Source organism: Pseudorca crassidens, chromosome 7 (genome assembly GCF_039906515.1).
Source record: "Pseudorca crassidens isolate mPseCra1 chromosome 7, mPseCra1.hap1, whole genome shotgun sequence".
Classification (NCBI taxonomy): Eukaryota; Metazoa; Chordata; class Mammalia; order Artiodactyla; family Delphinidae; genus Pseudorca; species Pseudorca crassidens.
In genome coordinates this window covers 8045248-8182328 of record NC_090302.1, presented here as the reverse complement: position 1 = coordinate 8182328, position 137081 = coordinate 8045248, and the positions used below count along the sequence as shown (strand labels likewise).

Genomic DNA, 137081 nt, shown 5'->3' with positions numbered 1-137081 from the left:
GCAGGCAGGAGGGGGCACTGCAGCTGATAGCATTTGCTGGAATCTGCTGGCTGGGCTACTCCTCCACTCTCCAGCTGTGCGACCCTGGGCAAGTACCTTCACCTCTCTGAGCCTGTTTCCTGTCTGTAAATCAGGGTAATGATAGCCTCTGCTTCCTCGGGTTTTCTCGAGGACTCTGGGAGCTGATGAATGTTATATGCTTAACACGGGGCCTGCTCCCTGAATTGCTATCTTCGACCAGCTTCAGGACGCTGCACTCCCCTGGTGTTCACTCCCCACCTCCTCCCTGACTCCACAGTTGGTGGCCCCAGGCTGGGCCTCAGCCTCCTTTCCTCCCGCCCTACCCTCATTCCCTAGTGCAGAGTGACCCACCCAGTGGCACATCATGGTGCCATTGCTGGTGACATTTGGCTGCGGAATTGATCCCCTCCCCAAGAGGTGGTCAGGATGGGGCCTGGAGAGGCCAGAGGCTGCGGGTGGCTGTTTTTCCCAGGTGCCAAATAGATATCACCCTTCCTCGTGAGGGCTTCCGTGAGCCACTTCCCCCAGTCCTCAGCCTTAAAGGCCCTCCCTTCTCCGATGCAGCCTGGACCTGCCCCTTCAACACCAGACTCAGAAACCCAACTGCCTCCTTAGCATCTCCTCTCAGATGTTTGAAGTCATTTTGACTTTCGTATCCAAAGCAGGACTGCCGATCTCCCCCACCCCACGCCCCTGCTCCCCACATCCGATTCCCATCTCAGTTGATGTCAGCTTCATCCTTCTTGTTGCTTTGTTTGGCCCAAAACCCTGCAGTCCTCTGCACCTCCTCTCTCACTCACACTCCATGCCCAATTCATCAGGAAATCCTGTGGCTCTAATTCCAAAATAGATCCTGAGCACTTCTCTCCATGTGTCAACCCTGCCCCATCTGGGACGCCCTCTGTGTCCTCTGTGGAGCACACAGCAGCCTTCTCGCTGTGTCTGCCCTCACAGCCCTCTGCCACCCAGGCGGCTCTCAAGTGAAAAGCTAAGCAGATCTCGGTGCACAAAACACCCCCAAGCCTCCCATCTCTCAAAGAACAAAATCTAAATCCCACTCCATGGTCTGCAAATGGCTGGCCATGTAATTTATCAACTAAACCAAGACTTTTCTTCCCTTGTGAGAGTAAAGAGGGTGCCATTTTCATGCCAGAAAAACAAATGTAAACAGGCTCACGTGTTCCCCAACCTACAATGCCCTGTGTGGCCCTGGTGGTATCTGACTGCCCGCCTCATCAATTCCCACCCCCAAAATATGTCTCCCTCCCTCATTCTGCCCCGGCCACATTGGCCTCCTTGCCAAGCTCGTTCTTGCCACAGGGCCTTTGCACTTGCTGTTCCCTTACCTGGAATGCTCTCCGCCCCACCCCACATCATCACACAGCTTGCCCCTCCCCCTACTTTATTTAGAGCTCTGCTTAATGTCCCCAACCCAGAGAAGCCTTCCCTGACCACCCTGCCAAGAATAGTCCCTTGTCCCTCACTCTCTGTCCTCAACCCTGCTTTCTTTTCCTCAGTCTCTGCCTGAAACAATCACTTTACATTTATTTGTTGACTCAGTTACCTGACGCCTCCCCTGGGGCACTAACTTTATATAGCTCACAGATGAGCCCCCACCATGGTGCCTGGCACGTGGTAGGAGCTCAAGAACTCTTTATTGCTTAAGGAATGTATGAACAGTAAACCCTCAACCAGTATTCATCACTATTGTTATTATTAATTCTGTCAGGCTGGGCCCTGGTTCTCTGGCTGGCACAGGCCTTAGTATTGCCATCTGCAAAATAGGGAGGAAAGTCAAACATCAGGGAACTGCTTCCTCAAATACAGAAGCACCAAATTTAAATTTAAATGTGATAAATCTAATAAAATAAATTTAAAACAAAAACAGCTGAGCTAAAAACAAGACAAAACAAAAACTGTGGGTGAAGTATATGTTTCCAGGGCAGAATTCCATGCAGGGTTTCCCCCAGCTCCTGAGGCCAGGGGCTCCTCATTGAGATGCTGTCTGACAGTCCTCCCTGTTCTGACATTCCAGAGTCCCTGGTGCTAGCCTTCCTTCCTGCAAAGTCCTTGCTGACCTCTAACCGTAGTCCCTCAAGCTGCAGCCTGGCCCCAGCAGGCTCCCAAAGGTGTTTGGGTTCTCTCTGTCCAGCCGAGTTGGGAGTGGGGTGGAGAACAGACCCCTCCCCCTCTCACCACCCTGCTCTTCCTGGGTGAGGTGTCCCATCCCAGTGTTTCCGGCCATTTAGGTCCGGAAATCCTCCCACTGCTGGGAACAGATTGGCCAGGACACTGGGATCGCCTAGCACTTCCTCCTGCTTCCTGTCCACTTCCCCTCATGCTCTGGGCAGGAGCAGAGCCTTGGGGAGGGGGCGCCTGCCCCAGGGAGCAGGTGGGCTGAGGTGGCCAGAGCCAGTGGGGGTGCTCAGGCAGAGGCCCAGGCCCGGGAAGCTGAGGGCCTGGAGCCACCACCAGCACCCATCACCTCTCCCTGCCCCACTATAACACTCCAGGATTCCTAAGACATAAGGTGACCATGTTGGCTCACCACCCACTGACATCATTTGCCCAGACTATGGCCACCACCTCCTCACTGCCTCCCAGCTTGCATCTGTGTCCCTCTGACTTGTTCTCCCCCCAGCAGCCAGAGCAATCCTGTTAAAATGAGTCAGCTTACGACTTTCCTGTGCTCCAGCCCACTGGAGTGAGCCCCAGTTTCACTCAGAGTAAGAGCTGAAGTCCTGGGGACTTCCCTGGTGGCACAGTGGTTAAGAATCCGCCTGCCAGTGCAGGGGACACAGGTTCGAGCCCTGGTCCGGGAAGATCCCACATGCCGCGGAGCAACTAAGCCTGTGCGCCACAGCTACTGAACCTGCGCTCTAGAGCCGTGAGCCACAACTACTGAGCCCGTGAGGCACAACTACTGAGCCCGTGCGCCACAACTACTGAAGCCCGTGCGCCTAGAGTCCGTGCTCCACAATAAGAGAAGCCACCGCAATAAGAAGCCCGCGCACCGCAACAAAGAGTAGCCTCCACTGGCTGCGACTAGAGAAAGCCCACGTGCAGCAACAAAGACCCAATGCAGCCAAAAATAAATAAATACATATATATATTTTTTTAAAAAGCTGAAGTCCTCATAACAGCCTTCACACACTGGCTCTGACCACACTCCTCTCACTCACGCTGCCCCAGCCAGGCTGGGCTTCTTGCTGCCTTTTGTTCCCACCTCAGGGCCTTTGCACTTTCTGTTCCCTCTGCAAGAATACTTTCCCTCCAGATATCCACTAAGCTCCCGCCTTTCCCTCCTTCAGGTTTTTACCAAAATGTCCCTTCTCAGTGAGGCCTTCCCTGGCCGCCCATCTGGAAGTGAAGTGCGGCCTCTCAATGCTCCCCACCCCCCCGCCCTGCTTCGTCCCTCTCCGTAGTGCTTCATCTGACTTGCCATGCACTATCTCCTCTCACCAGAACATCAGCTCCACAAGGGCAGGGGTTGGGTTCTGCCTAGAATGGTGCCAGGCACCCTATAAAGATGTTTTGCTCTGTTTTGTATTTTTTGGTCACACTGCGTGGCATGGGGATCTTAGTTCCCTGACCAGGGATCGAACCCGTGTCCCCTGCAGTGGAAGCACGATGTGTTAAACACTGGACCACCAGGGAAGCCCCTGTAAAGATGTTTATGAATGAATAAATGTCACAGCAGCCCCTGCAAACCTGAGGACAAACTCTAGTTCTCATGGGTCGGCCCGCTGTGACCCACCCCTGCCAGCCACCCCTCCTCTCTTCCTTAGGGTCCTCCTTGCACTCAGGCTTCACACTTCCTCCAAAGAGCTCTACCCGCTCCAGCCTCAGGACCTTTGCACGTGATATTCCTTCTGCCTAGAGGAATTCTCTCCCTTAGAGTCAGAGTAATCCCTACTCAGCCTGCAGATCTGTTTGCTTGGAGACTTCTAGAATGTTCTCTCTCCCTTTGTAATGATCAAATCCAGGAATCAAAGCTTCCATTTTAAAAAACTCAGCTCCGGGCTTCCCTGGTGGCCCAGTGGTTAAGAACCCGCCTCCCAGTGCAGGGGACACGGGTTCGAGCCTTGGTCTGGGAAGATCCCACATGCCGCAGAGCAACTACGCCCGTGCACCACAACTACTGAGCCTGCACTCTACAGCCTACGTGCCACAACTACTGAGCCCGCGAGCCACAACTACTAAAGCCCGTGTGCCTAGAGCCCACGCTCCGCAACAAGAGAAGCCACTGCAATGAGAAGCCTGCGCAACGAAGAGTACCCCCTGCTCACAGCAACTAGAGAAAGCCCGCACACAGCAACGAAGACCCAACACAGCCAAAAATAAATAAATAAATATTTAAAAATAAAAATAATAAAATAAAACTGAAATACTGTATTTTAAAAAAAACTCAGCTCCATTAATTAATTTCTTATTTTATGGATTTAAAAGGCACTTCCTCTCTAATATTAGTGGTGAAATCAATTAATAAATAATAGTGACAACTGAGCTAAATAAGTTCCACTAATCAGCTGCATTAATTATTTAAATAACCAACCCCTTTAATTGCCTGTATTAGCTGATTTGTTCTTATAACTGGTACCACTTATTGCATACATTAGCTTAATTAATTGAATTAATGATCAGTCATTAGAGTCCATTATCCTTTATTTCCCCAGTGCAGGTTTCAGTCTGAGCTTTACTTTCAGGGTCTCCATCCTGGCCAGAAGGGAAGGGCGAGGCTCCCCCAGGGACCCTGGAGGAGAGGCTGCCATCCTGTTCCACCTTGGCCCTCCCTCACCACAGGCAGCCTTGCCCTGCAGAGCCCTGCAGCCTCGCTGCCCTCTGTCTGTCCCCCACTTTGCTCCCTGGGGTGTGGTCATATGGTCTTGAGTGGAGATTTCCCCAACGTCTGCCTCATGCTTCCCAGCTTTCTCCCTGCCCTCCCCTCTCTGAGCTTCAACTTCCTCATCTGTGAAATGGGCATATTTTAACTGTCTTCCCAGAGGGGCTGCAAGGATCCTATGAGAAGGAAAGGTGGAAGGTTCCTTAGCCCCTGTGGTTCCTCTCATTGCCCCAGCACCACCACCCCCCAAATGAAATCTCCCATCCTGCTCCTCCTGGGGGGTTGAAGATACCCTCCCTCCTTCACTCCGACTTTCACTCACCCGGGGCAGAGAAGCAACCCTGCTCTATGCTCCTTAGTCCTTAAAGACCCTGAGAAGGGAGAGCTGGGGTGGAAAGCCCCATCTCTCTGGGGACACCCAGCCAAGAGGCCTTTGGGATTCCCTGCCAGGAAGGCCCTTGGCTTTAGCCTCTGCCCTGCCCCCTCTCCTGTACGATGGGCCACCACCGTCCTGGAGACGTCCTTCCTCCTCTCCGCCATTCTGCGCCCTCAGTCTTCTTGACAGGGGTGAGCTCCCCAGCAGAGCTCAGGAAGGGTCCCAGCTCTGTGAGAAGAGGACAGATCGGGGGTCGCTCATCCCAGGGCAGAGCTGAGGAGTCTGAGTCCCAAGAGCTGCTGAGACTTAACAGCTGCTGGAGACGAGCAAATGCGGAAGACGACTGGATGCCTGTGCAGAAGCCCCGCTTAGAGCAGGGCACAGAGCTGCTCAGACGAGACCTGGCTCGGCTCTGCTTTATTCCTTGCCCGAGGCAGGCTCTCCCAGATGATGGGGACTGCTCCTGGATGGAGATGCGGGACACTGGGGAGGGGAAAGTGAAGAAAAAGAATATTCCGACCAGACCAGGAACCCAGAATCAACATGAGGAAGAGGAAACGAAGTGGGCATGGACAGGGGAAAGACCCTCAGGGGCTCTGAAGAGGGCCCTCGGCTGGGAGGGAGGAGGCTGTGTGACCCTGGGCGAATCCCCCTTGTTGGGCCTCAGGTTCCTCTTCTACAAATGGGTGTGGTGATCGCCTGAGCATCCTGTGTGCCGGTACTTCCTCGGGCCAGGGCCAGGTTAAATGCTCTACTTTGTCTAGTCCTCACGATGACCCTGTGAAGCAGGTGCTGTTATTGTCCCCAATTTACAGATGGGGAAACTGAGGGTCAGAGAGGGGAAGGGGGTTTCTCAATGTTGTAAAGACAGTCAGCAGTGGGCCTCTGAGCCGCTGATGTAGCCGACCCCTTTCTTCCCCAGCTCTCATGCCACATACGTCCAGCATTCTGTAAACAGAGTCCGCTAAGGGTTTGAGGGGATGTGGCTCCAGCTGGGGTTGGTGGGGGGACCGTCCATCCTTCCTGAGCCAGCGCAGTTCCCACAGCCTCAGGCGTCTGGGGGTCTCAAGGGCTATGAGAAAGTCTCCACAGGAAATGAGAGCCAGGAGCAGCTGGGCCCCTTTGGAAGACAAGGACCAGCCGCCCAGAGTCTGAGGAGGCTGAATGGGCTGAGCCCACCACAGCCCCCTCCCCGCCCCCGTGGGTAATCACTACCAGATGCCCGGCAGCTGACGTCACTTTGCAGGGCCGAGAGGGTCGTGGGACTCTGGGGAGTGTTGGGAATTCTTGGACAGGAATCAACATTCCGAAAGGAAATGGTGGGGGGTGGGGACGGGGGTCTTGGCCTGTTCTCAACGCCTGGCACCAGGGCTGGGGCACGGGCAACACAGGGTGCCCCCGGCCGGGGTGCTTCCTTCTCCACGTCTCAGTTTCCTTCTGAACAGCCCTGGAAGTGGAGCGGAGGGGTCTGGGTCTCTGGGAGGCAGGAAAGGATGTTCAGGTGAGACACTTTAGAATGAGTAGGACTGCGGTCAAATCCTCCTTAAAGGAGAAGTCCTCGTAAAACATAAGTCAGAGTGGGGCCTTCCTCTGCTTGAGGCCAGCAACGGCTGCAACTCGCTCAGAGTCAAAGCCAGGTCCTTGCTGGGCCTTCCAGGCCTCACTTATCTGAACCCATTTCCTTTCTGGCCTCATTTCCACCACTCCTCTCCCCAGCCCCCATCTTGCTCTCTGCTGCTCCTCAAACGTGCCAAGGATGCTCCCACCTCAGGGCCTTCGTACTTGCTGGGCCTTCGTACTTGCTAGTCCTTCGGCCTAGTATACCCTTCCCCAGATATCAAGATGGTTTGTTCCCAGTACACCGGAAACTAATATAATATTCCATATCAACTATATTTCAACTAAAAAAAAAAAAGAGGGTCTGTTCCCTCATCTCCTTTGCTCAAACATCAGTTTCTCACTGAGACTTTTTTCCTGGCTAACCTTCCTAAATTGCCACCACCAGCCACTACCCTCCAAGACCAGTTCCCCTACTTGATTTGAATCCTTCTCCGTAGTGCTTTTCTCTTCTGGCTGACTGGGTAACTCACTATCTTGTTTATCATCTGTCTCCCCCACACTGGAATGGGGGTTCCTTGAGAGCAGGGTTTTGTCTGCTGTGCTCACTGCTGTCTCCCTAGAACCTAGAAGAATGTCTAGGAATAGTTGCATCTCAGTAACTATTAAAATGAATGAAATTCCAACTCAACTGTGTCATCTCAAGCAAGTTGTTAACCTCACAAAACCTCGATGTCTTCATCTGTAAAATGGGCTCCTATTACCGCCTTTTCAGGGGGGTATGGGAAGTCATTTGAAGTAATGGTAGAGACAGCTCTGAGATTTTTACCTGCAGGAGGTGAAATGTGGCCTAGTGGTTAAGTGCTTGGGCTTGGGAGTTGGTCAAGACGGAATCGAATCTAGGCTCTGACACTTAATCTCTCTGTGACCCCAGGAAAGTCCCTTTCTCTCTCTGAACCTCAGTCTCCTCGCTGGTAAAATGTGGTAGATGGCACCCACTGAGTGTTCCAGGCAGGGCCAGCCAGTTGTCCTCTGGTGGGACCCTGGCCTGACAATTCCTGTGTGTGTGTGTGGGTGTGGGGTGTTGGGGGACCTCCTTTCCCTCTCTGAGACTCTGCTTCCTCCTCTATAACATGGACTGAAGGTAGAGTGTCAGGGCTCTCTGGACCCACTATTTCCCTGCAGAAGGCTGAGGGTGCCAGGGGATGGGGGGAGACTGGGCTGGTGCTCTCCATTTTGGGAGCTAAATGCCCTTCATTCCCCTTCTATTGGCCCCTCCTCCCTCCTTCCTCTGCATCCCCCATGATCTCAGCAGGGAACAGGGCACCAGGAAACTCCTGCAGCCTCACCTCTTCCCCTTCCTTCCTTTTGCTCCAGGTGCAACCTGCTTCCCAGGGGGAAGGGGAGGGACACGTCTTCCCCAGCTTATGCTGCTCCCTGAACAGCCACTGGGATGACCCCCTTGGGACACTCAGGAATGAGGCTCCCAGTCTTACTCAGTGGCAGTTCTCAAATGCCCTTGTTCCCAAGCTGGATGGATCCTCAGAGACCATCCCAGGCCCATCTTGGCTGTTGGGGAGATTGAAGCCCAGAGTAGGGCAGGACAAGCCTGAGATCACACAGGCAAAGCAGGTCGCCTGACTCCAGCACAGATCTGGGCTTCACAGGCTCCTAGAAGAAATGTTCAACAATTCCTGGACTCCTACTTGGCCTGGAGAGCAGGTGGGACACTGGGTCCCAAGGCACCAGGAAAGGGCTCAATCTGATCTGCTAACCCCACCCCCCTCAGGACTCCTGGACACTCCAGATGATTAGGGGGGGAAGGGAGAGTCTCCCCATTTCCTCTTAGCTCTAAGCCAGGCCTGATGCCAGAGGCACTGCCAGGACCATCTCTGCCCACAGGGGAGGAAGGCTGGGTCCTAGACTTGGCATTCTCAAGATGTCTCAATACCTGCTGGAGGGGAATGGGTTGCCTAGTCGTTGAGGGCCTGGTCCAGGAAGGTGGAATTAAACCCTAGCTCTGACTTTCACTAGTTGTGTCAAACTGGGCAAGTAAACCTCTCTTTCCTCATCTGAAAACTGGAAATCGTAATAGTGCCTCTCTTCTGGTACTATTGTGACCAGAAGATGCCCAACCTGTGCCGGGAGAGGCTGGGGATAGAGTTACACCAAAAGAAAGTTTAAAAGTTCCTGATGCTAAACTCACACCCAGGTTTGTCAGCTGCCCCAGGGGCACGGATTTCCACCTCAGACAACTCCCGTTCCGGGCGGCGGCCCTCCTCGGTCCCAGCTCGGTCACTCACCCTCTGGGTCCCAGTGCGGGGCACCTTCGGCCCACCGCAGTCATAGTTCCCTGTCGTGGCGGCCTGCAACCCGTAGACCTCCTCTGCTCGACGGCTCCCGCCTTTCTCAGGATACGGAGCTGCGGAGCATAGAGCAGGACTCCTGGGGAGGAGCCTGGCCTGTAGGCCACGCCTCGGACACGCCCCTCTGCCCTCCTTGGGCGCGCTCCACCGCCTACTTCTCCCTCCGGGAAGGCCACGCCCCGCCTCGGACACGCTCTCCGCCTGCTGTCTCGCTCCGCCCTCTACCCCATCTGTCAGGTCGGAGCAGGAAGGCCACGCCCCCGAGCACACCCCCTCCACCTCGCCCCGCCCCACTCCGAGGCCAGCTTCCCCAACAGTCCCTGCGCCGCATGGGAAGGCCACGCCCCTGCCCACGCCCATTCACCACGCCCCGCCCCGCCCCGCCCCGCTTCAGCAAACCCTTAGCGCGCTTCTCAGACTTATGTTACCTCAGAACACCCCCGGAGCTACGAGGCCCGCTATCCTGCATACAATCCTTGCTCCACACCCGAATGAGGCCGAATTTAAGAGGGGATGGCAAGAGAAGGCAGCCTGGAGCAGCCAGAGATGGTGGAAAAGCATTTGTTTTATTCATCATAAACGTAAGCACTCCCATTTACCGAGTTGTTTGTGGTGTGTCAGGCGCTGTGCTAAGATTTTACAAGTATGTTACTCTTGAATTCTCACCACAGCCCTACAAGGTAGGTGCTATCGTTGTGCCCGTTTATCAGATGAGAAGAGTGAGGCTCGGGGAAGGGAACAGACTTGTCCAAGGTCATGCAGTCAGTAAGAGGCAGCGTCTGGACCGGATTCACTCTGCAGCTTTACAAGGTCCTGCTCCCCACTGAAGGACCAATTACCCCAGCACACAGAAGCTGTGCTTGGTGTCTCAGGGCAAAGTCATTCAAGAGAGGTTCCAGAACCAACCCTAGAGTTACTTTTGCTCAGATTTTTTTCCCCCTCTTTATTTCAATAGGTACATCTGACGAGTATGGTTTAGACAAAGGCTCTGAGGGTTGAAAAGCAAGGGACTGGGGGTGCAGGGGTGGTGGTGGGATGAATTGGGAGATTGGGATTAACATATATACACTAATATGTATAAAATAGATAACTAAGAACCTGCTGTATAAAAAAATAAATTAAAAAAAAAGAAATAAACTGGAAAAAAAGAAAAGAAAAGCCAGGGACTCCTTTGGTGGGGGCTGAGGGGGTCTCCCACGGGCATGAAGTACATGACTGTAGGGCTTAGAAGATGGTGGGTACCATGTGGTGGATGAGTGTGCAGCCACTGGAGACAGGCAGATTCCTGCTCAAATCCCAGCTCTGCAACCTTGGCTGAGTCTCAGTTTCCCCATCTGTAAGATTGGCGGGGGGCGGGGGAGGTGGGTAATAGTACAATCTTTTACAGAGTGTTCAGTGAGTAACATTTGTTTTGACACCCAGTAAAATGGGTACTGACTAAATGAGAACTATGGTCATATCATCACTATTTGTATTTTTGTATCAACTCAACACACCCTGTAACCAAGTTAGTTAACAAGTGGTCTTCTAGATCAAGGGGAGCAATGTTGTCCAGCAGAATTAAAGGTGGCGATTCGGGTGTGGGCCCCAGGGCAGGGATCCAGTGATTGGGCTTGGATCCACCCAGTAGCTGAGGGCCCATGCTGGAGGCTGCCTAGGGCTTTGGAGTCGGGGTGGGCGTGGGCGGCGGGGGCGGGTCTTAGTTCAAGTCCTAAGTTTGTCATTTGCTAGATGTGCACCTGACTGGGGCAGATGACATTCCCTCTCTGAATCTCAGTTTCCTCTTCTGTCATATGGAAATAACAGTATCTTCTCCCCGGGTTTGTTTGTTTTTTCCCTGTTTGTTTTTGGTTTTTTCCTGAGTATTAATTACAAGTGAAGGGCTAAGTACAGTGACTGGTCTATAGTAAGCACTTGGTTAATGTGTAGGTATGTTTGTGTGTGTGTGTTTTGTTTTGTTTCTACTCAGATGTGTGTGTTGGGGGGTCCTCTCCAGGATCTACTGGTAGGAGGCTGGAGACCCCATCCCCACAGGTCCTGCCCTCACCCTCCCCTGATGGGCACCTACCTTTCTGAGACCACGTTCCTGGGGTCTCGCTCCTCTTCTGTGTCTGCACTGGGGTCCTCAGGTTTTCTCATGGGGCCCACTTCCACTGCTGAAGGGTTGGGTCCCACTGCTGGGGTGTCCTCCACGGGGGCATCGGTCCCCACCACCACCTTCTTGGCTGCCTCCAAGCCTGAGGGGTCAGGCAGCCCTCGGGGCACCACATGGGGCTCAGGGCCAACTTCCTGGGCCTCCTGGGTGGCCTGTTGGTCCCGAACCTTCTTGATGCTGGGGCGAGGCATGGTGCCCATGTGGCTGTACATGTCGCTGGAGCGGGCGTAGGCCGGGGGGCTCTTGGGGACTGTCACCATGTCATCCTGTGTGGCGTCAAAGGTGTCAGCCTCCATATGGGGCCGGATGCTGGTGGAGGCCAAAGATCGTCTCAGAGTGAAGGACCGAGGAAGGTTGGAGAGACTCCCAAAGCCCTTGAACTTGAAGAACTCTGGCAGTGGGAAGGAGAGGGAAAGAAGTTAATGATATTGCCAGCACTAATAATAATAACAGTAAAATATCTGCGCAGTTCCACTCATTGACGGTCCAAGGAGGGTTAGGAGTTTCACTGACACCCCCTCTAACTGTTATGGTATAAAATGGCAGCTCTGGAATTGCAGAGCCCTGGGCTTGAATCCCTTGAATTCCACATCCTAGCTGTGTGACCTTAGGCAAGTCACTTGTCCTCTCTGAACCTCATTCTCCACATTAGTAAAATAGAGATTATAGTACCCATCTCCTATGGGCAATGGGAGAACTGAAGAAAAGCATGAACTCAGCATGTAAATAACATGCTTAACATGGTACCTGACACACAGAATAACCTCCATAAGAAGTAATGAAGATGATGATGATCACAATAAATGCCTCTGCATTTGTCAAACATGCTGCATGCATTAATTACTTCACTGAATTCTCAACACAACTCCATGACACAAGTTTAATTCCCCATTTTCCAGATGAGGAAATTGAGGTTCAGAGCTGTGACATGACCTGTCTGAGGTCACACAGCGGGAGGCGAAGCATGTGTGTGTGTGTGTGTGTGTGTGTGTGTGTGTGTGTGTGTGACGTGTGTGTTGGGGTGGGCAGGGGGCGTTTGAATGAGGCTCTGTGCCCCTGAGGTGAGGGTGAAATGAGAAGGGGGTTGTCGGGAGCCTGAGGGTCCCACTCCCTGCGGTTCCGTCCTTCCTGTCAGCTGAGCCTGGTGTTGGGACTCAGGCAGCAGTGCTCGGGTGATACCATCTCCTCGTTTCCGCGGGGGTGCATGTGAGTTCCCTCCTCCCCGTCCCCAGCTGTGAGACTGCCCTTCCTCGCAGCCACCACCATCTGACTGACTTCACTACAGCCTCCAGATAAGCAAAAAGGAAAAACCCTGGCATTTGCCACTTCCTCGGCATCCTGTGCCTCCTCAGGTCCTCACAACCATGATGGAATATATCGGTGGGATGCCCCCATCTGACCAGACAGAAAACTGAGGCCCAGAGAGGGGAAGGAATTTGCCCAGGGTCACAAAGCAAGGCTGAGCCTGGACAAGGGCCCAGGCTCTGGATTGCTGGGGTCAGTGTTCTGGGGCTTCCCTCGCAGTCCTGCCCACCCCCTCACTTGGTCTTATTCTCTGCCTCCTGACAAATGCTGTCAGAAGATGCTGAGGCTCTGCTCTTAGAAAGCTACGCCATGGGGCAGAAATTGTGCCAACGACTGCCTTCTTTCTCAGCACCGCTTGTTTCGTCCCCTGGGGACTGGGGGTCTGGAGAAAACAGTAGTGGGACAGGGAGGGAAACTGAGGACCAGAGTCCAGGAACTTGAGATTGAGCCCTGCTCAGTAGCCCCATATGACCTCAGACAAGTGTCTTCGTCTCAGTCTTTTCATCTGTGGAATACAGTCATAATCCTTGCCCTGTCCACCCACCTGTGCTGTCAGATCAGAAGAATCAGGGGAAACTGAAGTTTGCTGGCACCAGGAAGGGATCACCAACCTGGGGGAGAAGTGATGGGTGCGTGTGGCCCCTCACTGAGTTGCTCTGGGTCCCAGCGTCACTGCTGATGGGGACATGGGACAGGCTCTCATGGCACACACCCCTCCCCCCCGCCCCAGCCACAGCAACTCCCAGCCTGAGACCCCATGTGAACCAGGCCCAGAGGCAGGGGGTGGACTGCGTGGAGGTCTTCCCTGGCCCAGCCATGAGGTCAAAGGGAGCCAGAGGACACGCAGACGAATGGAGAGACTGAGAGTTGGGGTGGGGAGAGACAGAGAAGTAGAGACGGGAAGAGACAGACAAGAGAAGAACAGAGAGCCTAACCAGCTGGAGAGAGAGAGATACTGGGCCAGTGATGGAGAGATGGCAACTGGAAACTCAGAAGCAGAGGCCTCTGGAGAGAGGCAGAGATGGACAGAAAGAAAAACAGAAACGAGGTAGAGTGATGAAGAAGCAAATACAGAGAGGCTGAGATGGACGGACAGACAGAAGGATGAAGGACAGTGCAAACGGCACCCTGCACTCACTGAACTTTTTGCTGGCCTTCTTGGTCCCCTCCGTCATCTTGGCAAGTCGTGCAAAGCCCCCGGCTGGAAGGCAAGTGGCCACTTGAAGCTCTGGACATCAACGTTGAGATGCCTCCCTCACCTCCCCTTCCCCTTTCTCGCGCCCTCTCACTCGCTTCCTCTGTGTATTTTTAAACCAGTGAAACTCCCACAGCCCCACCCTCCCCATCCTCTCTGCAGGGGGCGGAGGCAGGGGCCTCCCCCAGTCCCGGCCCCTGTGGGCCTCCTCCTTGGCCTCGGCCTCGGGGAGGCAGGGGACAGACCGCAAGCGCGTGAGATCTGGAAGGTCTGGGAAATAAACCACAGACTCTGGGAACAGAGCCCACTGGGCTGGGGGCCTCTGGGGACCTGCCAACAGCTATCAGGGGGTCTGGCCAGCAGGCTGGGAGGGTGCAGGGAGTCAGACCTCAGGGCAGGGGGGTTTATTCTAAGCCTCAGTGCTGGGGGATGCACTGGCAGCGGTGGATAGGAGAGTGTCATGGTTTGGCCTGTGGGCTCTGGGACCACCCAGACCCAAATTCAAGTCTTGGCTGGCCGCTTTGTCACTGTGTGATCCTGGACTAGGGGACTCACCTCCCGGAGCCTCAGTTTCCTCTCTGTGAGTAGGGGGTATTTGCAATGCCCACCTCACAGAGCCCAGTGCTTGGTGCAAAGCCTGGCACAGAATCAGTGCCCACTACACTCCTTTTCAAGCTAGCAGGGACATGGCGATAATTTAGTCCACCACCCCATTGTACAAAGATAGGAAAACCGAGGCACAGACAGGCAGAAGGATTGCCCCAGGTCATACAGCGGGTTGGTGGCACAGACTGGGTTACAACTTGCCCTTTCAGGCCCCTTAGCCCACAGCCTGGTGTTTTTCCACCCTGCAACCCCCGTGCGTGTGTGTGTGTGTGTGTGTGTGCGCGCGCTTGCGCTTACATGGACAGGGCAGAGATGAGGAAACGAAACCTCTCCTACACAGGTTGTCCCTGACACCTGTGGAGGCTTTCAGCAGCTGCTGGGGGCGGTGCAGCTGAAAGACCAGGAGCTTCAAATCCTGGCTCTGAGTGCTGCTGACAAGTTACTTCTGCCTCTGAAGCCTCAGTCACCTAATCTCTAGAATAGGCACAAGTGTAAGGTATGCAGTCAACTCCCAGAGGCTCCAGCATGATTGAACATTATTATCCTGGCCCCAGGGCTGGCAACTGGGGCTGTGATAGGGGAAGTTCAAGGTCAGATGGGGCCCATCCTGCATCCTCCATAAAAATAATGACTACTAACGACTAACATTTTCTGGTCACTTAGTATGTGCGGCCACAGGGCTCAGTTCTTCTGCCCTAACAGGCAAATGTTGTTCTCTTGTCCTCATTCTACTGCCATGGAAACTGAGCCCCGCCCCCCGCCCAAAGTCAAGTTACCTGGAATTGGGATCTGCCTGTCCAGCTGTGGAGCCTGAGGTCCTAACTTCCACACTCATAGCTCCCACCATCTTTTGGCAGCTGGATGATAGACCTTGGCAGGGGAAGGGTCTGCTGAACCTTCTCGATGGGATGAGGGGGAACCTGAGGCCCTGGAGGGAAAAGGGACACAGCCTGTGAGACAGAGGCAGCAAACAGGCCTGGATGGGACAGGTGTTCAAAGTTCAAATGAAAGGATGGGATTTCTGGACCATGGCCTTAGGAGGATAAGGAGGGTACAACTCCAGCTCCCTCTACTGAGCACTGAGCATGAGCCAGGCATGGAGCTGGAAGCCCCTACAGGTCGTCACAGCCCTGTGAGATGATCCTGGTACTGTCCCATTTCACAGATGAGGGAACTGAGGCTAAAGAGGAGCAGAGACTAGACAGACAGACACCCAGGTGTTCTAACTCCCAGGCCAGTGTCCCTTCCCATCTCTGGGCTGTTGTCAGAAAAGGGAGAGGGGCCTGTGGCCTGGTGGTAGCTGGGGGTCTTCCCTGTGGGAGGTGGAAGGTGGGTTCCCCAGCTTCTCTTCCAAGAGGCAGTCACAGTGATTTGGGCTAACTGCTGAGGCTGTGGCATCAGCCAGTGCTGGCTTCCTGGCCAGGCCCACTCCCGACTTGCTCTGTGATCCTCCATAAGAGACTTTACCTCTCTGAGTCTCAGTTTCCTCATCTGTGAAATGGGGTCACAGTAGCCCCCACTTCCTGGAGTTGTTGGGAAGACGAAAGGAGCAAATGATGACCCGGGCCAGTACACTATGGCCTCAGCAAACCCTGGTGGTTGTTGCTGAGGGATGGGGGTGGTTCAGGCCAGGGGCAGACTGGCACAGGCCAGGAGAACCCCAGGGCAGGCACGTGGTGTGAAACCTGGGAGTCCCAGCCACGATGAGTCCCTGTTGCCGTGGTGGAGGGGCCTTGTCAGCGCCAGGCTAGCCCTGCCGTTGGCCCAGGTGCCAGGGCAGTTGCTGCATCCCTGAGAGGATGAATGGGGCTCAGTGTGGCAGCTCCGCTGAGCTCAGAGCCCTCTTTGTGCTGCCTCAAGTGGCCGTTGGGAGTGTGGCTGGGGACCTGCTGGCGGGTGGCTGTCCCCCAGGCCCTCCTCAGCCAGTGCTGGAGGCCAGCCCAGCCCCACTCTGCAGCACTGAACACACAAGTGCTTTCCCACCTCCAGGCCTTTGCTTGGGCTGGACCCGCACTCGGAATGCCACTTGTCCCTCCACTGGCTCTATCTTTTGCCTCCACTGAGTCCCTGAGGTCTGATTGAGCCATAGTGCCCCAGGAACGCTGCTCTGATTTCTGTCCCCTCCCTCCTTGCCCTCCGTCCTCCAAGTCTATGTCACAGTCGTCTGCAATCTGACCAGGTACTATCAGGGATTGGAGGCTTTCAATGTCATAGTCAAAGGTGTTGGACCCAGGCAAACCTGAGTTCAGACCCCACCTCAGGCAAAGTCACATCAACTCTCTGAGCTTCATTTTTCTCATCAGTAAAATTGGACAAATACAACATCCCTCACAGTATCCTGTGGCAATGAAATAACACGTTTATACTGAGAGTTATCATCTGTATTACATTCACTTTTGTCTTTATATGCATGTTCCAAACAGACCTCATGCTCCGTTGAGAGAACTGGCCTCATGCATCCATACTGGCCTCAGGCCTGCTATACTGTAGCACTCAGTAGATACCTTTCCCTAGCTTGACTCAGTTGTCTTATATTGGGGGACAAAGAGACCTGGCTTTGAATCCCAGCTCCATAGCTCCCTCGCTGCGTGGCCTTTGGCAGGCCACTTCACCACTCTGAACCTGTTTCTCCTTCTGTAACTTTGGCCCCATAATAACAACTTCCTAAGAGGGGTGCTATAAAGTTCTAGGGGTCTGACACATAACAACACGGGGCCGGGCACAGTCAGTACCCAGCCGATGTGGGCAGAATGTCCATGGGATTGCAGGGCTGTGGGCATCACACAGCCACTCTCTGTCCTGTATCCCCCTATCCAGTGACCCCTGTCTCCCCAGACAGACCGGCAGCCAAGAGCACCCCACCCCACAAGCCTTTCTTCTCTCAATATGCCCCGTACCCTGTTCCTACTCGGGGGAGGAAAACAGAGGGTCCAGGCCAGGGTCAAACAGCTGGCCAGTGGCTCCCTTTCCTACTCTGTGCCTCAGTTTCCCTAACTGCTAAATGGCAGCAGGACCAGAGGCTCTCTCAGAGCCTGGTCAGTCAATCGGCAAACATTCCTGAGTATTGGCCACATGCCCTGTTTTGCCAGCTTAGCTGATCATGGAAACAGGAAACATTTCCCTCAAACCAGCAAATCAGAAGTCAAAGTCAGTGAGAAATTGTCTCTGGCTAGGACCTAATTTCTTCTCACTTTCACCTGGGCAGCCTGCTGAAGGGCTTCTGACTGCTCCTGCCTGCATTCCTCCCCAAGGAAGGGCTGAGGGCCTGAGGCCCTGAGGGGAAGTGACTGGCGATGTCAGGGTTCAGGCCAGGGATGGTGGGGTGGAGGAGGTGACACCACCGGAACTTTTGCTGAGGCCTCTGCCCACAGGATGTGACTTAGCGAGGGCTCATGAGAAACAAGTAGGGGCCCCAGCCTGAGAGTCTGATGGTGGAAGCCACACAAGCCCATGGCAGACCTACCCCCTCCAATGCTACTATCCCCTCCCACACCTCCCACCGGCATCCAAGGCACCCAGCCAGTGGTGCTGTGACAAGACTGTGCCCTAACTCCACCCTCAGCCCAGATGGGTAGGGTCCTGACACGGGTAATTGCTTGGGGTTGGCACCAGACTGACCCGGTTCAAATATCAGTATGGCAACTGGCCGGCTATTTGACCCTGGCCAGTGACGGCACTTCTGAATTTCAGTCCTTCTGAGTACAATAGAGGTAATAATAGTGTAATATTGCTGAGTGAGAATTGAGATAATTCCCATAAAGTGGGAAGCGTACAGCTTGGACCATTGATTTTCCCTTGATAAATTGTACTTACTACAATTGTTATTTTCTCCCTCCTTGCCCTCCCCACCCCCAATTTAGCCAATGGCCACTCTGCTTCTAATAGTGTGCCCGTGAAGCTGACCCCAGATCACTCCCCGACATGCCTCAAACCCCTGCTGGTCTACACTGCCTTCAGGAGAGTGCTCTCTGCTCCTCATCTGACCCTCAAGACCTTACCTGGAAGGGTCCCCCATGGCAGAACAGGGTCTCTTGGGACACGAGGATCACCAGACCCATTCCTGACTGCTCCTACAAGGAAGCTTCAAGGCCAAGCCATGTGAGCTAAGAGGTGGAGAGCAACCGGGGAAAGGTACTGGGGTGCAATCAGAGAGCACAGCCCCGAAGGCAGGGAGGCCCGGGGGTAGGAAACAGTGTGGCCACAACCTACAAGGGAAGATGGAAAGAGCCCCAAATGTCACAATTTTGTTTTTCCTGAAGACAGTGGAGGGAAATACATACAGACTCCGCTTCAGAATGATCTGGTGGGTGCTCCGAGGGGGACAGATGGAGAGGGCAGACTGGGGAGGACAGGACTCAGGATCCATTGGCAGAGGACTGGAGAGGAGGGGCAGATTGAAGAGGTGCAGAGGAGTTGGAAAGACAGCCTTGTTGGGGGCTGGCTTTTGAGTAGGGCTGGAGGAAGAAAGAGGAGGCTCCTGGAGCCAGAAAGGTATCAGAAAGATGCTGGGGAAGGGCCAGGGTAGGGAAAGGGGGCACAGGACCAGAGAAGGAGATGGGTGAATGGTGGGCTTGGTGCCTGGCACATAAGGACAACAGGCCTCAAACAGCACGACTGCTGTCCTCCTGGACAGACTGTAAATAGCCTGAGTCAAGAGCACCCTCTTCAGACTCAGACAAGGTTCGAGTCCCAGCTTTGTCACTGTGTGACCTTGAGCAAATGACCTCACCTCTCTGAGCCTCAATGTGCTCTTCTGTAAAATTGGTTAGTGATCCTGATTATGGGGCTGTTGATTCAGGATTCAGCAGGAACTCCCAGCACTTCCTGAGCACACAAGGGTGCAGAGTAAATGCTAGCTACTTTTGTGACTACTGACCCGGGGCGCGACCAGCTCGAGCTCAGCTCAGGGGGGACGGGGGTCCTGTGGGTTTCATCCCTGCCTCCCGGAGAACAGGGGGTCCAGGGATGGAAGGCCTGGGCTTTGCTCGCTCGCCACCTCCAATGTCGCCGCGCCCCCTGGCGGCTGTCAGTTGCCATATCAACGGCGGGTAGCAGGGGCCCGGGGAGGCGGCGGTGGCGGCCGTTCTCTCCTCCCCAGGCCGGAGGCCGCTCCCTCGGCACCTCCCGCCTTCGCCTGTGAGGGGCTGCACCCCGAGCTGGGGAGGAAGGGGCTCCCCACGGCAGCTAGCATGTGTAGGTAAACTGAGGCACGCGGCGAGTCGCCTCGCAGCCAGGTGTAGAGCGCGGGGCCCCACCTCCGAAGGCGGAGGAGGGGCCGCGGGCGGTGACGCGCCGAGGGCGGCGGGCGGACAGGGAGCGGGCGGCGGCAGCGGGCAGCGGCGGGCGGCGGCGGCGGCGGCGGCGGCGGCGGCGGCGGCGGCAGGTGCGGCCGCGAAGGGTGGGAGGGAGGAGCGAGGGGGCGGGAGGAGGGGGAGGGGAGGGCGAGGCTGGGGCACCTCCCCCTTTATAACGCGCCCCCTCCCGGGCTCTCGGGCCGCCTCCTCATCGGCTCTTCCCGTCCGGCCCCCTCGCCCGGCCGCCCCGGGCCCGGGCCCGGCCAGGGAGCCCCCAGGCCGCGGCTCGGGGGCCGCCCCCCCGCCCCGCGCCCAGCGCAGCCTGGCGGAGGCGGTGCCGTCGGAGGAGGAGGAGCAGGGCACTGCGGCTGGCCCCGGATCGGGCGCCAGAGCGGCAGCGGCTTCGGCAGCGGCGGCGGCCCGAGCCGATGCAGCGGGACGGACCACCCCGAGCCCCAGCCCCGGCGCCCCGGCTCCCCGCGCCCCCGATCGGGGCCGCCGCCAGCAGTGGCGGCGGCGGAGGCGGGGGCAGCGGCGGTGGCGGAGGCGCCTCTGCAGCTCCAGCTCCTCCTGGCCTCTCGGGAACTACAAGTCCCAGGGGGCCTGGCGGCGGGCGGCGGGCGGAAGAGGTGGGGTCGGCGCCGCGAGGCCGGAAGTGGACGTGGAGGCGGAAGTGGCGCGGCCGCGGAGGGGCCTGGAGCACGGCGGCGGGACCCGGAGCGGGAGCAGCGACGGCGGCGGCGGCTGGAGGTGGCGGCGGCGCACTGGAGGCGGCCATGGCAAAGCAGTACGACTCGGTGGAATGCCCCTTTTGTGATGAGGTGTCCAAATATGAGAAGCTCGCTAAAATCGGCCAAGGCACCTTCGGGTAAGGCTTGGCCCCCAGGGACCGGGAGCCCTAAGCCTGCACCCCTCCGGGCAGACGTTGGGACGCCCAGGCCCGGGCCCAGTTGGTGGGGAAGCCATTTAGTCACAGACTTGTCCCGTGGTCTCGCTAGGCCGCGCCGCAGCCCGCCCGAGCCTGACAGAGCTGGCTCGCGGGGAGGAGCTTGAGGCCCTTGATGGGGGGCAGGGAGGGGTTGCAGAGAGGAGCATGTGAGTGGAACGGTATCTCTCCGTGAGACTCCCGGGTGAGGAGAAGGGGCAGAGGGAAGGAGGTAGAGGCTCGGAGAGGGACCGAAGACACCGCGTGGTGGGGTAGCCGAGTGCCCTGGGTACCCGGCCCAGCCCCGCCCGGATTCCCTTTCCTGTCCTCTGGTGGGGGAGGGGCGGGCCCTGCGGAAATGGCCTGAAGAGTCCTCTTGGGTCCCCCTCTCGGCCTGCAGGGAGGTGTTTAAGGCAAAGCATCGCAAGACCGGCCAAAAAGTGGCTCTGAAGAAGGTACTGATGGAGAATGAGAAGGAGGGGGTGAGTACGGGTGGGGTGGGCAGGTCGGCCAGCTCCCTTGGGCGTGAGGTTGGGTTTCCACCCTGCTGCTTCTGGGACTCTCACGTATAGGTTCAGTTTACGTGTTTGGAAATTTCCATATTCCAGGGAATTTGACTTCCAAGTTAAATCTTTTAATTCAAATGTTTTAAAGCTGCTTCATAGTTCATTCATAGGTGAATATGGTTGGTGGCAGGAGGGGGAGCCCATGCTTGCACGGAGTGCACCTTGGTTCCTGAAGTTAGGAAGGCTTTGAGCACTTTTTCTTTAGGGTTTAATTTTGTTGAATGTAAAATAATAATAAGTTATATGCAATGACTTTAAAAGGGTGACGTATTCACTTGAAAAACAACAGTGCCTTCCACCCCCCACGCCATCTTAGCTCTGGTCCAGCTTTCAAGAGACTTGCTTCTTTATTTTTGTATTTGTTAACCATCTCACAGTTAAACACAGGCATAGAGCTAAAACTTATAAGGTTGAAAAAACTTATAAGGTTGGAGCATTTAGTAACTAGTAATAGAGCATTTGTGTGAAGTATCGCTATTTCAATTCGTTGTCTGAAACCAGCCCCTTGAGGGATACATACTATTACACCCATTTTACAAATGTGGCATTTGAGACAGCTAATTTCAGAGCCTACGCTCTTACTCTGTCTCCCAACCTTTGACCCTTCCTGTGGACTCCCTGGCCAGTTCCTTGGTTTGTGGTGCGCTCACCCACTTCTGACCTTCTCCTGTCTTTTTCCCACCCAGTTCCCCATTACAGCCTTGCGGGAAATCAAGATCCTCCAGCTTCTAAAACACGAGAATGTGGTCAACTTGATTGAGATCTGTCGAACCAAAGGTAAGTTGTTCGGATCTCATCCCCATTTTCAGATGGAGGAAATGAGGCTTATTGCTTAAGGTTTTGTTTGCAAAAGTTGGAACTGGACATACTTACATTGCCTCTTCTTAACCCAGACGTACCAAGTGTGACTGCTTTCTGTGGCCCTTTCATCAGAGCAGGTGCCTCCTCGGGGCCTGCCGCAGTACCCAGCCCAGAGAAGGTGCTCAGAAAATATTTTACCTGTGAAGGAATTCGCACCTGGATATCCAGGGGTCCATAGGTTGGAGAGGGTAGGAGCTGCTTGTGGGAAAGTGAGTTGCATATGAGATTTTTGATTTTTTTCTTGTCCCTCTCTGTCCCCCTCATTCTTCCGGTCTCAGCTTCCCCCTATAACCGCTGCAAAGGCAGTATATACCTGGTGTTTGACTTCTGCGAGCATGACCTTGCCGGGCTGCTGAGCAACGTCTTAGTCAAGTTCACACTGTCTGAGATCAAGAGGGTCATGCAGATGTTGCTCAATGGTCTCTACTACATCCACAGGAACAAGGTGGGGGCCAGAGTAGGGGAGGAGAGACCAAGGCTTGGGCTGGCCTTTGCTCTCACTGTGGGGTGGGTGTGGCTAAAGGACCCTCGGGAACCCTCGCCTTTGTGCTTCCTGCAGATCCTGCACAGGGATATGAAGGCGGCTAATGTGCTCATCACCCGCGATGGAGTTCTGAAGCTGGCAGACTTTGGGCTGGCCCGGGCCTTCAGCCTGGCCAAGAACAGCCAGCCCAACCGCTACACCAACCGTGTGGTGACGCTCTGGTACCGGCCCCCGGAGCTGTTGCTCGGTGAGGACTCTCCCGAGCTGGCAGAGGGAAGCAGGGGCTGGGCACTTACCCGGCCTCAGCCCCCCGCTGCCAGGGCTTCTTGAGCCCCCGGCCCGGGGGCATTGCCTCTCAGGAGGCTGTCGGGCTCAAGGGGCCCTCCTGGTGTGCTCTTCTTCTCAGGGGAGCGGGACTACGGCCCCCCCATTGACCTGTGGGGCGCTGGGTGCATCATGGCAGAGATGTGGACCCGCAGCCCTATCATGCAGGGCAACACAGAGCAGCACCAGCTTGCCCTCATCAGCCAGCTCTGTGGCTCCATCACTCCTGAGGTACGGAGTCGGGCTGCAGACAAGTCTCCCTGGCAGGGGAGGGGTGGTTGCTGGATAGAGGAAAAGCTCCATTCTGGAGAGGTTGCTGGTGGTTGGTTGGGGTCTGCTGTTTAGAGCCACACAGACTGTTCAAGTCTCGGCTGCATCCCTTTAGTTCTGTGGCTTTGGGGAGAGCGTCTGAGCCCCTCACTTGAGAGCTGAGCTGCTCTGCTGTGAGACAACTGTGGTTCTATCAGGCTTGGTGCACATACGCCAGACAACTCGTGTCAAAGAGCCCGGTACTTGGCGTTTGCCAACTATGTTGTTCCTGCTGCTTTCACCTTGGAGGGGTCAAGTTTGCCCTCCAGGGGCGGTCTGGGAGCTTCTGAACGGAGAGCGTTTAGTCCCTTCAAGTGCTTGACCGGTGGACCAGCCTCGCACCCCCTGAACTGACTACATCCTCTTTTCCATGCCTCCCACCCCAGGTGTGGCCAAATGTGGACAAGTACGAGCTGTTTGAGAAACTGGACCTGGTCAAGGGCCAGAAGCGGAAGGTGAAGGACAGGCTGAAGGCCTATGTGCGTGACCCCTACGCACTGGACCTCATCGACAAGTTGCTGGTGCTGGATCCCGCCCAGCGCATCGACAGTGATGACGCCCTGAACCACGACTTCTTCTGGTCCGACCCCATGCCCTCGGACCTCAAGGGCATGCTCTCCACCCACCTGACGTCCATGTTTGAGTACCTAGCACCACCGCGCCGGAAGGGCAGCCAGATCACCCAGCAGTCCACCAACCAGAGCCGCAATCCCGCCGCCACCAACCAGACGGAGTTTGAACGCGTCTTCTGAGGGCCGGCCGCTGCTGCTTCTCATTAGGGCCGTTGTTTTATTTTTCCTTCTGCTCTGTGACTTGTGTTGTGGAGATTTGGGGGCATTTGAGTTTTTTCTCTAGTGCATATTTTATTTAATCCCCACCCTGGGCATCAGGAACCAGCTGAGCAGACTGGAGCAGAGCTTTGGCTGAGAGTCCGGGAAGGCACTTGGGCTGCCTCACTTCGTTCCCTGGCTTTTGGGGTGATGCCCAGAGGGTCTCCATTTACCTTAGGACAGGAGTGAGATGGGAGGAAAGGCGCACCCCACCGGTGACTTTCTAAGAGATCCCAGCATGCTGGGAGGAGGGGACAGGTCCCTCACCCATCCCCAGCCCTTCTCACGGGATGAGAAGCTGGCGTGGGGGACAGAACCAGCCTTGGGAATGGGCTGCTCTTGGCCTAACCCTCAGAAGCTCTGGGGCTGGCAGAAACTCTTGGTTTCTTCAATAGGACAATTTTATCGTGTTTGTTCAGTTGTTCAGAGACATTCCTGGTTGCAGATTGGTCAGTAACAATTAAAGTTGACTCTTTTTCAGTAAATGACTGTGTGCTCTGTGCTATGTTCAGACCCCCAGCTCTTAACCCTGTAGCTGACCTTTGAGATTTGATCTGTCAAGTCTTGGTTCTTTTCTTTGACCCAGTTCATGTCCCGTGACGTACCTTCAGAGGACTTTGTCTTCTCTGTTTTTCTCTTGAGTACCTTCCAGAACATTTGCCATCATGCTCCCCGCCGGGCAGGTACCATGATGCTCCCTTGCTCCTCCTCTCCACTCAGTGTCCGAGGAAGTGGGGAGACATGAGAAATGGGGCTTAGTCTGCTGATGAGGGAACTGGAGGTGGCCTGCTGTGAGCTACATCTGCAGCGGTGACTGGGGTGGGGGGGGCGTGGGGGTGGAGGCACAGTCCGCTGCGGCTGACACACGTTCAGACTTGACTCACGAGCACGGGAGGCTGCAGAGGCTCCTACTCAGTGGAATGACAGTAGTCAAATCTGTAACTTGCAAAACTTCTCAGGCTGCTGAACAGAGGGTGCAAGAGAGGAAATGACCAGAGAAGCTGAAGGATCCCCAGGGGCTTGGGGAGGTGGCAGTAGCCTGGATTAGGGTGGCAGGTGGGCAGGAGGACAGAATAGTTAGTGGAAGATTGGATCGTGAGGGTTCAGAGCTGGGACCCTTGGAGGAGCAGCACATTCTGGGGGATACATTTCCTGCGAGTCTGAAGTTGGGGACAGCCACGCATGAGGCAAATTCTACATTCTGTCGGGTGGGAGTCCTCTTAGAGGGACCTGGGAAGGAACGTTGGCAAAACCTTTTACCACAACTCTCCTTTGCTTGTAGGTATTAACTTAGACCACAGCTTCACAAAAGGCCAGTGAAAGTAAGAAAAAAAATCTTGACTAGTATTTGTTTCTTGGGGCTGCCAAACATGGTGGCTTAAAATAACAAACTTATTTTCTCAGATCTGGAGGTGAATTTCTGAAATCTGTAGGTGTCATCGGCAGGGTTGTTTCCTTCTGGAGGCTCTGAAGGAGAATCTATTCTAGCCCCGAGCCTAGGAAGCCTTCAGAGTACTCCACAGAGGGGGACACAATCATGATTTTTAAAAACTCACGGTGGGAAACAGTATGGAGATTCCTCAAAACTAAAAATAGAACTACCATATGATCCAGCAATCCCACTCCTGGGCATATATCCAGACAAAACTATAATTCAAAAAGATATATGCACCCCTATGTTCATAGCAGCACTATTCACAATAGCCAAGACACGGAAACAATCTAAATGTCCATCAACAGATGAATGGATAAAGGTGTACGTATCTACAGTGGAATACTACTCAGCCATAAAAAAACGAAATGCCATCTGCAGCAACATGGGTGCAACTAGAGGTTATCATACTACGTGAAGTAAGTCAGGAAGAGAAAGACAAGTGCATATGTTATCACTTACATGTAGAACCTAAAAGAAGACACAAATGAACCTATCTATGAAACAAAAAGAATCAGGGACGTAGAGAATAGACTGGTGGTTGCCAAGGGGGCAGGGGTGGGAGAGGGTTGCATTGGGAGTTTGGGATTAGCAGATGCAAACTAGTATATACAGAATGGGTAGACAACAAGGTCCTACTGTATAGCACAGGGAACTATATTCAATACCCTGTGATCAACCATAATGGAAAAGAATATGAAAAAGAATATATACATATATATATATACACACACATATATATATAACTGAGCCACTTTGCTGTACAACAGTAATTAATACAGCATTGTGATTCAACTATACTTCAATAAAAAATAAATTTAAAAAAATACCAATAAAAAATGAAAAAACTCACAGTGACTATGTTGAGAAAAACTAAGGAGGTAAAGATGGAAGCAGGGAGGTTGGTTAGGGCTATTGTAATAATCTGGGCAGAAGATGATGGTGGCCTGGACCAAGCTGGTCATGAAGCTGGTGGTGAGGAGTGCTTGGATGTATAGGTTACTGTGAGGGCAAATCATTCAGATTGGATGTGAGTTTGAATGAATGAGGAGTTGAGAGTCCTAGGCTTTGGCTGGAAGGAGGACGGAGCTACCATCCTTGAGACAGAGAAGGCTGCAGCTGGTCAGGCTGGATTGTGGTTTTTGGGCAGTTTTTGTTTTTCTTTTGGCCACGCCACGTGCATGTGGGATCTTAGTTCCCCGACCAGGGACCAGGGATCGAACCTGTGCCCCCTGCAGTGGAAGGCACAGTCAACCACTGGACCACCAGGGAAGTCCCTGGAGCACGGTTTTTCAATGGTAAATGGGAGGTTGACAGATGGACATCCAGGTTGAGTTGGCAGGTATATACCTGAACTATATATATAATTCAGAGCCCCCCAGAGTCTAAACACACCTTTGGGAGTTGCCAGCCTGGTGGTTTTTAAAGTCCCAACGCAGGATGAGATCACGTGGGAAGAGCGGAGTAGGGAGACGTGGTCCACTGGGACACTCCAGTGTTCAACAAGCTTACATGTAGGGTAATGTAGGGTAATGGCCGTCCCACAAGCTGCACGGCATGGCCAAAAAAAAAAAAGAGAGAGAGAGAGACCATAGGAAGAGTGAGTTCCAGAAGCTAAGGGACAGAGGGTGTTTTTGAGACATGGTAGTGATCACCTAGACAAGTGCTTTCGATGGGCCAGGAAGATGGGGGTGAAGACTGACCGTCAGGTTTAGCCACACTGACCTCAGTGATGACTTTGGCAAGAGCCGTTGGGTGGATTGCTTTGGATGAAGCCCTGCCGAGAGGAGTAGGCTCACTGGAGAACAGGAGGAAGGGGACCAAAGACAAGAAGTAGCAGTAATCTACAGTAAAGGAGGATTAGGGAAGGAGCTGGTCTTGTATATTCTAAGACGGGAGCCAGCACGTCATGGAATGACCCACTAGAGAGGGCACGTGTTGATTCTTGTCCTGTACACAGAAGAGCCACGTGGCCCAGTGTACAGTGGCCACACCAGGACTAGAACCTGAAAGGCCATGCTCCAACCCTGTTCTCTGCTACCTCCACCCAGTGTGTCCATGATGTTCAGGGCAGCCTTGCTTGGGGAAAAGGTGGAAAAGCATAAACCTCCACCAGCTTCAATAAGTTAGAGCGTGCAGAGTCACTGCACATCCGACCCCTGACTCACAGGTCTGGGTGGGGCACCTCTAACAAGCTGATGGGCGATGCTGCCTTGCTGGCCAGGATCTGGGTGGCACAGGTAGAGCACGGCCCTGTGATGGGATGCTGGGCCGCCACGTGAAAGGACGAAGTATATACACTATGACAGAAAGACGTTCCAAAGACAACAGGTGGATTGGGACTTCCCTGGTGGTCCAGTGTCTAAGACTCCACGCTCCCGATTCAGGGGATCCGGGTTCCATCCCTAGTCAGGGAACTAGATCCCACACGCAGCAACTAAAGATCCTGCGTACCACAACTAAGACTTGGCACAGCCAAATAAATAAAATAAATATTAAAACAATAACAACAACACAAAGACAACAGATGGAAAGAGCAGGTTATGAAATATCTCCTGCTTCTGCAGGAGTGTGATGGAAGCAATCACACTGAAACGTTACCCAAGGTTATTTGGGGTGGTTCTGTCCTTTATGCTTCTCTGTGTTTTCTTATATTTCCTGAATTAATATTTTTACTCATGCAATTAAACTGTATTTTAAAACGACCAAAACAGGCCCTAAACCCTGGAGCTTCTGGCTCTGAGCTCTCCCCACCCCCCCATCTCCCCATAGAACACCCCAGAGAGGAGGCTGGGACTAGCCGGGTAGGTGTGGGTATGACCCCTTCAGCCTTGCACCCTGGGGTGATGTGGTGTCATCCCCATCTGTGGAGGGAGGTGCGGAGCCAGGAATAAATGCTCCCAGAGGGCAGGGCCTTGTGGAGGCATCACCCGGAGGCAGCCTGGCACCTGGGAGTCTCCCAAGTGCAGGAGTGAGTCAGCTAGCGGTCAAGCAGGTGGCTGGAAAGGCTGTGGAAATGGGAACGGCCTTTGCCAGCTCGTCTGGACAGGCCCTCGATGTCACCCTGCAGGCCGAGGACTGGGTCTGTGTCCTGGCATCTTTTTGATCAAATGATTTGGTGACACAGCCCTCACCCTGGCAGGCTTGGACGCCTTAGGTCAAGGGCACCCCGTGTCCTATCCCCCCTCCCCAGGGATCCCAGCTCGGCAGGGCCAGGGAAATGGCCGTAACGGTAAGGAGAGGTAAGGAGAGGGGTGGGCTGTGATAAGAGAGGCCAGATAAAGCCAGCCCCACTGGGCAGAAAGCCCAGCCCCAAGGTCCGGAAGTCTCCCAAGTGCCCCCTCCCTACACACCCCGTTCTGCCTGCTCACCTTTAACCTCCGCCGGTTGTTATTTAACTCACAGGGAGGTCCTGACTAGTCCTGCGCTCAGAAAACAGCCAGGGAGGCCGAGAGATCCCTGGGCTGATCCCGGGATGAGAGCAGAGACCTATCAGGGAAGACCTGCCTCCCAGCACACTCCCCACCCCCCCTCACCCAACATCAGGGTGGGAGAAGGCTACGAGGTCTTAGAAATCCCCCCGACTTCCCCATCCCCTCTCTGGCCCAGCCCAGGGCAGGCTTGGCAGGGGTACCCACACCTATGTGTCACTTCGTGCCCCTGCCGGTCATGGAGCGGAAAGCCCAGGGATGAGAGGTACCAGGTCCCTGGCTACCTCCTGGCCAGTGGCTGAGAAGCTCTGGTGGGAAGCACCCATGGAGCGGCCGGGCCCATGCGGGGGTCCTCTCTCGGCTAGAGCTGCCTCCTTCCAGGTAGGAGAACACGGTGACCTTGGACAGGGGGCCTGCCTCTCTAAACTCTTCCTTTGTACAAAGGGTGTAAATAGCCCCCAGGGATCCAAGGCCATTAGTGATGATATTAACCCCACACTTTGCGGGGCCCCAAGGGAAAAATCTTGTCATCATAAGCCTTGTTCTGAAGGCCTGGGGTGGTCAAGGGCCGCCCCCCCCCCGCCACAGGCCTCATAGCCCCCCTTCCGTCCAGCTGGAGGCGTCACAGAAGCTCCCACCCAGTGTGGGCGTGGGAAGTTCTGGAGGGAGGTCTCTAGGGGAGACCCGGCGGCCGGCGTGGGAGGTGGCAGAGGCCGTCTCAAGGGTCCTCCTGCGTGCCAGGCCCCGTACACCCACTGGTTTTCTTCTGATTTAACTCTCCGGACTGATCTGTGAGGAAGGGCTGTTAGCTCCATTTTGATGATAATAATTAATAATGATAATAATAATAATGGCAACATTGATCGAAGTGCTTACTACCTGCTGGGCCCTGTGCGCATTGTCGTCTGCGTTTCATGGATCTGAGACCATTATTATCTGCATTTCATAGATGTGGAAGGTGCAGTTAAGAGCATTTAAGGACTCGGCCTGTTAAAGATTCCTAACCTCGCTCATGTGTGGAGACCTTGCTCTGTGCTCTGGGCCCAGCCCTCCCTCATTCACCTCCTCCGGCCCTCTGAGGCAGGAAGGACTGTGTCCACCCGCTTTATAGATGAGGAAACAGGGTTTCAGGGGGCGAGGAGACTGGCCGAGGCCGAGGCCCGCCAGCTGGGAAGCTGCAGAGCCAGTCCCTGGTGGAGACCAGCCAGAGCTGGAGATGGGAACCCTGGGCTGGGCTACAAGAGTCTAGGTTCTGTCAGACACTAGACAAGTTGCTTAGCCTCACCAAGCCTCGGTTTCCTCCTCTGTAGAATGGGCACCACGAGGCAGTGCCTCCCTCCCTCTTCGGGATGGCCGTCCGACGCCCTGCAGCAGCTCAGCCAGCGTTCCCAGGGGCTGCACGCCTGGCAGGCCACTTCTCCCCAGACCTCGTGTCAGACAGAGCCTTCTGCCCAGCAGCAGAGGAAGGGCAGCCCCAGAAGCCAGGGTTTGGGAGCTATGGCCTCTGCAAGTTCACCCAGGCCCCCTTACTCTAGAGGCCAGAACCCTAGAGAGGTGAGGTGACCTGTCACACGGTGTGACCCCCTCACCAGGGGGGAGAAAACTGAGGGTGGCCCCAGGGGCTGGGGAGGGTTGGCATTTCACAGGACTCCTCATCACCAGCAGGGCCACCCTTTGAACTGAGAGCTGGCTCGAAGCCAGAGCCCAGTTGACCAGATGACCAGGCACGTCCAAGGGCACAGGGCAGGTGGGGGCGGGGTCCAGGGGTGCCCTGGGTGCAGCGTGGGGTGTTACAGACTCCTGTGAATGACTAAGCCACTTCCCCTGTTAGACCTTTGTTGCCTCCCCTGAGAAATGGGTCCTGCCCGGAACAGAACCTTCCTCACGGGGTGAGTGTGATGATCAAACGAAATATATGCGTGTAAATGTCTCTGCACAGCGCTGCTGTCTAGAAAGAACTCACATTAACTGTTATTTAAGAAAATCCATATTATATAAAAAAATAAAAAGCCAGGGATTCCCAGCTTGATCAGAGGGGCTAAGTGTGGAATCAAAAGGAGCTGGAGGGCTTCCCTGGTGGCGCAGTGGTTGCGAGTCCGCCTGCCGATGCAGGGGACATGGGTTCGTGTCCCGGTCCGGGAAGATCCCACATGCCGCCGAGCGGCTGGGCCCGTGAGCCACGGCCGCTGAGCCTGCGCGTCCGGAGCCTGCGCTCCGCAACGGGAGAGGCCACGGCACTGAGAGGCCCGCGTACCGCAAAAAAAAAAAAAGGAGCTAGAACTGAGCTGAATCCTTGAACCAACTTGCTAGTTGGTGACCTTCACAGGTGATTCCTCTCCTCTTGTCCTCAGTTTCCTCACCTGTAAAATGGCAAGGAAGAGGCTCAGTTAATCTTATACCCCAGGGAGCAGGTGCTGAGGACAATTGTGGTTGCAGAGTGTGATAAAAAATTGAGAAAAAATATTCCACGCTTTTTTTTCCCTCTGAAAATTGGTAAGACACCTGCTCTCAGTTTGAGCAGAGAAGGGCTTGGCCAGCTTGGAGAGCATTCAGACCCCTCGGAGAGGTGGCAGAGCTGAAACCAACCTTTCTGTGATGTGGCCCACCTCAAGACCCCAGGCCACATGTCCGGTGCCCTCCAAAGGGCCTTCTTGGCCATGAGTGGGGACCCCAGGAGCACCCCAGGAGCATCCAGGAGCCACATCTGCTTCCAGATCAATTCAGGTCCCTTGCTGGCCTCAGTGTCCCCAACTGCTGACCGAGACGGTTGGTCAAGGAGAGCTCTGAAGTGCCAGCCACCCAGTGTGGAAGAAATCATTCATTCTTCTTCCCACTTACGCATGTTCCCGGGGGAAGAATTATAAGACACATACAAGTAAAAGGAAGGTAAAAGTCACCTCTTGGGAATTCCCTGGCTTCCCAGTGGTTAGGACCCGGAGCTCTCAGCACTGTGGCCCAGGTTCAATCCCTAGTTGGGGGACTAAGATCCTGTAAGCCATGCAGTGCGACCAAAAAAAAAAAGTCACCTCTAAATAAATTTTTTTTTTTTGCGGTACGCGGGCCTCTCACTGCTGTGGCCTCTCCCGCCGCGGACCACAGGCTCTGGACACGCAGGCCCAGCAGCCACGGCCCACGGGCCCAGCCGCTCCGCGGCACGTGGGATCCTCCCGGACCAGGGCACGAACCCGTGTCCCCCGCATCGGCAGGTGGACTCTCAACCACTGCGCCACCAGGGAAGCCCTAAATAAAATTTTTAAAAAAGAAAAAAAATATATGTATATATTAAAAAAGCACCTCTAGCCTCACCGCTCAGAGCTCAGTACAGTTACCATCTGGGGAAGTAACACTCAGGCTGTTTTCTAAATTATAATTATTTTAACAAAAATGGAATCCTACTGTCCATACTGTCTCATCAGCAGGTTTGTTCCCTTAAGAGTCTTCTTAGATCGAGATTTATAACACTCTTAGAAAATGTTTATTTTGAAATACTAATACAATCATGTGGTTCAAAATTCAAAAGGTACAAAAGGGTAAATGGTGAAAAGAATGTGGCAAGAAGGTGCCGTTTGAGCAGAGACCTGGAATGATCATGAATCGGTCACGTGAACTTTGAGGGGAAGAACATTCCAGGCAGAAGGAACCCCAGTGCGAAGGCCCTGAGGCTCTGTCACGCATTCACTCTGTGTGACCTTTGGCTGGCTGCGTAACCCATCTGTGCCTCAGTTTACCATCTTCACAAGGAGGATAATCACAGTACTCCTAAAGCTGTTGGGAGGATTAAATGGGCACTTTTAACGCTAGGTGCTCACAGGTGTGGACTTTCACAAAGGGTGGGCATGAGCTTGGCATGGTTGTGAATCAGAGGAGGACAGCAGGGCTGGGGGCGGCAATGGTTAGAGATGGTAAGATCAGAAGTGTGGACCTCATCCTAAGTGCAGTGGGAATCCACTGGAAGATTTGAAGCAGGAGAGACGAGATCTGGGTTTCTTTAAAAATGATGGAGAATGGTTATGGTTGTAAGGGTCGAGAGGAACAGCAGGAAGGAGGCTAGAGGGTAGACCTGCAGTGGCAGCCTGAGATGCCACTGGAGGGATGGGAGTGGCTCCTGGAGAGGCTGGGGTGGGGGGGCCTCAGGGGTGATGGGGAGGGAAACCCAGGGTGAAGTCCAGCTTTAGACCTGAGCCCCTTGGTGGATGGTGGAGCTGTCCTCTGTGCTGGGAAGGTCTGGGGAGCAGCAGGTTTTAAGGCAGAAATGCCTGCAGACATCAGGAGGTCACCAGATGCTCATGTCGGTAGCTCAGCGAAGAGGGACATTTGAAAGTCAGACATCATCATAGAGCCAGGACAGCAGGGACCACCTTGGAGAAAGGCGTGAGCCCCTGGCCGCCAAGGTGAGGAGATTGGAAGGGAGAAGGCGGGGCCAGTAAGGCACAGCCAGCAAGGAAGAAGGAGAATGGGGAGGGAGGTGTCGGGGAAGCCCAGAGAACAAAGGGTTTCAGGAAGGAGGGCGTTGTCAGGTCATCAACCGTGTCACCTGCCACTGGAGAGCGATAAACAGAGCATGTGGGGCTCTGAGCACAGTTCCAATTGTTTGTTTCCTCAGGGTCATTTTTAGAAGTAGTAGAATTGCAGCCTCAAAGGGAGGCCCGTTTCTAAGGTGGCAAGGATAAGGAGAGGCTGTGCTGCTGAGGATATGGAATTCTGTTTAAGGCAAGTTTCTTTTCACCCAGTGACAGAAAAGTATTTTCTTGTAGGTCACTGGATATGAATTGATATTCAGAGGTGGGGAAGTCCTTATGTATATCGGAGGGACAGAACCCTGGTGTGGCCATCAGAAATGTACCTCCCTTCTGAATGCTAGGCTTCTGCGTAAACCTGCCTATGAGACTGAACCTCCCTTGGTCTCCATAGAACCCTGGATGGGGGCGGCGAAGGGGCAGCAGGACTCCTCTAGTCCAGGCTCTCCGGAGTGCGGTGGCCTTTGGAGGCTCTTGTCCTCATCAAGATCCCCCTAGAAATTATGACCTGGGACAGAACTCATTTCAACCCTTGTTCTGCTAAGGAGGAGACTGAGAGTCAGGATCAGAGAGAGGAAGCGAATTGCCCAAGGTCACACAGCGCATTGACAGCAGATTGACCAGACAAGTGGTAGAGAGTAGGGGCACGTGTTAGAGGCAGAAAACCTGGGTTTGTATCTTGGCTCTGCCGCATACTGCCTGTGTCACCCTGAGTGAGTTGCTTACCCTCTGTGAGCCTCCATTTCGTTACCTGTAAAGTGGGGATAATCTCTAATTCATACAATTCTTGTGAGGATTTAAAAGAGATTGCAGGCCTTCCCTGGTGGCACAGTGGTTAAGAATCCGCCTGCCAATTCAGGGGACATGGGTTTGAGCCCTGGTCCGGGAAGATCCCACATGCCGCGGAGCAACTAGGCCCGTGTGCCACAACTACCGAAGCCCGCACGCCTAGAGCCCGTGCTCTGCGACAAGAGAAGCCACCGCAATGAGAAGCCCGCGCACCACAACGAAGAGTAGTCCCTGCTCGCGGCAATTAGAGAAAGCCCATGCACAGCAAGGAAGACCCAACGCAGCCAAAAATAAATAAATAAAATAAACGAATTTATTAAAAGAAGAGAGAGATTGTAATGCCAAGTACAGGGATAAGTGCTTAATAATAGCTAAGGGCTTCCCTGGTGGCACAGTGGTTGAGAGTCCGCCTGCCGATGCAGGGGACATGGCTTCGTGCCCCAGTCCGGGAAGATCCCACATGCCACGGAGCGGCTGGTCCCGTGAGCCATGGCCGCTGAGCCTGCGCATCCGGAGCCTGTTCTCCGCAACAGGAGAGGCCACAACAGTGAGAGGCCCGCGTACCGCAAAAAAGAACCCACCCAAAAAAGCAAAGAGGAAGAGCTTAGGGGAAGGGTGTTTCAGACAGAGACAAATGGAGGTGGAAGAGGCCAAGGCCAATTTCTGAAGTCCTTTCCAGCTGTCATGATGAGGCAGGAGAGGGGACAGTAACTCAGGCAGATCTGAATTTAGAAAGCCCAGCATGGTGCCTTTGCTGACCTCTTGTGTGGCTCCAAGCTGCCTCTATCCCTCTCTGGGCCTCAGCCTCCTGCCCCTACAGCCTCTAATCAGGGGTTGCAAATATTCGTTCTTCATAAGTTTCATTCTTTACTATTCTCTTGCCCCCTGGGCAGGGCACTTCAAGAGCAGAGCCTTGTCATCTGTCCCCAGAACACAGTGTCCCCAGCACCCAGCCCAGGTCTGGCATAGAGACAATTTCTCATCAAATGAATGAGGGAATGGATGGATTCACATCCTTTCCCCTTGGGAGGGTGTGGGTTGAAGCAGGAGCCCTGGCCCCTCACTTACCCTCCACACATGCCTGCAGACCTGCCTCACGTGGGTGGACACTGACCTCCTTGCCAGTTTCTCTGTGCCCTTGTTTTCTTTGCTTTGCTCTCCAGACAATGGCTTTGTTTCTATTGTTCTTTATGGAGAACGAGAACACCTCAGTGGCTAACAAAAGGCTCACAGTGGCTCTCCAGGTGCCCTATTAAGATGCCTTTGATTTTCTCCTTTATACATTTCTCTGTTTTCTTCTACAAACATCTGTGGCTTTTCAAATAAAAAGCAATGATGCAAAAGAGAGGAGTGGACCGCTAAAGAAATACAAATGACTTTTAAACATAAGAAAAATGCTCACCCTCCTTCACAATAAAATAAACGCAAATGATAACTACCCTGGGAATCCACTTTTCCACCCATGCAATTGGCAAGATCAAAGTTGGCTAACAGTGTGTGTTGGTGAGGAAGCAGCTGGCTCATGCCCTGCAGGGGCATGGGGGTGGAAACCAGTCAGTGTCCCTCTGGAGGACAGCGTGGCAATCTGTATGAAAGTGTCAAATGCAAATCACCTTTGACCTAGCCATTGCACTTCCCGGAATTTATCCATCAGATGTGCTCACACATGGAAGAAATGATGTTACCCACCGTAACATTACTTGTGATGGCAAAATATTGAAAACCTAACTGTCCATCAGTAGGAGACTGGCCAAATACACGACAGTACTTCTTCAACAAGGAGTACTATGCAGTTTTGAAAAAACAAATTAGCCAATGGGGCAGCTCTTATGTGCCAACACAGTCCAGAATAAGGTCCAGGATATAAAGATATGTGGGAAAAGTACAAGGCAGACTCATGTATATAGTCTTCTGCTATCTTTGAGTATAAAAGGGAAATCAAAATATATTCGTATTTGCTTATAAGTGCATAAAATGTCTCTGGAAAGATCACAAGAAACATAACTTTGCTTTGGGGCGGGGAATAAGGATGCTGAGACCTGGAGTGGGAAGGAAGCTTTTCTCCTTTTTGTACCTTTGACTATTTGAATGATATGCTGTATCATCCATCCAAAAAAAAAAAATTTAGAATTTCAAAACAAAATAAAAAGTAAGGAAAAGTTTGAATAAGGAAAAGAAAATAAATCTATTCTGTCCCCTCCCCTTTTAAATTTCCTGGCGTCACTGGCTATGAAAATTGTCGTTGGAGGGAATTCCCTGGTGGTCCAGTGGTTAGGACTCGGCACTTTCACTGCCAAGATCCTGCAGGCCACGCGGCACGGCCAAAAAAAATTTTGTCCTTGGAGACCATGGAGGAAGCAGAGGTCTAGGGGACAGGTGCCATGCCCAAGGCCACTGGGTGACTTTGCCAAGGCTCCAGTCACTAGTTATAATTTCCTGCACAACTGGGATGATACCAGATAGGATCCCTGGAATTTTCTGTGCTGTTTCTTGCCTTCTGTGTCTCTACATCTATTTCTGTTTCCAACTTGAGCTGAGGTGTGTAGTTCAACGATTTTTTTTTTTTTTTTTTTTTTTTTTTTTTTTGCGGTACGCGGGCCTCTCACTGTTGTGGCCTCTTCCGTTGCGGAGCACAGGCTCCGGACGCGCAGGCTCAGCGGCCATGGCTCACAGGTCCAGCCACTCCGCGGCATGTGGGATCTTCCCGGACTGGGGCACAAAGCCGTGTCCCCTGCATCGGCAGGCGGACTCTCAACCACTGCGCCACCAGGGAAGCCCCTCCACGATTTTTTAGGACTGTTGAGTTCACCCCACCCTAGAGAAGGGCTGTATCAGGCCAGAGGGGAGAACTGACAGGACTGCTTTGCTCAGAACAAAGGGAAAGAAATCAGTTAAGATTCAGGAAAGTAGGCAATGGGATTTTCCAATAAGAAATTGAATTACATTTAGAAGACAATAAAATGGTTCTAAGGAGGGATGAAAAGGTCAGATTTGCACTCATCCAAATGAGGAGGGAGTCTCCCCCCTGGGATCTCATTTTCCCAGGGATCTTATTCTTGGAAGAATGGCCGAGAGCCCCAATACCCGCTGTTACAAATGAATCAACTGGGGCCACCACTAATAGATCAAGAAAAAAATACTTCCCATATAGAGGACAGAACTGAGGACTCACATCTGTGATACCCAAAGTGCTTTATAATTGACAATAAGGTGCTGAACAGATGTTGGAAATATATATAGGCCAAGGATGAGTGAGAGGCAGTTTACTAAAATAAATGCCTGGAAAGATGTTCAACTTCACTGCAGCCAGGGAAATGCAGAGTACAAATGACAGGGTACTCTACACCCAGTCGTCTGGGGGACATTCTGGAAGAGGGGGGCTCTCCTCACACTACACAGCTGGTGGGCTGCAACGTTTACAAGTGTTGGCGGGAAGGAATGCAAACACCCCTGGACCCAACTGTCCCCCTCCACGCAATCTCACCTGCAGAAATATAAGACCCTGGTGTAGATGTTATCCACTGTGGCAGAACACTGCAGGCAAGTGGGGGATGCACTCACCACTGTTGCAGAGTTAGCAGTGCCCCCTCACCCCCAGTGGGGGAGGGCAGCAGGAAGGAGGTACAGAGGCTGGGAATAAGGACTCCAGGGCCAGAGTTCAAAGCTTGAGTTTGTGACTTGAGCATGTGTCTTTATTCCTTTGTGTCTCAGTTTCCTCACTTGTGAAACAGGATATAATACTAGCACATGTTTCATAGAGTTTTGTTGATTAAATGAGCATATGTAGAATGTGTTTAAAACAGTGCCTGGCCCAGAAAGGTGTTACTTAACTATTTGTTAAGTAAATGTCTTAGAGGGATCCCTATGAGCTTATTGTTGAGCAAGAAAGTTAAGATACAAAAAATCTTGTCTGCATCAACAAGGCCCTATAAGGAGTTCCCTGGTGATCTGCTGGTTAGGATTCCTTGCTTTCACTGCCGTGGCCTAGGTTCAATCCCTGGTCTAGGAACTGAGATCCTGGAAGCCAGGTGGGGCGTGCCACCTCCCCCCGCCACCAAAAAACCCCCCAAACTAAAACAAAAACCAAAAACAAAAAAGATCAAGGCCTTATAGATGTCTAGGTGTGACCGGGATTTCATGAGCACAGACAACCGTGGGACACACACTTGGCTGTCAATAGAATTACCAAAGGAGAACCGGGGTTGGAGATCGGGGGCAAGGGTTAAGCAAAAGAGAAATCATTTAAAGCCTCTTTATGATTATTTTTTATTCAGTTTTTAAATTATAATGTATAAAGAAAGTTTCAATGATTAAAAAAAAGAATACCGAGAGAGAAAAGGACTTGTCTGTCTCCCATGTGGCAGGGGTGGGGCACCCTGCAGTGATATGAAAAGTGGAAGTCCAGCCAATGACAGAGTCTTCTCAACATATTTGTTTATTTCAAAATCAAACAATCTCTGATAAATATTTATCCCCAATGCCTGCAGGAAAGAGGGAGGGGCTACTGGTACTGAAACGCCATCAGTTGTTAAGGGACTGCCTTTTATCTGAGGAAACTTCTCTGGAGGGTTTTTGCAGCAATTCCCCCACCTCCACCCAAATACACACACCTTTCCAGATCTCAGCTGTAGAAAGGGAATCTACATACTACTTTTTTCCATGCTAGTTGGGGCCAAGAAGGTCATAGACAGAAAAAGCTCTGAAAACTCCAGGACAAATGGGAGTCTTCCACCCCCAGGTATGAGAGATTATTCCCCCCTCCGTGGGTGGCTCTCCCACACATTCCATTTGATCAGATGACGAATCTGATCTTGTCATCCCTCCTTAGAACCATTTTATTGTCATCTAAATGGAATCCAATTTCTTATAAGGCTACAAGGTCCTGCTGGATCTGGCATCCTGTCACCCCAGGGCTCTCTGACTGCGTTCCATCTCCAGGCCTCGTGAGGCCAGGATGTCGCCTCTTCCAGGAAGCCTTCCCAGGCTGCCCAGGAACGGTTAGGAGCCCCAGTAGCGTAGGTGCCTGGTTTTTGCCCTATTGCCCCACAATCGAGCTCTCAGATTCGACAGACCAGAGGCCGCATCCCCGCCGCCCTGGGTCTCTGCGTTGGGTCGGGACGTTTGGGGGCCAGGATTCAGCGACTTCCCTAAGGTGTCCGCCAGTTCTATCATTCTATCCCGGCTCGAAGCTGGTTCTGGCCTGGAGCAGGGCTGCTGACTGGGACTGGCTAATTTGCAGGGCGCGGCCGGGTGCTTGAGAGGATGATGACGAAAGGAGCGCGTATTTCTCTAAGGCAGTGGACTCGCTCGGTACCGTGCCCCTCATAAACATGAATGAAGCTCTCCGCCCCGCCCCGGGGCCTGCCCCTCACAAGGATGGCGTCCCGCAGATTCTTATTGGTGCCGGTGGGCTCGTTGGGCAACGCTGAGTGGCGGAGGGCGGAGGAGAGTCGGGGGCGGGCCCAGGAGGGGGGCGGGGCGTATTCGGTCCGGGCCTAGCGTGCCGCCGGTTGCATCTCTACTATGTCGCGGGCACGCTGCCACCTGCGCGCGGCTCTCTTCCTGGCAGCGGTTTCTTCGCGTGGTGCAACAACCGGGGTCGCAGCGAGGCGAGTATTGAGCGCGTGGCCTGCGCCGCAGGAGCCCGGCATGGAGTATCAGGTATTGGAGGGAGGTCCTGCAATGACACGTGAGCCGGGCCTGAGGCGCTTGGCATCTGGCCTCCGCCAGCTGAGAGAGGGGCCAAGAGCCTGTGACTGGGGGACTCGGGGGGGCGGGGACATCCTGGATTTCGGAGGTGGGGACAGGCACCAGGAAGTTGGACCCGGGGTACCGGATTTGGGAATTCTGAGGCTGAAGTGTACCGCGTTCGAGAGTGGGAAGGGACGCCGTGTGATAGGACCAAGAGATCCAGTGGCTCAGCTGAGGTTCTGGAGTTCCAGTGTCTCCGGACTCAGAACCAGCAGTTGGGTTGGGGGAGGGGAAAGGGATTCAGGAGTTCAGACTTGGGAGATCCAGAGTATAGGTCTGGGTTGGCGTCTCTAGGATTCAGGAGATGAAGATCCAGGTGCCTGGAAGTGGGGAGCAGGCAGGACTCGGAGCAGTGGGGGTGGTGCAAGAATCTGGAAAACAGAAAGCTTCCTCCTGGCTCTGTGCCAGGGGCCAGTTGCCAGAGACCAGAACCTGATGCTGGCCAGGCAGGTGGCACCGGTGTGATGAGAGTGGGTCCTCCAACCAGCCACTGAGGCCCTGAGGGGAAATAAACATCACCCCCACTTCCACCCCCCCCCAAGTGGAAGTATAGTATAGTCCTGAGGTTATACCTACTTGCCTTCTTGTCTAAGTGACCCTGATACAACCTTCCTCCCCCTGAGACTCCTCTTCCCCATCTGGTTGCTTCAAGCAACTCTTCTCTGGGTCAGAATGTGGAACCCCAATCCTCATGCCCAATCCTGGGCATGGAAGCCTCCAGGAATTCCTAGTTCTAATTCCTTCAGTTCTAAGACCCCACCCTTCTGTAGTTCTGGCCCTGCCCTAAGAAGGGCCCAACATAGTGGTGGACCATGGAGAGAATGAGGGCAAAAGCCTGAGAGTGAAGCCTGGGGAGGCCGAACAGGAAGCAAGGATAGTCCCGTTAGTCATTTTGCCTGCTTTGCCTGACACTCCCTGGGTGGGTCTGAACTGCCCCAGGCTCCCATTTCTGCTAGAACTGGAAAGATGCCACTTCTTTCTCACCGGTGCCTAACCTCTAGGCTGGGGAAACAGGGCTGGCACGGCAGGCCTGGCCCCTGGCCTGGCCCCTGGTATGCTGGCTTCCTCTGTCCCTGTGGATCCCTAATGAGCCTTAACCTGCCACCTGGGGACTCATTGCCAGGATGCCGTGCGCACACTCAACACCCTTCAGACCAATGCCAACTGCTTGGAGCAGGTGAAGCGCCAGCGGGGTGACCCCCAGACACAGCTGGAAGCCATGAGGCTGTACTTGGCACGGAGTGGGCTGCAGGTAAGGTGGGGAGGGCCTCTGACCACCCCCCGTTCCCATCTGTCTGTGAGTCCTGTGGCTGAGGCGGGGACCTTGTCCGTCTGTCCTAGGTGGAGGACTTGGACCAACTGAACATCATTCACATCACTGGGACCAAGGGGAAGGCGAGCCACAGGACCCAGGGGTAGGACGTGCACTTGGTGGGGTGGGGGTGGGGGACCTGCCCAGACAAGACCTTTCCTTTCTAGGGCTCCACCTGTGCCTTCACTGAACGTATCCTCCGAAGCTATGGCCTGAAGACGGGATTCTTTAGGTACTGAGGTACAGAGGGGTGTGGTGTCTCCTAGCTCTCTGGGGGGTCTGGAACCAGCCAGCACCTCAGGGCCAGGGTCCCCCCAGCAGCTCAGCTGCATGTCTCTCTGCCTAGTGTTCATTCATTCAACAAACATTCAATTAGCATTTACCAGTTAGCCCAAGTTTATGGCAATCTTTAATTTTCATAATGGAAAGAAATTGGGGAGGGGGGCAGCAACTTGAATGGATAAACGAAATACACAGCTGGAATTGTCAGATATCTTTTTATTTATTTGGCCACGCTTAGCGGCATGCAGGATTAATTAATTCCCCAGCCAGGGATCGAACCATGCCCCCTGCTTTGGAAGTGCAGAGTCTTAACCACTGGACCACCAAGGAAGTCCCTCAGATATCTTTTTATTAACTTAAATTCCTTATACAGTTTTTAAATCACATAGAAATATTTATCAACTAGGGCATCTTTGCCATAAGGAGCAGAAAACCAGGCTAGTAAGGGCTTAAACAATAAGCGTAGTTTATGCCAACTCTGTTGAGACCTCCCTGGTGAGCAGCGGAAGGGAGCCCTTCTGCTGTGCCAGCCTCAGCTGCTGCTTTGCCCTCCAGGCAGCACCCCCTCTTGGTTGCATTCAGGCATCTAAACTCACACCAGAGGATGGGGGGCAGGGTGATTAGACATGGGTCTCCCTTCCCTGGAGCTGTACCTGCCTTCTTAAGCCTGTCAGTGGTAGAGCAGTGGGATTCACATGATGGTAGATTGCTCAGGATTTGGTCCTTGAAGCTTGGGGCTTTCAAGAGTTTTGCCTCCTTTTATTTCACCCGTTCCGTCAAGTGACCTCTGTAAGCATCTGAAACCTGCTGACTGAGGTCATCTCAGACCAATGTGTTTTCCCTCAGCAGTTCTTCATTCAAATTAAAGAAATGGAGTGGATTCATAATACCAGAGGGGCTTTGAGGATTTAAATATAAGCCAACAATCTCTCTTCCAAAATAATGTTTGGGGTAAAAACCCAGCCTTTGACTTGGGCCCATGTGGCCTCATGGGCCAGTCTGGGAATGCAGCTTGAACACAGCAGATGGGGCCTTGCCCTCAAGGGCAGGAAGACAGACATTATGGGGGCAGATGTTGGCCGAGTTACTGATCGATGTGGGATGGGGGAAGCATGGGGGGCTGTGGGAGCCCAGAGAGCATGCCTGAGCAATCTGGTGGGGTGGGGTCCTTTCTCTTTTTTGGAGGAGCCGTCTTAGTTGAGACCTGTGGAGTAGACATGTGTATAGGCCTGGAGTTAGAAAATTTTGGTGGGGGGGAGCTGGAGGAACTAATAATAGTCCAGAGTGGCTGGGGCACAGGGAACTACCAAGGGATGTGTGAGAGGTGAGGCCAGTGGCATGAGACCCGCCGGGGCCTGGTGGGCTGAGATGTGGAGCTGGGACTCTCTAAAGGGCAGGGGGAAGCGACAGAAGGGTTTTCAGTAGGGCAGTGACATAGTTAGATTTGTTTCTCTGAAAGGCAGGTCTGACTGTGGGGAGGGGGACAGCCTGGGGGTCTTGGGAAGGGAGTCCTGATGACCCTAGGTCTCTCGGTAGCTCTCCCCACCTGGTGCAGGTGCGTGAGCGGATCCGAATCAATGGGCAGCCCATAAGCCCCGAGCTCTTCACCAAGCACTTCTGGCACCTCTACCACCGGCTGGAGGAGACCAAGGTGCCCATGCGAGAGGGCTTGTGGGTGGGCAGGGTAAGGGGCCCGGAGTGGGTGGGTAGACCCAGAGGGCACTGCACATCCCGGGACACCATCTTCCCCAGGGCAGAGGCTGCAGGGGCCCCGAGCTCTGATGTGATCCTGTCCACAGGATGACAGCAGCTGTGTCTCCATGCCTGGCTACTTCCGCTTCCTCACACTCATGGCCTTCCATGTCTTCCTCCAAGAGAAGGTGTGTGTGCCCACCACTCCCCAGAACCCTGTGTCCCAGGCCTTGGGAAGGGGAATCTCAGCAGACTAGGGGCTCCTGTGTGGTATTCGGGAGCCCCTGTACCCCCTGCCATGCCCTCTGATCCTCTTCAGGTGGACCTGGCAGTGATGGAAGTGGGCATCGGCGGGGCTTACGACTGCACCAACATCGTCAAGTGAGGGGGAGCGGCTTGAGGAGAGGGATGGTGGCCGGGAGCCCGGTGGCCGGGGTCCAGGGCATCATGGCTTTTTCATTTCCCCCAGGAAGCCTGTGGTGTGTGGGGTCTCCTCTCTTGGCATCGACCACACTGGCCTTCTGGGGGACACGATGGAGAAGATCGCATGGCAGAAAGGGGGCATTTTTAAGGTGACCAGGCAGCTCTGGGGAGGGAGGTACATGGATGGCCCAGGCCCCAAGATTCAGGGAAGTGCGGGCGGGTGTGGCACGGTTATTTGTATCCTCCTGACTCAGGACGAGGTCTTGGGCGTCAGTGGGGTCTGGGTTCTCGTCCCAGCTCTGCATGGGACTGGAACAAGTTGAGCCCCATCTCTGGCCTTAGTTTCCCCATCGAGGGGTCCCCAAAGGTTTGATGGGGGGCAAGGCTGAGTGGGCCATCCAGAACCAGGGATGTGGGGGCCAGTGATGGGAGACGGAGGACCCTGGGCTCACTCTCCGTGTCCTCCACAGTGTGGCGTCCCCGCCTTCACTGTGCTCCAGCCTGACGGGCCCCTGGCAGTGCTGAGGGACCGTGCTCAGCAGATCTCAGTGAGTCTGATTGGGACAGCTGGGTGGGGGGTTGGCTGACTGGGGAGGTACTTTACCCTTTGGGGCCTCAGTTTGCTCATCTATGCTCGTCCAGCTGGAGGACATCTCGGTTCTAAGAACAGGACTTGGTGGGTTGTGGTTGATGGGGAAAGATGGAAGGGCTGATGGCATCAGGGAGGGCCTGCTGGCCGAGGAGGCAGCAGCAGCTCCCCTGACCAGCTGCTGCCCATCTCCTCTGTAGTGTCCCCTCTACCTGTGCCCACCACTAGAAGCCCTGGAGGAAGGGGGGCCGCTGCTGACCCTGGGCCTGGAGGGGGAGCACCAGCAGGCCAACGCCGCCTTGGCCTTGCAGCTGGCTCGCTGCTGGCTACAGCAGAAGGGCTACCGGGGTAAGTGGGCAGGTGAGTGGGTGGGCAGGGGACACGTGGAACCTGCCTCTGAGGGCCCTTAGGTGAGGCCTGAGCACACTGAGTCCCACACAGCCCTCCCTCTCCCTTCCCAGATACTGGAGAGCTGAAGGCGTCCAGGCCAAGCCTCCTGGGGCAGCTGCCCCTGGCACCTGTGTTCCAGCCCACGTCCCACATGCAGCATGGTGAGTTGGACCTTCCTGCCCAGCCAGGCTGCTTCAGATGTTTCTTATGGTCTCCTGTTTGAGGGGTGGGGACAATTCAAGATGGTGCCTTAAGAGAAAGGACTGAAGTCAGTGAGCTTCCCACACCTTGAGTTCATGAACTCTCTCTGAGCCCATTTCCCCACCTGCCAAATGAGACGATGATAGGGCGCACTGTGAGGTGACATCACTAAGGGGCTGAGTCCAGAGCCTGGCAGATACGGGATAAAGTGCCCAGCCACTGGTAGCTGCCGAACTACCATCCTTGTCACCATCGTCACAAGACCATGAGGTTCTTGAGGATGGCAATATTGCCAAGCTTCTTGCTTGCCCCCGAGGCCTTCAGCACACAGTAGGTCCTCGTGGCTGTTAAGCCCCTTCAGCAGTTGGTTCCAGAGTGCCCACTGTGTGCCAGGCCCCGTGTCAGGGCCATGACACAGTCCTGGAGCTAGGTGGATTACATCCCAGCCCCAAGTGTCACTTGCTCTGTGACCTAATCTCTCTGAGCTAAGAGTTCTCTGCCTGAAACTTGGGACTGATATACGAGAGCAGCCCCCTCTCAGGGCCGCCTGGATGATTCCACCAGATGAGGCAGCCAAAGAGCTGATCCCAGTGGCTAGTGCCCAGTAAGAGGCTCCTGGGCTGTCAGAGCGGCCAGCAGCGGGGGCGGGTAGTGTGCGCGAGTTGAAGACTGGAGTGGGAGGATGTAGAAGGGCAGCCTCGCGGCTGCCGCTGGAGGACTACCTTGCTCCCCTCCCCCAGGGCTTCGGGACACGGAGTGGCCGGGCCGGACGCAGTTGCTGCGGCGGGGCCCCCTCACTTGGTACCTGGACGGCGCGCACACCACCAGCAGCATGCAGGCCTGCGTGCGCTGGTTCCGCCAGGCGCTGCAAAGCCGCGAGAGGCCGGGCGGGTGAGCTGCGGACAGAGGCGGGGCTGGGGCGGGACCTCGGGTAAGGATGGGGAGGGACCGGGGGCGGGGGCGGGACTTGGCCAGTGGAGAGGGGAGGAACTTTGAGGAAGGATGGAGCGGGGCCCCGGGCAGGACTGGGCCAGTGGGGAGGGGCGGGGCCTCGGGGAAGGATGGGGCCGGTCGCAGGGACGGGGTCGGACTGGGACAGTAGGGAGGCGGGAAGTTTTTGGAGGAAGGATGGGGCGGGGCCCGCGGAGAAGGGGTGGGAGGCGCCGCTCTGACCCTCCTCTCCCCCCGCTCCTCACCACTCACACAGCGGGTCTGAGGTGCGTGTCTTGCTCTTCAACTCCACTGGGGACCGGGATTCCGCGGCCCTGCTGAAGCTGCTGCAGGTGAGGGGCTGCCTGGGGGATGGACAGCAGGCAACCCAGCCCTGGTTCCGCCTTTGACCCCCAGCAGCGGTGCCTTCATCCCTGAGCCTCTGTTTCCTCAACTGTAGAATGGGAGTGATTTTTCCTCTCCCCCCTGAATTGTACTGAGGATTAAATGTGAAAGCACTGGGCACAGGGAAGTCAAGTCACAGGTCATTGTACTCATTCTCCTCCATGGTCACACTCCAGCCCAGGATTAGTGAGGACCAGGTGAGTCGTGTAAGGTGCAGGCTCTGGATTCACCTGTCAGGCCCTTTGAGCCGCTAGCATGTGACCCTGGATAAGAGATGGCATTTCTGAGCCTCAATTTGCCTCTCCATAGAACAGGGCTGCTACTAGGATACCTGCTTCTGAAGTTTCGTTTAAGGAGTCACTGGGCTATAGAGCATATAGGGAGGGGCCCTCCTCTGCCCAGGGAAACTGAGCCTGCCCTAGACTGTCAGGGCTGAAATGGTTCCTAGTGATTGTTTCCCATTTCACAGACCAGGATGCTGAGGCTGTTCTTCATATCCTTTGTGCTCAGTAGCTGGGTCACCTTAAGCAAATGCAGCCCCCCGCTCCAGCCTCTGTCTCCCCATCTGTGTGGGGCCATGCGGCCCAGGCCACAGGCCAGGCAGGGTATATTGAGGTAGATGGGGGACACGGAAGTGTTGTGGCTCGGTTTATGCAACATCACTCCAGTTCAGCTGGTGGGGGGGCATCTCCAGAGATGGGGACGTGTATGTGGACTCCGGGGGTGCTGTGTGGAAGTTGGGATAGGGGGCATCCTCTCAGGGCTCTGACACTGAGCTTCTCCCCTTGGCCTTCTAGCCCTGCCAGTTTGACTATACCGTTTTCTGCCCTAACCTGACAGAGGTGTCATCCACGGACAACGCAGGTGAGAGGTGACAGGCCTGATCTCTCCGGTGGGCGGGGGGCGGAGGGCCCTGAGGTGGATTGCTCTGTTGGTGACGGTGAGCGCTTTTGAACTGAAGGTCTTGGGTAGGAACTAGGTTTGTTTTATCGTATAAATAAATAACCTTTGGTACATTGTGAGTTTTGCACGTGACTGCAATACTGAAAAGAGAATTGTTGGTGAAACTATTTTTCAAAATGCAGGTTACAACCCAGGGATGGTTCTTGAAGTCAGTTTAGTGGGTCTCAACCAGCATTTTAAATTTTAAATAAAATAGAGAAGAGAGTGTCAGTGTGTCTCGCACAAAGTTAAGGGTAGGTATTATTTGATGAAGATTCTGTTCCAAACATATATGTACACATGTGTGAGTACTGGGTTGCCACTGTAAAATGTATTTTTTTTACTGTGGATCATGTTAAAAGTTTTTTTTGAAATAATCTAAAAAATACAGATCCCGAGGCCCCACATCAGACTGTGTGGGGACAGTGCGGGAGTCTGCATTTGTAGAAGTACTTATGCCCACCTGGTGATGGCTCCTGTCTGTTTTACAGATGAAGGCAGTAAGGCTAGGGCAGAAAGATGTGCTTGGTAGGCAGAAGCCCCAGCTTAGAAGCTAAACTGCCTGGCCCTGTTTCTCACCAGCTCTGTGACGATGGGCAATCACTGAACTTCCTGAGCCCCGGTTTCCTCATAGCACCCACTGTAAGGACGGATGATGCTTGTATAAAGCCTGGCATTGCGCAGGTGCTCACAGCGTGCTTCCCCCTCCCCGACCCTCGGCTGCCTCGCTGACGCGCCCGTCCCTGTGCCCCGCAGACCAACAGAACTTCACAGTGACCCTGGACCAGGTGCTGCTCCGCTGCCTTGCACACCAGCAACACTGGAGCCGCCTGCACGAGGACCAGGCCAGCCCGGAGCCTGGTGGGCCTGCACCCCTGCTGCTGGCACCCCGCCCAGCCCACACCCACAGCGCCAGCTCCCTCGTCTTCAGCTGCATTTCCCACGCCTTGCAGTGGATCAGTCAAGGCCGGGACCCTGTCTTTCAGCCACCCAGTCCCCCAGGGGTCCTCTTTGCCCACCCTGTGGCAGGCAGTGGGGCCGTCGTCCTCCAGGAGGCTGCTGCCATCCACGTGCTGGTCACAGGCAGCCTGCACCTGGTGGGCGGCGTGCTGAAGCTGCTGGAGCCCTCCCTGTCCCAGTAGCCAAGGCAGTGGGGCTGGAGGTGGGCTTCCCCCACACCTGCCCTGCATTTCGCCATGAACTAAATCACGTGCTTTTCGTGCCTTCCTCGTTCTGTCTAGACTGGCCCCAGGGACTTGGGCTCTGAGCGGTGAAATAGAGGGCCGGGGGCAGGAAGCTGAGATCTGTCTCTGAGCCTCAGGTGCCCCTGGCCTCTCCTTCCTAGTTCTCTGGCTGTTGGAGTAGACCTGAGCCTCCGGCCCACCTCCCCTCCCACCCTGTCTGCTTCCTGCCTCAGGCGCAGCTGATCGGGTAAACTGCCTGACCTAGCCTGGGGTCCTGCCGGATACTGGCTGCTGGTTGATAGATTTCCTCCTCCCAGTGGCCTTCTGGGAGGGGAGAGGGTCCTTGCCTGGGGCCCCGTTGGGGCAGAGGGGGGCTGGAGTGATTTAAAGCCTTTAACTTTTTTTTTTTTTAAAAAAAGCATTGGCTGAACATTTGATTGACTCTTGACTTCTAGCTCCCTCGGCAGACAGTAGGGGGCTGGGGGCTACAGCTGGTACAGGAACTGGGTTGTGTAGGAGCCTGGGCTTTGTGGCTTGGGACAAGCCCCCCCCCCCCGAGCCTCAGGTGGCCTGTCTGTGAAATGAGAAGAATGGATTGATGTCCGTTGACCACGTGCCATGCACCACTTTGCAGACCTCCTCGCAGAGAGACCTTGTGATCGCAAATTCTCATACCCGTTTTACAGATAAGGGAACTGTGCCTGGCTTAAAGAAGCCATGGGACCTGCCTACGGTCACACAGCCAATAAGTGGCAGGTCCAGGATTTGAACCCAGAACTGTCTCCCCCCGCAACCCCAGTTTAGGTGCCACTATCCTTCTCTCAGCCCAGCCCAGCACTGGTTTCATGGTCTGATTTATTGGTGGTGAGTATATAGGGGTGGGCCCAGGACAGGCAGCCTGGCTGCCCGGTGGGGGGTCTCTGTGTGACAGTTGCAGGGAGGAGCTAGGCTCCCCCACTCACTCCCAGGCTGGGCGCCGCTAGGCTTCTGTTTCCCCCGCCAAAGTTGGGCCAGTCCAGATGTAGAGGCCGATGGGAGCAGGTCCGGGTGGCTCTGGGCTGGCTGTTTCCATGGAGGAGGCGCCGTCAGCCTGGGTGGGCTGGGCTGAGTCCGTTTTGGAGTTCTCAGCTCCTGCCCAGCCCACGTCACCGAGTACTGGGTCCAGGTTAAAATTACAGGGACTTGGGTTGCTACAGCAATGTGGACATATAGCGCAGCGGACTCTCTCTCCGTGGTGCTGGGCAGCCGTACCCCAGGCCCACTGGGTTTGAAGGTTCGTGCTGGGGTGGGGGGACGCCAAGGTGTTCCAAGCTGGTGCCCCCACTGGCAGCAGGCCTTGGAGAGGGAGGCAGGAGGGGTGGGCACAGAGGGCCTTGTCCATCCTTGCTCGAGTGGAGGGGTTGGGGTCCCAGGATAAGTTCGTGGCCACTGGTTCCCAGCTGGTGGCTGCTCAGTCTCTCCTGTTGGGCGAGGGCTGGCTGGGCGGCCCCCAGGACTCCGGGCTGGGCACTACGCCATGCTGCTGGTGGAGCAGGGGGTGCTCTGGGTGCTCCCGATGCTGTGGTTGGTGCTACTGCTCTCCGAGGAGGCCGGGGCAGCCACCGCCACCACGGGCTCCCGCTTGCCGGGGTGACCTGGGGGCAGGGGCGGAGGTCAGGGCCCCGGCCAGGGCTCCCCACTCCCGCAGAGGCTTCGCCGGGCTCCCCCAGGTGGTGGTGGAGGGGTCCTGAGCACTCATCGTGGGGGCCTGGGATACTCACGCGTGTGCAAGTAGATGTACCAGAGCGCGGCGGTGAGCAGGGCCCCGATGAGGAAGGCGCCAAAGGTGATGCCCAGCACGGCGGGCAGGACGAGGCCTTTGTCTGCGCAACCAAGGGCAGGACAGCTGTGGTCAGCACTGCCGCCCCCTCCCTGCCCCCCTACCCTGTTGTGCTGGCCAGGAGCACAGGCTTCGCTGCCAGTCTCAGCTCAGCTACTGACCCTGACTTCTCTGAACCCCAGTTTCCTCACCTAGCAAATGGGTTCATCACACCCACGCCTGACACTAAGCCATGGTTGCTATGACCATCCACCCGGAGGGCCCAGCCAGGCCTTTGGGCCATGCCTCTGCCTCCCAAGGCTGGTAGAGATGCATTTTTAGGGAGGATGCATGGTATAATCTGAGCAAAGTGTGAGTGGGGCCGGAGAGTCCGAGTCCCGCTGTGTGCCCTTAAGTCAGTGCCTGCCCCTCTCTGAGCCCTATACCATGGTAGGGATAAGCCGGAGCACCTCTGAGCTCTGCTCTTGGGTTTTCCCAACCTTCACTCTTTCCACACTCCCGATCCCTGTGTGACTATGGGCCAGGCAGCCTCCCCTTAGGCCTCTGAGTTCCCATCCCTGCAATGGGGTCATTAGCCTGCCCTGTTGGTTGCAGGCTGGGTGTAGGGGCTCCATCCAGGCCCAGGTGGGATGGCAAAGAGGCAGATGCCTCTCCCACCTCTGCCTTCAGTGTCAGGGACTCTTCTGCCCAGGCTGGAGGGAGCTGGGCTGAGGGCTGAGGCGTACCCTCCACAGTAGGGGCCTTAAGGAAGGTGAGGTCAGTGCTGCCCCAAGTCTCATCCTAGGAGGCCCCATCCCCCGCCCCCCAGCAAGGTCAGCCAGCAACCTTGGGGATCAAGAAGAACCAAAGGCCTGGAACCCGGGCCCACGGGGTGGTCACGAACAAAGGCTCTCCATCTGGAAGATGCAGCTGTGGACCCTACTCTCTGGGGTCCTCCCTGCTGTGTGCCTAGACCCATCCCTCTGGGCCGTCCATCGTGCCCCACTCTGACCTCAGCCCCTGGAACCCTGGAGAGACTTAGAACTCACCATGCAGGCCAGGGCTGACAATGTTCAGGCGTGTGGAGACAGTCCTCTGGACGTCCTTGGGGAGGAAGAGGACACAGTGTGTGACACAGCCTTCGACAGCAGCTTCCAGGCTTACTCCCTGCCTCTGTGGCCCTGGCCTGTCACAGCCCACCCTGGGGCCTTGACTCTGAGCCCTGTCTCCACCACCTTCTGGCTGCTGCTGGAATGGTTCTTGTGAGTTGCTGAGAGGGGCCCAGCTCCCGTGAGGATGATGGGGGCACTGTGTCCATCACCCTTGTGAATGCCTGGGTGAGAGGAGCCAGGTCAGCCCAGAGGCCCAGGCTCACTGTGGCTGGGGGAGAGGCCCACTCAGGAGCAGCCTCAGGGGCTTCTCCAGCTTCATACAACCAGAGAGGCTTTTAATCCTGGAGACGCTTCTGAGTGCAAGGGCCTGGGGATGACTGTGTGAGTGTGCCCGGGGCTGAGTGTCTGAGAACAGTATCCACCGGAGGGTGAAACGTGACCAGTAAGTGCAGAAGATCAGAACTTTGTGTCCTTTGTACTAACCCTCTTCCCCGAGGTCTCCTGTTTGTTGAGATTACACTGGTGATCATACTACATGGATAGATGGGTGGGCGGATGGATTCCTGGGTGGAGAGATTGATGTATGACTGGGTGGGAGCGTAGAGAGATTGATGTATGGCTGGCTGGCTGGGGGACTGGGCTGATGGAAGGACTGTGGATGAATGACTGGGTGGGATGGTGAGAAGTAGCAACTGATAAATGGATGACTGGATGGGATAGTGGGAAGATGGATAGGTGACTGGGTGGGATGGATGGATGGATGGATGGATAGCTAGCTAATGGTTGCAGCTGCATACCCTACCAATGTCCAAGACACAGCCATCAGAAGGCTGTAGGGTGGCAGAAAGAGTGCCCTTGGTACCCAGAGGCCACGCGCCTGCCTGTGGCTGTATCTTTCGCCCACTGGTCCCACATCCTCATGGTCTATCACATCCCTTCCTGAAAACTCCAGACCCGGAAGCCACCCTTGAAGCTGGGCTTAGCCCTGCCCCTACTCACCAGGGACCAAGTGCTGAGACGCAGGGCTACAGTGCAGCTGAGGATGCCAGTCGTGGGCATGGGCACCATGTAGCCACGGAGGAGGAAGCTGAAGCGCATGTCGCCACCAGGGCTCGGGGACAGCAGGCTCACACAGCTGCTCTTGGCCGCCTGGCTCTGGATGAGTTCCACAATCTCCATGTCAGGCCCCAAGTTCAGCTGGCAGCTGTCCAGCTGGATCGTGAGCTCAGGGATCGATGGGGACACGCTCACCTGCATGGGTAGGAAGGGGGACGAGGCACGGTCAGTTACTCTTAACGCTCTGCCCTGCCTGTTCTCATGAACTAAGCTAGACTCATTCTAGAGTTCCCGCTCCAGAACCTTGACGGTGGAAGGACAGTCGTGGGCCTGCCTGGAGCAAATGAGGAAGAAGAGGGGACATTCCAACCAGTGTCTGAGCTCTGCCTGTGCTCTCTCCCCTCCACCAAGCACCATGGGGGCTCCCTCCTCCCTCTGGGAAGTCAAGTTCCATTGGGTGGAAAGAAAGGCTCTGAGAAATCCCAGGCGTTGGCAACGCCTAAGAGGTCAAGTCCAGTACCTGCACAAATCCCTGCTGCCCCAGCTCGATGGTGCTGGAGGCCTGGAGGAAGTGCGGGCTGAGGTAGAGGCCCAGCTGGAAGGAGAGGCTGTCCATGTTGACGCACTGCACCTTTTTCTGTGGGAGATGGGAGGGGGGCTCGGTCAGTCGGGGAGGCACCCAGCCAGGGAGGTAAGGGGTGGGAGCAGGAGTCATAGTCCAGAGTTGTTGCCTGACCTTCATCACCACCTTAAACCACCCCCCACCCCAAACTGAGATTTATCAAGAACTTGCTCTGCACGAGACCCGTGTGAAGTGCTTTTCATGCGTCCTCTCAGTGATGGCTCATCCCGTATGGGGATCCTTTCCTATGCCACTATTAACAGGACCTTTGGGCCCAGAAAGCTTATGTGATTTGCCCAAGGCCGCACAGCCGATATGTTCATGAACCCTCTGACTTGAGAGGCTGAGAACATAACCCTAAACAGTACTGCTCCCGTTGCACGGAAGGGGAGACTGAGGCACGCTGGAGACACATTGGCTTGCCAGGATCAGGGCCTGAGTTTCCTGAGGCCTGCTCCCTCCCAGGCCAGGAATGGACCCCGGGACCAGATGGGTTAGCACGGTGATCATCCCTCACCTGCTGTGGTGACGAGCTTGACAGGAGGTTGACGATCACCTGCAGGAACAGAGCCAAGGAGCTGGTCAGAGCCAGAAAGGAGCCCAGAGGGTATCCCGCCCAACGCGCCCATTTTTGTGGATGGGGAGACTGAGCCAACCAATGGCTAAACTTGTCTTCCTACTGAGCATCACACCCGCTCTCCCAAACGCCCCTCAGCCTGGAAGATCCAGGGGGCACCAATTAAGCCGGCCCTGATACCTTTCCCACCACAGCTCTTACCTCGTTACTGATCACATTTTCTGTCACTATCATGCCACAGCTGGAGTAGCCGCTGCGCAAGACAAGCTGGTCATCTCTGTCCTCAGCCTGGCAGCTGGAGTCCCAGAAGGTCAGGCTCGTGATGGTGCACCTCAGAGTCTGGGCCAGGGTTGGGGGGTGGGGGGAACGGTCAGGAGGCACGGGGCTCCCGGGGGCCTGTCAATCACACCCCAGCACCAAGGACTGACCACCCCCCAGGGGTCCCAAATCACAGCCATGCCTCTGCTCCCTTCCCCATTTTTGTTAGTTTTCATCATCCCACACCATTTAAGACTACTTTTCCTGAACTCGACAAACACTTTTGTACTTAGCAATAAGATCTGTGACATCATGAGTGTTTCTTTCTCTACAGACATATATACTCAGAGAAATTGTGTGGCTTTGTTGGTTTCTTTTTTCCTTTTTTTTTGGCCGTGCTGCCCGGCATGCGGGATCTTAGTTCCCCCTGCAGTGGGAGCTCAGAATCTTAATCACTGGACCGCCAGGGAAGTCCCTTCTTTTCCCCTCATTTTTAACAAATGGCATCATACCGTCCTTCATGCTTTAGTTTGGTTTTCTCACTGAACAATAAATCACAGACATCTTTCCGCATTTATACTATAGATCTACAACATTCTTTTTAACTGGAGTGTAATGTTTCAAAGATCGATGGATTACAGTGTATACATCCAGACCTCTTGGGACAGGACAGCAGTAATGCCAGCCATCGCTGGTCCCTCCACCTCCCAGACATCTGTTTGGCCATGCAGAGGCAAGGGAGGAGGGGGAGATGGGCCGCAGACAGGTGGAGCTTCACCTAGGCCCCAATACCCCACACCCCACAAATGTAGAGTTAAACGTCATTCTAAAAATCCCTGAGAACGTGCATGACTTGTCAAGGCTCTGGCAGAGAGAGTTCCTGCCTCGGAAAAACTAGAAAAAAAATCACAAAGGAAAAGATGACCAGCTAGGATGGCCCAATGTTTTCAAATGTCCAAAAAATTAAAAAACCCTCTGGCCAAAATTTAAAGAACTCTAACAAACTGGGAGAGATTGTTTCAATAAGAATGATGGACAAAGGGCCACAAATGTCTTTCTTCATGTAAAAAGCTAATAAAAATCATCAAGAAAAATACCAAGTTACAACGCACACAGAGACTTTGGTTACTATCAGTCGCACGAAGCCAAGCCCAAACTCACTACTAATCAAAGAAGTAGAATTCAAACAAGAACAGAGGGCTTCCCTGGTGGCGCAGTGGTTGAGAGTCCGCCTGCCGATGCAGGGGACACGGGTTCGTGCCCTGGTCCGGGAGGATACCACATGACGTGGAGCGGCTGGGCCCATGAGCCATGGCCGCTGAGCCTGCGCGTCCAGAGTCTGTGCTCCGCAACGGGAGAGGCCACAACAGTGAGAGGCCCGCGTACCGCAAAAAAAAAAAAAAAAAAAAAAAAGAATAGAACACAGTGTTCCCACTCTCACATCAGCAAAAAGTTTTTTAGACAAAAAATAATTTTGGGAGAGAGTCAAAGTGTTCTCATTAATCAGCAATGAAAATTGGAATCATCTATTGGAAAGCCGGTTGGCAACATGTATCAAAACTTCCAGAATGTTCACTCATTTTGACCCAGAAATCTCACTAATGTGGAAACCTATTCTAAGAAAATAATCCTATTTAAAGAAAAATTTCATATGCACAATGACACTTTCTGCATATTTATAATATTACAGAATTGGAAACAACCCAAATGTCTAACGAGGGGGGAGGAGTTAATTATGGCATGTCAATATCATGGGATTGGATGTGCTTTTAAAGTGATGTTATTGGGGCTTCCCTGGTGGCCCAGAGGTTAATAGACCATGCTCCCAATTCCAGGGGCCCGGGTTCAGTCCCCGGTCAGGGAACTAGATCCCGCATGCAAGCCTCAACTAAAGATCCCACATGCCACAACTAAGAGCCCACCTGCCGCAACTGAGACCCAGCACAGCCAAATAAATAAATAAATGTTAAAAAAAAATCAAAAAGTGATATGATTAAGTACATATGTCAAAGTTTTAAAAATACATTAAATGAATATAGCAGGAAACAGACAATTGCATCCAATATGATTACACTGTATAAGAAATACACAGAGAAAACATTCCAGAAAGAAATCCACCAAATTGTTGGTAGCCATTGTCTTTGGATGGGGTGATTGAGATTTTCTTCTAATTTTTTCCACATTTAAAAAAGCCTGTGTTATTTTTATAATAAACACCTTTGTTCTTCAATTAGGCAGAGATCATACTGTATAGATATTCTAAGTGGCCACTCAGCTCAGCCTCCATTTAGGATTAATAAGGACGCCTACCTAGTATCTATTTATTGAGCACTTACTGTTCCACATCTGGCTGGGTCGTCAGACCTCATGTAATTCTCACCACACGGTAGGGACCATTATCAACCCCATTTTACAAGTGGAAAAACGGACGCTTGCCGAGGGATATGATTTGTCCCCCTGCCTGGATTAGGACCCCACGATTCTTGGGCTAGAGGAAGGACCAGTTGCCCATGCCAGCTGGGCCGGAGGTCAGGAGTTCCCTTACCGAGATGAGATCTTTGTTGAGTACCAGCGTCATGACGTCGTCGGAGCACTTGGGCTGGATCAGGGACAGGAGCAGCTCCTGGTTGCAGCCCTCCTTGGGGGGGGTGGTCTGGACCGGTGTGGGTGAGGGCTGCAGCCCACTGCCTGCAGGGCAGCAGAGGCAGCCGGCAGACAGTCACTGCGGGCTCGCTGTGCTCTTAAGCACTAAGCACTTCTATAGCTAGGTACTCTCAGTGTCCCCGAGATGCAGGTGAGGAAAATGGGGCTCTGACCAGCGGGCGCAACTTGCCCAGCACACACAGCAGCTGGGCGTGGCTACAGATCCAAGGGGAGGGCAAGGGAAGGGAGGGGGGCGAGGAAGGGATCCGGGTGCTCACCACAGCTGGGTGCCCTCAGAGAGACGACACTGGCCAGAGGGAGCTCCACAAAGGACGCTACTACACTGGCGTTGAGCCTCCGGGCCTCCCCCAGCAGGCCTTGGGTTGTGTTTGGGAGGTGGAAGCCAGGGATGTTCTTCTCCGGAAAGATCTTGAAGGAGTATTCACCAGTGGTCTAGTGACAGGGAGAGAGGCAGAGCAGGGAGCTACAGACACAGTCAGGGGGCACACGGCCTGGCGGGGGCACCTGCAGGCCAGTGAGGGTCTGCCAGGCCTCGATCCTGCTCTCTCCTTCGCTCCTGCTGTTTCCCCTGCCTGGGCCACCTCCCCTCATCTACTGGTTCCTGTTCGTCTTTCAACTCAGCTTGGAGTTCACCTCTCCAGGAAACTTTCCTGACCCTGTGGGCTGGGTTAGGGGCCTCCCTAAAGGATCATGGAAGACTTCATGGAGGAGGTAACATCTAGGTGAAGGTCTGAAGGAAGAATAGATAGTGCACAGAAGGAGAGGTTGGGGGCAGAAGGATCATCACGTATAAAGCCTCAGGGCTGGGGCGATGGTACAGAGAGTTTGGTTTCTTTCTTTGGGGAGCCTTGGGGAGACCTGAACGGGGTCTCACCCAGATCTGCATGTTGTGGTTGGCGTCGATGAGCCAGGACACGTAGGGTGGACCCTGAAGGATGAGCACGGCGGCGTCGGGATCCCTCGAAGCACAGCTCAGCTCCACCTTCACGGTCACTGTCCGGGGCCTGTGGGGAGACAGACCCCCGCATCAGAGCTGGCGGTAGTGCAGGGTGCAGGGGGCGGGGTGTGGAGGGTTGGTGCTTGACCTGGACTTGCGGGGCAGGGGCAAGACCTGGGGTCGGGTGGGCAGTGACTGCGGTCTTAACCTGGTGGGTCGTGGGTCCGTGGGGTGGACGAGGAAATGCGCGGGGCCCCGAGATAGGTGGGGGTGACTCTGACCAGGCCAGGGGCGGGGCTGAGGCTTGGACAGAGGCGGGGCTTTATAAGGGGTGGGGCTGGGGGGTGGGGCTGGGGGGGGTGGGGCGGGCACCCTTACCAGGCCTCTGGGCCCGGCAGGACCCTCAGGATGTGCGCCTCCTTGTGGCCAGCCACACCTTCCAAGCGGCAGCCCCGGACGGAGGCCTGGGCGTTAGGGCTCCATTCGAGTGTGTGGCCCATGTCCTTGTGGGGTTCCAGACTGCAGGAAGACGGTGACCTCGGGGCTGCGGAGACAAGCGCAGTTATGTCTCCTCCTCGAGCAGCCTGGCATCTAATACAGACGCCCACCCTCAGCCACAGAAATGGTGGGGGAGGCAGGATGGAGGAGCAAAGAGTGAGGGGCATGGGGGGACCGGGGTTCAAATCACCCCTCCACCACTTTCAGCAGAGGGACCCAGGGGAAGTCCCTGGCCTCTGTTTGCTCATCTGTCAACACAGGGTTAATTTAAGGTATGAACTCATGGCATAATGCTAGGGAGGCAGCCCTGCAACCACCAGCACATCATCCCCCTTTTATCTTTCTTATAGAATTTACCATGACCTGAAATTATAGGATTTGTTTGTGTACATGTTTATTATCATCTCCCCACCACAGGGCCGGCTCCAGGAGGGCAGGGTCTGGGTCTGTCCGCACAGAGTCCCCAGATGCCTAGCATAGGGCTTGCTGCCTAGTAGGTGCACAACAAATAATAAGAAAGAGCTGCTTTTATAGTTCAAGAAACTCACAAAGAGCAGCAATTTCACATTTGGTGAAGGGGTAACCGCTGTCCTGAGAGCGCGCTGACTTGCTACGTGTGACCTGGGGCAAATCACATCCCCTCTCAGTGCCTCGGTGTCCACATCCGAGGAGTGAGCCAGAGGAATCCACATTCCTCCAGAGCCGAGTCCTGAACCCAGAGAGGCTGTCGGGGAAGCTGACCTTGGTCCAGACGGAGGAGGATGCTCTGGGGATTGTTCAGCTCAGCAGCAGAGGTGATGGGGCCCTTTGTATCCGCCCAGTTGAGGAGCTCACCCTTGGTAGTGAAGGGTGGCAGCTGTGTGGTGTTGACCTTGGTGGGCTCTTGGAAGATGACCAGGTTGGGGTTCTGGGGAGATACGTGAAGGCTCAGGGTGCTGTTCCCGGGCCTGAGTCCCCTCTTCCCATGCAGGAGGTCAGGAGCTAATCTGAGGAGGCAGCGGTTTGGCCGAGCAGAGGAGGCCAGGCCTGAGGGTGCTGAGGCTGGTGGACCTGAAGTTAGCTCACAGTCCCCTGACGAGGGCTCCCCCAGAGCCGGATCTGCCCATCTCCTTTCTACACCTGAGGAGCTGGATGGACACACAACCACGTGCCTCCACCTGTGCAAACATCACCCTCACACCCCGCCATAGGCATCCTCATTCAGCCCACACTTAACGACATCTGTGGTCACTGTCTGTTCCCCCCACAATCTAAGGTCTGTGAGGGACAACGCCTGCCTCGTCCACCCCTGCAGGGGACTTGACACGTAGTAGGCGCTGAGGAATATTTGTCTAACTTCGTGCTGGGCCTTGGGCCCAGCACTGGGATCCTGACATGGCAGCTTCTCCCTGATGCCTGGCACACGGCAGGTGCTCCCTGCACGTGGGAAGGGAGAAGGCAAGAGAGAAGAAATGGATGAATTCATGAATGAATGAAGGACAAACAGGGGTGGTCCCTGCTCTGGGGGATCTTACCATCCAGAAACTAGTCACGCCTCAAGTCATTTGAAACACAGAAGACAGAGCATATTATTTAATAAGAAACAAAGGAGCAGGACACGTCCCCTGGATGGGCAGGGATGAGAATCTGGGTGGCTCCAGCACCTCACTGCCTCCACTGCCCACGCCTCAGGAGAGACTCTGCTGGGCTGGGGAAGGAAATAGGAAAGACTTCCTGGTGTAGGTACTCTGGTGAAGTCAAAGGGTTCGGAGGAAGCTGTTGGGGCCACAGACTCAAGAGAGGTCCTTTTCCATCTGTCTCCAAAGCCAGAGGCACTGCGCTGAAGCAGCAGCAGCATAAGGGCTTCAGGCTAGATACTAAGGGGGACTGCCTGACAGTGGCAAGAGGCAAGACACCATAGAATGGTCCACCTGGAATGGAGCAGGACTGTAACAGGGAGGCAAAGCGCTGAGCACCTGGGTGAGGACCCAGCGGCCGCCCGCATGGAAGGGCTGGGGCAGTGGATGAGAGCTGGAGAGTCTGGGGGCGGGGGGACTTCTACCCATCTGACCCTCAGGGTCAGCTCTGTAAGATGGGGATGTAATAGGGGTTAAAGGGCAAGGCGTTTCTCAGTCTCCTGGCGCTGGGTCTGGCACAGAGGCCTGCGCCCCCGTGAGGCTCTCTGTCCCTCCAGCAGCGTCCCGGCTCCGGCTGCGGGGGCCCGCCTCCGGAAATTGCGGGCCGAGGCCGCGCGCGGCTCCGGAGGCGCCCCCGGCCCGGCCCCGCGGCCGTGTATTCTTAGCGTGGGTGGGGGGAGGGAGGGGGAAGGAAGGCTTGGCGGAGGTCGGAGCCGGCGGCTGCTGCGACCTTCCGGCCCGGCGGGCGGGCGCTTTTCACGGGCCCTGCGTCACCCGGAACCCCGCCGCCGGGCCTAGATCCCGGGGTTGGGCCGCCAGGGCGTCCGGAAATGGGAAGGGGAAAGGGGAGAGTCGAGAGGAAGGAGGAGCCGTGGCAGGATCTCGCTTTCCCGCCCTGGGAGCCGAGGGATGTGCCGCGTGGGGTCGGTCGGCTCTGCCCTCCTGGTTGGCTTTCGTTAGGCTTGCAACTTGCCTCCCAGGGCCGTCCGGGCTGGCCAGCCCCGTCTGCCTCTGTGCTGCCCCTGCCGCCAGTCCCGCACCCCCTCAACTTCTCTCCGTGTCTGGGCCCGTCTCCCAGGCAGCCCTGGATCTGGGCCTCTCTTCAGGTCCCCAGCTCCTCTCTCCCGCTGCTGGAACTCTGTGGTCTCTCTGAGAGTCTGTCTATTCCTCTCACAACAGGCCCACCCTCTTTCCGTTGTCATTTTTCTTCCTGTGTCTCTCTCGCATTTGTTATCTTTGCTCTCCCCCGGGCTCTAGCTCCCTCCCCTCTGCTTTCTCTGGCTGTAAACAACAGCTGCTCGCATCTGGGGATCACCTCCCAGGGCCTTCCATGTGGAGGGGGCAGTGCCGTGGTCCGCCCCACCTCCTCCAGCCCTGAACTTCCTTTCTGTGGGTCCGGGACAGTGGACCTCCTCTCTCTGGTGGATGTGTCTGACACTTACCATATGAATTTTTTTTAAAATAATTTTTCTCCAACTTAGGCCATGCTAATTATAGCAAATCTTGCAAATTCAACAAAGTTTAAAGAACAAAACATATCTCTCCGAATCCCACTCCCCAGCCATAAGTACTGTCTTGTTTTGTTTTTCACCAGGGAATTCCCCATAACTACCGATAACGCATTGTTAGGTTTCTTTTGTTTGGTTTTGGTTTTGGGGCCACTCCGTGCAGAATCTTAGTTCCCTGACCAGGGATCAAACCCGTGCCCCCTGCATTGGAAGCGTGGAGTCTTAACCACTGGACGGCCAGGGAAGTCCATCATTGTTAGGTTTCTTCCTGGCCTTTTTCGTCTGCACTTAAATATTTTCAAATTTATGTCTTGTAACTTTCTCAAAGACAGTGACAAGGTTATTTTATGGGACTATCCTCAGTTCTCCCACTGCACATATGGGAAAACTGAGGCTATGAGAGGGGATTGGAGTTGGCCAGGGTTGCACATCAACCTGATTCCCACCTCCAGGTTTGGGCTCTTTATCCCAGGTTCTGTTGCCCTTTGCGTTCTCCCTGTCAGGGCCCCATGGGATTCACCAGGCAGGGCCCTGGTGAATAATGTCAGAATGAAAACGAGAAGTAGGGGACCCTGGCCCACAGACGTGGACAGCAGGCCTGTGCCTGAGGCTGGGGCTGGAGGTAACACACTCACGTAGGCCAGGTGGAGTGGGATTCCCGGAGCCTGCAACTTCAGGAAGATGGTCTTGTTAGTGCTGAGGACCAGAAGCACCTCTCGGGGCAGGGTGCCGTTGTGCTTGGATGTCTGCAGAGTCAGCTCCAGCACTGACACCTCCTGGAACGGGGGCAGGGGAGAGACACATACAGAGACCAGTCAGATTGCACAGGCTGTGCCACCAGATCAGTAGTGACGACTCATTTACTGTAAGCTTCCACTCCATTCTCCCTGCCCAGCTTGTCCACTCCTGTCTCCCAGAGCCCAGCACAGTGCCTGGCCCTCAGGAGGTACCCAGAAAAAATATTTGCTGAACAAATGAAGGAGATGAGTCCCAGCAAATCCAAGGAGATATTTCTTTAAGGGTAGCGGGGAGGGATAGATTGGGAGTTTGGGATTGACATGTACACACGGCTATATTTAAAATAAAATGCCTTGGGCTTCCCTGGTGGCGCAGTGGTTGAGAGTCTGCCTGCCGATGCAGGGGACACGGGTTCGTGCCCCAGTCCAGGAAGATCCCACATGCCACGGAGCGGCTAGGCCCGTGAGCCGTGGCCGCTGAGCCTGTGCGTCCAGAGCCTGTGCTCCGCAACAGGAGAGGCCACAACAGTGAGAGGCCCGCGTACCGCGAAAAATAAATAAATAAATAAAAAGTAAAATAAAATAAAATGCCTTTCCATGAAAATAAATAAGTAAATGCAACGAACCTGAACTTTATCCAGTAGTCAGTTGAGGTTTATTATTTCCACAAAGCACCTGCTGTGTACCAGGCCTGCAAACGCCTGTGTGACTTAGAGAGTACCCTGCGCCCTTTCTCTGTCCCTATGCAACAGCGTTGAGGCATCAAACCCGCCCCAGTTTTGCAGTATTCCTGTTTGCTTTACTATTTTAAAGTACTAAATACTCATATTTTGTTGAGTAATACCATTATTTTGATATTTTATAAGAAATGTAAGTTGAAATCATTTATGTCTTGAGAGGTACCGACTGCATTAAAAATTTTAATTGATCATGGTGTACGCATTTAGAATGCTTTCATAACAACGACAACAACAATAATTAATACCTCACACTTATATAGTGCTTACTAAGTGCTTGGACTATTCTAAGTGCTTTACACATTGACTCACACTTAATCCCCACGACAACCCGAAGAGGTAGGTACCATAGTTATTCTCACTCACAGAGGAGGAAGTGGGGCACAAAGAGGTGAAGTCATTTGCCCATCATCACACAGCAAGTAAGTATGGAGCTAAGATCTGGACCTGGGCAGGCCTCTACTCTCAACCGCTATCCTGTCCCATCACGTTTTTCTATACCTCCTTATTCTCAAGAAGAAAAAGAACACAGCAATCCACAAGGCAAAGCTTCTATCGAAAGAAGAACCCCTGCTCTGCTCAAAGACTCTCTGAACCAACGGAGTATGAACAGGTGACTCCTGAAACTGAGACAGGTATAGGCCTCAGAAGCCCCGTCCTCACGAGGACAAAGACAGATGGAAACACTTGACTGAAACACAAACTCCAGAGGCTCTCAGAAGCTGGCAGTCTCTCCAAAAGACAAAAAGCTGACCCTCCCCAAATCTCCTCAAACTTATCAAAAAGGAGACAGATATTTCAAGATGAAGACATCAGTGGAAAGTTTTTAGATTTAACTTCTAATTATCTCTGGGCCATTTCCCCAACTGATGTCACAGAGCCAGAGAGTGTTTCAGCTGCTGGAAAAATCTGCCAGAAATATTTCCGTTACCTAAAAATGACACCATAATCACTCTTTGTAAGTTTGCTCTTTGAAACAACAACAGAAAAGCAAATAATGTTTCATTTTCAATGTTTCATAAATAATTTTAGTGAGCTATTTATGTTGCCTATTTTTTGAATAATCACTTTTATACTAATTTATAGTAGAATGATGTATCTCAAACTTATGTTTGTATAAGTTCACATTTTTGATTAATTTATGTTTTCTAATGGGTCTATAACTTTTGGATTTTGAAATATCTTGTTTCATCAATTTTTAAAAATATTATGCATTCTAAACACTTGAAGAATTAAATACTGGATTTAATATCATATTCTGGTAAAATATGAAACACCAATCTAAAGGTCAGAACTGACATTTTGTTCCAGGATTTTGATCAGTACTTGAAATTAACCGGAGTGAAGGAAGACCCACCTCCGCAGTGTCAGGAAAGGCCTGGGCACTGCTGACCTGCCTGAACCATCAAGAAGGCACCCACCCCAGCTTCCTTACCTTAGTTGCCTGTGTATCATTAGCTTGAACAATCGAATATGATTGCACAACTCTGTGTATTTGATAAAAACCACTCAACTGTACACTTTAAACAGGCAAATGTTTTCACGATAAAGCTCTTAAAGAAACAACAATCAAATATCAGTAATTTCACGTGGTTCCACCTAATCTGTGCCCGGTCCTGTGCTGTGAAAGTTGCGCATGCTCTCATGAAGCAGGGTCAGGTACTCTCCCATTTCACAGATGCAGCCATCGGGGACAGGGAGGTCACATGCCAAGGTGAGTGATGAAGTCAGGCGCCCCGTGCACCTCAGCCTGGTGCCAGAGTGGGTGCCTGGACCCCTGGATAGCTCACCTGGACCGTGTTCTTCCACTCAATCCTGCCGCTCCCCAGACTGCCCCACAGTGCATCACTGTCCAGCCCCGTCTGTCTGTCCTCCCACAGAGGAGTAGACCTTGAGGCCCATACATGGTGAATAGATGGGCCCCATGGTTTGGAGGTGCCACGGCTGCTGCAGATGAGGAGATCCCTCCTCTGCCCTTGGGTGGGCACCCGCAGGCCGAGAGTGTTGCAGGTGACAGAGCGACTGGGAGCGCAGCCCCTGAGCTGGGAGGAAAGAGCCCTGTGAACATCCGTTCCTGCTCTGCTCTGTAACTGTCCCAGTTTCTCTGTGCCTCAGTTTCCCCATCTGTGAAATGGGAGTAAGACAGGGTTGGGAACCAAAACCAGGTGGGGCTCGGGACAAAGGAAGTTAAAAAAGAGAAGTAGAGGTCAGGGTCGGGTCATGCTGAGGGTGAGGGGGTTAGGAGACTGGAGCTTGGTGACGTTTGTCATGACATCTGGCTGTGCTCCCAGGGCACAATCCCCCAATTCAGTTTTCACCAAATCCCTCCCTGTAGAGTTGGGGGCTGGGAAGGGGGTGGGGGCTGAGGCCCAAAGAGGGGCAGGCAGGGGCCAGGGCCACACAGCAAGCGAGTCATGTGGAAACTCGGCTGGCTGGGCTCCCTGGGGTCTCTGAGCCCTTGGGCCGAGCCGAAGGCCAGCTGGTTACCAGAAAAACCCAGTCAGGGTTTCCACAGCAAACATTTCCATCTCATGGCCCTGACTCATCAGCGTGGTAACTCACACGCTGACTTCCCTCTTCCCTCTTCCCTCCCAGCCTGGAGCCCAAAGGCAAAGAAAGGGGCCTGCCTTGCCCCCCACCCCAAGCTCCCAGTCTTCCCAATGTCATCCTGGGAATTCTGGGAGCCCAGCCGAGGCGGGCAGGCCGGCCAAGCCCTCTCCCCCAGCTCTGCAACCTGGGCCGGCCTGGGCCCGCCCCGGCCCCCTCCCTGAGCCAGTGGGCGGGAGACCATGTTTCTATTTTTGTGCCCGTGTCCCACAGATGCCATTGTTGGCCCAGCAGTCAGTGGCGGGAAGGGGAGATTTCGGTGAGGAGGTCCTGAGTGCTAGTAGCCACTTATAGAAAGTCGCTTCCAGCAATTCTTCTAGGAGTGGAGCCTCGGGGCTGCCTGCAGCACCCCCCCCAACTCTGAGGGCCAGACTGGAGCCGGCCAGATTGGAGCCAGCCGTCCTCTATCCACCCCAACAGACTCAGACGGCACATGCAGGCAGGGTAACGGGTGAAGGGGGTCAAAGCCAGACTGACCTGAATTCAAACCCAGGCTCAGTCATTCGCTGTGACCCTGGGCAGTTACTTCCTCTCTCTGGACCTCGGCTTCCTGATCTGGAAAATGGGCTGAACAATATACCCACTTCATAGACTTGTGAGGATTCAGTGAGAGTCTGCCTGCAAAGCGGGTTGTCCTGTGCCCATGGTAGTATTGCTAGATTGGCTTTCACTACCGCCGGTTCTCTCCCTGCCCGCACATCCAGAGGAGTGCCACGGTTTGGGGGCTGAGGAGGCTGGCGTTAGAGCTGGGCAGTAGTTAGCTGGAATTGGGACCTACTTCAGCCACGCCACCCTGCAGCTTCCCCTCTCTGGGCCTCAGTCTCCGCATCTGTGCAGGGAGGAGCTGGGCTCAGTGACGTTCCATCTGGCCTCCTGGGGCTCCTCCTGGCATCTGGGGGTCATGGTCTCCAGCCAGGTAGCTACAGGGTGGGCTTCCAGAACACCCAGGAGAGGCATGCTCCTCTCCCCAGCTGAGGGTCCCTGGTCAGCCCGTGTTCTCCCCACATCCCCAGTTCATTTGTCTGAGAGACCAGCACTGGGCCCAGCCTGGGGCTTCCATGCTGTCAAAGGGGGACAGGAAAGAAGGCACAAGCCTGTCATCCAGGAGCTTGGCAGAGAACAAGAGTAACACCCTCAAACTGTCAGCGACACCACTAACCTCTTGGGGATGGGCAATAGGCAAATGCTTATACACACGTACATTTCCCCTTCCTTCCGTTATTCACCCACCGACCCATCTGTCCATCCATCCATCCATCCGTCCATCCATCCAGTACCCGGACTGACCCTGAGCTGAACACTGGAGGTACAGCACTCCCTGTCCAGTCTGTCTGACCCCCAGCCCATGCCCCTCCACCAAGCTTGCCCCTAACGTCTGCAAGGCCTAGCACAAGAACATATATGACAGCCCCTGGCCCCGCCCACCTTGCTTCTCTTCGCATGAACACGTGTGGAAAACCGGCCTGGATGCCCGAGCTCTGCCATGCTCACTCCTCCCAGCCCCCGGTGCCCCCCATTGCTGAGTCCATCACTCAGTACCAGGGCTGCTGACGCCCACCTCTGCCTCCCCCAGGAGTGGCTCCAGGGCAAGGGCCAGGTCTGCTTTCTCTCTGCACAATCAGTGTCCACCCTTAGTCACCTCACCCAGCCTTCAGGTCTAAGGGAGCTGACCCCAGCCGTGCAGTGCCCCTTCTAGAGGAAAGGGCAAGAAAGAGCCCCATCCTACCCTGGGAGGAGGCCCAGCGCATTTGGGCAGGGAATTCTGGAGTCCTGGGTTCCCAGGGTAGGGACGCAGGTCCCTTCGGCAGATTCCCCACCCAGGGCAGGGGAGATGCAACTGGACAAGGGCCAGAGAGGGGCTGCGAATTGTGGGTGCCAGGCAAGGACCCCTTGCCCAGGTCTGCGGGCGGCACTGCCTTCCACAGCCCTTCACAGCCTCCCAGGATGGTCTGGGGGAACCCGTGGGCCCCCTGCCCTCCCTCTGCCTGAGCAGCCTTGTCTGCCCGTCTCCCCAGGAAAGAGTCGGTGCCAGAGCCCCGTGAGTCGTGTGCCTGGGGGTGGGCAAGGCAGCGTCAGTTCCCCGAGTTTGCCCAGAAGTGGGGTGAATCAGCGGCCGCTTCAGCTCTGGCTGTCTGGGGTTTGTTAGGAGGACAGCAGATCAGTGTAGCCGGCCTGACGGGAACTGCTGAGACACCAGGCCGGTTTCCTGTCTCCGCAGGTCAGGATATGACCCTGGGCCCCCTCCCGGAATCCAGGCTCCAGCTTGCCCTTCGGGGACCCAGCAAGATAGAGCCCCTGCCCAGCGGCCCCCTCGTCTGTCTGCAAACCCTCCCAACACACACACCCCCCCCTCCGAACCTCTCTTCCCCGAGGCCCTTGGCCGCCACAACTCATCTGCCGCCCACCCACAGGAAATCTAAGGCCTCAGAGGCCGCGCGGGGGTGCAGGGGAAAGCTGTTTCTCTGTGCCAGGGTTGGAAGGCAGCAGCCATAGGTTGGGAGGGATTGGGCCCGTTGCTGAGACGGTCGCCACCCACGCCACCGCTGCCCGCTCGTGTTTCTTGCCTCTAGGCCTTTGCGCACACAGCGACTTCTGCCTGGAATGCCCTTGACTCCCCTCTCGGTCTGGCTAGACACTGGGAGTCGTTCCCCTAATGCCTCCTTCCCTCCACACCAGTGATCATCCTCCGGGGGCCGGCAGGCCCCTGCATCCCCTTCCCCAGGTGCCGAGTCCATCACTTGGTGCCAGGGATGCCAGTGCCCACCTCTGCCTCCCCTGTGAGTGGCTCAAGGGCAAGGGCCAGATCTGCTTTCTCTCTGTACCATCAATGCCCAACATAGGCTGGGCACAGAGCAGGCACCTGGTGAGGACTGGTTGAGGGGGACTGTTGAGCTGTAGACCCCCTTCTTGGGGGCCGCCTGGGGAGGAAGATGTCTCCCAGGGAAGCCACGGGTCTTTCGCTGTCACGGTAGTAGATCTGGTGGGATCATGGGCTCGACCCTTGGGGCAAGAAGCCAGGAGCACCCAGCTCCGTCAGGCTAGACCTCAGCTTCCCCCTTTGCAGATGGATTCACTGTCCCTGTTTCAGCCGCCTCGTAGCAACAACCTATGAGGATCAAATGAGTTGACTGACGTGAAGATGTGCTGCACACTGTAGCGTGCTCAGCCGAATGAGGGTATTGACAGGGGAGACGCGGAGCCCACAGAGGAGACGTTATGATAACAACAGGCAGAGCTGCTGAACATCGAGAGTGGCTCTGGACAGGCCCGAGCGCAGGATTTTGCCTGTGCTACCCCGCTGGATTCTCACAGTCCCCTGTGAGCTAGGTACGATTATCACCTCCATGTTTCCCAGGGAAAACCAAGGCTTGGAGAGGTGGCCCAAGATCGAGCCCCTGTAAGTGGTGGGGGGTAAGGTTCGATTCAAAGACTGTCTGGCTCCAGAGCCCATGCTCTTAACACCGGCCTCAAGGTCACATGGCAGTGCATTCATTCATTCATACATTCAACAAAGAGTCATTGGTATACTCCAGGCCCTGGGCCAGCTTCTGCTACTCCATGATTCTTCAGTGAGTCCCTTAGCCCAAGAAGTGTGTGTCTATTGGAGCGTGGGGAGGAGTCCCTTCTGCATGCCAGGCACTATACGAGGTGCTCCAGGACTGGAACCCCCATCTCCCGAACCCTGGCTCTCTCCATCACCCCCTCAAACAAACAGGTCCAGCCGTCCTGGAGCCTGCAGCCTGACTCCTTGAGTTAAAAGCTGGACACTATATGGACTGAGTTCTCTGGAAGAGGCAGAGTGTGACAGGGAGATTCTGTTGTCATGAGCTCTCTAGGATGACATATTACAGCAGCACCCTGTCATGCCCCTAAAAACCCTCCAATGACTGTCACTGCCCACAGGATAAAGACCGAACCCCTTCCTATGGCAACGGGGCCTTGTCCATCTCCCCAGCCCTGCCCCGAGGTGAACTGTAAGCTCCGATGCAGTGAATCACATGCCAGCCTCAGCTGAGTCCCACTTTCCTGCCTGTACGTTCACTCTACCCTCTGCTCTTCCCCACGGCCTCCTTCATTCCGTGGACTCTGGCCGTTCTTACTGTTCCTGCTTCCTCCATGAAGCCCGGCCTAATCCCATAGCAGCTGGCCTACCCCTGCCCTGCGCCCCCCGAGAAAGCACCAGTCATCTGGGTGCTGGCTGTCTGTCTACATATCTGTCTCCAATAGACCTGGGTGCTTGGCCAGGAGCCTTCTCTGACACTGGCTCACTGTTGAGTGATTGGGGCTGGGGGGGGTCCCAGTGCCACCCAGGCGAGGCACAGAGACCTGAACATCCGAACACACGTAATGAACTTACAGAGGGCAATCTCATTTTCCATATCATGAGCAAACTTGAAAAAAATTACAATGGCTATGGAAACCACACAACGTGTGTTTGGCGCTATCTTCGACTTGGGGATTATCGAGACCCACAGTCCTGGTGGCAGGCAGGGTGGTGGGGAGCAGGCCCCCCGATATTGGTGGTCTTGGCACTGTCTTATCACTGCACAAATGCAGGGCAACCTAACAGTTTTGGGGGCCACAAGTTCACCCCGAGCTGACACCACTAAATCGCTATCAGGACCTGAGGCCGCGTTGGCCAGGTGTGGCTGCCAACCCCGGGCAGGCCAGGCGCCGGCTGAACACTGAGATCCACTGGAGACCCAGGTGACGGCCTAGCTTGGAGTCTTGGGGATCTAGCGAACTCTGGCCTCGGGCATGTCGCTTCACCTCTCTCAGCCTGCCACAGGTCTCTCCTCCGAAAAGTGGGGAAACAGACCCTGACAGATGGGCCCTCAGGAGGTTTAATACACGAAAGGTGCTTAACTCTGTTCCTGGTACTTAGCAGGCCTAGCACAGTACCTAGCACATAGTAAGTGCTCAATAAACGTGTTATTATTATCAAGAGGGACTTAGACAAACTCAAGGTGGACCTTCTTGGTGTGGGGAGAATGGTCTCTGAGGTGACATCACCGGCTTCCAGTCTCTGGGGGGCTGCCTGGCCGGGTCACAAGATCTTCAATGAGTGACATTCCAGGGAGGTAGATTTGCGCTCGAGGGAAGCACTGTCTCAAGGTCAAAGCTGCCTAGAGCAGAGCCGTGTCACTGAGAAACAGTGAGCTCCCCATCACTGGAGGTACATGAATGACAGCTCGCCTGGCTCTTCTCCACTCCACTGCCGGCCAAACACAGCCCTTTCCACCAGGGTCTTGTGCGGGCATCCAGAAGATTGCCCCAGAAATGCCACCCCTTACAGGCCCTGTGAGATGAGATGCCGATGTCACACTCCTGACAGGGGCCCTGGTGAGGACTCAGCCCACTGTCCCAGGGACAGCCACAAGGAAAAGTTCCCCTCATCTCATGGGCCCTGGGCCATCTGCTGGGTCCCCACCTGACCCTGCCATCAGGCACTCACCTTTAGGAACTCCAAGAAGAGGATGTGGACTTCCAGGGTAGCATTGGGGCTCTGAGCCACGCAGCCCTCAGAAACCTGGCTGGTGATGTATGTCACCTGTGGGTCCACAGGCTGTAGGTCGCAATAGACTGTTTCTGCAAGACCTGGTGGGAAAGCACAGCCAGAGAGTGGGCCAGTTAAGAGCAACGTGGTGACAATTGCTCCCACTTTCCAAATGCCTACTGGGTGCTTGGCACTGGTGAAGGGCTTTATTGCATCTTCAGAGCTACCCTGCAAGGTGGATATCATTATACCCATTCCACAGATGAAGAAACTGAACCTCAGAAATGCAAAGTCTCTTGCCTGAGGTCACAGTGCTAGTAGGTGTAGGGTTGACGGATAAAATGCAAGACACCCAGTTAAATCTGAATAAATAAAAAAATGAATATTTTAAAGAACAAGTATATCCCACACATTGCGTGGGATATACTTATACGAAAAAGTTTTTCATGGTTTATCCGAAATTAAAACTTAAACTGGGCATCCTAAATTTTCATTTGCTACATCTGGCAACCCTAACTGTGTGGCAGGACCCACCTGTGCACACAGCCAAGCCTCTGGGCTGGTCCCCTCCAAAGGATCAGGAGACAAAAATTCCCCTCTTATGCCTCAAGGAGACCGGGAGGAACGGGCCAAGGAGGGTTGAGAGTCTCCTGGCCCCGACGGACAGAGTGAGCCCAGGTTCAGAGGGCAGCTGCCGGAGTAAGCTGCAGAGCCCGCTGCCCGGAAGCGCAGGTCCTGAGGGAAGGGAATGGAATTTCACCCTGACCCAGCAGAGGAGGAAGAGGAAATGAGGCCCCTACACCTCGTCCTGAGGAATGTGCCAGGGAAGGGGGGGCTCTGGAGGAGGGAAGGAGGACAGAGAAGGGGAGACTGTTTGGAAGTTTGTGTCTCCATCTTGTCGCGCTCACTTCCTGTTTTCTTGGAGATCAAAGATGGGTGCGGAGGGCCTGGCCGCACGTCCAGCCGACGCCAGCTCAGAGGAGGGGGGAGGGAGGCTTCTTCTGAATCCCGGGCTATTGGGCTGTCTTTGGCCTAACCCGGCCTCCTTCCACCGCCTGGTTGGCTCAGGACCCCCAGGGGTCAGAGAAGGACGGCAGACGGCCACCCACCGGCAACACCTTGGGAAGGATAAGTCCAGGACAAGGACATTTGGCTTATAAATCCTCACCCTGGCCCTGTCCTATGTGCCAGGGACTCCAGAGTGCCTGCATTTTCATTAAAAGCAAGGTTCCTGGAGCCAGGCCGACCTGGGTTTGAATCTCAGGCCCAGCACTGATGCTGCTTTGGCGAACGATTTCACTTTGGGCTTTGGTTTCCTCGTCAGTAAGTGGACAGTAAGAATAGAACCCACACAATGCACAGAGGTGAGATAGGGTGTGTGGCAGCTCTTTTTATCACAATTCTTTGATTGACTTCAGCCACGGGAGAAGAACTGACTGTCCTAGGTGGGTGGTGATGTGGTGGAACAGGGTGGCCTGCAGGTGGGGGGCCTCTGTGAGGGAGGTCACTGATGTCTCAGGCTCAAGTAGACTCAAGGGCTGACACAACCTGCTGCTGACCCCCCGCGTGGGACCCACCAAGCCCCTCCCGCTCTCCCTGTCCCTGATAGTGAAGACAGACTTCCTGGCTGCTTCTTAGTCCTCCTGTACAGATGGGGAGACCGAGGCCCGGAGACAGGAGATGGCCGGGCTCGGCCCTACCTCTCCCCACAGAGACCCAGGGTCTGGCTTGCAGATTAGTGTAGCGCTTTCCTCCTTCCCTTCGCACTTACCCTGCCCCCTCCCCAGACTTCCAGGAACCCCAGTTCCTCCGGATTGCTGGGGCCGCCTGGGGCCACCTCCTCCATGCCGTCAGCGTGTCAGCCAGCGGGAGAGGCCACAGGCCTAGCCATTATGTAATGATCAGATAACAGGCCAGGCTGGGAGATCAGATAAGAGGTCCATTTATTTTGGGGCCTTTTCGAGTCCTGGCCGCCCCCACTCTGCAGACGAGAATGGGGAGACAGGAGGGAGTGTGACGCCCAGGGCCTGTCTCCCGGAGCCAGAGGCGGGCCCAGACAGAGCTGAAAACAATCCCCTGGCACCACGGGAAACTCTGGGGCTCCCGGGACCTGGGCTGGAGGAGGCGCCGCTGGGGCCCTGGGTGACCGGGTGAGTGAGAGACTTACCAGCTGGGGGGCCACCTCTCCACCTCTGTTGCCTCCCTAGCCTCCCCCACCCACAAGCACAGAGTCACCTTGGGGGCTTTCCAAATGGCCACCCCCAGCGCCTTGGGCGGCTGAGAGGATGATGGTCAAGCAAAGCCAGCTCTGGAGCTGGATGGTCTGAGTGAAATCCCATCTCTGCCTCTTAAAAAAGCTGGTCACCTTGGGGCTTCCCTGGTGGCACAGTGGTGAAGAATCCGCCTGCCAATGCAGGGGACACGGGTTTGAGCCCTGGTCCCGGAAGATACCACATGCTGCGGAGCAGCTAAGCCCGTGCGCCACAACTGCTGAGCCTGCGCTCTAGAGCCCGTGAGCCACAACTACTGAAGCCCACGTGCCTAGAGCCCATGCTCTGCAACAAAGAGAAGCCACGCAATGAGAAGCCCGCACACCGAAACGAAGAGTAGCCCCCGCTCACCGCAACTAGGAAAAAGCCCGCGCGCGGCAACGAAGACCCAATGCAGCCAAAAATAAATAAGTAATTTAAAAAAAAAAAAAAAAGTTGGTCACCATGAGCAAAAGCCTAACTGCTCTGAGCCTCAGTTTCCCCATTTGCAAAACAGCTTCCATCACGCTTACTGGGGGCCAGGTACTGTTTTGTGGCTTTCTGTGGGTTCATTCATTTAATGCTCATACCGTTTGACACAAGGGGAAACTGAAGATTAGGGAGGTGCAAGAATTTGCCTGAGGGCACGCAGCTGTTAAGTGGAAGGGCCCGTATTGGAACCCAGACAATCCAGCTTTAGCGCCCAGCACCCACTTTGCAGGCTATATATCAGCTGCATGAGGTAACCCATGTACAGAGCCTGGTACCCAGTAAGTGTTCTGGACACGGAAGCTGTGATTATTTCATGAAACCCGGGCCAATCCTCTTTGACAAGGATCTTTTCTGCATTCCCTGTTCTTCAGTTACCCAGCCACCCTTTGCTCCTTTCAGGGGCCAATCGTGGCCTCAGAGATTTCCCTGTGTCCAGTCCAACCACTGCCCCTAGGCCTGGCCACCAGTGAGGCCTCAACACTCCTTTCCCTAGTCTGTCTCCGGCTGCCCCATGTCTGCGGGCTAAGGCCATACTCCACAACCTGGAGTGGAGTTAAAAAGTGCAGGGATCTGAGAGACGCTGAAGGTTCAGATCCTGATTCTGCTACTTGCCAGCTTCCTTTCCATGCCTCAGTGCTATTATCTGTAGAATGGGGATGGTGATCATCAAAATACCTTCCTCAACGAATTGGTGAGAATATTGGGAAATTGGGCTCAAGTAGACTCAAGGGCTGACACAACCTGCTGCTGACCCCCCGCGTGGGACCCACCAAGCCCCTCCCGCTCTCCCTGTCCCTGATAGTGTCAATCCTCCTCCAAGGAGGATCCTGATGTGTGAGGAACTGGCAACCGCCGTCACGGTTATTTACGTCCAGCAGTGGGGAGAAGTGAACTTTTCCTTCAAACACACCTTGTTCCTTGCCCTTGCCATGCCCTTTCCCAGACTAATAGTCTTCCTTTATTTGACGACTTCTCTTCAATTCCTATTCATCCTTTAAAACCCTGTTGTGAAAAGCTTCTCACCAGAACCCATCCAGGGACCTCCCTGGTGGTCCAGCGGTTAAGACTTCGCCTTCCAATGCAGGTGGTGTGGGTTTGATCCCTGGTCGGGGAGCTAAGATCCCACATGCCTCGTGGCCAAAAAACCAAAACGTAAAACAGAAGCAATATTGTAACAAATTCAATAAAGACTTTAAAAATGGTCCACATCAAAAAAATCTTAAATAAAAAAAGAACCCATCCAGTTGTGCTCTAGGTGGGAGGGCCACTGCCGGTGTAGGAAAGAAACCTAATGCGTGGGGTGAGAGGAGTTGGCAACAGAGAGAACCTCATCGTCTTCCCTAAGGCACTATCGTGTGTGGTTAGGTCCAGGGTCCGAGCCCCAGCTGCTCATTTCTGAGCTGTGTTACTCAGGCAAATTCCTGCACCTGCCAGTGCCCCAGTCTCCTCAGCTTTAAAATGGGGGTAACAGGAGTGTCAGCTTCATCGGGCTGTTGGGAAGGTTAAGTCTGACGGTGCACAAAACAAGCCTAGAGGAGTGTCTGGCATTCACCCCCACCCCGTCACAGGTATTGAAGTCAGCTCAGCCTTGGACGAGGGTCCTCTTCAGCCTCCAGGGCTGAGGCCCCAAAGCTGGAGCTAGAAGCGGGAGGTTGCTCCACAGCCAGGGCAATCAATGCTCCAAGCCTTCCACACCCACCCAGGCCACCAAAGATGCAGAGAAAAGAAGCCTGGACCTGTCACTTGTCCCGAGACTTGATTTCTTCGTCTGTAACCTGGGTATAAAGACAAAGGGCTGCCTGATGCACTGGGGACACAGAAGAGGAGGTCCCTCCCTCTTGCCCAGATCCCTCGTCAGGTCCTCAAGCAAATAAATAGACCAGGCCTGTCCTCAGAGGGCCCATCACTGACCCATCTGTGCGCATGAGAGAGACATCAATTCTTTCTCTCCCTCTGGGTCTTAGTGTCACCATCTGTCTGGCTGAAGTGAGAACCTTAATGGTCGTGCCCCCACTGTCCCCAGGGACCCACTGTCTCCTGGTTCACACGGCTCCTGCTTCAACCTCCCTTTCCTCCGGGCAAATGGGAAGCTGCCCCAGTGCAGGCTCTAAGAGAAGGATATTTGTGGGCTGTGTCCTGCATCCCTAGCAGGACATGTCCTGCCCCCCTTTCCAGGGAGTCCCAGACCCTCACACATGTGGCCAGCAGTACGGGGGACTTCAAGTCTCACCTCTACCCCATCCTCCAGCGAACGCTCATCCACACTTAGGAGACACTCTTTGATCCCAACCACCCAACATGGGCCATGAACCCCTGCACCTCCACTTCTGGGACTCTATCCAAGTGAAATACTCCAAAATACAGGAAAAGATGCATGTACCAAAAACGTGCATGGAAGTGGTATTTATAACTGGCCCCGAAGGGGAAGCCACCTAAGTATTCAACAATAAAGAATTCATTAGGCAAACGATGAGATGGCACGTTTGAGGGAGAGACTATTCTAGAACCACAGTGGGATGGTTATGGAGTCCACGTGACAACACAGAAAACTTCTGGGACCTAAAAGGGTACGCATGATTTCAATATTTGATCCACCTGCATTAAAATTACCTTAAAAAGCTAGACAAAAACTAGTAAGCAATCCACCAGCATGCTAACTGTACCCATACTAATAAAGGAGCCGGGAGGTCATTTTTCCCCCTCTTATCTGTTTCCTTTGAGGAGTGGACTAAAGCGAATATATGGTTAAATTGCTTTTTAAAAATCTCTACATATTTAAAAAGTTCATGTAAATCAACTATACTTCAATTAAAAAAAAATTCCAACAAGACAAAAATGTGTGTCTTAGAAAATGAAAATCCTCTAGAGGAACCCAGGGCTAAAGAACAGTGACGTGGGGATTTTCTTTGTGCATATTGTATATTATTACTATTTTATTCTTACAGAAATGGAGTCATTGATGTTTGCACACCTGACCATGTGTCCTAGACATATGTCACAGCAATGTGGATCCGAGCTAGCTTTTTCTTGGTAACGGCTGTGTAGGGTTCCACTGCATGGTCATCCACTTCATAGGGCCCAGGCTGGCAGACACTGGGTGGTCTCCAGTTGTGCGGTTTTTGTTACAGGTACCTACGGACCACCCATCTTTACAGAGTTGGGCAAGTAACTCCACGGGGTTGACTTCTGAAGATGAGTCTGTTACACAAGTTATGGTTTTGAAAGAGTCTGCCAAGCTGTGTTCCCAGAAGGCTGGACTTGTCTGGGACATGTTTTCATGCCATTTTGACCCCCTCCAGCTTTAACGAGGATGCCTGGGTCACTAGCACTCCCACCTCCTCCCCTGGCGTGGAGGTCTGGCTCCCACACCCTGACCCTGGTCCCCATCTGCCCTCTATGGTCCTCAGTTTCCCAGACTGAAGATGAGCTGGGCTGGATGCTTTGGGATGCCCTTGAGCCCCATGATCACTGGGTGCTAGTACCTGCTCTCAGAAGCAGGTTGATACATTTTCAGGCATTTTTCCAGTTGGCTCTTAAACACAGCCATTATAAAAAATTAAATTTTATAAGCTTACAATTACATCAATTATATATACTTAAAAGTTAATAAATATCAAAACTCATTACTCCCTAATTATTTTATTCCCTTTTGTATTATCTGTGCTCTTGAGGTTATCTACGTCTGTAATATCTGTGTGGTGGAAATAGTAGATAAAGGTTTATTACTGTGCATCCGCCCCAACGCTGAGTCTGCCGAGTTGATAGCTTGAAATCAGCCCTGTGGGAACATTTACACCCTGGATATTGACAAGTTACCCCACCCCACCCCCCACTCCGCTGTTCTTTATTCGCCAGCACACCAGTGCCTTTGATCCTATAAAACCAGGCCCTAAAGAGCTTCCAGGATCTTTCTCTGATGACCTAGAGGAAGAGAGTGTTATCAAGCTAGAATGTGGGGAGAGGTGGGAGAAAGGCAGGGTGGCCTGGGGGCCTATCGTGGAGCTCAGGTAGGGCTTCTGTCTGAGGTGTGTGAACTTAGCGGGTCACAGCCTCCACTTCTCCTCCTGTAAAATGGGGCAATAAAGGCCGCAGTCTTGCAGGGTGACTAGGAGCTGTATCAAGAGGGGTCGCCGTATCACCCGAGGTCAGGAGCAAGTGCTCAGGGGAGGCCCAGGCCTGGGGCGAATCCCTGCTGGGTCACTTAATATCTGAGACTCATTCCTGTCTATCAGTGAGGCAGTGGTAAGAGCTTTAGAGATCAAGGGTTAGGGACTTTCAAATGCTGCGGGTTACGGTAGGGTGGGGAGGGGGTGGCCACCGCTGCTGCTGTTCCCATGCTCACCCCCCACCCCCGATCCTTTAAGGAGGTCCTGGATGTGCCAGAGGTGAAGGGGTGTCCACAGGGCTGTCCCGGGGCTTCAGGCGGGTGAGGGGCAGGGCACAGCGAGGCCCACAGTGAGTGGGATGAGGGGCTGGGAGTCACTGCCCCCCATCTGCTCATTTCAGAAGACAGCAGAGGCCAAGACCACCTGGAGAAGCCCCCAGGCTGAGGAGCCTCCGCAGAACACCTCGTCCGGGCCTGTGCCCGCATCTTGTACTCTTTTTGAGGAGTAGAGAACTGGGTAGAAGCAGAGAGAGCACCGCGTCCGAAGGGTTCTGGGAGCCATTCACAGATCCCGGGGAAGGTGAGGGTAGAGGAATTTAAAACTAATCCTTAAACAACAACACAGAAACAACCAGCCTGCCTCTCTCTACAAGCATTGCCTTACCACCGGCTTTCCCAACAGCCCCGAGGGGGGTTCTCCTACCGTCCCCACTCAGCTCAGAGGCCGAGATCACACTGCGAGGAAATAATGACATGAGATTTGAACCCAGAGCCCACGATCTGACTGTGAGGCTGCACACCCCCTCCCATCCCACACGTTCCTCAGATGGGAAACTTAAGGCCCAGAGAGGGCAGGAGAGTCTCCAGGGGCTGCACAGCACTCTGGGACCTGGGCTTCTTGGGGAGAAACTGGATGTAGCTGGGAGGGCAGAAGCCAGGGTAGCCAGAGTTAAGGTAAATAACTCGTCCCTGTTTGCCTGAGATTTTTAGAGCTGAAAGATCTTTGCCCTGCCAAACCGGGATGGTTGGTCACCCCGTGGCATCTGTCTTGGGCTGTCCAAACGTCCCAGGACAGCTCCACTGGACGTGAGCTCGGGACACACGGAGGAGGCCCGGAACACTTGGGGCCTGGTCTGTGCCCTGGCGGCCGAGTATCCCCACCCCGGGTCCCTGGACACCTACTTGTGGGTCCGAGGCTGCAGAGAGCCAGCAGCAGGGCGACGGCCTGGGGGAACATGCCGCGGTCCATGCTGTCCACCTGGGGATCTGTGCGCTGGGCCTTAGCCGGTGTCCAGGGGCAGGGCTGCAGGCGAGCGCCGGGGCCGGCGTGGGCTGTCGTGGGGACCCAAGGGGAGCAGGCAGCTGGAGCGACGGCGTCCCTGCTCCAGCCTTCTGAGGTGGCGGCCAAGGGGTCAGGAGAAGTGGGCACGGGGGCGCGGGGCCAGGCCGGGGGTCGCTGGCCAAGGACTGAGCGGGGAGGGGCTGCGGGGCTCCTGTGGACGGCGGCAGCAGTCACGGCCTGTGGATGCAGATGGAGGCTGGGGTCTGAGCGTCAGCAGTGTGGAGCTCCCGGCTCATCAGCCTGGCTCGGGGAGGCAGGAAATGCGCTTCCTTAGACAAGGGGCCGGGCCAGGCGGCCTGCCAGGCGGGGAGAGGAAGTACCACGGGCTTTGTCGCTGGGTGGGGGGCCCTGGGGCGCGGGGGAGGCAGTGGGGTGGGAGGACCCAGGCTCCAGGCTCCTCTCCCCACACACCCAACCTCCCATCCCACCCTGTCCAGGGCTGGCTGGTGGGGTGCATCTGGCAGCCCCCAGGGGGCAGATGAAAAGAATCACCCCAACAGCCCACCAAGGGGAAATTTCAGGGGCCAGGCCTGGCCAAGGCGCTTCATGTGGAGCTCTGCTCCATGTACTCACTGTTCCCATTTTGCAGATGAGAAGACAGAGGCCTGCAGAGATGAGATTATTGGCCCAAGAAGATGGTGGAGCTGGAATTTGAACAGGTCTCATCGAGCACCAAAGGTGGCTTACATAAGTGTGACACCGGCTGGCATTCCTTTGTTTTGTAAACAGGGAACCTGAGGCCCAGGATAAGGGAGGAACACTCCAAAATTGGCACAGCCTGGCAGCTGGGGCTGAGGTCTCAGGGCCCAGAGAGGACAGGGGATGGGCAGAGGGCCACTTTCTGTCTGTGCCCTCCGTGGCTGGAAAATACTTCAGGGACAAATGACAGCCCTAAATGAAAGCGTGTGTGTGTGGGGAGGGGGGGGACACACTTCAATGGCTTTTTTTTTTTTTTTTGGCTGTGTTGGGTCTTTATTGCGGTGAGGGGGCTTCTCATTGTGGTGGCTTCTCTTGTTGTGGAGCACGGGCTCTAGGCATGTGGGCTTCAGTAGTTGTGGCACATGGGCTCAGTAGTTGTGGCTCGCGGGCTCTAGAGCTCAGGCTCAGTAGTTGTGGCACACGGGCTTAGTTGCTCCGCGGCATGTGGGATCTTCCCAGACCAGGGCTTGAACCCATGTCCCCTGCATTGGCAGGAGGATTCTTAAACACCGCGCCACCAAGGAAGTCCCTTTAATGGCGCTTCTGATGTTCAAAACCCTGCCGTGCTTGCTCTGAGCTGTGAGATCTCAGTCATCCTGTTTGTAAAGTGGGCATGATGATGCCTTCCTCACCAGGCTGTTGTGAGGTTTCCATGGGTCGGGGCACTGCTGCGCAGAGCCCTGGGCCTGGCACTCAGGAAGCGCTCCCCCATCAATGCTCCCTGAGCCTGGGAGACAATCCCAGAACTGTCCCTTGTTTGTTTTGCAAACAGTAAGAGCCAACTACATGCCTACCATGGTTCTGGTCACATGTGGCACTTTAGGGTCAGGCCCAAGGAAGCTCAGAGGAGGAAGCTGGAGCTGCCTGGAGGAGGTGGCATTTAGGCCTGGCCTGTGGAGGTCTCGGCAAGTTGGGAGTGGGGAGAGAAGGAAGGGTGAGGAGGGCATGTCGGGCTGGGGACCAGCCTGAGCAAAGGCATAGAGGCAAGAAGTAGCCTGACCACCATGGGACAAGCAGGGGTGTGGTGGTGATGGGAAGCCTGGAGGGGCAGACTCTGGCCCTGCTCTGGGAGGGGACCTTGAATGCCAGGGCTTTCTCCTGAAGGCCATGGGGAGTCATGAAGGGTTCTGGAGCAGAAGGTGCTGGCAGAGCGGGCTTTGAGAAGACGAATCTTGGTGTGTGCTGGCGGGACCCGCAGCAGGGATGGAGCCAGGGCTTTTTCTCTTTATACTGTCTTGGTCACAGATGGAGAAATTGAAGCCCAGGGAAGGAGGAGAAGGTGGGAGCCCTGGCTGCCTCTGAAGGGAGCAGAGGGCAGAGCGGGAGTGTGTTTGTGTCTGCAGGAGCTGACCCCTGGGTGGGAAGGGCGGGTGTGGCTCCTTGGGTGGGGAACGGGGCTGGTGCGGAGGGAAGGTTCTCTTGCCCAGCCCTGCGGCTGGCTGCATGGCCAATTCCCGGCCAGGCATGAGTGTGGGCTCACAGGAGACCCATCTCGGCCCAGCAGGCCAGGAAGGCCGTGACAGGGAGGACGGGGCCACCCCAAAGCGGCAGCCCGAGAGTAGCAGCTCCTCTGTCTTTTCCTGCAGCCACGGAGATGGGGAGGTGGGTGCCACGAGGCAAAGGGTGGCTTCAGTAGGGGAAGGTTGGGTGAGGTTTCCCAGGCGCCCCTACCAGCGTCTGTGCCCCAGGGACAGTTAGTTAATCCAGTTCCCTGGGGCTGAACTCTCCCTCCGCCCCGCCCTAGGCGTTTACCTTATCAGCTCTGAATCCTCACAGCCACCCCTAAGTCACACCATTGACAGAGGAGGAGCCCAAGTCCTCCTGAGGTTTGGGAGACCCCCAGCTGGAGACCCCAGGACCGCCTGGCTCCAAGCTCAGCTCCTTCCCTGCTGATCCCATCTGAGTTGAATCTGGAGAGGACAGATGTCACTGGGTGAGGGGGACTGTGGTCCAGAATGGGCGTTGGGATATCTGAGGCCGTAACATGGACCCCATAGGAGGCCCTTCTCAAACCTCCCTCCCTCCCACCCTCGTGCTGCACAACCCAACCCCTCCCACCTTGTAAACAAGACCCACCGGGTTTCTCTTGAAAGCAGGAGAGGCTGCAGGTGGACACAGAAGAACATGCAGCAGACTTCCAGGGAAAGAGAAATCTACAGGCAGCACAGGAGGGCCTGGAGCCCTGACCCCAGAGACCTGGTGGAGGAAGGAAGAGATTGGGACCCCCTGGGGTGGAGAGGCGGTCACCCCGAAGCTCCCACAGCACCGTGGGCCTCCCCCACCCCCGCTTGTGTGAGTCGTGCTATGTAGGTCTCTCCACTCGACTAGAAGCCCCTCGAGGGCAGGGGCTTTTGATGCCTCTGCACCGCTGTGTCCCCAGCACAGAGCCAGGACTCTTTGGCCCTTGAAATCATGAAGTGCTCTGGAAGGTAAGGCAGGGGCTGGGGCCATGGAGGCATAGGGAAACTGAGGCACAGAGAGATAAGCCTCGCTCCTGCTTCCCAGTGGAAGATGCCAGGCCGGGACTGGGCTGCCTGTCCCCAGGAAGCTGCACGGTCACACTGTCTTACAGGCAGGGACAGACCTTGAGTTAGCGGTCTCCTGTTTGCCCCCCGGATGCACGCTCCATCCCAATGGACACATCTACCTCCTCTCAGCCCTGCACAGTTCAGAGAGGGGAAGGAAGTGGAGGATTTGTCCCTCTGATACCTTCCCTGCAGGGTCACTGCAAATTGGTGGCCTCCCTGCACTGAAGGCCACAGCCTTGACCTGGCCCTCTCCACAAAGCCCTTCAGGCCAAGGATGGTCATGGCCCACGGCCGCTGCCAGCCCCGGGCTTCTGCACTGTCCCTTGTGGTTTCCCTCCACCCTGCCCACACCTGTGTCAACAGACCCTTCATCAAACTCTTCTCAAATTACCCCACTGGAGCGCGCCATCTGTTTCCTGCTGGGGCTCTGACTGATACAGACATTTTCAGGTGCCGCCTGCCTATCCATACGCCAAAGAGACGTGGCCAATAGCCAGACGTCTGTGCCTGGGCCCCACCGTGGGCAGGTACACGAGCTCCGCTCCTTCCTCCCCCCTGGCTGGCCGGGAAGGCCGGGGCTGCAGGAAGGGATGGAGCACGTGAACCCTGGCCACTGGCCACTGGAGGAATTTTAGGCGGCCCCCAGGGATTCCCCCAACGAGGCGGCAGTCCGTCTCCAGCACTGGCCTGGAGCCAGTGGCTGTCGAAAAGAACAGGGCCAGACGCACATGGGCAAGGGAAAAAGTGGGTACAGGGGAAAGAGGGCACTGGTCTGGGAGCCACAGGGTATCCAGGCTCTGCCCTTGTGGCTTCAGGCAAGACTTTAACATATTCTGGGTCTCAGTTTCTTCCTGTGCGCAGCGGGAGGCCAGCCTGCTGGCCTGGGGGAGCTCAAAGCCCAGGCGAACAGTCAGAATCACTGCACCACTCACACACTTGCCCTGTGCCAAGTGCCACCTCACGGCCACTTTAACGGGCTGAGACCGTCATGTCCCCATCTTACAATGGAGGAAACTGAGGCTCAGGTGTGCAGGACAACAGGACTGAGGAGAAGCAGAGGATAATTCAAATCTGGGCCTGTCTTTCCTCCCTTGGCTTCCAGAACATTCCGTCCTGGTTTTCCTCCCACCTCCCTGGTCACCTTATCTGTCTCTTCACTGGTCCCTCCCCATCCTCCCATGCTTGGACTCTGGATCTCTTCCCTTCTCTGTTTACCCTCACTCCCAAGTCAGGTTTTCTCAAATCTTTGTGACCATGACGTCATGTCCCAGCACAAACCCTGGGATTCAGGCTCAAATAATTAAAACAAACATTTTGTGAACCTATGTATAGGTATATATACCCTTATGAGGTACATCCACCCTGTTCCATTTTCTTTCAAATACTGATCACTAGCGCCCTATTGATTTCACTGCCCACCCATGGGTCTTGGCCATAGAATAGAACGCCCTAGGTGCTCGCTACTCAAAGTGTCGTCTTCTTTCTTTCTTTCTTTCTTTGGCCACGCCATGTGGCATGTGGGATCTTAGTTCCCTGACCAGGGATCGAACCCGCGCCCCCTGCAGTGGAAGTGCAGAGTCTTAACCACTGGACAGCCAGGAGTCTTAGTATCTCCTGGGAGCTTCTCTCAGGCCCTGCCCCAGACCTGCTGAATCAGAGCCTGCCTTTCATCAGTATCCTTAGGGCATTCACGTGCACATTAAAGTTTGAGAAGGACTGTTCTGGGTGCCCTTATCCAGACAAATAGCTTTATTTATTTATTTATTTTAAATGTATTTATTTATTTTTGGCTGAGAGGAGGTAGATGTGTCCATTGGGACGGAGCGTGCATCGGGAGGGCAAACAGGAGACCGCTAACTCAAGGTCTGTCCTTATTTATTTATTTTATTTATTTATATTTTTGGTCTTGCTGCACGAAGGCTTTCTCTAGTTGTGGCGAGCGGGGGCTACTCTTCATTGTGGTGCGCGGGCTTCTTATCGCGGTGGCTTCTCTTGTTGCGGTGGCTTCTCTTGTTGCAGAGCACAGGTTCTAGGTGTGCAGGCTTCAGTAGCTGTGGCACGCAGGCTCAGTAGTTGTGGCTCGCAGGCTCTAGAGTGCAGGCTCAGTAGTTGTGGCACATGGGTTTGTTGCTCCGCGGCATGTGGGATCTTCCTGGACCAGGGCTTGAACCCGTGTCCCCTGCATTGGCAGGTGGATTCTTAACCACTGCACCACCAGGCAAGTCCCCCAAGTTTGTTAACAGAGCATGAAATCTAAGTTTGGAATGTCAAAAGGGCTGAATGAATGGACTTAACCACTGGCCTACACAGCCTGGGATCTCACAGGTTGTGATTCTGAGTCTCCAGGGTGTGGGTGTTGGGGGCATTCTGAGCCCAGGGACAGGGTCTCTGAAGAGGGCAAATGACTCCCCAAGGATACAGGGAGGTGACCAGGGTCAGTGGTCCTGCCAGACTCTATTCTAGAAGAGGGAAATCCCTCAAAGGCTCCCTCTCTTTCCCCGAGGAAAGGTCCTGGGACCTGCCGCCTCCTGGGTGATGTTGACGTTCTTGATAAAACCCAGCGATGCCCAAGGTCTAGAGAACCTGTGAAGACCACCTAAGAGGCAGAAGGATTCCACTGGGCCAGGATTCTAGAACCTCTGAGTTGTAGGGACTCTGAGTTTATAGGAAGAGAAACTGAGGCCCAAGAAGGGGAGAGACTGTCCAGCACCCCATGAACCACAGTGGGAAGCAGAGGCAGGAGAGCCTGCACCAGAACCCCAGGATGGGGGCAGAAGCAGGAGAGGCAGGCGAGGGTCTAGTCCTGTGCCCCTGCCTCGCTGTGTGACCTGGGGCAAGCCACACAACCTCTCTGGGTCTGCTTGCCAGAGAGGAAGCCCTGTGCTCGCCTGCTGCGCATGTCCAGTAGGGCTCTGCACCCCCCCCTCCAAAGCCCCCCCACTGTGGAGCCGCCAGGCCTTCCTGTTTACTCGAGGCCCCTCTCGCGTCTGGGAGGCGACAGCCTTGGCCTCCTCTGCTCCCTGCTTCCGCTTCCTTCCTCTCCCACTTCAGTGCCTCCGGCCAGGCCCTCAGGAGCCCCGAGGCCAAGACTTAGGGGCTCAGTACACGGGAGGCATCTGAGGACACCACCCTATCTGGGAGCCCACCCTGTCTGAGACCCTGAAGTTACAGAGGCACCGTACCAGTCCCCTGGATGGTTAGAATGTTCCAACATCTTGGGACAAGCTTGGAGTGTCCCCAGAGACCTCAAGAGTGTGACAGCTTCTGCTGTCTCAGATCCAATGCCATGCCACCCCCTCAGCCCACCACTAGGGGCTGAGCACACGCTGACCCTAGAGATGCCCCCTCCTCCCACGCCCTCCCTGGGCTCCCGCCTCCACAGAGCAGCTTCTCTCTGAGCTCCTCAAAGTATGGGCCTCGGACCAGCAGCTGGGGCCTCCCTCCCAAACCAGACTTGCTGAATCAGAATCAGCTTTTTGTTTTTTGTTTGTTTTTTCTTTTTGTGGTACGCGGGCCTCTCACTGTTGTGGCCTCTCCCATTGTGGAGCACAGGCTCCGGACGCGCAGGCTCAGCGGCCATGGCTCACGGGCCCAGCCGCTCCATGGCATGTGGGATCCTCCTGGACCGGGGCACGAACCCGTGTCCCCTGCATCGGCAGGTGGACTCTCAACCACTGCGCCACCAGGGAAGCCCCAGAATCAGCTTTTTAATAAGACCCCCAGGGAGATGCGTGTGCAGGTTAAAGCTGGAAGCGCTGCAGATCTGACCATCCTGCCCGGTTTAAAACCCTTCCTGAGCCTCGCCTATTAGGTATTCCTGCCCCAAAGGCTTCACTTGCATCTAGGAAGACTACAACTAACTTCCAGTTTACAATAAATTCAGGGGACGGGGCAGCTAGTTAAACACACCACGAAGAAGCAACAGACAAATCTGGAAGGAAGAATTTTCTGCAGGACAGCTGATCCCGTCACAGGCCAATGTCAAAGAGTAGGAAGGGCGTTCTAGGTTAAAGAGGTTTAATGGACATCACAACCAAATGCAGCGTGTGGTCCTGGATAGCGTCCCACTTTGACCAAAGATACATTTTGGGGACAACTGGGGAAAATTGCATGTGGTCTGATTATTACCTATGACAATGTTACTGTAACTTAGTGTTCCTGGACCTCTGAGTTGTGGTTATATAGGAAAGTGTCCTTATTTATCGGAGAGTCACGCTGAAGTCAGACTTCAGTGGTGAAAGGTTCTCATATCTGTGATTTACTTTAAAATAGCTTGGCGAAAGTAAAACAATGAAGTATGGAAAAATGTTAACAATTACTAAATCTCGGTGATGGGTATATGGGTGTTCATTATATTATTTCCTCCAATTTTCACTTTGAAATTTTTCATTAAAAAACAAAGCTCTTCAAAAAACAAAAAAAACAAAAAAAAAAACCCCACAAAGCTCTTTCTGAGCTTCCCATTGCTCTTAGGGGAAAGACTTGATACTTGAGTCAGCATTCAAGGCCCTGAGAGCCTGGCTGCCCACCACCCACCACCCTGCCTCTAGCCTGCACTCCTGTCCCTCTAAGGCCTCAGCCCTCCCCACAGCTGGTCCTCTCCACCTTTGAGACTCTGCAGAGCTCTTCCCTCCGCCCTTCCATGCCCTCTGTCTCATGGTGAAGCAAACTCCTCTGTACCCTCAAGGCCCCACTCCAGAGTTCCAGTTCAAGGCAACTCCCGCTACCAGGGGCTCCTCTGAGCTCTGTGCACTGAGCTGCCCAGAGCTGGTCTGGGTTCAGGAGGTGGGATGGAATTTTGTGAATATGGCTGCCCTCCTTCTGGGAGCCACAGCACAGCAGGCTGGGGGCTCGCGACCCCATCTTTTGCCAGCATAGCCGTTGCTCCGGAAACGTGAACTAAGGAAACCCTCAAAGGGAGGCTCACAGTGGCAAGGATGGGGTGGTGGTAGTTACTGGAGCTGTTAAACATTTTGTGTTTTTTTTCAAGGTTTTTTTTTTCTTTAGTGAATAAAGTGATTCCATGGTGAAGAGTTTGGGTCAGCTGAGGTTTCCATAAACTGAAGACACACCTGAATTAATGAAGCTGTAATTTTAAAAAATGAAGATATTGAAGACAATTTTGTCAGGTGGATTTCTCTTAGCTTTTTATCATCTTGGGGGCATGTTTTTCCACTCATCCTTGCGCTGATCATGACAACCTCAACAGACGACGTGTGTGTGCATGAGTGTGTATGTACATGCGTGTGTGCGTGTTTTAGCCCAGTTTGACAGATGCGACTTGGAGACCCTGACGTGGGCGGCCACAGAGTGAGTTGGGGCTTCCCGGTGCGCCCCAGGTGGCACGGGGCACAGAAAGACCAGCTGCAGAGACCTTCGGCCGCACCCCACCCAGGGCCGCATGACGCCTGCCTTCTAGAACCTATCTCCCCTGTGCTATCATTTATTGATTTCGTGTTCTTCTTTCAATAGACTCATCTTTTAAAACTTAAATACGTTTATTTTCAAGGAAAGTTTAAATAACTACTGTAAATGGAAAACCAGCCGCACTTGCTGTAGGTAGAAGGGGACACACAGGGGCACCCTCAGCCCCGCACAGGATTTCATTCCAGCTGGGGATGCCCTGTTGAAGGCTCTCTTGGCTTTAAAGGGAGCCAGCTGGGCTTGGGACAGGTGTTAGGGACACGTGAGCACCAATGGAGACTTTCTCCGTGATGAGGTCAAAGAGTGAAAGAGAACAGAAGAGGGAAGATGGTTCTCCCCAGGGGATTCCGGGGCGGCCCCGAAGCACCCCAGCCCTGCACCTCCCGGAGGCTGCTCTGGTCTCCGGTCCCACAGGCCACGGTAACTGACCACCCACACCCCTTGCTCAGCGTGTTCTCATCCTGACCTTGGGGGAGGGTTGGGGGGAGGGGGCACTGATCCTGATTCAGATTTGGAAATGGGTCAGGAAGGGCAGGTTGTGACCTGTCCAGGACCACATGGTGGGATCTCCTTCAGGTCCCACCTCATCAGGGAGGCACCCCTGACCATGACCCCCCCCATTCAATCCCGATGCCCTTTCCGGACCCTCAAAGCTTCTTGCACCAAGGAGGCCAACTCGCTGCCCACTCGGCCGGCTGATGTGTGCTGCCCCCACTGCCCAGGAAGCCCTCCCACAGCCCATGACCACACTGCCTGCTCCAGCCCGGTCCCCAGCAGGGGTTCGGGACAGAGAACACGCTCGGAGAGCTAAGGGGCTCGGGACCAAGGCCACACGACAAGGATGCAGAGGAACCCGGGCCAGGGCCCAGCTCTGCCTGACCACGAGTCCCCGAGAGCCAGGACCACTCCTCAGTCACCCAGCGTCCCCAGGCCTGGCACAGCCCAGGCCCAGCACGCCATGTGTGAAGAAGGGCCCTGCGTCTTCCAACGGAGCTAGGAGAGGGGCGCCGGCTGAGGTGGGCTGAGGGGCCCAGAGAGGAACGGGAAGGGGAGGGGCTGAGGACTCAAGGCTGGGGCGGCCACGCCATGTGAATCATCCCTGATGGAATCAAAGAAAAAGGAGTAAAACTGAATGTCCTTGGAAATTCCTTTAGTGCTCGGCTGTCCATGAAAACAGGATAAAGTGGCTTCCTCTGCCTGTGCTCCAGCCGGGCAGGGTGGAAGCGCTGAGCTCAGGCTGGGAAGGCCTTGAGTCAGGACGAGGGTGGGGCCGGGCTCTGAGCTGGAGAAGAGGCTCCAGCTTTGCTACTTGAGGGCGTCCAGGTAGGTGCAGACCTGGGAGAAGACGCTGTCCACGGAGCCTTCGGCATTGACCTGTGGGGAGATGGGCCATGAGGGCAGGATGCCGGGGAAGGCTGGGTGGGCCCCACCGAGGCAGGGGGCTGACCTCTCCCGGAAGCCAGGCCAGGCTCCCCGAGCCCAGCCACAGTGGGCAGCAGCCCCTCATCCAACCAGTGGGGAAACCAAGGCCCAGACAGGAGGGCTGGCCCAAGGTCACAGCAATTTGAGGCCAAGCCAGGCAAAGACCCAGGTTGCCTAGGGCGCCCTCGGGCCCGCACCTTGCGGATGATGCCACGTTTCTCGTAGAAGGCGATCACGGGCTCTGTGGCCTTGTAGTAGGTCTCCAGGCGCTTCTTGATGGTCTCTTCATTGTCGTCCACACGTCCGCTGGTCTCTCCACGCTTCAGGAGCCGCTTGGTCATGGTCTCAGGGCCTGCGTCCACATACAGCAGCAGCGTGGGATGTCCGATCTGCAGGCGGGGCACTATTTACAGGGGCCTCATTCCTGCCCCCTGGGGCCATCTCCTCCCCATTTTCCCACTTCTGAGGCCCCACTGAGACCCACTCAGACCTTCAAGCCCTTCCCGCAAGGCAGCCTGAGGGACCTTCCTAAAACCAATCTGCCCTGCCCCTCCCCTGCTCAAACCTCTTCCATGGCTCCCCAGTGCCCTCAGGAGAAAGTCCTAACTCCTTACCTGACCTACCCTTCCCCCCACCTCCTCATCTCGTGCTTCTCAGTCCTTTGCTCTCCTGGCTTCAGCCACACGGACTGTCTGTGGTCTGGGCTCTCATCCACCTCCTCCCTTGCCAGGCCTTTGCTCATGCCGGGAACCTTGGCCAGGAACCCTTTCCCTCAATACCAAGTGCTCGCCTTCGGATTTGAGCTAAAATCTCATTCCTCTAGGACAGTCTTTGCAGATGCCCTCCCCGCCCAACCATCCCAGCTCTCTGCGACGCGCGCTTCCAGTCCCCCTTTACTTCTGCCTCGAGCTTGTCTCAGGAGGACCTCTGGTTATTTACTTAAGGTCCCTCCCCCAGCCAGGCCTGGAGCCCCCGAGGGCAGGTAGGTGGTCTTATACCTGCAAGGCTGGATATGAACTTGACAAAGGAATAAGGAGGGCTGAGTGAAGGGGCGAGGGCCTGCTGAGCTCTGGGGGTTCTGAACAATGTCCCTGTCATTGCAATAAGCATTTCATCCGCGGGGAAGATTTGGAAGGGCCAGGAGGCCGACCTGTCCTCCTTCGGTGAGGCCCAGGCGCCCCCTGCTGTCCAGAGCCGAGAAGACCAGGTGCCCAGCCCTGTAGCCCAGTAGCACCCACAACGGCCCCAGGAGGGATGGGTAAACTTTCATTAACCACATTTTCTAGATGTGACCCTGAGGGCCTGAGGCGACATCATGCATCTGGTACAACAGGACGTGCCTCAGGGCTGCCTGGCATCTGACCTCAGGGTCCATGGCCTCCTAGTCTGAAGGAAACCCAGCCAATCCCCATTGCATAGTTAGGGAAACTGAGGCCCAGACCAGGACAGACACTTTCTTGAGGTCTTGCAGCCATTTCGATGTCAAGGAATATAATATTCTCCCTCTGGATGAGGCTCAAAGCTATGGAAGCCCAAAGATGGCCCAGCCTCACAGAGACAGGCAATGGGGATGGAGGTCTGTCCTGCCCCAGGCCCCTAAGATGCCCGGTCCTCCCCGCAGGCATTCCCACTGCCGAGAAGCCCTCCCTGAGCCCGCACCCGCCCTCAGAGGTCAGCAGACCTCTCCCTCCTCCTGGGCACTTGCAGTTTCATGTTTCCCCCATATGGCCTGTGACATCAGAGGTATTGGTGTGTGCATCTGTGTGTGCACATGTGTGTGCATCTCTGTGCGTCCCTGTATCTGGATGTACTGCATCTGTGCGCACACGTTGCATGAGTGTGCGTGTGTGTACATTAGATGCTTGTGTACATGTGTGCATATGCCTCTGGCCTTGTGCACGTGTAAGTGTCTGTACCTGTGTGCACATGTACGTGTGCTTGTATGCCTGTGGGCACATATGCCTGCACATGTGTGTGTTTGAGTGAGGTGCTCCCCCACTGTGGAAAGTCTTCCTGGGGGACACCCGTGCTAGGCAGACCAGAGCCCTCATCCTCAAGGCTCACTCTTTCCAGCCAGACTCCCCATGGCACCTGGAAGGAGACTAGACGCCCCTCTGTGGCATTCAAGGCCTCAGCCTGGTCTGAACGTCCCCACCCACATCACTGCCGGTTGCCCTGCCCCACAGATTCTTTTCTCCCCACACCAGCGTGACCCTTCCAGCCCTATCCATGCTGTTCCCTGCCCCTCTGATCGTGTGTTTATGGGGTGCCAAGCCCCACTTTTGAAGGATGCATTCTCTCTAATCCCCACGCTGCCCCTCAAGGCAGCTGCGAACTGTCTGTCCCCATTTTGCAGTTGGGGACACCGAGGTTCAGAGAGGCAGCCTGACTGGCCCAAGGCCTCAAGCAGCTGAGCTGGAACCTGTGGCCATGTTTGTGAATTCCCCAGCCTGGTGCCTTCTTTCCTTCCATTCATTTTCTTCTAGACTTCTAGAAAGACTTCCAGAAAGTCTCCCTGGTCTCCCTCCTTGCCCACCCTCCCACCCGCCCACAATCAGTCTCTCTCTCCCTCTGCTCAGAACTGCCCATCACAGCAGCCTTCGCCGGCTCATCCCATGTCACAGCTCCAAGAGGTTGCACTTACCCTCCGCTCAAACTCTTCCCCCTGCTTCACCTCCCGGGGGTAGCCGTCGATCAGGAAGCCTTTGGAAGTATCTACCTTGGCCAGCATGGCGTCTCGCAGCATGTCCAACACTGTGTCCTGGAGGCGTGGCAAAAGAAGGCGGGGTCATGACCCCCTATTCTCCACCCCCTCCTCGGGCCTCTGCACGCGTTGCCCCACAGCCAGAAATGCCCTCTGCCCTGACACAGATTTCCCAAACAAGCCTCCCTCTCCAGGAAGCCTTCTGTGAACTGTGACGACTTGACTGATTGATCGAATCATTCATTCATTCGTTCATTCATTCATTCATTTCTTCATCCACTCAATAATATGACTGAGCCCCTCCTCCCAGCCTCCTGTCTGGGCCCTGAGGACACAGCTGTGAACAAAGCAGACCTTCCCTGCCCTCCGCAAACTCACAGTCTGCTGAGGGGACAGACAATTACACCGTGGATGTATAGTTTCCAAGCATGACATGGGTTATACGGACAAAGAAGGGAGGCTACTGGAGTATAAAGTTGGTGGGAGGGGGTGGTCTTAGCCTAAGTCTGAGGAGTCAGCAAGGTATGAAAGATGAGGAGGGAAGAACATTCCAGGCAGGAAAGAGTGTGATCAGTGTGAGGGGACAGAAAGGCCAGGGTGGTGGGAGTCCGGAGGGGTTGGTGGTGGGAGGGGTTGGTGGTGGGAGGGGTTGGCAGGGCAGGTCCTGGAGGCTCCTGGGAGCTTCCGGAAGGAACTTTCTGCCAAGGGCAGTGGGGACCCTCAGGAGGGTTCAGAAACAGGGAAGGTCATGGTCCGCCTTGCTAGTGTGTCATGGGCTTTGCTGGCTGGTGTCCACTCAGGGCCACCATCACCCCCCAACCCTCGCCCTGCCGGGGCCCACTCACCAGTGGCACCAGCTGCCCCTTCTCCATGATTTCCGACAGCATCTTTCCCCTGGCTGAGCCTGAGCTGACCTCAGCCCGCAGGAGGTCCCCGGTGGAGAGGTGGGTGTAGCCGTACTTCTGGACAATCTTCTCACACTGGGTGCCCTTCCCCGAACCAGGCCCGCCTGCAAGCGCCCGCCCATTCAGAAGCCCCGAGAAATGGGACAGGGTCTGCCCGGGTCACCCAGTGAAGCGGGGGCAGAGCCCAGGGTGCAGCCCCAGGCCCAGGCTCCCACCAGGGCCTGCAAAGCCCCTCCCTGCCTGCTGCCTTGGACTCACCCACCACAAAGATGATCCTGGTTTTCTTCAGTTTCTCTGTGGGAGAGAAAAGGGAAGCAGAGCTCAGTGAGTCACTGGACAGAGAACCAGAGGTACCTCTGGGATCCCAGGCCTGTGCTGGGCCCCAGGCAGTTGCACACACACAGCTCATGGTCCTGTCAGAGAGGCAGATGAGTCAGCCCAGAGTGAGGGATAATGGGGCGAGGAAAACTCAGAGACCGGGACAGGTCAGGGAGAAGAGGGTGTTCCAGGCCTGAAGGCTACGGGCTCAGCACACGCTGTGACGGCGACCCTCAGGGGCTCGGACGCCAACCCTCGCGTTGGCCGAGACGCCTGGTCACCTTGGGCGTTAGCGTCTTCCACGCTGCGGGCGTCTGGTGCCGAGCAGCAGGCCCACATGGTCCTGCTCTGCTGTGTCCCCTGCCCTTCCCCTCCCGGGCCCGGGGCCAGCCTGCCGCCTGCCTTCCCTGGGCGGTACCAGTGTGGAGTTGGCAACCACAACACACGTTGCCCTGGAGACGGTTGCCGGGGTGGGGGTGGGGGGCTCTGGTGGGCACGTGGAACCCTTGCCCGGAGAGGGAGGGAGCTTACGTTTCAACCTCTATCTCAGAACTCAGCAAGAGTAGCCCCACCAGAGAGGGGGGAACCTAGGCCTAGAGGCAGGGGCCTGCTCCAGGGATGCCAGAGCTAGGGCTGCAGCCGGGGCCTCTTCCCAGGCTGCCAGGCCTTCCCCGCTTCTCAGGGAAGTAGGAGCTCGCTGTGTGCACTTAGGAAAGAAGTCCCTGCCCCAGTGGGGAGGTGAGCTCGGCAGTTCCCCGGGGTCCTCCCAGCCACGGGACTGGAGGTCTAGAGGAGCTGCCGAAGAACGACTTCTGTGGGTTCCCATCGTCTGCTGCCGTGTGATGGGCACAAGCCTGGGCGTGGCGGGGAGGCCACAGCCCAGTGGCAGCGGATGTTCAGAGGCCTGGGGGTGGAAGGATGACCGCCGGCCTCAGGCCGCAGCAGCAGCCAGGACAGCTGGGTTCCTTTAAGAGCCGCCCAGGCCGAGGCCCAGCACCAGGGAGGGATGGGTGGTGCTGCCAGGAGGCGGGCCAGCCGGGCTCTTGGCCCACGTCTGCCTCCAGGTCCCAGCCTATAGGAGCCAGGAGGGCCCAAGACATCCTCAAGACCCACCCCTGCTGGTCTGGGAGAGGGGCAGGAATGTGTCATTGTTTGCCTTGGCATTTGCACTCTTGGGGCCTCTCCACAGGGCAGGCTTTCCCTCACCAGTGCCGCCCCCTCTCCAGAAAGAGCCAGAGATTCAGCTCTATAAATACCAGTGTAGGAGGTGAGCTGTGGGGCCCTCAGGAGCCTCAAGGAGGCCTCTTCCCTTCTAAAAGTAATCCTGGAGCTGGTACATCCTGTGAGAGGCCTGAGGAAGATGCTGGAGGCCCCCAGATAGGCCCCTTCTAGCAACCCCAGAGCCACATCCAAACCCTCCCCGAATGTCTCCCGAAAGCACACCCCCTAAACAGATGGGCACACTGAGGCCCAGGCTGTGAGCAGGAAAAGAGGGGAGCTTCCGTACCTTCCATCCTGCCGAGGTCTGGGGAGCCGAGTCAGCACTCTGCAAGACAAGGGCACAGGTGGGGAGGGGGAGGGGGATTCTCCTGCCTCTGCTCCCACCCAGCCACATGGTGTGCCAGGCCCTGACGTCCTCTGAGGGTGGAGGGGCTGGTGGGGGCAGGGAAGGCCCAGGAGGCTGGGAGGACTTCACAAAGTCCCCTTTCCTCTGGATGCCTCCACTGTCCTGTCCCTGCCTCCTCCCTCTGGGGCCAGACAGCGGGGGCAGCACCGAGGGGCATAAACAGCCACACCAACAACTGCTGAGCTGCTCCCCTTGCGATTCCCGGAAAACAGGCCCTGGGTCCTGCATCTGCCCGACAACTTGACAACGCGCCCCAGGGCCGGGAGGAAGGCCCGGAGGCAGGCAGGTGGGAGGGGAGCTGCACGTGTCCTCATCTGGGATGAGGTTTGGACTAGGATGCTCAAAGGGACACAGAGGCCCAGGGTGGGAGAGAAATTTGCGGGGCTGCTCACGTGACCACAGCCTGTACGGTCCTCAGCTGAGGAGGTCCCCAGGCTCTCACCCTTGCACAGGCCCAACTTCCACCCTTGATGTGGCCCCTGCCCACACCTTCCCTCAGTGTGTAAATCAAGCCCAATGCCTCCTGGGACCCCCCCCCCCCCCGCTCTGCATCCACAGCCCCAGGGGTCTCCCTCCACCTTCCCTTCCCATCAGTGCCTTCAGAGTTACTGCAACACATCTTTGGCCCCCACTTCTTTACTCCCCACCCACCAGCCCTCCCCAAGGCCGCCAGCAAACATCAGAGATACTCTTGCCTTGGCCTTTGACCCTCAACCCTTGGCCAGCATTCCTCTTGCCGGGGACATCCCCACCCGGGGCCCCTACTCCACCCTCTCACTTTTGGTGTCAGGTTCCCAGGACCCCCATCCGTGCTCAGCCAGCCCAGGCCTCCTCTCCCAGCCCCAAACATCTACAGCCCCTGGACAGGCCCAGAGACTCCGCAGACCCCGAGCCTCTAAACAGTCCCTCCCATGTCCCCAGCATTGCGCCCTATCACCCAGCCAGAGGCTGCAGTCAGAGCGGACGCCCTTCTCCCCACTCACATCCACCCCACACACGCGAGCCCCAGCCCTCCCCTCCTGAACGTCCCTCCAGTCCGTGTCCTCACCACCACTGCCGTGTTCCAAGCAGGGGACCTGGCCACTGCTCCAGCCTCCCGTGGGCCTCCTTACCTCCGTACCCCACCGGGCAAACTGCAGGGTTTTCTCTGACAAGCATCAAACCACGTCTTTACCTGCTTAAAACCTTTCCATGTATGGCCCCCTCAGTCCCCAAAATAAACCCTAACGTAGCTGACCGGGCCCAGCGAGCTGGCCTCCAGCACCTTCTGCAGCCTTATCAGCCACTGCTTGAACTGCTCCGATCTCCCTCACCCACCACGACCGTGTCCCACTCCAGGGCCCGGCTAATGTTGCACCCAACACCTGGATGCCCTTCCCCAAGGTGCTACTGTTTAGGACTCAGTTCAGGTGTCACCTCCTTCAGGAAGCCTTCCTGGACTCTGCTCTCCACTCCCATACTGGCAGGTGACCGTCGCCCAGCAGCACACACACCACACTGTACTGGGCCTCTCTGCTGTATACCGCAGGCCTGTGTCCACCACACTGGGCCTGGCCCCGGCTGAGCATAGCCCCGGGAGCCTCACTCCATCCTCACAGTCACCTCGGGAGGGAAGGAGAGACTTGCTCCAGGGCCTGGTTGGGGTCACACTTGAGGCTACGTTTTCTGCTGCCCCGGGCCTGGCACCCACTAGGTCCTTTAGCAGCTTTGCTGACCGTGCCGCTGCTCATGGGCTATGAGTTATAACCTCTTTCCTGCTGAGTGTGCTTAAGGAAGAGTAACAGCTGCCAGTGCCCCTCTGCAGCTGGTGGGGGAGGGAGAGGCCCCCAGGCCAGGGACAGCCTGCCGCGAAGACACCCTGAGGGGTGTTCCTGACCCCACCCTGCCCTGCCCCCTCCTGGTAACCTAAGCCCCTCTGTCCTGCTGGCACCTGCCACTTCTTGGTCCAAAATAACTTGGGTTGTGAGGAGTCCTCACAGAAGCCAGGGGTCCAGGACAGAGTTGGGTTACGGGCTCCACACCCAGGCCTTATAAGGTCCCCAAATCAGGGCCACGGCAACTCCTAATATGACGGGGTGGTCTGCTGAGGGGCCTGGGGAGCTGAGGCCCGATGGGACAGCGACTTCATCTCAATCACAAGGCAAGGCCAGGGCAAGACCCAGGTCTCCCAGCTTCTGACCAAGAGCAGCATTTCCAGTGGTTGGCAACTGGCTAGGGTTCAAATCCCAACTCTATCACTCAGCTGTGTGACCTTGGGCAGCTGCTGTACCCTCTCTGGGCTTGTACCCCCAGGCCCAGTCCTGCTGCTGCTGGAGAGTCCTAGGTAGGTAACTGAGCAACACGCAGGAAAGGCCCCATGGGCTGTCCCAGGGCTCCCACAGGGCCCCTGCTTTTCAGGAGGCGGGGGCAGGGGGCCAAACATCCAGGGGGCTTCCCGTCCCCCCAGCACTCAAAATGACATGACAGGATAGCTCCTCCCATCACCTAGGCTGCCCCTGCCCAGGTCCTTGGGGCAGGCAGTCCAGCCACAGCTCCCCCTCCCCAGTCCCCAGGTGGGACGTGCCAAGGGCAGGGACCTGGAGCCCCAAGAGTGCCGGCAGGACAAAGGGGTGACTGTCACGGAGGCTGGGAGGGAGAGCAACACACACACACACACACACATCCACAATGGCACACACAGTGTGGCACTAATACCCAGAGCAGAGCCTGGGGAACAGGCAAGCAGATGCACACAGACCGCAACCATGGATACAAACACACAGCCACGCAAACCCGGAGGACGCCCTGCCACACACAAACACGCACCCCCCACTCCCCGCAGGGGCACCCCCCACACGTGCACAGGCACGCACACGGGCACACACTGACCTGAGGGAGGGGTGCGGGTGGGCACCGGGGACAGCGTGTGCCCTGCCCGTCCTCGCCGGCCGCCCGCCCGCAAAGGCGACTATTTATAAGGCTGTCAGCAGCGCACGGCATGCCGGGAGCCAGCGCTCCTTGATGGCAGGGAGGGAGGGACAGAGGGAGGGAGAGCGGACCAGGAAGGGAGCGGGCACTGGACCAGAGCGGAGCCCTGATGGGAAGCCAGGCCAGCGCCCTCGCCGTGCACCTGCGGATGGCTGTGCCTGCACACGCGTAGGGTACTTTACAGCTTCCCCAGGGTTTTTCATTCCTTCGTCACCCCCACTGTGCCCGCATCACTCCAGGGGGACGGGACCAGGCTCCCTGTATGACAGCTGGGGAAACATACCCAGAGAGGAGAGGCTCTCTGCACAAAATCCCACAGCAAATTGGTGGCAGAGAGAGGCCAGGACCAGGGATGGAGGGCACCGAGGCATGGATTCTGGGGGCTTTGCTGGCTGGACAACGTCCCCCAGCCCCTCCTCGGATCCTGCCCAGAGGTCCCTGGGCCAAGACCCACCTGGAACTCCTCCTCTGTTGGAAGGGACCCAAGAGCTCCTCTGGGACAGTAACTTCCCGGGACTCCAAAGACCACCCACATACCCATCTCCGAGGCGGTGGTCGTGTAGATTATAAAAAAAAAACCCAGCCCTGCTCCCATGCGGCTGCCAGGCAGCTCCCAGTGAGGCTGTGTGAGGATGTGGGTCATTCAGAATGCTGAGGGCACCCAGATGGGGGACTGACAATCCTGATAAAAAGAACAGCTCCCATTAATGAGACTCAGTGGGCACCAGGTGCCAGGCACTGGACTCAGACCATGTCTGTCAATCCTTAAACACAGAGAAGGAAAGTGAGGGTCACAGTTGTAACAGAACTTGCCTGGGGTTCCCAGGTAGAGAGTGATGTATTTACCCAGCATTTTGCATGAGACCGGGACACAGCAATAGGTGCCCAGTGATGTAGCAGAACAGAGATGAGAGCCTAGGACCCTGCATCTTCAGAACTCAGGCACTTGACCACTAGACCACATCACGACCTTGAAGGCAGCAGCCCCAGATGGAGTGGGTTGAATTTGGAATTTGTCTTGTAGGCACAAAAGAGCCATGGAAGGTGTTTAAGCAAGAGGATGAGACTATCAGAAGGGTGAGACCACCTTAGATGGGTGGTTTCTTAGCAACAACAGCAACCTGGACTCCAGGAGGCCTGGGCCTGATCCCAGCACGGCCACCTGTGACGTCAGACAAGGTTCTTATTCGTTGGGATTTTAGTTTCGCCATTTGTGGGAGGGGTGAGTAGTGGGTCAGAGGGTCTGCCTTAGAAATTGTTTGAAAGGCCCTCTCGAAAGCTGTAGGTGGTTGTGTGAACTGGCAAATTGATGATGGGGAAAGCAAATTGATGATGTCAATCAAACTTTCAAATGTGTCTTTCTATTCTTAGGAATCCCACAAGTGGGTGCAAAACGTGTACAGGATGTTCTCTAGTGCCAGTGGAGACTGACTGATGGGAGGGACAGTGGCACAGACAGTCAGGCTGGGGAGATGGCAACTGCCCTAGAGTCAGCTGGAGAAAGGAAGCTGGAGGTCTGTGTAGCTGGTGGGGCAAGAGAAAGAGGCAAAAGGCCCAATAGCCCTGATCTTATCCCACCTTCATGAAAACAATTCTAAACATGCGGATGTGTATGTGCACATGTGTGTAAAATCTATCCCTAAATTTTTTTTTTTTGCATTTTAACATCTCTGAAATCAGGCTTCCCTGGTGGCGCAGTGGTTAAGAATCCGCCTGCCAATGCAGGGGACAAGGGTTCGAGCCCTGGTCCGGGAAGATCCCACATGCCGCGGAGCAACTAAGCCCATGGCCACAACTACTGAGCCCGTGTGCCACAACTACTGAAGCCCGTGCGCCTAGAGCCCGTGCTCCGCAACAAGAGAAGCCACGACAATGAGAAGCCCGCGCACCACAATGAAGACCCAACACGGCCAAAAATAAAAACAAACAAATAAATGAATTTATAAAACAAAACAAAAATCTCTGAAATCGTTTTGTCTTATAATCAAATCAACGGTATCTTAAAGTTGATGAACTACAGCAGAACTGAGAGAGCAGTTGTGTGCACAGGATCGCCTGGGTGGGGGTAGGACTTTCACTTCTTACTTAAAGTCTTCTCCATGCTTTTTTTTTTTTTTTTTTAAATACAACAAGCATCTATAGATGTACCTTGAGGACATGATGCTAAGGGAAATGAGCCAGTCACAAAAAGACAAATATTGTATGACTCTACTTATACAAAGTATCTAAAGCAGTCAAATTCATAGAAACAGAAAGTAGAATGATAGTTACCACGTGCTGAGGGGAAAGGGAGAATTTCAGAGAGGCAAGATGAAAAATTTCTGGGGGTCTGTTTCACAACAGTGTAAAAAATCTTAATACTACTGAACTGTATACTTAAAAATGGGTAAGTGGTAAATCTTATGTGCTTTTTTTCCACAATAAAAAAACCTTAAAAATCTTACAAACTAAACAAAAAATATTTTAAGTACCTGTTTTAATTATTTCATTTACGCATGACCTATGGATTTTCCACCAAGGCTGGGATATTAAAGTTTCGGGATTTTTTTCCCCGGCTACAATCTTAAGAAAGAAAAAAAGGGAGAGGGGAAGGGAGGGAGGCAGGAAGGAAGGAGAGAAGTAGGGAAGGAGAAAAGCAAGGAAGGGAGAGAGGGAAAGAAAAAAAAGTACACGGAAGAAAAATCTGGAAGATTGAACCCTAAACTGTCAACAGGGAATAGGACTGGGTGATACCATCGTTTTCCATCTTACAGTGTTTGTATAGTTCAAGTTATTTTAAAATATAAAAAAATACCTAAAACATAACCATACAAAATGAAAGCAAGTCTTAAAAAACATTTAAAAATATTCTAGCTAATAAAGCATTCCAGTGAGCCAGCATCGGGGGATATATCTGGGGTGGCCACTCTCTGAGGTGCACAGCTGGATCCATGTGTCCAGCACATGGGGCGCAGGTGTGGGGCTGCCCTGGGCGGGCCTGGCTGGACCGCAAAGCATCCGCAGGAAACAGCTGGAGTGGCTGCCTCAGGCAGCACATGTGGGGTTTGCAGCTGGTGGGAGATGCCCCCTCGCCCAAGGAGGAGTGGAGGGTAGGGGCCTCACAGGGGTAACTGGGTAAAAGAGTTCACGGGAGGGCCCTGAACCCCAAACTAGGAGGTGGATTTGGTCCTGACCACAGTGGGAAGCCAGTGAAGTTTTCAGAGCAAAGCTGGCCGTGATGAGGTGTCTTCAGGAAGTTAACTTTGGCCATGAGTGGAGCGGTCTCGGCTGGGTCCCATCTGAGGCGGTGAGAGCATGTAGGGTTGAGGACTAGACCCTGGACCTCCTGCCCTCATCATCCTCCATCAAAGTCCTACCTGCTGACGCTGAACCGAGCTTTCCTAGGGTCCACCCCCAGCAACCGGCCCCTCTTGACTCCCTCCTGCTGACCTCCCCTTCATGCCCACCAGTGGGGAGACAGGAGAGCCACAGCATTCTGGGAGAAATTCCCCCTAGAAACCTCTGCCTGGACCCAGATTCCCAGAAGCCTTTGCGTGGGGCTGGAAGTGTGTCGTATCCCCATATCCCCTTCCCATGCAGGGCCCTAGGCTCCCCACATACTGACTTTGCCAGGAGTCTCATCCCTCGGATACTGTCTGGTTGCCCCAGGCCTAGACCCTGCCACCTCCCAGCCTCCTGCCTATCGTGCTGCTGTCGGAGCAAGGATGGCCTCTCCTAGCAGGAAAGATCGAGGCTTTGCCCCGCCTCGGACTGGCATTCACGGCCTTCTGCCATCTGGCTCCAGGTGGTCTCATCTTCCACTGTTCCCTCCTTCTGCGGCCCCGCTGCCTACTGAGCGAGGCCGTGGGTCCTCCCACTAGGCTTCCATTCAGGCCCTTCTTCCCACCTGACATCCGCTCCCTCATCAATCGCACCTAACACAGCGCATGGCACGTGGCCACCTATTGAGCCAATGTATACATGAACTGAGACAAATGCAGGGGCCATTCCCACTGGCCAGCTCCGTGGCCCCCATCCCGCTGGCCCAGTGCCCAGGAGAGCTCTTTTCCATCTCCAGCAGGCCACCTGCCCTTGTCTCACAGTCACCCTTTGTTAGGTCTCCGCTCCCAAGGGCATCTTATCTTCCTAAACAGGTTGTAATCTCCCCGAGTCACGGACCCGCTTGCTCTTGCCAACCTGGAGTGAACAAGCCCTTTAGCTGAGAGGACAGAGGCAGCAGTGAGGGATCCACAGTTCACACGCCGCCTGGCCCAGGGCTGCAGCCCTGCCTGGCTCCCTCCTGCCAGGGCCTGAAGGGTCTTCAGCTCCCTGCCCTCAGCAACACCCCCCTGCAGCCAACCTCTGACCCCATCACCTGCCTCTCCCCTTCAACCCTCTGCTCTGGGCTCCTCCATCCCGTCCCCCACAGATGCTTCTGTGACAGAAATGTCCTCTCCCGGCCCCCTTCTCTTCCTGCTGGAAGCTCTTCCCCAAAACCTCTGCAGGAATCTTCCTCTGGAAGAACGTCACCTCCTCCAAAGCTGTGCTCACGGCGCCCTGTGTTGCTCTGTGTGGGCCTTACTGCCCTGAACCTGTCGTGGGGCCCCTCCCCTCCCTCTATCCTGAGCTCCTTGAGAGCAGTGTCTGGTCTCAACCAAGAGGGAACTGGGGCTCTGAGAGGGGCAGTGACTTGCTCAAGGTCACACAGGCAAGGGGAGGCCAGACTGGAAGAGCCAGGTGGGCTTGGCTCCGGAAGCCCACGTACCTCCAGCCCCCAGGGCTGCCAGGTCTCCACCCAAGCTGTGAAATGCATGACTCACTGGCCAGCTGACAAAGCTGGACATCCTGCTTGTGTGTGGGCGTCCAGCACGGACAGTGTGGGCACCGTCCCGACGGGGCCCGAAGTGCAGGGCCAGAGAAAGCGGAGCTCGAATCCAGAACACAGGAAACGCAGCCGGAGCTTAGGTGTGTTTATTCCTGTACAAATCATTACAAAACCAAGTCTAGGGTAGTCGCCGGCCCCCACCCCTTGCCCCAGTGTGCAATGGCTCACTGCGGGTCTCCGTCTCCTCCACCTGACTCGACCCATTGCACAGCCTCCTCCAGTCTTCTCTTCGAGACTCCAGAAGAGCAGGGATTAAACCCACCCCACTGAAGTCCAGCAATAAAGTGCCTGATGGAGAGAGAGGGGACAGAACACAGGCAACAGCTCCCAGCCCCCTAGGGCCTTCCCAGGCCCAGCCGGGGGAGACCCTTGGACTACTCCAGCAGCTGCAGACAAAGGGGCTGCAGGAAACCTCAGTTGGGCTGGGATCCCCCCTCTCTCAGCCCCAAGGGCTCCTCCAACAGGTGGAAAACCTCACTGCTGGATGGCAGAAAAGGGGGCCTGGCTCTTTAAGAGCCACGCTAATGGCAGCTGGGTGGAAGGGCTAGGAAAACAGCTGAAGGCTTGTCCCTTCTTTTCAGAGTTCCCCAAAGCCTGGGAGAGTTTGCGCAAAAACATCCTCAAGTTTCCAGGAGGAGGTGGGGAAGGGAACCCCAGACTCTCAGAGAACTGAGCCCCCCGGCAAGGGGTGGTGGCTGGTGAGGTCCAATCTTGACAGAGGACAGACCCAAGGTGGCCGTTGGAGGAGGTGGGAGGGTTCTCAGACTCTAGAACCTGACACAGGCAGAAGGATGCCCAGAGAGGGGGCAAGGGGTCTGTCCAAGGCCACTCACGGCAGAGCCAAGACCCGGACACCTGCCTCCCACGCCTGGAACCCCCCGAATCCCACAGATGCCCCTGCCTGGGCTCCAGACAGCTTCCACCGCCACACAACCTCTTTCTGGCTCTGGGGAGTGAGGGGACGACACGAGTTCCCAGCTCCTTGGGACAGGACCCCACTGCCCCAACCAATAGGAAGTGACTTAGAGTCCATCCTGAGACTCTGAACAAAGGCCTCATGGGAAACGACACGACATTAGCCTCGGATTACTCAGAAATACCCTGACTGACTATGCTCAGACCCTGACTGGACAAGAAATACCCTCGACACCCGATTAACCACATAGAAGCCCAAATCCCTGATTGGCCAAGAGATACCCCCAGGCCCTGAACGGCTGGAGATTATATCCTCTTCAAGGCCGGAATGGCCAGAAGACACTCTGACCAGCCTTGATTAGCCAGACGATGGCCCTTGGTCGAGCGGCTGGGCGGAGACCCACTTCTCCTGTGTCCCTTGTGAGAGTCCCACAGGCAGGGTGGCCTAGGTCCAGGAGGGGTGGGAGAAGGTGATTCCGTACAGCTGCGCCCAGGACGAGAAGACCCTCTTTTCCGTGATGAAGCGGTGGTGGTTGCCCTTGCGGCTGTGCTCATTCTGGATGTAGGTGACACACTCGTCCGGCCCCTTGGGCTCATAGTAGTGGTAGGGCATGCGCTGCAGGCGGGGCCGCTGGCTGGGGCAGAGCAGATGGGGCCATAAGGGCAAGGTGGGCACCAGCAGGACCCTGCCCTTTCCAGCCCCTGACCTGCTATAGGGCCTCAGTGGGGGAAATCCCTGCCCCTCCCTGGGCCTCAGTTTCCCCATCTGTGAAATGGGTGTAGGATGGACTAGGTGTGTGACTCTCAAACTTTTTTTTCCTTTTTTTTTTTTTTTTCTTTAAAATGCAGTGGAAACTTTTCCTTTCCCCAAGAGGGTGGCAATATGGGGTAGTGGTAAGGACTGTGGGCTCTGGAGCCTGGCCCCCACCCCTTACTGTTCGTGGGGACTGAGGGCACTCACAAAACGTCCTGCTCAGTTTTTCTATCTATGAAATGAGAAGAATAGTGCACTTATCCCTTAGGGTCACTATAAGGAGTAAATGAGATAATAAAAAGCCATGCTTGGTACACGGTCAGCACTTGGTAAAAAACAGCTGTCCCCTGCTGGGCTTTTCATATAGTAATAATGAAAATGGTTATTATCAATATACAAATTCTGGACTCTGGCTAAGCTTGGGATTGAGGCTCCTGGGGTGGCTCTAAAGAGCCTAGATCTCGGCAGAGCAGTTTGAATTCTATAAAATAGAGGCCCTTGAAGGCACCCCAGCCAAGGTTTCTGGGACCCCAGCTCCACCCTGCGGCCAATGGCTGGGCATCGCCCTGGGGGTGCTCACCTGCAGTAGTCGGGGGGGACCATGCCATAGACGTGCACATGGTCACACAACTCCACCGCAATCACCATGGTGAACCAGCCTGTGCTCAACCACGAGTGGGACTTTTCCCTGGGGGCAGAGAGGGGTCACGATGAGGGGGCATGCAGGCAGGGAGGAAGGGTCAACCCACACAGGGTTTTCCAGAACTCCCCCCACCCACTCATGGGGCCTTCCCCCCACTTCAGTCACCCCCTGTCCAGCCCTGCTGTGGCAGCACGGGCAAGCTGGCAGAGGGCAAGCTGTCTGGACAGAGATGAGGGGTGTGGGGTCCGCTCCTTTGAGGGGAGGAATAGGAACACAGCATGCTGGGAATTAACTCCTGGGGAGACTGGTCACACCTGGGCAGGCTGGGAATAACCATGATCACAGAGCATGGTAGGTAGAAGCAGTTATGTACATGCTAGGAGAAAACTCCTAAGGGGAGACTAAACAGAGAAGGTGATGCCGGAAGTGACCACAAGTTCAGAGCAAGGCATGGAAAAAGTAACCAAGAACCTCAGGCTGTGTGCCCACTACAGCAGTCGCTAGCCACGTGCGGGCACACGTGAACACTTGACATGTGGTTAAGATGTGCAGTCAGTGTAAAATACACACTTGATTCCTTAGATGGTATGAAAAGAAGAATGTAGAATATGTCACTGATCGTTTTTGATACTGATTACATGTTGAACTGAAAATATTTTGGATATATTTGATTGAGCGTGGTTGTTTGAAAAGTTTAAAAGAAAATAAACCTCTCACAAGACTGACAAAGAAGGGAGAAAAGACACAAATTACCAATATCAAGAATAAAAAAAGAGGATATCATCATAGACCCTGAAGACATTAAAAGAATAATAAGAAAACCGCAAAAAAAGACATACATGAATTTGACAATTTAGATGAAATGAGCCAATTCCTTGAAAACCACAAACTACCAAAACTCACTCAAGGTGAAATAGATAACCTGAATATCCTATAACTCTTAAAGAAATTGAATTAATAGTTTAAAATCTTCTGAAAAAGAACTCTCCAGGCCAACAGTTTCACTGGTGAATTCTACCAAACATTTAAAGAAGAAATAAAACCAATTCTACACAATCTCTTCCAGAAAATAGAAGAGAAAATATTTCCAATTCACTTTCTGAGGCCAACATTACCATGATACCAAAACCAGGCAAAGACAGTACAAAATAAACTACAGACCAGTATCTCTCATGAACATAGATACAAAAATCTCAACAAAATACTGCAAATCATGTCTAGCAATATATAAAAAGAATAAGACACCCACAACCAAGTGGAGTTTATTCCAGAATGCAAAGCTGATTCAACATACAAAAATCAATCAATATAATCCATCAGATTAATAATCTTAAGAAAAACCATGTGAGACAATTCTCCAGCCTGTGGAAGGAAAACCACATTCACAGAAAGACAGCCAAAATGAAAAGGCAGAGGACTTTGTACCAGATGAAGGAACAAGATAAAATCCCAGAAAAACAACTAAATGAAGTGGAGATAGGCAACTTTCCAGCAAAAGAATTCAGAATAATGGTAGTGAAGATGATCCACTACCTCGGAAAAAGAATGGAGGCAAAGATCGAGAAGATGCAAGAAACGTTTAACAAAGACCTAGAAGAATTAAAGAACGAACACCTAGAAGAATTAAAGAACAAACAAACAGAGATGAACAATACAATAACTGAAATGAAAAATACACTAGAAGGAATCAATAGCAGAATAACTGAGGCGGAAGAACGGATAAGTGACCTGGAAAACAGAATGGTGGAATTCACTGCCACGGAACAGAATAAAGAAAAAAGAATGAAAAGAAATGAAGACAGCCTAAGAGACCTCTGGGACAACATTAAACGCAACAACGTTCGCATTATAGGGGTCCCAGAAGGAGAAGAGAGAGAGAAAGGACCCAAGAAAATATTTGAAGAGATTATAGTCAAAAACTTCCTTAACATGGGAAAGGAAATAGCCACCCAAGTCTAGGAAGCGCAGGGAGTCCCAAGCAGGATAAACCCAAGGAGAAACACGCTGAGACACATAGTAATCAAATTGACAAAAATTAAAGACAAAGAAAAATTATTGAAAGCAACAAGGGAAAAATGACAACATACGAGGGAACTCCCATAAGGTTAACAGCTGATTTCTCATCAGAAACTATACAAGCCAGAAGGGGGTGGCACGATATATTTAAAGTGATGAAAGGGAAGAACCTACAACCAAGATTACTCTACCAGGCAAGGATCTCATTCAGATTCGATGGAGAAATCAAAAGCTTTACAGACAAGCAAAAGCTAAGAGAATTCAGCACCACCAAACCAGCTCTACAACAAATGCTAAAGGAACTTCTCTAAGTGGGAAACACAAGAGAAGAAAAGGACCTACAAAAACAAACCCATAACAATTAAGAAAATGGTAATAGGAACATACATATCTATAATTACCTTAGACGTGAATGGATTAAATGCTCCAACCAAAAGACACAGGCTCACTGAATGGATACAAAAACAAGACCCATACATATACTGTCTACAAGAGACCCACTTCAGACCTAGGGACACATACAGACTGAAAGTGAGGGGATGGAAAAAGATATTCCATGCAAATGGAAATCAAAAGAAAGCTGGAGTAGCAATACTAATATCAGATAAAATAGACTTTAAAATAAAGAATGTTACAAGAGACAAGGAAGGACACTACATAATGATCAAGGGCTCAATCCAAGAAGAAGATATAATAATTATAAATATATATGCACCCAACATAGGAGCACCTCAATACATAAGGCAACTGCTAACAGCTATAAAAGAGGAAATCGACAGTAACACAATAATAGTGGGGGACTTTAACACCTCACTTACACCAATGGACAGATCATCCAAAATGAAAATAAATAAGGAAACAGAAGCTTTAAATGACACAATAGACCAGATAGATTTAATTGATATTTATAGGCCATTCCAACCAAAAACAACAGATTACACTTTCTTCTCAAGTGCCCATGGAAGATTCTCCAGGATAAATCACATCTTGGGTCACAAATCAAGCCTCAGTAAATTTAAGAAAATTGAAATCATATCAAGCATCTTTTCTAACCACAACGCTATGAGATTAGAAACCAATTACAGGGAAAAAAACGTAAAAAACACAAACACATGGAGGCTAAACAATATGTTATTAAATAACCAAGAGATCGCTGAAGAAATCAAAGAGGAAATCAAAAAATACCTAGAGACAAATTACAATGAAAACATGATGATCGAAAACCTATGGGATGCAGCAAAAGCAGTTCTAAGAGGGAAGTTTATAGTGATACAAGCCTACCTCAAGAAACAAGAAAAACCTCAAATAAACAATCTAAACTTACACCTAAAGGAACTAGAGAAAGAAGAACAAACAAAACCCAAAGTTAGTAGAAGGAAAGAAGTAATAAAGATCAGAGCAGAAATAAATGAAATAGAAACAAGGAAAACAGTAGCAAAGATCAATAAAACTAAAAGCTGGTTCTCTGAGAGGATAAACAAAATTGATAAACCTTTAGCCAGACTCATCAAGAAAAAGAGGCAGAGGACTCAAATCAATAAAGTTAGAAATGAAAAAGGAGAAGTTACAACAGACACCGCAGAAATACAAGGCATCCTAAGAGACTACTACAAGCAACTCTGTGCTAATGAAATGGACAACCTGGAAGAAACGGACAAATTCTTAGAAATGCACAACCTGCCAAGACTGAACCGGGAAGAAATAGAAAATATGAACAGACCAATCACAAGTAATGAAATTGAAACTGTGATTAAAAATCTTCCATCAAACAAAAGTCCAGGACCAGATGGCTTCACAGGTGAATTCTATCAAACATTTACAGAAGAGCTAACACCCATCCTTCTCAAAGTCTTCCAAAATACTGCAGAGGAAGGAACACTCCCAAACTCATTCTATGAGGCCACCATCACCCTGATACCAAAACCAGACAAAGATGCTACAAAAAAAGGAAATTACAAACCAATATCACTGATGAATATATGTGCAAAAATCCTCAACAAAATACTAGCAAACAGAATCCAACGACACATTAAAAGGATCATACACCATGATCAAGTGGGATTTATCCCAGGGATGCAAGGATTCTTCAATATATGCAAATCAATCAATGTGATGCACCATATTAACAAATGAAGAATACAAACCATATGATCATCTCAATAGATGCAGAAAAAGCTTTTGACAAAATTCAACACCCATTTATGATAAAAACTCTCCAGAAGGTGGGCATAGAGGGAATCTACCTCAACATAATAAAGGCCATAGACGACAAACCCACAGCAAACATCATCCTCAATGGTGAAAAACTGAAAGCATTTCCTCTAAGATCAGGAACGAGACAAGGATGTCCACTCTCACCACTATGATTCAACATAGTTTTGGAAGTCCTAGCCACGGCAATCAGAGAAGAAAAAGAAATACAAATCGGAAAAGAAGAAGTAAAACTGTCACTGTTTGCAAATGACATGATACTATACATAGAGAATCCTAAAAATGCCACCAGAAATCTACTAGAGCTAATCAATGAATTTGGTAAAGTTGCAGGATACAAAATTAATACACAGAAATCTCTTGCATTCCTATACATTAACAACAAAAGATCAGAAAGAGAAATTAAGAAAACAATCCCATTCACCACTGCAACAAAAAGAATAAATACTAGGAATAAACCTACCTAAGGAGGTAAAAGACCTGTACTCAGAAAACTATAAGATTCTGATGAAAGAATCAGAGATAATACAAACAGATGGAGAGATATACCATGTTCTTGGATTGGAAGAATCAATATTGTGAAAATGACTATACTACCCAAAGCAATCTACAGATTCAATACAATCCCTATCAAATTACCAGTGCATTTTTTACTGAACTAGAACAAAAAAATCTTAAAATTTGTATGGAGACACAAAAGACCCCGAATAGCCAAAGCAGTCTTGAGGGAAAAAAACGGAGCTAGAGGAATCAGACTCTCTGACTTCAGACTATACTACAAAGCTACAGTAATCCAGACAATATGGCACTGGCACAAAACGAGAAATATAGATCAGTGGAACAGGACAGAAAGCTCAGAGATAAACCCACGCACATATGGTCACCTTATCTTTCATAAAGGAGGCAAGCATATACAATGGAGAAAAGACAGCCTCTTCAATAAGTGGTGCTGGGAAAACTGGACAGCTACATGTAAAAGAATGAAATTAGAACACTACCTAACACCATACACAAAAATAAACTCAAAATGGATTAGAGACCTAAATGTAAGACCGGACACTATAAAACCCTTAGAAGAAAACATAGGAAGAACACTTTTTGTCATAAATCACAGCAAGATCTTTTTTGATCCACCTCCTAGAGTAATGGAAATAAAAACAAAAATAAACAAGTGGGACCTAATGAAACGTAAAAGCTTTTGCAAAGCAAAGGAAACTATCATCAAGATGAAAAGACAACCCTCAGAATGGGAGAAAATATTTGCAAACGAATCAACAGACAAAGGATTAATCTCCAAAGTATATAAACAGCTCATGCAGCTCAATATTAAAAAACAAACAACCCCATCAAAAAATGGGCAGAAGACCTAAATAGACATTTCTCCAAAGAAGACATACAGATGGCCAAGAAGCACATGAAAAGCTGTTCAACATCACTAATTATTAGAGAAATGCAAATCAAAACTACAATGAGGTATCACCTCAACACCAGTTAGAATGGGCTTCATCAGAAAATCTACAAACAACAAATGCTGAAGAGGGTGTGGAGAAAACGGAACCCTCTTGCACTGTTGGTGGGAATGTAAATTGATACAGCCACTATGGGGAACGGTATGGAGGTTCCTTAAAAAACTAAAAATAGAATTACCATATGACCCAGCAACCCCACTACTGGGCATATACCCAGAGAAAACCATAATTCAAAAAGCCACATGCACCCCAATGTTCATAGCAACACTATTTACAATAGCCAGGTCATGGAAGCAACCTAAATGCTCATCAACAGACAAATGGATAAAGAAGATGTGGTATATACAATGGAATATTACTCAGCCATATAAAGGAATGAAATTGGGTCATTTGTAGAGATGTGCATGGATCTAGAGACTGTCATACAGAGTGAAGTAAGTCAGACAGAGAAAAACAAATATCGTATATTAATGCATATATGTAGAACCTAGAAAAATGGTACAGATGAACCAGTTTGCAGGGCAGAAATAGAGACACAGATGTACAGAACAAACATATGGACACCAAAGGGGGAAAGCGGCAGGGGTGGTGGGATGAACTGGGAGATTGGGATTGACATATATACACTAATATGTATAAAATATATAACTAATAAGAACCTGCTGTATAAAAAATAAAATTCAAAAAGAAAAACCATGCAATATCAATTGATGCAGAAAAACATTTGATAAATTCAATATCCAGGAATGATTAAAAAAAACTCTTAGCAAACCAGTGAGAGAAGGGAACTTCCTCAACCTAATAACTTCCTCAACCCATAGCTTCAAAAACCTACAGCCAACATCATATTCAATGATGAAAGACTAAACACTTTCGCCCCAAGCCTGAAACCAAGGCAAGGATGTCTACTCTCACCACTTCCAATACAATTCAATGTTATACTGAAAGTACTAGCCAGTGCAATAAGGCAAGAAAAAGAAATGAGGGCATGTAGATTGGAAAGGAAAAAATAACTGTCCTTATTTGCATGTCCTTACATCATGATCATTTGCACAGAAAATCCCAAAGAATCTACAAAAGTCTCCCAGAACCAATAAGTAAGTTTAGTAGGATTACAGGATATAAGGTCAACACACAAAAATCTATCATATTTCTATATACTAGCAATGAATAATGGGAAACCAAAAAAAAATTTTTTTAATGCTATTTACAATAGCTCCAAAAATTTTTAAATATTTAGATATAAATAAAACAAAATACTTACAGCATCTATATGTTGGACATATTGAGTTAAGTAAAAATATATTGAATTTAATTTCACCTGTTTCTTTTTACTTTTTAAATGTGGCTACTATAAAAATTTTAATTACGTGTGTGGCTTGCATGATGTTTCTATTGGATAGCACTGGCTTAGCTTTTCTAGGGAGATTAGTCAGAGAAGGGCATACTGAGGGTGATGTAGCCTTAGAATAGAGCATGCTGAGAACAACAGTGTGCTTAAAGTAAGATGTGCTGGGTATGGTCAACACTTTCCATGAGGCATGCTATGGGGCAGCTCTCCTAGAAAGATGCTAGGAGTGACTGTGCAACCTTAGAGTAGAGCATGCTGGGAGCCCTAGTCTCTCAGAGCCATTCACGCATCCCGGGGGAGACGAGGCCATGCAGAGCGTGTTGGAAATGACTCATGCTAAGAGCTGGACATGAAGCCAACTCCCCTAGGAAACCTGACCACAAGGTGGCAAGAAGTGACCACACCCTCACAGCAGTGCATGCTGGGAGCAAAAGGCCCTCTGGGCGGAGCGTGCTGAGAGGGAGCACAGGACTGGCCAGAGGGAGCGGGCAGGAGGTTGGTACCTGTCCTTGCCTGTCTCACTCCGGAAGAGGTCATCAAACTGGCGCATGCGGCCAAGAGAGACGGCGTAAGCCTCCATATTGGGGAACGCCAGGCCTGCCCGCTGGATGACGCGCACGAGGCTGCCCTGGGGCTTCTGCATCTTGTTTGGGGGACCCCAGAAGATGAACACGGTTTCAGGGGTCCGGTTGACGAACTCCTGGGGCCTCCGCAGCACACGGAATACGCTGGAATGGGCCACTACGCGGAAGGTGGTCTTGTTGCCCACGTCGGCTGAGTAGCCCGTGGTGGGTGCGTCATTCATGCGGATTGTGCACTCGGCCCGCTCGATCTCAGGGCCCAGTTTGGTGCCCAGCAGGTGGCTGGAGCTGGTGACAATCACACACTGGTGGCACCGGGAGGGCAGAGTCTGGGGGGGTAAGGAAAGCCAACACTGTTATGACCACTCAGTGCCAGGCACTGTGCTCCGTACATCCAGGCCTCCAGGAAGCAGGAATTATGATGTTCATTTTAAAGACAGGGAGACTGAGGCCCATTTATGCAACATTCAACAAATCTTTATAGCAAGCTGGCTAATGGCCAAGTACAAGGGACAGAACAATGAACAAAAGAGACCCCACTCCTGGCTTCAAGAAGCTCACGGTTGGGGAGACACGGTGTACAAGTAAACGATAAAATAATGCCAGGTGGTAAGTTAAACACGCTGGGAAGGAAATAAAATGGGGGCAGGGGATCAAGAGTGGCAGGAGTGAGAGCTGCCCTAGAAAAGTCACCTGGGGAGGCCTCTCTGAGCTGACACCTGAAGGATGAAAAGGAACCATGCAGGGGAAAGTATTCAAGCAGGAGAAACAGCAAGACCAGAGGCTCTGATGTGGGATGACCATGGTGTGTTGAGAAGCAAAAGAAGGCTGCTCAGTGGGGGCAGAGTTAAGGAACAAAAGAACAGAACAGCCATGCAGGGATGTCCCCAAAGTCATACAGCAGAGGAGTGCAGGGCTAGGATTTGAACCCAGGTCTATATGGCCACAGAGCCCCAGGACCAACACACTGTATGCAAAGACCCCGAGAGATTTATGAGGGTTTTAGTGAGGGAGGAGAGAGAGGTAGGCAGGGCCTGGGGAGACTGCCTCCTAGAAGACGGAGTCCATGCTTGAGGCCAATAATTTTCTCCCTGACCCCAGGGAAAACATTAGGGCTCAGAGGACCACAGGGTGAACTCCAGAAACACAACCTGAGTTTCATGGTTACCCAAGGCCAACAGAAGCCCCAGAATGACTGTTGGCCTCTTGACACAGCTGTAGCTCATCAGGCATTGGGGCAATACCCTGGCTCCTCCCCTCCCTTGCTGTGTGGCCTTGGGCAAGTGACTTCACTTCTCTGAGCCTCACAAGGGAGATAACGCTAACCTCACCGGGCTGGTATGAGGATTACTGCTGATCACAGTGTTCAGTGCACAGCAGGCAACTGACAATGGGCAGCCGTTACTGTTACTGTTGTTGTGTTGTCAAGTACCCTAGTGTCCTACTCCAAAAGTCTATGTAGACTCCCACACAGAGACAGAGATCACGGAAAACCAGAGAGACTTTTCCAAAGGGATTCTGACTCAGGAGACGATAGGATATTAGCACTAAGGCTGGGACCTTGGAGAAAACTGAGGCCCAGAGAGAGACAGGGTACTTGTCTGAGGTCACACAGCCAACAAGGGGCTGAAGGCACTGGACTCGTGGGATTCACCCTTTCCTTTAGGAAGGATGGTGGAAGCAGAGAGAAGAGGTGGAGGAGAAGAAGGAGGTGGGAGCAGCGATGGTGGGCAATGGGGAGGATAAGTCTCCAGGCAGCTCCCAGGGAGCTTCCCAAAGCAGTTGCCCTACCTTGTTGCCGAGAATGGGGATGTAGCCATCGGTGATGCTCCACTTCTTGAGGTTGACGGGCCGGCGGGTACGGCCCCGCAGGGAGCCATAATGAAAGACTTCGTTGGCACTGTTGGAGGTGTAGAGGATGAGGATGGTGATGAGGGCAAAAAGGATCACGAACACCGCTGAGCGCTGCTCCTGGAGAGGGGAGAGGCCAGTGAGGGCCCAGCTGCCCGGCAGGCTCCTTGACACCTACCACGCCTGCTGATTCCTGCTCTTTATTCCAGACCAGTTCGGGCACTACCTCCCCCAGGAAGGCCTCCTCCAGCCCCCTGAGCACCGCCTATCACTGCACCAATCACGCTGCATTCAAAGAGCCATCCCCCTCAATTAAACCATGAGTTCTGAGGGCTGGGACTGAGTCAGCTTTGATCCCCCCTGAATCTCAGCTCCCAGGGCTGGGCCCAGAGCACAGAAGGTTCTCAGGGTTTGCTGGATGAGATTGGAAGTGTGGGTCAGAAGGATCCTTCCAGTTGCAGCTGGAAGGATGCTTGGAGACAGGTGGGACATTCCAACGCGAGGGTCTAGGTCTTCCCCCAAACAGTAACTCTTTATAGATGTTTACCATTCATTTAAACCTGAAGGGAAAGGATCTGGTCAGGAATCAGGATGCATGGGTAGTCAGTACACCAACATATGGCAAAGGGCAGGAAAGTGATATCCGAAGTGTCCACTGGTATTTATTTGCCTGGGGTCTGCAAGGCTAGGTGGGACCCGGGAGTCCTGGCTTCTTGTGCTGAGCCCCCTGGGCTGGTTATTAATGTACTGCTTCTCAGCTCCAGGTTTACTCTTTTTGCCTGCTCTGTGAAAACGGATCTGGGCCCTTTACAGGTTTTTCCTTGCCAGCGAACTGCGTAATAAACTTTGTCAGTAGAGGGCGCTGGAGAGACATGTCAGGAGGAAGGGAGTTTGCTTCCTGGTTCTGGGGGCTTTGGGCCTGGTGCTGGTGCACTTGCTTTTACAGTGCGCATGGCTTCTCCCATGGCCAGCAGCTTCCTCCAGCATCCAGCCTCAGGCAGTTTTGAAGCAGAGTGCCTCTGATTCCTGCTGCGACCACAGCTTCTCCAGAGTTGCGCTCATGTGGCACACTTGACACCAGTAACACCCAAAAAACGTAAGCTTCCCCTCCCCGGAGCAGTTTTATCTGATGCTTGAAGTGTCTCTTGGGAGTTATCTCTTGTGAACAGCCTTCCCTGTAGCCTAGCAGGTGGATTTATGACAACTTCCACAGCACAGCCCCACAGTGAGTTCTCTGCCATCCAGTGGGCCAGAGCTGTACCCTCTCCAGCCCAGCAAGGCCTGGGTCTCAACCCTGGGTGTGGTAGCAGCTCCTTTTCTTTGGGCCGTGCCACACGGCTTTCAGGATCTTAGTTCCCCAACCAGAGATCGAACCTGGGTCCCAGAAGTGGAAGCACCAAGTCCTAACGACTGGAAATTCCCAGTAGCTGCTCCTTATACCTAATATCCCTGTATTCTGTAGCGTTCTAATCCCCTGTTACTCCAATGCCCAATTAAAATTAGTAATTCTTTATATTAAACTTTCTCTATTCAAATTACTGAGTGGTTTCTCTTTCTGGATTGGACCCAGACACACTCAGATCACCCCACCCCCAACCCCCAGGCTCTGCCAAAGCTGTAGTGCAGCTAGGAAAGGGGTGTGCAGGGCCAGGCACATAGTAGGTGCTCAGGAAAGCATAAATGAATGGATCATGGGAACCCTGAAACCCTCAGAGTGATGCTCACAATATCATGTCATTTTTGACTCTGACCACTGCCCCCTCTCCCAACCTCCCGTTCACCTTCACTCCTCACCCCCACCCCCTGCACAGCACTCCACAGTCACCTTCTCGGCCAGCCCTTTACCACAGATGGACCAGTCAAGTCTAGGAGGACAGAGGTGGACCTGGGCCCAGAGAGAGGCAGGAGCTTGCCCAGGCCACACAGATCAGTGGCCACAGCAGGGCTCACACCAGGGTCTCCCAGGCATCAGCAGCTTCTCGGCAGGGAAGAGAGACTTGTAGCGCCTGGGTCTGAGGCAGGTCCAAAGGAGCCCATTTCACGGAGGGAAATAAGAAGCTGAGATGGGGACAAGAAATGAAGGGAGACTTACTTTGTTGCTACTCATCTCTCTCCGGCGTCTGCTGAGGGGCAGGGGCCAGCGTCCTGCAGGTGGCCCAGGGGGCAGGGGTGTGGGGTCACACCTACAAGCCACAGAAAGAGTTATGGCCTGGGTGCCTTCCCCCAAGTCCAGCTGGTCCTAGGCTACACCCTCCCCACCCCTGCCAGCCCTCCTACCCACCCATGACTTCAAGGCTCAGGGCTGTACCCATTTTGCAGGTGGAGACACTGAGGCCCAAAAAGGGCAGGAACCGGCCTGATGTCATACAGCCAGGTGGTGGCAGAGCCCTGCCTCTGTCTCTGCCCGTGCACTCTCCCACTCTGCTCGAAGGCAGCTGGCAGGCCTAAAACTGGCTCCCTTGCTGGGGGGGCCTGCCCCCCACCCAGCAGGAGCCCCATTCACACGCCTACTCTAAACCCTGTCTTATGTTCCTGAGGCCTGGGAATAACATTCCTTGTAGGTCCCCAAACTCCTCTAAACTCATACCCTTCCAGGTCTTGCATAAACTGGCCCCTCTGACTAGGACACCCTCCACAATGTTGTTCACGCCCACTCATCCTCCCAGCCTGAGGTGGGCCAGGAATGTGCCCTGCGTGCCACCTCCCCGCTGAGAGCTCTCTGAGGTCGCAGCTGGCACAGGGCCTCACATTCTCTGCTGTGTCTCCAGAGCCCTGGAGATGGGTGCAGGAGGACTGCTGAATGACTTCATTCTTATCTTTTTTTTCCCCTTTGACTTTGTTCATTAATAAGATCTTGGGGGTTAAGGGCTCAGACTCATCTGTCCAATGGTTATAATCACAGCCCACCCTGGGGCGCAGTGGGGTCCGGGACCATACAAGCTCAGCTCTGCTCCTCACTCCCCAACGCCCCCCGCCCATCCACGCACGACGCAGCTTCTCTGCAGATCTCAATTTCCCCACCTGTCAAAAGTGAGTAAGTACTTGTGTCCAGCCACCTCCAGCCGATTCGAGGCCAGAAGGCACTAAGGGAAGGAGAGTGCGCAGAGAGAGAAACTGGGGCCCAGGAGCTTCCCAGCTCCGTCCTTCCCTCCAGGGGCCTCCCATCTCCCGCCACTATCTCCGCCCCCTGACCTAGCAGCTGTTTACTCCTACACCGCCACCAGGAATAGCCAGAGAACCCCAGGCTAAAGGAGGTGCCCCCACGCCGCTCCTGATTGGTTGGGTCTTAACTCCGCCCACCACCCAACTCCGCCCACCACCCAACCCCGCCCCCTCTCCTCGGGAGCCCCCTCCTCCCAAACCCAGCTTCAGATTTCTCCGCAGCCAGCCTTCGCCGCCAGCCTTCAAAGCTATGCAGGGAGGCCCCTAGGACACTCATCCGGACTCTCACAGGGTCCAGTCCCTGCGGCACAGATCAGGAAACCGCGGCTCATCAGAAGGGAAGAGCGGCTTGTTCTTAGATTCATAGCCCATTAAGGCAAAAGTCATCCAGATCCCTGGGCAGTCCCCATCTACCCTGACGTCTCTAGCATTCCAGCTGCCTCTCTGAGCTGAGCCTCCCCTCTCACTACCCTTTCCTTTGGATGCCCCAAGCTCCAGACACACTAGAGCACTCCAGTTCCCAGGCCCACCCCCCACTTTCCCACCTTTGCCTGAGCAGTGCCCTCAGCCAGGACCACTGTCCCCCTGGTCAGGCCCGTCACAATCCTGCTCTGAGAAGACCATGGTCAGTACAGCAACTCATGTTCAAGTGCGAATCCCGGTTCCACCACTTACTGGCTGAGGGGCCTCGGGCAAGCCATGTGACCTCTCTGAGCCTCAGTTTCCTCATCTGTGAAATGGAATAATAAGAGTAGGTAACTCACAATGTTGTTAGGAGGATTCAAGCAGATGTGGCAACGGAAGCACAGGATTTGAAAGTGCTTGATCAGTGCCAGCAGCTGTTAGTTTTGTGGTTATTCATTGTTCAAGGCCTGCCTCTCCAAGAACTTGCCAGAGAAACACTCCCCTGCCCTCTGATGCATGGCCCAGCAACTTCCCTCTAATATCAATAAATGTGGAGCCCTTGCTAAGCATCACCCACTCACTGAATCTTCCTGGCAATTCTGCACAGCAGGGGCTCTTATCCCCATTTCACAGACGAGGAGACTGAGGTTCAGAGAGGCAAAGTGCCTTGCAGAGCTGTCCAGAGCCTGCTGGGGTGCCTTATTTCCATGCTTGTTTCCAGGGAGCAGCCCAGGGCTGAGCCTGACTGGATCTCTCTCAAGGATCCCCCAGGGCTGGAACTGACCAGAGGCCACTGAGTGCGTTCCCAGCACCTGGCCCAGCACCGGAGAGCAGGACTGTTGGGAGCGACTTGCTCAGGCTAGGGAGGCAGCAGCCCAGAGCTCTGAGCCAGGATCGTGGACTCAGCCCCAAGGTGGGCCGAGCCGGAGGGCTGAAACCGTGAGCTCAGGCTATGGGGCCACACCCTGCCCTCTGTTTGGGGGCTTTGCTTCTCCCAGCTCGGGGAGTCCTCCTGCAGGCTCGGGACGCCCCCACGAGCCGCGTGGGAGGAGAGCTCCCGGGAGAAGGGGGAGGGGGGCTCCTAATTCCAAATAGGGGGCGCCGAAACCGTGGGTGCACCTAGGAGGGGGACGACTCACCCTCTGCGCCCCGCTTGCGCTGAACCCCCCAACTCCAGCACTCCGGGGGGTACGGAGCTCTAGCCTCAGCTGGGAAGAGAAGGGAGGCAGGACGGCGGCAGGGTCCCCGAGCTCTAATGGGGTAGTCAGCGGCAGGAGGCCCCGCTAACACCGCGACAGCCCTTGGGCGCGGGGACCGGGATCTCCAGGCGCGGTTGCCAAGAGTGAGTGGGTCTAGGGGAGCCCCAGGGGCCCCCATATCAATCTCCATCCCCAGCGGCTCCTGGCGGCCCCACCACCACCAGGGGCGCAGGCAGCGCCCCCCTCCCGCTGCCCGCCCCCGCGCGGCGCCAGCTCACCTCCCCCGGGGAGCGCCCGGCTCCCCGCGACCCCCGAGCCCCCTCACATGGCGCCGGGAGCCACGAGCCAGGGTCCGCGCCACTCCGGCCGCCCAGGCCCCGCTGCAGCCCAGGCCCGCCGGGTCCTAGCGCCGCCGCTCGCCGCTCTCCGGTTCAGGCCTGGGAGGCGGGCGGAGCCTTCGGGGGCCGCGGGTGGCCCCGCCCCTGGGCGGTGCAGGCGGGGATGGGTGAGGGGCGGACGAGCCCCGGCCCGGGGCACCCGAGCGCCTCGCTTACTCCTCTGGGCAGCCTGTAGTGACAACGACAATAACAACAGTCTTCCGGAGAACATTTAGTGTGGGTCAGGCCCACTTCTACCTCGCTTTATTGTTACCACGACGGGGATGGGGAAACTGAGTCCCAGAGCACACTGCGCTTGGAATCAGCTGAGTTTCTCCCTGGGCATCCCTACCTCGGGCCTCCAGAGCCCTGCACCCAGTAGTCACCCTGAGTGAACTCAGGGATCCACTCTTGGATTCAAGTTCGACCCTGCCGTCTGCTAGCCGTGCGGCCTTGGCACTTACTTACACTTCCCCTGCTTCCCGGAAATAGGGAGAACAACCTCACAGGGTGTTGTTAGGATTAAAAATGTTACATTACTTCTTATAATAATTGTGGTATTCATTACATCATTTTATGCGATAGTGAAAAATAACTTAAGTAGCCTGGACACCTGGTTAAATGAACAAAGACACAGCCCCGCTAAAATGAATGACGCAGGTCAATAGGCACCGACAGGAAGGGATGTCCAGGATATTACAGGATACGTAATACGTGAAGAAAGCGAGGTTTTAAAATGTACCTCTATAATCACTTTGGAAAACAAAGTTGGAAAATTTTGCATTCTGCTCCTAGGTATATACCCTGGAGAAATTCTTGCAAATGTATGTAACAAAGTTCATAGCAGCAATGCTTGAAATAATACAAAACTGGAAACAACTCATATAGCTATCAAGGAGAATGGAAGTTTTTAATTACATTATGATACGTTCACATGGTGAAATATTATATAGCAGGGGTGGGGGGGAATGACATGGATGAATCTTACAGACATGAGGAGTGAAAAAGCCAGGTCCTGGAAGACAAATGAAACTACACAATATACTGTTTAAGCATACAGCAGGCAGTAGGCCGCCTGTCATAGGACAGGAGATAGTTTTGCCTATCAGACTGATTAAAGTTTTAAAAGCAAAAGTCAAGAGTACAGCAGTCTCTGTGGGGAGGGATGAGGGAGAGGAGAAGAAAGGCAGGGGTGTGCAAGTTATAATAATGAAGGTCTGGTCTTTAAGTGGGACATGTGTTCAAGAGGTTCATTATATGTGTTTTATTTTTACAAGTATAATGCATGCCTTCATTCGGGTGTAACACAGTATTTTTTTTTTTTTTTTTTTTTTTTGCGGTACGTGGGCCTCTCACTGTTGTGGCTTCTCCCGTTGCGGATGCGCAGGCTCAACGGCCATGACTCACGGGCCCAGCCGCTCCGCGGCATGTGGAATCCTCCCAGACCAGGGCACGAACCCGTGTCCCCTGCTTCGGCAGGCGGACCCTCAACCGCTGCGCCACCAGGGAAGCCCTAACACAGTATTTTAAAAGGTGAAAAAAAGAAGAAAGATAAGTCAAATGAAAATAGATACTTTTGCCTATCATAGTGATTAAAGTGTCAACAGTGGTTATTTTTCTAATGATAAGATTATGGGCTGCTGTCTTCTTTTGGCTTAACTGTATTTTCCAAAATTTTTGAGATAATGGTCAATGTTTTTATATTTAAAAATTTATTTTTAATATAAAAAATGAACTGCATGTATAACACGATTCCTTTTTTTTATACAACTATCTATGCATATATGTTTGCAAATGCACACAAAAGGCTTCTGGGAGAATCCACTCAGGGCTACTGGCAGTAGTTTCCGCTGGAGAGTGGATGTGGGGAGAGTGGGGTAGGTGCTATTTTCACTTTCTGCTTCATAAAATTCCAGGTGGTTTGCATTGGACTAATTTGGGAAGTTAATACCACTTTGTTTTTAATTTAAACAAAAGTCAGGGGGCCCCCGAGGTCCAGCCTCCGGGCCATGGAGGCACTGCCCAGCAGGCAGTGCGGGGGGAGTGCAAACAGCCAGGGGTGCATGTAAGGCTTCCTGCCCCGCTGGTGTCCAGCTCCATCCGCTTCCTGAGCCTCAGCCCCATCCTCACCCCAGCCCTCCTCGGCGCCTGACCCACCCTGCTGGCCACGGGACAGAAAACCACAGAGCAGCAGGCCAGGCAGTCAGGCAGGACACCTGATGAACGGAACTGCTGGGAGCTCAGAGAACAGGAGCCCCTTGCCTGAGGTCACAGGCAGGTTAGAGGCGAGGGGTGGAGGCACCCAATCCGCCCCTCGCCCTTCTCCCAGCTCCAGGCCAATGACCTAGACTCCGGAAATAAAAGGGTGCCGCAGCCCAGCTCCTGGACCAAATCCGGACCTGGAGCTCCCCCGTCAGGCCTGCCATGTCTCTGGGGCCAGGCTTGCTCCAGGAGGCTCTGCTCTAGGGCTAGCTTCCCTTTCCTGGGCCCCAAGAACAAGGGGGACTTCCCTGGCGGTCCAGTCGTTAAGACTCTGCACTTCCACCGCAGGGGGCACAGGTTTGATCCCTGGTCGGGGAACTAAGATCCTCCATGTCTCGCGGCACGGCCAAAATAATAATAATAACAACAGCAAAAACAAGGATACGAAAACCCACACAGCTCCATGTGTGCCGGGTGCTTTCTCCTGTGCTAATAAGCACTTTGCAAACATACCTCGCTGAATCCTTAAAATAACCTATGGGCACTGCTGTTACTCCCACTTTCCAGAGGGAGAAAGTGAGGCACAGAGAGTACAGAGGTGCCCGAGCTGGGATTCCAGCAGACCTGTCTGCTGAATAACCACAAGCCTTTCTGCCCCCTGGAAGCCCCAGGCCTGCCTCACAGGCACGCCAGGGCCTTCACGGACGGCAGGTTGCGGCCAATCCTGGCGCTGCTCCCCGACCCCGCCTGCAGCTGGGCAGCCGTCCCCGGCCCCAGAGTCGCTCCCCCATGGTCTGATGGAGGTGGCCTATGCTTCAGTCCTTCCTGCCCCAGGATGGGGGTCCAGGGTGTGACTCTCCCCTTCTCACCCCTTAGCAATCTTTGCACTGTTAGGATTCTTCCCTTCTATGGGATACTGGAAAAAACCAGGAAGTACCTGGTTCTTCTCAGACAGAGGCTGGAGTGGTCAGGCTGGCCCAGGTGACGCTGGACATGGGTGCCCACCAGTACCTAGGAGAACCAAGGTTCCTGTCCTCTTCTGGCTAGATGAGTTCCTGACCTGGCCCGAAGTTCCTTCTGAGGAGAGGCTCCTTAAGATACCTCCAGGCTATGAGACTCACCCAGCTCCCCCTCTGTCCTCAGGAGGAAGTAGGGGCCGTCCCCAGCAGGCCTGCTGAGGAGACAAAGGAGCCTGGGTGTGACAGGAAAACAGAGGCCCAACGAGGGGCTGCACACGAAGGTGCCCCAACCCCTGACACACTCCTCAGGGCTGGGAGGAGGCTCCTGTCCCCCAACTCACCTCCCGGAAGCTGCAGGAACTGCAGTGGCAGAGATGGGGGTCCAGAGAGCTGTCAGCAGGCCCAGATCCAGTCACCAGTCATCTTCATCTGCCTGGAGGAAGTAGCTGGTGGATCGTCCCTGCCGGGTCACCACCCCAGAAGGACAATATCTGGGCCAACACAGCAATAAACATCCCACCCACCCAAGGACAGGGCCAGGACAGAGATGCCTGTGCGCACTACGCCCCAAGGGCTGGGCCAGCATCTCCCAGGCAATGGAACAGGAGGAGGAGGCAACCTGCTGGGAGGGGGTGGAGTTGGAGTCCTAGCAAACCCAGCAGACCCTGGGCCTTGCAGACAGAGGATGACGCGGTGAGCAGACACAGCTGATGGGAGTGGGAAGTCTTCCTGCCCAACCACCACCTCCGAGGAGGGCAGGGCTGGCTGAGCAAGGGTGACCCCGTCGAAGACGGTGGCTCCCACATGTCAAGGGCCAGCGCTGGGGACAGGCACTCGACGGGTGCCATCTCTCCCAGTCTGTGCCAGCCCGTGAGGCAGGGACTACTTCAGCACCTTCTACACACGAGGGAGGCACTAACCTGCCAGGGCCCGCGGCAGGAAGTAGAGCCAGAACGAGGCCAGGTCTGACTCCAGAGCCCTCCCTCTGGGCCGGGAAGTTCCCCCACCAAGCCCTCTGCCTGCCAGGTTACATTCCCCCCTTACCTCTGCCCAACGCCTACTCACAAACACTTGCCGGCTGCCGGGCCAGCAGCTGTGGCTCAGCTGCCAGCCTGCTCCCTCCCACGGGCGTGCTGCCCACCAGCCCGGGGTTCTCCTCCCAAGCCTGCAGAGGCTTCTGGGCACACCTGGCACCCAGTAGGGGGAGGCAGGGCACAAAAGGCAGGTGGGCCAGGTGCCAGGTCTCCAGTCTCTCCTGAGAAGGCTGGGGGTGGGAAAGGGACTGTCCTGGGTCACCCAGACTCCCTGGCACAGATGGCTACATGATTTGTGAGGTCTAGTGCAAAATGAAAAGGCACAGCCCTTTGTTAAAAAAAAAAAAAAAAAAAAAGAATTTCAAGTGGCAACAGCAGAACATTGAGCTAAGCATGGTGCCCCGGGGCAGTTTCTGCACAGGTCACCAGCCAATGAAGTGGCCAAGCCCCAGAGCTGGAAGCTAGAACCCTAGGCTCCATCCCAGTTGACAGCCTGGGGCCCCGGCCCTCCATTAGTCTCCTGGTGTCCAGAAGAGGGAGGGAGGGAGGGAGGAAGTTAGGAGGGAAGGAGGGAGGAGGGGGGTGAAGCCTCCGTGGGCTTTTTCCAGCCCCCTGGTGCAGGGCCCAGACGCTCAGGCGCAGCTCTCAGACCTTGGATCGCACACTGACTCAGCCAGGCAGCTTCATCTCACCTGTAAAATGGGCTCTAACTCTAACCCACCCCAGCGTGGCTGTACACCCTTGCTACCTGTTCACTGGTGGATGTGCTTTTCCACTTTACAGGTGACCAAACTGATACTCAGAGAAGGAAAGCCCCAAGCCTGCCCTCCTTCCTTTCTAGCAGTGTAACCAACCCCAGAGTTAACTGGGAATTTAACTGGCAAGGCCAGTGGAATCTGACCCTGGACCAGGAAGGCAACATGACATGGAAGAATTTCCTCCCACACTGACTCTCCTCCCACTGGGTACAGGGTGGGGATCCCATGGAAGCCTCTGAGCTGGGGTGTTCCCTGGGTCAAGTGCAGTCATGGGGTTAGACTCCCTGACCTGGTGGGGAAGCGGGTAGGTTCCTGGGGAGGAAACATGCAGGCACATTAAATGGCCAGAAGCCCAGCCGGCTGTAGGTCTGCCCCCAAGACAACAGGTCATGGCATTGTGGTGGCGAGAGGAGCCCCGATCCCCACCCCCAGACACGTGACAACAGCCAGGACAGGCTTCCAGAAAACATGTTTACCCATACACTCCAGAGGTGGCCCTGGCAGTCACAGTTCAAAGGCCCCTTCGCCCAACAAACCCCAAGTTCTGGGTTGCCCTGACTAGGGCGACAAGCCTGGGAAGTGTGGCACCAAAGGCAGGTGGAGAGGGAGTGCAGAGAGGAAGGGCCAGGGCTGGTGCTCAGTTGAAATTCATGGTGCTGGTGAATAGGGGGGTCGCCAGCCCCGGGAGCAAAGGCCACCGGACAGACTCAGAGGTGGGACGAATCCGACTCAGATTACTCAGGGAGCAGGGGTAGGGAGGAGGGTGCAAAGGTCACCACGGCCCTCCTCTTCTCCCCGTAAGTCTAGAGGCCTGAGATGGCCCAGGTGTCCCCAGGGTAGGGCAGGAAGAGAACTTCGGTCTGCTCGGCACACGACAGGAGGCAGGATCCATAAATTAAATGTTTCTGGTGGAGTGTGGTCGGAACAGAGGCCTGGTGAAGGCGTCGTGGCTGGCTGGGCGAGGGGGCTACTGGGTCCTCCAGGACGGGTGGGCGAACACAATGGGCCTCTTCTTGGCCCAGCGGGAGAACACAGCCTTCTCGGTGATGAAGCGGTGAGCGCTGCGGGGTGCCCGCTCGTGTGCCAGGTACATCTGACACTCGTCCAGCCGGCCCTTCTCGAAGTAGTGGTAAGGCACCGAGGGGCGGCTCTCCTCCCTGTGGGTGGGGAGCAGGGATGAGCGTGAGGCACCAGAGCTCGCCTGCCTCCCACCAGACCCTGCCACCTGCCGGACCCCCTCTCGCCAGGTACTACAGGCCACAGAGCCCCATGCTTGGTCCCAGGGGAGGCCAGAACAAAGGAGGAAAAGGGCAGCCCCTGAGGATCCCAAAGGCCAGGGTTCAAGCCCTGGCTCTGCCTCTTGCAAGCTGGCTGACTCTAGGCCAGAGACGTACGCCGTGAGCTTCAATAACCCATCTGTAAAATGGGGATGGTGGTTACCTACCTTCTCGGCTGAAAGCACAGGTCAAAATATGCAAAGCGCCTGGTGCTGGGCTCTTGGTGAGGGAGCCCTCGTTCCCCGCAGCATGGAGCTGCCAGCCCTGCACACCCAGCTACTCACTGGCTGTCTGGCAAGGTGCCATGGCAGAGGGCACACGGGCTACTACCATCTCACCCACGTGCTCAGCAAAGTTCCAAGAAGAACAGAGGGTGAAGACGTGGAACCCTTTCAGTTCAATTAGTCATGTTAGTTATGATAACGTTGAGCTATATAATATCACAAGTCAGAACTTAGGTGTAATAGATCACTGACACCATCAGCCCTGATGCTGTGGTAGGCACTTTGGTAGATTATTCTCTAAACCTTTCCATAACCTTCTGAGGAAAGTGTGATTATTTTCTCTCTTGGACATGAGAAAATAGAGGCTCTGGGAGGTGGCGGCCAGGCCCAAAGGCCACACAGGCAGAGCGGAGGCTGGTATCCAACCTGTTCCAGAGGCCGAGCTCCTTCCCACCCTGTGCCTCGGCCACCCATCGGGAAGCCCACGCACCCTCCAGCATGGACAGGGCCCACGCATGGTGCCCTCCCGCCCGGCGCCTGGCTAGCCTGACCTGCAGTAGCTGTCGCTGACCATTCCATAGACCACGATCTCCTCACACAGCTCCAGGGCGAGAATCATGGTGAACCAGCCGGTGCTGAGAAAGGAGCCTGACTGCCTCCTGGCAGAGGGAGGGAAGCAGTCAGCCAGCCGCGACCCCAACTCATCTGGGAGCAGGGTGGCCCCAGCCTCAGCTCTCTCAAGGCACAGCACTGGTTCCCCTCCCAGCCGAGGGCCTCTCACCTTGACGCCCACAGTGGGTTCTGGGGGTGCCTAAGGACGGGGCAGCCCCAGCCCAAGGCCAGCAATGGGCAACAGGTGGGGGTGGGGTGCAAAGCCGGGTCCGTTCAACTCTTCCCACCCACAGAGGACTTGAGCAAACCACCCCTCTCCCAGCGGTGGTGCGGCAGCCCTGATCACATCCCGCCCACAGCTAAGGGACCAAGCTTGGGGAGACAGCAGGAGGCAGCAGAGCACCGTCGTTGAAAGTGGGGAAGAGGGTCGTCTGGAGTCAAATGGTCTTCCATTTGAATCTGTTCTGCGTCATCAGGTTTGCTCGTGAACTTCTCTGAGCCTCAGTGACCCATCCGTGAAATGGGGATAATTATGGGTGGCTATGGAGAGGGAACACTTTCAGCCTAGCTCCTCCTCCAGGCCCAACACCCAACTCAGAGCAAGGAACTGTGTGGCTACCCCAGGCCTCGACTCTCTCAAAGCACCAGCACTGGTTACTCTCCCAGCCGGGGGCCACTCACCTCCACCTCTACCGAGGGGTTGTGGGGTGATTCAGTCATTCAAACTGAACACCTCCCAAGCCCTGTGCTGGCCTGAACCGGCCCCGCCCATTGCTAACATTCTCAAGGGAGTGGGCAGCTGGGAGAGAACTGCTGGGAAGAAACAAAAGAATGGGATGAAGGATGTCAGGTGGCAGATGCTCCTTCATTTGGGATCAACATGACACTCCATCCACATCTGGAAGCAAACAGTCATTTGTGGGAGGACCTGGGGGAAGGAACGGCACGTGCACGGGACTGCAGGTGAGAGCAGCGTGGATGTCTGAGGAGGCCCAGACGGCCAGGGTGGCTGGAACAGGGTAAGCGAAGGAGGATGAGGTCACAGAAGCAGGCAGGGGCCAGATCATGCGGGGCTTGTAGGCCAGGGGAGGAAGGAGGTGGGAGTCTGGACTCTACTCTCCCCGTTATGCGAAGCTGCTGTAAGGTGAGGGCAGGTGACTGATGGGATGAATTCCCTAGGGCAGTTGGAGCTCAGACTGCAGGGGGTGCTGCGAGAGCAGGAGGGGATGGTGGCTTAGGTCAAGGTGGCACCCGTGGGCACGGAAGGAGATTCGAGAGCCCATCGTACGTGGCGGGTGATGAAACAAGGGGAGTCAAGGGCAAAGCCCAAGTGTTTGTCTGAAAAACTGGAGGCTGGCAGCCGTATTTTCTGAGGTGGGGAGGTGGCAGGGAGGAGCCCGTGCGTGGAGGAGGGGGCCACAGGAGTCGGGGCGCTCTTTTAGGCGTGTGGTAGAATGAGATCTTGAGGGCAGCACCTGGTGCGTGAAAAGGGCTGTTAGAACTGTCACTGTTGCTTTCCTTATCAGGAAGGGACGTCAAAGACCAGTTCAGGTCTCAGAGCACCCCCTCCAGAGAGAAGAGCTCCCTGACGTGGGCCCACACCAGTCACCCCACAACGCGTGCTGGCGAGGCCGAACGCCCCTTACCACCATTTGGAATTCTTCATCTCTAAGAGAACTCGATGAATGACAGCCCTCTGATTCCCAGCCCCCATCAGAGGGCAGGACCACGTCCGCCTGTACCACTGCTGAGCCCCAGCACCTGACAGAGCAGACCCTCGATGGACCAGAGGCTGCTGGAGAAGGCAGGTCCCCAGCCGCCAGGGAGACCCCAGCAGGCAGGCCCCTGGCTCACCGGTTCTTGCCCGTCTCGTCCTGGAAGACCTGGTCGCAGTAGGCCATCATGCGCTCGGTGAAGGTGTACACCTGCAGGCCCGGGTACACCCTGGTGAGCTGCAGCAGCATGTGGTAGGTGCGGCCGCCCAGCGCCCGGTCCATGTGTCTCCCCTGGCCCCACACCACGTAGACGGTGTCACGGGCCTGCTGGAAGTAGTGCGAGTAGTTCCGCAGCAGCAGCGGCACGCTCGTGTGGGAGATGACCCGCAGGGTGCTGCGCCGGCCCACGTCCGCCTCGAAGCCCACAGTGGGCGCCTGGTTCATGCGCAGCACACACTCAGCACCATCGATCTTGGCACCCAGGCCCGAGCCCAGCATCTGGCCCGAGCTGGATACCACGGCACAGCTGCGGCACGGCTCTCGGACCAGCGGCTGCAGGGGGAGGTAGAGAGAAAGAAAGTCCTGGGGGGCTTCCCTGGTGGCTCAGTGATGAAGAATCTGCCTGCCAATGCGGGGGACATGGGTTCGAGCCCTGGTCCGGGAAGATCCCACATGCCGCGGAGCCACTAAGCCCACGTGCCACAACTGCTGAGCCTGTGCTCTAGAGCCCGTGAGCCACAACTGCCGAAGCCCACGCGCCAAGAGCCCGTGCTCCGCAACAGGAGAAGCCACTGCACTGAGAAGCCCATGCACCGCAACAAAAAGCAGGCCCTGCTCACTGCAACTAGAGAAAGCCTGCTCGAAGCAACGAAGACCCAACACAGCCAAAAATAAATGAAATAAAATAAATTTATATAAAAAAAGAATGAAAACTAAAACAATTCTTTAAAAAAAAAAAGAAAGTCCTGGGCACACAGCTTCCACCTGCCTGCTACTCCACCCAGGAACACCCCCTGACCACACTTGACATCTATATCAGTAAGATGTATCAGTAAAGGGATGTAAGTCCCTTTATCAACCCATTATGCAGATGAGGAAACCGAGGCTGGGCAGCTGGAGTGACCTTCTCAAGGTCAGACCGATGACAAGTGGCAGAGCTAAGATTCTGTGTTCAGGGAATCTTCATGCTTCCTCATCAGCCACATTCCTGACCCTGGTCTTTACTGCTGAGGCCCTAAGGGGCCCTACATTGCAATTCCTCATTAAGGTTACATAAGCAAATATTTATAAAGCACTCAGAGCAGTGCCTGGCACAGACTGGGTGTCACGTATGTGTTTGTTAGGTAAATATGAACCTCAGCTCTTCGGAATCACTCTTAGGTCACTCCCTCCTCTGCCCCAGTCCCATTCTCATTGTTCCAGTTTATAAGTAAAAGCAGTCTTTAGTGCCCACGACAACATTGGGAACCTCTGGTTCTGAGCCTCAATCCTGGCTCTGCCCCTTCCTAGCTGTGTGGGCTTAGGCAAGTCACTTTGCCTCTCTGAGCCTCAATTCCCTCATCTGTAAAATGGGGATGAAAATAGCATCTACTGGACCAGGCTGTAAGGAAGGATTCAATTAAAAATGCCTGGAGAGTGATCAGCACAGACCAAGGGCACAGTAAGGGTCCAACCCTCACCTCATTATCCCCCAAGAGGCGGAAGCTGAGCCAACAAGCCTGCAAACATTCACTGGGTGTCAGGGGTCAGGGCTCCCAGCAAAGGACTTGCTGCCTACCCCAGGCCTCCATTCCCTCCTGGGGGAACCAGGTTTATGGAGGCGTGTAAAGGATATGGGAACATGGATTCTAGTCAATAAAAGACACAGTGTTGTAGCCCACTCAGGGACATTTCATGTCTGACATAATGTTGATTTAAGAACTCGTAGCCCCAGTTTCCACGCCCCAGCAATAAACAAGACTTCCTTATTCTGCCCTCAGTTTGAGCCTGACCTGACAACTGGGGTCTGGTCAGATCCAAGGTCACCATCAGCCCCAGGAGGTGTTCTGCTTGTCCTACACAGGGTCTTTAAGACAATTAATACTTAATTTATAAAAATCAGCCCTTTTGACATTCCAAACTTAGATTTCATGCTCTGTTAACAAACTTGGGGGACTTGCCTGGTGGTGCAGTGGCTATGAATCCACCTGCCAATGCAGGAGACACAGGTTCAATTCCTGGTCCGGGAAGATCCCACGTGCCACGGAGCAACTAAGCCCGTGTGCCACAACTACTGAGCCTGCGCTCTAGGGCCTGCAAGCCACAACTACAGAGCCCACGTGCTGCAACTACTGAAGCCCGCCCGCCTAGAGCCCGTGCTCCGCAACAAGAGAAGCCACCGCAGTGAGAAGCCCGCGCACCGCAACGAAGAGTAGACCCCGCTCGTCACAACTAGAGAAAGCCCGCGCGCAGCAACAAAGACCCAACGCAGCCAAAAATAAATAAAAAACAAACAAACAACAACAACAAAAAAATTCAGAGGATCTGGCCACCCTGGGCCCATGTCACCATGAGCTCTGAGCATCTGAAATGAACACTGGCCATGACCGTGGAGCTGGGACAGCGTCCACCCAGCCCACCTGGCCAAACCTGTACGGCGCTTTAATTTGTCCCCCCGACCCCAGCTGTTTTTGCATCTTTTTTTGTTGTTGTTGTCGTTTTGCGGTACACGGGCCTCTCGCTGTTGTGGCCTCTCCCATTGCGGAGCACAGGCTCCGGACGCGCAGGCTCAGCGGCCATGGCTCACGGGCCCAGCCGCTCCGCGGCATGTGGGATCCTCCCGGACCGGGGCACGAACCCACGTCCCCTGCATCGGCAGGTGGACTCTCAACCACTCTCAACCACTTCCCACCAGGGAAGCCCTGTTTTTGCATCTTGATCAAAGATTTACACAGCACCCGTTCTAAACACTGTCCATGAATCATCCACTTGGACCTGCACAGTGACCCTACCGAGGTAGGAACTGTAATGACAGCCTTTTACAGATAAGGCAACTGTGACTCAGAGGGGTGAAGGTCTGAAATTGGTCTCCTCCAAGCCAGGGTCCCTGAGCACGCCTCCCTCTGACCAACGTTCAGAGAGCTGTCAAACTCCGAACTGGGAGCTTCCTGCACCAGGTGTCGTTGGGGGATGCCTTTGAGAGACATACCAGATGGGGCCGCTGAAATCAGGGTGAAGGGGGTAAAGTGCTCCAAACCTCGCCCAGCAGAGCAAGCATGGGGAGGTGTGTGCCGTGGGGCAAGGGGCCTCAGCTGCCTCGTCACCCCCGGGCCCCACTGTCCCTGTCTCCCCCAGAGGGAGAGCTCTGGGGCTGATATGACTTTTATCTGTGTCATCTGTATCCCCAGCAGCAATCAGCACAAGGCAGGACACATCCAAGGCACCAAATACACACTTGCTGAACAAACGGATTGTGCGTAGACAGGTCAACCTAAAGGTGCACGCATGACCGTGATGTGATGATGTCTGGCTCCCCTCGCTGGGCTGGGAGTTCCAGGGGGCCACCCTGTCTGATTCACCTTTTTTTATCCCCAGCACCCAGCTGAGAGCAGCCAGGCAATTATTTGTTGAAGTAAAAAAAAAAAAGACATGTGGGAATTCCCTGATGGTCCAATGGTTAGAGCTCGGCACGTTCACTGCCATGGCCCGCGTTCAATCCCCGGTCGGGGAAATAAGATCCTGCAAGATGCGCGGTGCGGCCAAAAAAAAAAAAAAAGACATTTCCTCTTAGAACTTGAGGCTCAGAGAGGTAAAGTGACAGGTCAGCTAGTGGACAGGAGCCAAGCCCAGGGTCCAGGCTGGCCTGACATGAGCCCATTTCTCACAACCCCAGAGAGTTGGGGGCACCCTGGTAGCCTTGGCCGGGCCTGCCCCCCACATGTTGCCCAGCCAACTCACCTTGCCATCTGGCACGCTGCTGTAGCCACTGAAGTGCTGGGGCCCTCGCACAGTGGGCCTGGAGTTGATAGAGAGGTGGGAGTCCAGGCAGGAGGCCAGGCAGAAGGGCAGGCAGGCCCAGCAGCACAGCAGGATGTAGGCAACGGAAAAGCCCAAGGAGCACAGGATGATGAGGAGGAGCCGACCCTGGGGAGACAGTCGTCATGGGGTGGGAGTGGGGGTCGCTGGGGCTCCTAGAAGCTTCTGCAGGGGTGCTGTACCCCAGCCTCATGGGTCCAAACCCCAGCTCAGTAGTTCCCAGAACATCAGCAGAGGCCACCATCTCTGTTAACCAGGCCTTCCTCTGGGCTGCCAGGCTCAGAGCACATGACCCTGAGATGAGCCCTATTATTATTCCTATATTCTAGGATAAGGGAAACACCTTGGGGTGAGATGGGTAGCTCAAGGCCACACAGTACGAAAGTAGCAGGGTGGGGCCTCAAAACCAGAAACCGTGCTCTTAACCGGAAGCTGAGGTGTACTGTGCAGCCTTGGGTATAACTCTCCACCTCTCTGGGCCTGCTTCCTCTTTGAAATAGATAATGCCCACAGCGTGAACTTACTGTGAGGTCAGTGGCCAAAGCACTACCCTGAAGTGCTGTGCACGTGAGGACAGGAGAGTGGCCCATCAGAAGGGCAACCAGCCCCCTTCAGACCCTGGGATGAGGCTGTCTGCATGCCCATAGCCCATCCCCTCCCCCAGCTGGCTCAGTGGCCATCCACCTAGCTGATGATCGCGATTTGGGTCAGCAGACCGGCTGAGGAAAGGGATGGTAGAAAGGGGTGTGAGGGCAGCATGATTCAACGAATGGTTTCAACAACTGAGAGCTGCAGCCCAGAGGCTCCTGCCTCCAGAAACCACGTGCCAAAGGCCACCTGAACCAGGAAGCCCTCCTGGCCCACTGCCCGGCGGGCAGACTTAATGAGTACCCCCCACCAAGCCTTCCAGGCAGAGTCGCCTAGTGGGGGACACAACCCGGACATGCCATTGTGCCACCTTGGTCACCACCTGTGTCTCTCTGGGTGCTAACTTTCTCCCAGCCTACCCAAGGCCCAGGTCCCTCTGCCACCCCTCAGAAACCACTGAGTGGCGGGCTGGGGCTCTGTGAAAACCAGAGGTGAAAAAGCAGCCCCCCAGCTCCCCCAGGCATATCCTGCCAGAGGCCCTCGCTATTCTGCCCACAAGCCACTTCAGCTTCTAAAAATAAATCTCTGTGTGGCCAGCTGTGCGGAGGAGGGGGTTCAGCCCCTGAGGCCTCAGGCTGTGCCTGGCACCTGGTCTCCTGCCCACAAGGGACCCAGAGACCTTGATCCAGGCAGCCGTGGCTGACTTCCCACAACGTCCAAGGCTCTCACTAGGGGCTCCTGAATAAAATCAAGAGCAGCTAAACTGAACTTTCACAGCATATCCCGCTCCCAGGTAGACAGATGCCTCACCTGGTGACCTCGGATGCTCACAGGAGGTAGTGCTATGATCTCCATTCTACAAGGAAGAGGGGCAAGGCCCGGAAACCAGAGATGGAATGCCACTTGCCTGGGGCCACACAGCCTGCCAGATCAGGGCTGGCCTTTGAGGCCAGTCTGGCCTTCTCCTCAGCTCAGGAGCAGTGAAGTCGGAAGTGACAGTCAGCCCTGGGGTGGGAGAGGCTACTGAGGCTGCCGTGCCAGAAGCCACCTCCAAGTCCCCTGTGAGCCTTCCTCCTTCCGCCACTTACCGGAGCCTTCATGCTGTCACTGCCGCTCAGCAGCCGGGTGGCTGCTGCCTCCAGGGATCAGGCTGGGAAGGGATGGGAGCCGGGGACCTGCCAAAACCCAGACACTCAGAGCTGGGTCCCAGGCCTCTGAGGAAACTGCCCAGGGAAACTGAGGCAGGGGAGGGTACAGGCCGGGGTCAGGGCAGATGGCTTCTGGGAATCAAACGCCTTAAAGTCTCCAAACACGGGGAAGCGCTGTCCCCATCCTAAAGGAGCTGGAATCAGTGACCCTTGGGAAACCTCCAGCCAACCCAGTCCCCATTGCACAGATGGGGAAGGAGAGGCAGACGAGAGCCCTCGGCTCAAGGTCATCCCTCGACTCTGGGTTGGACAGAATCAGGAGCCTGGAGCCTCGACTCCCATCCCATCTCTCCTACCTCACTAATGGAGAGGCCTGGGGCGGGACAGCACAAGGGATTTCGACCCCACTCCCAGATTCCACCACCCGCTCACCCGGCCAGGCGCTAACCTGGAGGACAGGTTGGGACGCGCCGGCTGCTCCCGATCCGCAGCTCCGAGCTCCATGACCCGCGGGCCGGACGAGCCGGGCAGGAAGCCGGAGAACCTGGGCGGAGGCGGTGCCGTCGCCGCAGCTTCTGGAGACTAGAAACTGAAAGGGCCGTCGCTGCCGGCGGCAGGGGCGGGGTTTGCCGGGACGGGGAGGAGACAGGGGCGCTGGGGGCGGGGCTGAACGGCGGCGGCGGGGCTTACGAGCGCGGCTTGCGCGGCGTGGGTGGGAAGTACGCGGCTGGCAGTGGCGGTGAGGCCTCCGGGAGTGGGGGCCGGGCCTCGGCAGCTGGGGGCGGAGTCTGAGCTCCAGCGTCTTCCCTCTTCTGCCCTCCCGCACGTCTCCCAAGCTCCTGCGGAGGTGGGTTGGGCGGTCCGCCTAGGAAAGGGCTAGAGGGTGTCGGAGCCAATGTGCCGTGGCTCTCTTGTCGTCCGGACTGGAGTTTCTCCATTTATGAAGTCGGGCGGCGGGGGGCGGGGAGGGGGGCGGTGCGGGACGGTAATTAAACGGGGTTTTAGGCTCAGGCAGCCCCGGGTTTCAAGCTTGGTAGGGTTGCTAGGTTTAGCAAGTAAAATACAGGATGCCCACTTATATTGGAATTTCAGCAACAACCAATAATTATATTAGAAATATGAAATTCCAGTGTCATTGGGCGTCCTGTATTTTCTCTGGCAACCTTACCTGGACTACCTCGGGTGAGTTCACCTGAGCCTCAGTTTTTCTCCTCTGTGGAGTGGGGATGATGATAGCACCTACCTGATGATAGCATCTCTCAGTGAGATGGTGCAGAGGCATCTTGTGGCAGAGCCAAGATTCAAACCCTGGGCAGTCACTGCAGAGCCAGGGCTCTGACAACCTACTTTCATCTCCCAAACACCCCCGTTTTGCTGCAAGATCCAGCGGTAAGACCAGGTTAGAATCACAGGACTGGGGATATACAAAACGTAACCATGGGACTTCCCTGGTGGTCCAGTGGTTAAGAATTGGTCTTGCAATGCTGGGGATGCCGGTTCGATCCCTGCTCAGGGAACTAAGATCCCACATGCTGCAGGACAACTAAGCCTGTGCCGCAACTAATGAGCCTGGGTACTCTAGAGCCCGCGCACTGCAACTAAGACCTGATACAGCAAATAAATAAATAAACATTTAAAAAAAACCAAAAACCACAACCAGTATCCAATTCACGAGTCACTTGGTTTATTGCACACAACACAGGTTAGTGGGAAAAATAGAAAAGGGGGTAACAAACAATTCCAAGGAGAAGACTGGGAAGGTCACGTCTCAGCACGAGTGAGCGGCGGGCTTTGGTCCAGCTGAACCAGAATCTCATGACAAATGTGAGTGGGAAGTCGCCTTCTGCTCCAACAGAGCATCCATCTGGAACAGCTCTCAGCAGCGTGGAGTCCTCCAGCAAAGAGCCTTCAAGTTGCTCAGTCTTGTGGTCTCGTTTTAAAGGATCTGCCTGTAGGGTGTAACAGTTATGCCCCAAAGAATCTTGTCTCTATCAGTCTCTGTGCCAGTAGAGTCTTCCTGAGGAACCAAACAAATTCCTTATCTAAAGCAAAACTACTGGGACTTCCCTGGTGGTCCAGCGGTTAATACTCCACGCTCCCAATGCAGGGACCCCGGGTTCGATCCCTGGTCAGGGAACTAGATCCTGCATGCCACTGCACGCAGCAACGAAGATCCCACGTGCCAAAACTAAGACCCAGTGCAGCCAAATAAATAAACACTGTTAATTTTTTTTTTTTTTTTTTTTTTTTGGCTACACCAGGCGGCATGTGGGATCTTAGTTCCCAACCAGGGATGGAAGCCATGCCCCCTGCAGTGGAAATGCAGTCTTAACCACTGGACCGCCAGGGAAGTCCCTTAAGCAACACTATTAATTTATGACACTCAGACACTTGCAGTCCTGTACTGGACAGTTCACAACAGCTAATATGGAAGTTCACATTGGCCACTGTGACTCCATCTCGAATTACTGAGGTTAAATCCTATGAGTTTCACACAAGATGAGGAAGAATCATGGTACAAAAGAAGTCACACTATAACACCTCCCTTCTCAAAGTGTCCTCCAATTCGAAGCCAACACAGTGTAGGGCCCCTGCAGGTGCTGGAATGTGTCCCATTCGAAGGCTCACCTGGGGTCCCTCGGGGATTCAAAGTCAAGTGCTTTCCGGGGCCAGATAGGATTGAAGGGGCAAATAGGAGGCAACTGGGAGAGGTGGGCCTGGGGTGAAGTGGAGAGCATACTTCCCATCTAAACTGTTTTTCTTTTTTACAAAATGCTTCCTGAGCATTGAAAGAAAGCTCATCTTACCACACGCATCCCCTTCTGCGGGGCCCTGGCCTGGGAACCAGCCTGGGCTCCAGCTCTGGTCCCATTTCAAACTCCATTTTCCTTTTTCTAAGAGGTTCCGGTGTGGGCACAACAGCAGGGTATCTGTGTTGGATATCTGCACCCAGATCAGCAGCTTTCCAGGGCTAGCACTCCATAGGCAAAGCCAAATTCCCCCAAGCCGGTGATCTAGGCCTCCATGCCTCTCCCCATCCTGTTGGGGGCTCTGTTGAAGCAGCCCTGCCCCCGGGGCCTCCGTTGAGCACAAGCCTTCCTTGTATCCCCCACTCCAGCCTGGGCACACCTCAGTTCAGTCTCTCTCCGTGGCCCCAACCCCAAGGGGAAAATGATGAGATGTTCCCTATGGATTCATTGATCACCCACAATGGCTGGTGACGATTCCTTCCCCAGAGAGGCAAATCCTTCCTTGCTAAGGCCGCATGGAGACATGGTCAAGTTCCTGTCTTGACAAGCCCAGACATGCCCAAATGTCCTGGGCTCCCAGGATAGATGAGGGTCATACATCCACAGTGGAACTGACACTGGGAAGTCCCACAGCCTCAGATGAAGCTCTTCAATTTGGTTTTGGCAAAAGTCCTCTCCTTACTCTTCATAGAATAAGGAGGCCCTCCTG

The 137081-nt window shown here is 54.4% G+C and overlaps 7 protein-coding genes across 30 annotated transcripts in view; 2 read left to right on the top strand and 5 right to left on the bottom strand.

Annotated features, from left to right (window-relative positions):
• The window catches only part of SH2D3C (SH2 domain containing 3C), a 31665-nt gene extending 17767 nt beyond the window's left edge, over window positions 1-13898 (bottom strand). Inside the window, exons 1-2 of one of the 4 annotated variants that reach the window (XM_067743225.1) lie at window positions 13762-13898; window positions 11232-11709 (exon numbers count right to left, since the gene is read on the bottom strand). In XM_067743225.1, coding sequence (XP_067599326.1) covers window positions 11232-11709; window positions 13762-13798 — 515 coding nt within the window. In that variant the 5' untranslated portion in view covers window positions 13799-13898. Of the gene's footprint in view, window positions 1-9100; window positions 9212-11231; window positions 11710-13761 lie in introns of those variants that run through there. The other 3 variants (XM_067743226.1, XM_067743228.1, XM_067743234.1) reach the window with 3 other exon arrangements.
• Window positions 13899-19897: 5999 nt separating this feature from the next.
• CDK9 (cyclin dependent kinase 9) lies at window positions 19898-24502 on the top strand. Its single transcript, XM_067743224.1, has 7 exons — window positions 19898-20586; window positions 21044-21125; window positions 21896-21986; window positions 22349-22515; window positions 22630-22801; window positions 22961-23109; window positions 23574-24502. Exons 1-7 carry the CDS (start codon window positions 20147-20149, stop codon window positions 23937-23939), a joined length of 1467 nt encoding a protein of 488 aa, XP_067599325.1. The 5' UTR covers window positions 19898-20146; the 3' UTR covers window positions 23940-24502.
• A 15150-nt stretch (window positions 24503-39652) lies between these two features.
• FPGS (folylpolyglutamate synthase) lies at window positions 39653-48722 on the top strand. Of its 3 annotated transcripts, XR_010944848.1 has the most exons (16): window positions 39653-39847; window positions 41061-41189; window positions 41279-41332; window positions 41417-41481; window positions 43068-43182; window positions 43331-43411; window positions 43543-43604; window positions 43693-43795; window positions 44117-44194; window positions 44436-44583; window positions 44697-44786; window positions 45567-45717; window positions 46034-46109; window positions 46959-47025; window positions 47686-47745; window positions 47860-47999. XR_010944848.1 is itself a non-coding variant. In XM_067743222.1 (15 exons), exons 1-15 carry the CDS (start codon window positions 39710-39712, stop codon window positions 48243-48245), a joined length of 1743 nt encoding a protein of 580 aa, XP_067599323.1. In that variant the 5' UTR covers window positions 39653-39709; the 3' UTR covers window positions 48246-48722. The 3 variants fall into 3 exon arrangements, 2 of the variants coding, with proteins under 2 accessions (XP_067599323.1, XP_067599324.1); XM_067743222.1 differs by lacking the exon at window positions 47686-47745 and having other exon boundaries at window positions 47860-48722; XM_067743223.1 differs by lacking the exons at window positions 41417-41481; window positions 47686-47745 and having other exon boundaries at window positions 41279-41352; window positions 47860-48722.
• Window positions 48723-49125: 403 nt separating this feature from the next.
• ENG (endoglin) lies at window positions 49126-78962 on the bottom strand. 2 transcript variants are annotated; one of them, XM_067743219.1, is made up of 15 exons: window positions 78540-78962; window positions 70470-70612; window positions 61569-61709; window positions 58551-58716; window positions 57690-57855; window positions 57249-57378; window positions 56632-56806; window positions 56256-56398; window positions 53654-53791; window positions 53393-53431; window positions 52774-52890; window positions 52197-52448; window positions 51135-51189; window positions 50048-50149; window positions 49126-49921 (listed from the first exon to the last, which is right to left on the bottom strand). In XM_067743219.1, the coding sequence occupies exons 1-15, from the start codon at window positions 78604-78606 to the stop codon at window positions 49797-49799; spliced, it is 1959 nt and encodes a 652-aa protein (XP_067599320.1). In that variant the 5' UTR covers window positions 78607-78962; the 3' UTR covers window positions 49126-49796. The 2 variants fall into 2 exon arrangements, with proteins under 2 accessions (XP_067599320.1, XP_067599322.1); XM_067743221.1 differs by lacking the exons at window positions 61569-61709; window positions 70470-70612; window positions 78540-78962 and adding an exon at window positions 60466-60685.
• A 9521-nt stretch (window positions 78963-88483) lies between these two features.
• Window positions 88484-97304, bottom strand: AK1 (adenylate kinase 1). 2 transcript variants are annotated; one of them, XM_067743218.1, is made up of 7 exons: window positions 97195-97304; window positions 94207-94245; window positions 92640-92675; window positions 92322-92485; window positions 91417-91533; window positions 88970-89161; window positions 88484-88724 (listed from the first exon to the last, which is right to left on the bottom strand). In XM_067743218.1, exons 2-7 carry the CDS (start codon window positions 94211-94213, stop codon window positions 88656-88658), a joined length of 585 nt encoding a protein of 194 aa, XP_067599319.1. In that variant the 5' UTR covers window positions 94214-94245; window positions 97195-97304; the 3' UTR covers window positions 88484-88655. The 2 variants fall into 2 exon arrangements, with proteins under 2 accessions (XP_067599319.1, XP_067599318.1); XM_067743217.1 differs by lacking the exons at window positions 94207-94245; window positions 97195-97304 and adding an exon at window positions 92981-93053.
• A 4923-nt stretch (window positions 97305-102227) lies between these two features.
• Window positions 102228-122859, bottom strand: ST6GALNAC6 (ST6 N-acetylgalactosaminide alpha-2,6-sialyltransferase 6). Of its 13 annotated transcripts, none has more exons than XM_067743201.1 (7): window positions 122594-122859; window positions 117786-117840; window positions 116041-116131; window positions 113889-114068; window positions 112020-112426; window positions 104407-104514; window positions 102228-103703 (listed from the first exon to the last, which is right to left on the bottom strand). In XM_067743201.1, exons 2-7 carry the CDS (start codon window positions 117809-117811, stop codon window positions 103379-103381), a joined length of 1137 nt encoding a protein of 378 aa, XP_067599302.1. In that variant the 5' UTR covers window positions 117812-117840; window positions 122594-122859; the 3' UTR covers window positions 102228-103378. The 13 variants fall into 13 exon arrangements, with proteins under 13 accessions (XP_067599302.1, XP_067599304.1, XP_067599301.1 ...); XM_067743203.1 differs by having other exon boundaries at window positions 117656-117840; window positions 122594-122858; XM_067743200.1 differs by lacking the exon at window positions 122594-122859 and adding an exon at window positions 118993-119149.
• A 1637-nt stretch (window positions 122860-124496) lies between these two features.
• On the bottom strand, window positions 124497-134209 carry ST6GALNAC4 (ST6 N-acetylgalactosaminide alpha-2,6-sialyltransferase 4). Of its 5 annotated transcripts, none has more exons than XM_067743213.1 (6): window positions 134071-134209; window positions 133563-133649; window positions 131809-131994; window positions 128012-128424; window positions 126097-126204; window positions 124497-125201 (listed from the first exon to the last, which is right to left on the bottom strand). In XM_067743213.1, exons 2-6 carry the CDS (start codon window positions 133572-133574, stop codon window positions 125012-125014), a joined length of 909 nt encoding a protein of 302 aa, XP_067599314.1. In that variant the 5' UTR covers window positions 133575-133649; window positions 134071-134209; the 3' UTR covers window positions 124497-125011. The 5 variants fall into 5 exon arrangements, with proteins under 5 accessions (XP_067599314.1, XP_067599315.1, XP_067599316.1 ...); XM_067743214.1 differs by having other exon boundaries at window positions 134055-134189; XM_067743215.1 differs by lacking the exon at window positions 126097-126204 and adding an exon at window positions 133285-133479 and having other exon boundaries at window positions 134071-134085.
• Window positions 134210-137081: the final 2872 nt, after the last annotated feature.

Bases quoted from the DNA above. Each gene is read 5' to 3' on its own strand.
- CDK9 (XM_067743224.1), top strand. From the start codon at position 20,147: ATGCAGCGGGACGGACCACCCCGAGCCCCAGCCCCGGCGCCCCGGCTC. The intron at 21,987-22,348 runs GTAAGTTGTTCG...TTCCGGTCTCAG, and splicing joins TGAGATCTGTCGAACCAAAG to CTTCCCCCTATAACCGCTGC. The intron at 22,516-22,629 runs GTGGGGGCCAGA...TGCTTCCTGCAG, and splicing joins ACTACATCCACAGGAACAAG to ATCCTGCACAGGGATATGAA.
- FPGS (XM_067743222.1), top strand. From the start codon at position 39,710: ATGTCGCGGGCACGCTGCCACCTGCGCGCGGCTCTCTTCCTGGCAGCG. The intron at 43,605-43,692 runs GTGAGGGGGAGC...CATTTCCCCCAG, and splicing joins GACTGCACCAACATCGTCAA to GAAGCCTGTGGTGTGTGGGG. The intron at 44,584-44,696 runs GTAAGTGGGCAG...CTCCCTTCCCAG, and splicing joins ACAGCAGAAGGGCTACCGGG to ATACTGGAGAGCTGAAGGCG.
- ENG (XM_067743219.1), bottom strand. From the start codon at position 78,606: ATGGACCGCGGCATGTTCCCCCAGGCCGTCGCCCTGCTGCTGGCTCTC. The intron at 53,432-53,653 runs GTAAGAGCTGTG...CTGTTCCTGCAG, and splicing joins AAAATGTGATCAGTAACGAG to GTGATCGTCAACCTCCTGTC. The intron at 52,891-53,392 runs GTGAGGGATGAT...CATCTCCCACAG, and splicing joins CAAGCTCGTCACCACAGCAG to AAAAAGGTGCAGTGCGTCAA.
- AK1 (XM_067743217.1), bottom strand. From the start codon at position 93,038: ATGTGGGCCTGCTGCTCGGCACCAGACGCCCGCAGCGTGGAAGACGCT. The intron at 91,534-92,321 runs GTGAGTGGGCCC...CCACGCCTCCAG, and splicing joins AGGGGCAGCTGGTGCCACTG to GACACAGTGTTGGACATGCT. The intron at 89,162-91,416 runs GTAAGTGCAACC...CCCCGCCTGCAG, and splicing joins GGGAAGAGTTTGAGCGGAGG to ATCGGACATCCCACGCTGCT.
- ST6GALNAC6 (XM_067743198.1), bottom strand. From the start codon at position 118,904: ATGGAGATTGATATGGGGGCCCCTGGGGCTCCCCTAGACCCACTCACT. The intron at 117,841-118,654 runs GTGAGTCGTCCC...TCCATTTCACAG, and splicing joins GCGCAAGCGGGGCGCAGAGG to ATGAGGAAACTGAGGCTCAG. The intron at 116,132-117,785 runs GTAAGTGGTGGA...TGTGGCTTGTAG, and splicing joins TGCCCGAGGCCCCTCAGCCA to GTGTGACCCCACACCCCTGC.
- ST6GALNAC4 (XM_067743212.1), bottom strand. From the start codon at position 133,329: ATGGAGATCATAGCACTACCTCCTGTGAGCATCCGAGGTCACCAG. The intron at 126,205-128,011 runs GTGAGCCAGGGG...TCCCTCTGCCAG, and splicing joins GACGAGACGGGCAAGAACCG to GAGGCAGTCAGGCTCCTTTC. The intron at 125,202-126,096 runs GTCAGGCTAGCC...CCCCACCCACAG, and splicing joins GTCAGCGACAGCTACTGCAG to GGAGGAGAGCCGCCCCTCGG.